General features: G+C 43.4%; 5 protein-coding genes and 1 long non-coding RNA gene across 6 annotated transcripts; all 6 read left to right on the forward strand.

The window, feature by feature from the left end:
- The first annotated feature begins 4,104 nt into the window (after positions 1-4,104).
- Positions 4,105-53,446, forward strand: LOC121981585. The gene is made up of 12 exons (XM_042534180.1): positions 4,105-6,879; positions 7,331-7,431; positions 9,385-9,614; positions 12,385-12,552; positions 12,875-13,241; positions 13,317-13,460; positions 15,192-15,341; positions 15,417-15,533; positions 46,870-46,947; positions 47,858-48,007; positions 50,040-52,013; positions 52,985-53,446. The coding sequence occupies exons 1-12, from the start codon at positions 6,765-6,767 to the stop codon at positions 53,081-53,083; spliced, it is 3,693 nt and encodes a 1,230-aa protein (XP_042390114.1). The 5' UTR covers positions 4,105-6,764; the 3' UTR covers positions 53,084-53,446.
- Positions 17,124-27,049, forward strand: LOC121981586. The gene is made up of 3 exons (XR_006111873.1): positions 17,124-24,651; positions 24,758-26,307; positions 26,400-27,049. It is a non-coding gene; the product is annotated as an uncharacterized LOC121981586 (long non-coding RNA).
- A 682-nt stretch (positions 53,447-54,128) lies between the features above and the next one.
- Positions 54,129-58,084, forward strand: LOC121979970 (scopoletin glucosyltransferase-like). Its single transcript, XM_042531935.1, has 4 exons — positions 54,129-54,512; positions 55,482-55,631; positions 55,915-56,034; positions 57,686-58,084. The coding sequence occupies exons 1-4, from the start codon at positions 54,129-54,131 to the stop codon at positions 58,082-58,084; spliced, it is 1,053 nt and encodes a 350-aa protein (XP_042387869.1).
- A 17,898-nt stretch (positions 58,085-75,982) lies between these two features.
- LOC121979971 lies at positions 75,983-86,136 on the forward strand. The gene is made up of 2 exons (XM_042531936.1): positions 75,983-76,879; positions 86,101-86,136. Exons 1-2 carry the CDS (start codon positions 75,983-75,985, stop codon positions 86,134-86,136), a joined length of 933 nt encoding a protein of 310 aa, XP_042387870.1.
- Positions 86,137-86,882: 746 nt separating this feature from the next.
- LOC121979972 lies at positions 86,883-89,352 on the forward strand. The gene is made up of 2 exons (XM_042531937.1): positions 86,883-88,148; positions 89,209-89,352. Exons 1-2 carry the CDS (start codon positions 86,883-86,885, stop codon positions 89,350-89,352), a joined length of 1,410 nt encoding a protein of 469 aa, XP_042387871.1.
- Positions 89,353-142,355: 53,003 nt separating this feature from the next.
- On the forward strand, positions 142,356-143,930 carry LOC121981587 (UDP-glucose flavonoid 3-O-glucosyltransferase 7-like). The gene has a single exon (XM_042534182.1). It carries the CDS (start codon positions 142,503-142,505, stop codon positions 143,865-143,867), a length of 1,365 nt encoding a protein of 454 aa, XP_042390116.1. The 5' UTR covers positions 142,356-142,502; the 3' UTR covers positions 143,868-143,930.
- Positions 143,931-144,179: the final 249 nt, after the last annotated feature.

The following is a 144,179-nucleotide window of genomic DNA, read 5'->3' on the forward strand; positions in this document are numbered from 1 at the left end:
AAGAGCAAGTTATCTCCGAACCACGTAGACGAACGTGTTAGCGGTTTGCGTTTCCTTTCTTAGTTTTAGTCTTTCTACTTGTTTGTTTGTATTTCCGCTGCGCAAGCTAACATAGTGTAGGAAGCAATCGATTTAGGGGTGTCGTCTATCCAACCCCCCTTCAAGCCGGCCACCGATCCTCCTACATAGATGATGACGGTGGCCTATCTTGGTGGAGGGGGCACAGCACCAGCCAGACCCAGATGCCCAGGAGGAGACAGAGCAGGATGAGCTTATGGTCGCACTATTTGGCGAGGACGCTCCGACCCTTGTACCACCACTAACTGATTGCAGTTAGACTTAACCTGACTAACCAAGTGAAAGCTGCTATCCTCTAATAGTCAGTAAGTAGCTAACTAGTTAGAAAGATTTTGTAATGTCAGGTTCAGGGGGAGGATTAATTGTTTTTATACCTATTTTAAAATTAATTTTTGAAAAATATCTCTTTTTAAATCAGTTTAACACTAACTAAGTGTTTTAAAAATATTTTTTTTGAATTTTTTCAAACTTAGTTTTGAAAGTTAGACTTAATTGAATTGTTTAAACTTAGTTTGAAAATTAGTTTTATTTTCAAACTCTAAACTTTTCAAATTTAACTTTGAAACCCATACTTTTTAAACTCAGTTTTGAAATTTAGACCTTCCAAACTTAGGTTTAAAAAGTTGGTTTTGAAAAAAAAATTTATTCGGGTTTGTAACTTAGACTCTTCATTTTGAAAATTATATTCTACTTGGATTTAAAAACATATTTTTAGAGATTTATTTTAAAAATTGGAAGTTACAACTTAAGTTTGAAAACAAAATTCACTTAGTTGGAGTTAGTTTTGAAAACTTGATTTGAAAATTGGACTTAGCCCTAATAATCTCTCTTTGTAAAAATGCTGTATTTGAAAATTATGTTTTCAGTTTTTCGAAAAGTTAAAGTTAAAATTACAAATTTAAAGTTAACTATTTTAAAGTCATCTAATCTGACTTATATTTCTAGACTTTCCTGCATTTTTTAATTTATTCTATGTTGATTTTTGATGAATGCCAAAGGGAGAGAATTAGGTGGTTTAAGTTAGTTAAACAACAAAATTTAAAATAAAGCTAACTTAACAACCTTATAAATGTTTATTTTTTCTTGCATATTTTTTTCACTAACTTAACCAAGTTGTCATTGCATCAAAAAGGGAGAGATTGTTGGTGTGGTTAGCACTAACGGTCTAACTCAAGTTTTGATGAATGATAAAATATGTTAAGTTAATTTCGTTATTATCTAACAATCTGACCGAGTGTGCAGGAGAAGCCCATACAGGTCGACGGACTGATCTGATGTTTGGCACGAACCCCAGCTAGGTCGACGGGCCGACCAGATAGTTGACACGAAGTCTAAATGGGTCGACGGGCTGACCGGACGTTTGACACGAAGTCCAGCTAGGTTGATGGGCTAACCGGATAGCTGGCATGAAGCCCAGATGGGTCGAAGGGCTGACCAGATGTCTGGCAGGTAAGTAAAGGTAAGTCACTGGAGGGGAGTGACTTTGAGGACGCATTCCCGGGAAGGGAACATTAGGCGTCGATCTGACTTAGATCCATTTCGGATATCCAAGTCAAGATCGTGACTAGATTCCAGTCTCGAGGAGATGAAATCTAATTACTATCATGTTTTATTATAAATTGTGCTAACACTCTGTGTTGCAAGAAATATAATTTACATTGCCTCGGACTAACGTTTTCTTACAGGAAGGAGAATGTTGGAAAATAAGGGTCCGAGCGCCCGGAAGGGATTCGGGCACCCGAAGGGATCCGAGTACCCAGAGGCAATTTTTATCCACAATGTCACCTCGCCACGTGGAGATCCCTGGTTGGCTCGGCTACGTCATATTCAGGGCGCTCGAAGGGATCCAAGGGCCCCGAACCTCTATATAAGGAGGGTAAAGGCTGGAGTCACAACACAACAACGAATGATCTGCTCTTCTGTGCCCCTGCGACGCTGCGAAAGCTCTCCGACAAGTTCATTTTCTGTCTTAGTTTTATTGTTGGGTTTTCTTTTACTAATTAATTCCTGTACTGCATTTGTAATATCTTTTCGAATTATTAGTTATTGTCAAACGAAAGCACTCAACGAGTGCTTTCGTTTGAGTAGGAGTCAGCATAGACTCCGAACCAAGTAAAAGATTACTTGTGTTAGCGTTGCTCTCTTTTTACTTTTCTTTTTCCGCTACGTGCTTACTCTACGATATTTTTAAATCGCTATTCACCCCCCCTCTAGCGAATTCTCGATCCAACATCAATAACTGAGTCAAATCACTAAACCCATCGTATAATGTCACGCGAGCGATCGCTATAGTAATGGTGTAGCATGAGATGGTAACGGTGCCGAGCGGACCAAGTCGATAACCGGACCGATGCCGAGTGAGCGACCGAGAGAGTGTCGACCAATCGATCATAAAATGCTGACCGAGTGAATGGGCGGGCGATGTCGAACGGGCGATCGAGAAAGTGTCGACCAGTCGATCGTAAAATGCTGGCCAGACCATCTAGAGAATGTCGAGCGTTCGACCGAGTATCTCAAGTGTGTGGCCGAACGAACGATTGAGCAATACAGTCGGAAGACTACTAGAGTACTGCACAAGCGACCCAGAGAATGTCGACCAGACGGTCGTAAAATGCTGGCCCGACAATCGAGTAGTATAGAGTGGGACGGTGCCAAGCGCGCGACCGCGAAGATGCCGACCGAGCGGTCGAAAGGATGTCGATCGGGTGGATAGACGTCGGGCGGATGATGCCGAGTGCGCAATTGCGAAGATACCGACCGGGCGATCGGATGGATGGAAATCGAGTGGATAGACGCTGGGCGGACGATGCCGAGCGCACAATTGCGAAGATACCGACCGAGCGATTGGATGGATGGAAATTGAGTGGATAGACGCCAGGCGAACAATGCCGAGCACGCAATTGCGAAGATACCGACCGGTCGATCGGATGGATGGAAATCGAGTGGATAGACGCTGGGCGGACGATGTCGAGCGCGCGACTGCGAAGATACTGATCGGGCGATCGGATGGATGGAAATCGAGTGGATATTCGCCCGGCGGACGATGTCGAGCGCGCGACCGCGAAGATGGAGACCGGGCGATCGGATGGATGGAAATCGGGCCCCTAGAAATGTCGGTCAGATGATTGTAAAATGTGATCGGGCGATCTCGAAATGTCGACATGGTGACCGTAAAATGCCGACTTGAAGACCACTAGGATGTCGACTGAAGCAAGCACGTGGCTAAGTGGACGATCGGAGAAAGGATCAGGCGGCTACCAATGTGTCTACCGAGCGACGAAAAATAGTGTTGAGCGGTTGTCAGGCAAGCTCTCGGTCGAATGCCAAGTGAGCGTATAGGCGAATACGGAGCGAACGATGAAGTAGCGTCGGGCAGGAGTGGAGCCTGAAAATCGAGCGGGAGCATAGCTCGTGAAATCGAATGCGCACGGAAACGACAGTCGTGAGCTGAGCGAGCTCAGAGCCCATGAGATATTTTGGCCTGAGACCAATGGAGGTACTCTCGTCCGCGACCATCGGAGATAGCCCAATCCCGAACGGTGAGATGGATATTCTAATATGTTGACCCGTGCCCAGTGAAAATCGCTCGACCTCAAATAGGGGATATAGGAGAACTCGACCAGTGAAAACCGCTCGACCCCGAATGGGGGAGATAGAACATCTGGCATGTTGGTCCGCGACCAGTGAAGGCTGCTCGACCCCAAACGGAGGAGATGAAATATCTGCTAAGCTGGTCCGAGACCAGTGAAGAGCACTCGACCCCGAGCGGGGGAGATAGATGCTATGATAAGCTGGTCCGAGACTAGTGAAGACCACTCGACCCTGAGCGGGGGAGATAGATGCTCTGATAAGCTGGTTTGAGACCAGTGAAGACCACTCGACCCCGAGCAGGGGAGATAGATGCTCTGATAAGCTGGTCGGTGAAGACTTGGGTTTAAGGTCGCCGCTCGACTGTCGGTGGAGACCTGGGTTTAACGTCTCCACTCGACGATCTTCATAGGGGTTTATAGTCGTCGCTCGACTCTAGGGTTTATAGTCGTCACTCGACTCCGGGGTTTATAGTCGCCGCTCGACTTCTAAAGCCTGTGACTCTAATATAACTCAAACCCAGTCGATCGCAGTGGGAGTCTTCGACAATGAGCTCGTGGCTCTAATAATATATAAACCCGGCTGATCGACACGAGAGTCTTCGTAAATATAATCCCGGCCGATCGACGCGGGAGTCTTCGCAAATATAATCCTGACTGATCGGCGCAGGAGTTTTCGCAAATATAATCTCGGTCGATCAGCTCGAGAGTCTTCGCAAATATAATCCCGGTCGATCGGCGCGAGAGTCTTCACAAATATAATCCCGGTCGATTGGCGCGGGAGTCTTCGCAAATATAATCCCGGTCAATCGGCTCGGGAGTCTTCGCAAATATTATCACGACCGATTGGAGGGGGGGGGGGGTTCGGCCGGAGAACTATGACAGATCCTACAACCGAAAGAGAATATAATGAAGAAACTGACCTGCCGACCGACAGAGGATCTGACTCAATTCCTCGACTCTCGAATACCCGTGGAGTGAGGAGAGCAGAACAGTCTCGTCGAAACCCACCAAGGTCATGAGTATAACAGAATTTTCCGGCGTCGTCCATCTTCACGTTCCAGATCAGGTGCGTTCCCATAGACGACGCAAATTATGTTCTTGTCGGGAATTTGAGAAGACTGGACTGTCGGAATGACGTGTCTGGATTGTTGATCGCATCTCCATGACCCGGATGGTGAACTGTCTTTTGTGTTGACCAAGTCATCGGAAGACCTCCGGTCAACAGTACCTGCAGCTAGCGACTGGGTTGGCCAGGTCCCTGGTACCCCGATGCTCGAGGCGGGTCCCGTGAATATATAAGCAGCCGAATAACAACAGAACAATAAAATAAATACAAGATGAGTACGATGACGTACCCTGGCCTCGGGGGGCACCCTCGGAATGATCGGTGAGCTGGTCGCGCTGCTGATCGAGTCGTCACGACCCTGAAGGATAGATGAATGTGTCAGCTGCGGAGCTGGATCTGCCCGTCGGGAGGCGAGCGTAACCTGAATCCGGCAAATAACAGGCCGACCGATAGATACTAGCGACAAGCCGACCGAGAGATGACGTCGGCACGCAGGCCGGGATAATATCGGCGCACAGGCCGAACACACCACAACGGCTCGTAGGTCGAAATACAACGGTGGCTCGTAGGCCAGCACAGTACCAAATCGGACGATGACAACAGCTGTGAAATCAGTGGTGGTCATGGATCGCCTGGTGACTTGTCATTGTAGGTGGCATTGGGGGGTGGCAGCAATGGCGGCGGGAGGCGCCGACGACCACTAGAGGCGGTGTCAGTGGCCGCTAAAGGCAGCGACGACGACGGGAAGCTGCGGCTTGGATTGGCGCAGAGCGCGAAGGGGTCGTAGCCATGGAACGCGAGGCGCGAGATGCGGAACTCCTCGACGATGACGAACGCCCACGGCAGGAACCAGTCGGAGACGACAGCGTCGGGGCGGAGCTCGACGAAGGTGCGGCAGAAGGGATCTTCTAGCATGTATATTCCCTCGAAGAAGGTCGTGTGCTGGCGGAAGTCGACGTTGGCGAGGCTCTCATGGCTAGGTGGGAGGCCGACAACGACGGACGAGAAGTGGATGAGGCGGAGGTTGATGGAGACGCCGTCGACAGCGGGTTGGAAGAGCAGGGGAGGAGTTGGCCTCAAAGAGGCCGTTGCTGGCGGAACTCCTTGGTGGTGCCGGCGATGCACAAAGGAACCCCTGGTTCCTAGTGGCGACGCAAGAGAAAGCACGAACTCCCTTCCCCTCAAATGAACGGTGCTTTCCCACTTAAAGCCTTAAAGCCCCAACATGTCAAATGATGAAAATGTCTCTCTCCATCCTTGTAATTTTCCTAATGCCTTGTGATATATCCGCATCAAGGTGGAAGGTGTCGAGTCTGGGGATGGTAGAATTTGTTAGGTTTTGAAAATGTTATAATAAATCTACCAATCTCTCTGTTTATATCACTCGAAATAACTTTTTGAGCATTTTTAAACACAAATAAAATAAATAGTATTAAAAATAATAGGCTAAAAATCAGGAAGGCAACATTTTTTTTCTAAATCATGGACGCTCTTGTAATTTTTTATCAAAGAACTTCCACTCCACTATTTAGCCGTATATAGTTATTTAACTGACCTTTATTACTATTTAGTAATATTATCTCCTGTGTCGTACCAATTGTAAAATTAATAGCGGTTAAAATATAAATATATGATGAGAGTAAGTTGAATTCGTATTATAATAATTATGATTTAGTAATTGATATAACATGAATGTTTGATGAGTTTATACTATAGCAATTATAAAATTGTAATTTTTATCAACGTGGAACACATTAAGTACGAATTAATTTGAGATTTAGATGGAAAAAAATAGAAATAAAGAGTAAAAACAAATGTTTGGATAATTTTGTGCAACAAACTGTCAGGATGAAATAATGAAATATTCTTTTGAATTATTATATAGCTCCTTTATTGGTTTACCTCGTGGGGTCCGTTTTCTCTACAAGGGGCCCACGTTTCTTGTTTTGGGCTCTACCGTCTAGATCGGCGAAACTCTGCGGAGTCGAGCACAGATCTTCGTCCAGGCTCCTCGCTCTCCTAGTGCTGCAATGGAAGCGTTGGATGGGATCGAGGACGCGACACCAAGAAGGGACGAGGGCGAGATACTAGGAAGGGACGCGGTAATGGAGCACGAGGCGCCGGAGCTCACGAAGATAAACTCGGGTACTCTTTTGATCTCACCTCGTACTGTTCTTCTTTCATAATCCCGGAAGAAAGGAGAAAAATGAGCCATAAGATGCTTCCCTCGAACCAAATCACGATATCCTAGCATCTTGGGGTTTTCCCTGGTCGAGGCTCAGCAAAAATACGGATGGGAGGATTTAGCTTCGGTTGTTATTTTTGCTCGTCTATCCTCTAGAATATCGGTCTACTAACCTCTGATCCTTGGATTGGAAACAGATCGAGGAAAGGAAGCATAACAGTTCTTAGGATGATTGCTGAGTTTTAGTGTTTTACTCTCTGAATCGGCTGAAACTGGAATACATAAATTTCAGCGCCAAAATATTATGCCTTGGAGCTTATTTGTTTGTGTGAACGGAATATTTTGTATGATAAGGGTGTTGATTATAAGAGCAATGCGATGATGTACAATTTTTTTTTTTGTTTTTTGCAGTTGGATTTGATCTGAATAGGTTTGAGGAACTGGTTGGAGATGTGCCAAATGACTTTGAAGCTTGGACTTCACTTATAGCACATGTTGAGAAAGCTCACCCTGTAAGTGGATTTCTCATCTGCTTGTACAAATTTGGCTTCTTTTTTGCTTTTCCTGTTGTGCTTTATGAAATTCTACTAACACCTATATCCATTCTATATTTTATGTTTTCTAGTGTTTGAATAACATGAATCCTACAGGGAATTGGTTGTGATCATCTTATGGGAAGCTAAGATGTTAATTTCATTTGAAAACATATAATCACAACAAGTAATGACTATGTATTAAAACGTCAAGTTGTGCTAGTCTGTATGGTTGGAAATTTACCATCCATCCCACCGATCGACACGGGAGATGACTTTGATATCGACACTGAAGTTCTCCTTGATTTCTAGAGAAGTGATGGTCATACATGGTAGAGCTAGAGAGACAAAAGGGGGAGAGAGACTAGGAGGGAGACTAATGCTCTATTACCTGAAGGAGTGGACGATGGATGGATGAAATAAACCTAGGGGCATGGGAAGAAAATGGAAAGGGAAAGAAATCTCTTCCTTTGCATGCTTGTTTACCTTGATTGAGGAAGGTGGGTACATGCGGTGTAATTTTTGTAATTAAAAAAGGGTATATGCATCATTTTTTTTTTGATATATGGTGTAATTTTGTGAGTTAAAAAGGGTATATGCATCATTTTTTTTTTATATATGGTGTAGTTTTGTGAATGAAAAGGGGTACATGCATAATTTTTTTTCCATCCGTTGCTTTTCGCCCAATTTTGAGGTGATCAATTTTGGCTCTAAAACCATCCGCGGATGGATTGTGTCTTCCCTCTTAAAATTTTAATGAAGTAAACGATGAAAATTTTTTTACTGCGAAAATTTTTCCTTAGTTTTGCTTTCTGCTCTCCCAAGTAAACATAGCATAAGGGAGAGAGAAGGGCTCTCGAAGGAAAGCAACAAAGGGGATTTGGGCTTGCTGTTGAATGACGCGTGTTGTTGGGCTGTTCAATGGGTGAGGTAGAGGAATTGGGGAAGAGCGGGAGGAATGAGGAGAGTATGTGGAGACAGAGAGAAGAAATATAAATAATTCAAATCCTCTTAAAAATTCAATTACCTAAACAAACAAGACTATCCTATATACGAACTTGGTTGATTCAATCCTAAATGAGCTAAAATAAGTCTAGATTCAGGATGATTTGAACTTCTAATCACCATGTCTACTTGTTAAGTTTCACTCAACTCTAAATCGACTTTCATTTGACCATAAAATCTAAATATTGGTTCACTTCAACTTAATTAGTCATGACAAGAATTCGTTTTTGTGTTCTGACTTCTGTGACGCTAGGAGAGATTGGGAGATCATGCGAGCAAGCGAAGGAAAAATTAAACTTTAGTGAGATCATGTCGAGCTTCTTCTCCTCTACATGTCTTCTCTTAGCTTTGGTTGGGGCGTGGAGGAGCAGATCAGTTCAACATGACACTTTGATTGAATAAAATATTATTTCATTAAGCTGAGAAAATATTTTTTTTTCTTTCACTATTTTAATTTGTTTTATTGGAATATCATTTAAAATACATGATGACTGCGATAGGTATGCACTTTTTGATCATATTAAAGTTTTTTATTAAAAAAAATCTATCCATATAGTTTAATTTGAAGGAATATTTTTTTTTTTCAAATTTAAATTTGATTTTATTGAAAAAATTTTGAATCCAAAATTTTCAAATTTGATCCCATCAAGTCGAGTCAGAGTGTGTCTGAATCAAGTTTCATTTTTCATTTTTTTATATAAATAAATAAAATTTAGCTACAAAATTCAAATTCTAATTTAAACTCCAAATAAAATAATTTATGTATCCAAAGTTTAAAAATATTTTATGTCAGTGAGTTTGAGTCTGACTTCAAGGTTTTTTTTCCATATATAACAAGTCCCTTGTGATTTTCTACCCTTTTATCCTAAGAAAATATTGAATTATATATTGTGCTCTTTAATGACATTTTCATGCAATGGATTGCAGAATGACATTGAACGAATCTGCTTGATTTATGATGCGTTCTTGTCTGAGTATCCTTTATGTTATGGTTACTGGAACAAGTACGCAAATCACAAGGCACAACTCTGCACTTTGCATGATGTTGAGGAAATCTATGAAAGGGCTGTCCTAGCAGTGCCATATTCTGTTGATATATGGGTCAAATACTGTAGCTTTGGTGTCTTAACATATGAGGATCCTATGGATATTCGGAGGTACAAGTTTTTATTGATGCAACATTCTGTTGCTGCTGATTGATACCAAATTGGACAAAATTTTGGGAATTTCTTATCAAACATTAGTTTTTTATATGAGAAGAACACAGCCGCCAAGTTACTTTGAAAAAGACAACGTTATTTTGCTAAAAGATCCTTCGATTATGCATGTTTGTATTTGAGTAGGAGGCAAATAATTTAACTTGCATTACTTTTTTGAAATTAATGTCTTCAAATTCATATGCTAGGAATGGTTGTATATAATCTTTGAAGCTTAATTTGTCAATCATTTTTGTAAAATTCTGTAAATCATAGTTAAATTTCCTAAATTATTGGTCAATGTGAATTCAATATTGATGTCCGTCTACTAGTTCTTTTACAAAAGAAGGTTTGATAGTGAACTTCATAGATGTAAAACTTAAGTTCCTAATTTTGGTCAATATGATGTTTTCTTCTTGATTTCTGTTTTGCATGGCCTGATCAAGTGCTGATTTATTTAGATATTAATAATACAACCATGCATTGAGTGCAATGGAGGTACACGATCCATATAGTTAACCTCAAATAACTAGGACAAGCACGACGTAACAATGATTTGACCAATGACTTACAAGAATCACATTAATATTATTCAAGGGTTGGTTGACTAATTTTGATATTGAGTCTATTCTGATGGATAATAGATAATCTTTGTTTATGTTAACAATTGAGAGAGATAAAATTGTACTGAAGTAATCAAAAGGACTCAGATTACACCGTAAATAGGATTCTCATATAAGACCAAGTTACTAAATACCTCATGTGAGACCATGCTTTTGCTGACATTGGTGACTATCTTCAAATGATATTTTGGCCTACTTGATGTAATCGTCAAAAGAGTTGATGTAGTTTCTGATCTGGTTTAAAAACATCACTAATATTTGGTTTCTTTAGTGGTCAAAATTTTGGAAGTTTTGAAATATACAGTTATAGAGTTAATAAGTTGTAAGTTTATGTTTTGAACTACACAACACAATAGAATTATTTACACTTTGTAGCGGTAGAAAAAAGTTATTTGGGAATTGGTTATCTGTTTACCAAATTTGTAGTTTTGGAAGTTTTGAAATATACATTTATAGAGTTAATAAGTTGTAAGTTTATGTTTTGAACTACACAACACAACAACATTATTTACACTTTGTAGCGGTAGAAAAAAGTTATTTGGGAATTGGTTATCTGTTTACCAACTTTGTAGTGTTTGGAGATTGAGCCATGCTTGGGTCTTTAAAAGGGACCCCAAGCTTTTGTTGTTGAAATATCTTTAAATTAATGAATTTTGAGTTCTGAAATTTATTCTCTGTGAGATTGTTGGTTTTGGTGCTGCATGAATTGGTTTAGGGCTGAATTCTTGATTCAGTACTTCATACTTTCATTTTGTGCTTTCTCTTGGCCTCACTTTTCTTGTAACAAATTCCTTTGACTTATCACAACCTGTGACTTGTGCTAACTCTCTTCCTTCTCAAGTGTCAGCCAACAACCCAGCACACCAAAAATATTCTCTAATTCATATGTAGTTATCATCCCACAACCTCTGCAATGTCTTCTGCCCATGGACATGTCAGCCTCCTTTAAGCTGGCCCTTAGCTTACTGGTGACCTGTACAGGTATGGTTCACTGCAGAACCTGCAGAACTAGCAACAAGACAGACTGTATTTTTGTCGACATTGTCAAATTGGTTTCACTGTACAGGTCTGGATATCCGTGTCTCATTGAAAACATCAACCCAAGCATCTTCCTTGTGACAATCTCCTGTCAAAATCCTATCCAGCAGCAGTTGTGCCTTGGAGCCCTAGTTTGCTTGCTGTTAGAGACACCTTACGTCTCTCTAGAGGAGGTGTGTGCCTTAAAAACCCTCTTCTGGTTGATTTCTCTGCCAGATAGTTACTGGTGACCATTACTAGCATGCCATGTGCCACCTCTGTTCTGCATCTCAATCAGAACAGGACAGCTCATCTGTATCGGGTGATTAAGCCTTGTCTGAATAATCTTTAGAACTTCATAGAACAAGAGTAGCTTCACTTTGAGTCAATCTTCACGCAACTCATCTTCATCTGGTGTTGATGATGGCCGTTGCATTGTCTTCTCTTTTTGACTCATAATCACTTAAACTAAGCTCATATAACCTCAAAAGGAATAGCCTAAATAGTCTTTTCTGTTTGCCAGAGACAAGGTTGAATTTCAGAAATCTATATATTGGAGCTATTCTGCCTGCACAATTTGCTATGAAGACCATTGTTTGGGAGGTCTATGAGGTGTGAATAGGATTTGGTTTGTATTCCAGGTCCAGATAGCTCTCATCTCAATTGCATGAAGAAGGTGCTAAGCAAGTGGTATTATCTGAAATACCTGATTCATCTTATTTGTCCCTTCTCCTTCAAAGGGAGAATACAATAGAACATGAGCTTATTATTACATTGTGTGAGAAAGGTGTATCCGATGTGTGTGTGGTTTCATTTTTTCAGCCTAGGTTCATTTTAGAATATAAAATACTACAACATGTTAGGGTGTCTGAGTGTTAGTTTTTGTGATTACGTTTGAATATTCCAGGTTTGAACATCTATGAGTGAGTCATTTGGAAAAGTGGCCCTATATCTCAATGTAGCATTAAATGTTATTGCTTGGGGAAATTTAGCTAATTTTTATTGATATAACAGTTCTCTGTTTCATATGCTTATAAATTAAAGTGTTTCCAAATTCTTTTATTCAACAATACTTGATCCCCTCTTACCAGATTATATGAGCGAGGCTTATCATTTGTTAAGAAAGATTACTTCTGCCATCAGTTGTGGGACAAGTATATTGAATATGAATATTCCATTCAGCAATGGAGTCAGCTAGCTCATCTTCACATTAGAACTCTGGTATTTCCCACAAAGAAATTACAGAGCTATTATGAAAGGTACATATTTTATCCTGCATGACCTTCATCTTTCAAGTTTTGTGTTCTATTCTCATGTCAAGGAAGTTGCAAGATGCTGCTGCTACAGCTTATCATTTGCTCATTGGAAAATCAATTTCTTTGTTACTAAAACTGGCTATTCCTATTTCTTCTTTATCACCAGTAGTGTAAAGTCCCAATCATATAAATGTGATGTCCAGTAATTCAGACACTTTGTTTTGATACCTTCTTTGTTAATTAATGCATTGAGTAGATTATTGTAGACATGGCAATTAGCAGTTATATTAAAATAACTTAATTGCACTGGGTGGAAAATTTTCAGATTTAAGAAGTTGGTTGATATATGGTCTCAAAAGATGGGTTGCCAGCAGGACCTTGAATTGCCAAGAGAAAGCATCCCGTTGAGTCAAGGAATGACAGATATTAAGGATAATGAATATTTAGAAATTTCCAACCTGATCAAAGAATTTATGGATCAGAAAGGCGATCATTCAAAGATAGCATTTAGAAAGTACTTATCCCTTGGGAATCAACTTTACAACAGATCGAGACAAATAGATGAAAAGATCTGTTGCTTTGAAGCACACATCAGGAGGAGATATTTCCATCTGAAGCCACTGGATGCTTGTCAAATAGACAACTGGCACCAGTATCTTGACTTTGCTGAGATGCAAGGAGATTTTGATTGGGTATGAATTTGTTTTTTTATGCTAATTAAATAGAACTTGCTATGTTATGATCCAAATCACTTTTTCTTTTGACAGACAGTAAAACTTTATGAGAGATGTTTAATTGCTTGTGCCAGCTATTCAGAGTTTTGGGTTCGGTATGTTGAGTTTATGGATGCAAATGGTGGCCGTGAGATTGCAAATGATGCACTTGGGCGAGCATTGACCATCTTTCTTAAGGTATCAAACCAGTGATTAGCTCAACCACTCATACTACTTTTTTTTTCCTGGAGTGTTAGATACATAATTCATCACTCCAAAGAAATTATTTTTTCCCTTTTTCTCCATTGTTGTAGTCGAAAGGGAGCCTTGGCACAATGGTAAGGTTGTTGCCATGTGACCTTGTGGTTATGGGTTTAAATCACCGACATAGTCTCATGCATTGCAGTGTAAGGCTGCGTACAATAGACCCAATGCGGTCTGATCTTTCTTGGAACCCCGCATTGGCGGGAACTTTGTACATAGGGCTGTCCTTTTTTCTCCATTGTGGTAGTCAAATTGAACTATAGTGTTATAACTGCTCCTAGGAGCCAATGTTTGTTATTTTATTTGTATATATCATATTAACTATATTTTAAAAGTTCCATCTCTTATCATGAAATACGATTTTTGTCTGAAATAGTTATAAAAATATGTAGTTATGAGCATTTGGGTGTGCCACCTTTCTACAATTATTCATCAATTATTTTTTCCTCTTTTTATGCCAATATTTGCAACCCTGTTTGTTTCCAACTTCTTCTACATGCTGTGGCTCACCATGTTGTTTAAATAATATTTTCATGTTTCATAAATGATAAAACTTTGATTTCTCAAATTTTGGTATTGATCTATTAGATATCTAAGGTGGGAGTTTTAAACTGGAATGACTGTGATAGGGTCCAAGTTATAAACTTTGGTAGTTGAATCCTCGTGAACTATTCTCTTGGCTATCCTTTGTTGCATTTAATGAATGTCCAAGGCAGAATCCTCGTGAACTATTCTCTTGGCTATCCTCTGGTGCCTTTAATGAATGCCCAAGGCTTGAGATCTCCTTTGGATGCTGGACTGTGGTGGCTGATCTTAATGAAATTGTTCCTATGCTGATTGGCATAACATTTTTCAGCAAGTGTTGGTGTCTGTCAACATTGATCAAGAGGAATAAAAAGAGGGGACAAAGGAAGAAGGGGAGGCAGAGGAGGAATGGTTTTGCCTCTGGCTGCCATGGCTAGCGCACCTTATGTTTCTGTTCCCCAAAGAAGACAGTTATCCTTACCTTCCTACCCAATAAGGTCACATGCTGAACCTTCATCAATACTCTGCCATTTGGATCAGTGCCAATGCTTATCCTCTGATATAGTTTCACGGATGCCTCGCCATTTTTAAAGATCATCATGTTTCAATGAGGTTTCAGCGTGGGCTCATGCATGAAGGCATTTGATAAAACAAAGATTTAGAACTATGCTAACATTCTTCAACAACCTTTTCGATAAGTAGCTTCATTGAGTGACGGTTAAATCTGAGATAACTAGTATTCATACCGTATCGGTTGTCTTATTTGCCAGTTTGATTTGAAATCCTACCATTAGAGTTGGCAAAAGGTGACTGTGCTCGCCTCCGGTGCCCCCGCCAACTCGCCCAGGTCCAGCATGGAGGAGGTAAATCACGGGTGGTTACTAGCCCTTGGAATAATGACTAGTGCATGGAGGCATTTATCTCGGCTATGCCGAGATTCGAACTCGAGACCTCAAGTTGGCAACATCTCATGCGCTAGCCACTAGACCTTTTCAAGGGGATGAAATCCTACCATTAGAACAATTATGACAAGTGTACATTCTTTGAATTTGTGTGGAGAGTGCTATGCTTTGTTCCTCTTTCATTGTGGCTGTGTTAATCTTTTGTTTCATTAAAATATTTCTGTGTTGTTGCCAGTAGAGAGTTCCAGCTTTCCACATCTACAGTGCCATGTTTAAGGAGAAAATTGGTGATTTTTCTGCTGCACGTATTCTAGTTAAGCAGGGTCTGGATTTGGGTTCTGACTTCATTGGTACTGTTAAAAAGCTGGCAAACATGGAAAAGCGTCTGGTATGTTAAAACTCCATTAGTATAATGCCTCAAAAGATAGAACCATCATGAACTAGTATGCTCCATTTTATGCAGGGAAACACTGAGGTAGCTTGCCAGACATATGAAAAAGCAATTGAGTTGGCTAAAGAAAACAAGAATTTGGATATTATTCCAATTCTGTACTATTGTTTTGCTCAATTTACATTTGTGGTGAGTCTGCTGGAACTCTGTTGTCATGTGTTCCACATATTTATTGTCTTCCTATTTTTTTTTTTTTATCTTGGTTAGGTTTGTTATTTTAGAGGATCTATCAATGAACAATTCTATTCGTATGTCAAAAAAAAAAACTATCCCCTTCTATATCAAATGATTCCAAAATGCTATAACTGTATTAGGTGTTGGATCTACAAGAAATGAGCTAACTAGACTTGAATATGTTTACACATGACCAATACATGCAGTAATTGGATGAGGCCATTTCATTAATGTTTAAGTGGAGACATAGGGAATTTGAAAAAAAAATAATCTTTACTAGATACACTAAAAAACATTTTAAATGTTTTTGACTTAATCAGGATATTGGCATGGTTGGTCCTCAATGCAATAGAAGTTGAGTTGTTGATCCCAATTAGTTGGATTGGCACAAATTTTAGTTACCTTACAGTTGACATTTGTGCCAACACTAGATTTAGTCATAGGCCATTCAATATGCATCTGAGTCTGCATTGAACTTATGGAGGATGGTTTCTTGGAAAAATGAATTTTGTATATGATTTTTATTGACTTAAAAAAATTATGATGGAGTCTCTAAACAACTATCATGATCACTTTTAGAGAAGAAAAAATGTATAATATTAATGTAGTAAGTATTAAAGGATATGTAGGATAATATAATGTTGTGTCAGAGCTACACGAAGTGAGACAAATAGTTTTCTATCATTGTCGGTTTACACCAGTCAGCTCCTTTGCTAATTTTAATAACATGGCTGGAAAAATAGTTCATTTCATATTTATGGTTTGGGATTATGGTAAAATGAAATTTTAATATATAATGATATACTATTAACAACTTCATTATTAATTGAATGCCAACATAGTTTAAGTTAATAATATGATGTTATTAGTAACTATAATATTAATAATTTGATTATGAAATTATGTTTTAGTCATCTTCCATTGATATCCTAATATTTTTTATTTAATATTATATTATACCCATCTTGTTTATAAATAACTATTAATAATAACTTACCATTTATAACATGTTAAGTTTTATCGAATAACCTCCTCTTATTGATAAGATGTTTTAACAAATAGTATCAATTATTAATAGTGCCATGATAATTTATTAAATTATATCATATTAAACTCATCTTATTAACATACAATTATTAATGCATATTTAGATTCCTATTAATAGCATGCTTCATAATTAATAAAATCCTTAACTTATTAAAATAAGACTATTATTATATAATTTTTAAACAAAATAATATCGTGTCAATTTAGTATATCATAGAATATTAACTTCAAGATATTAAATATAATTATGACACAAATTAATTTCTATTTAATACAAAGCTGCAGATTATTAATGGAGAATACCAGATTATTTAATTAATAATTACAAGATGACATTATTATCAAATAATTCACTATTATATTTTCGTAAAAGTATACAATTATTTAATTAATGATATATCTTCTGAATAATAATATCTGAATAATAAAATTAGATTAATAATCAACAATATTTTTGATGTCGTGATAAAGGGGCCCACTAAGTGTGGGTCAAAGGACATATAGCAGTCGACATGGAGGTTAAAGTCAAAGAGGTCAACGCCAGATAGCCAACGGGCTCACCGAAAGGGGCCGAGCAGAGCTCTCCTGCAGTGGCTGATCGGGTATGAACCTTTTGACCGGCAAAGGACTGGTCCGAGCAGAACACCTGTGCGGCCAAGATCATCAGATGTTCGTCATGGAGCATAGGAGCGTTGGGACAACCGGAGCGTTAGTCTGATCGGGTAGAAGTATGCTACCGAGTCAAGTCACTGCAGAGAAGAGTAACCGAGTCCAACCGAGCGGAGGAGTATTTAGCCGAGCGGCTATCCCGCTCGGCCGAGCAGATAGATCACTGACGTATCTCTTCATATTCTCTGGGAGATAGTGCCGCTGACATAGGACATTGTCAACAGGCGGATCGTACGACGGAAGCTCTTACTGTCTTGTTAGGGATATACATGCCCTGTTAAGGTATGGTGTCAGAGGCATTTTCCTGACAGGTCCTTTCATAGGAAAAATTGAAAAATGTGCCCACGCCTCAGGGAGCGTGCACGACACCCACTAGGGCGCTATAAAAGGAGGGGTCCATACATCAGCGGAGGTACACGCGTTATTCACTATTCACGCCTGTGTCTACTGTTGCTATGTCTTTTTCATCTTTTCGGTGACTGACTTGAGCATCGGAGGGCCAACGCGCCGGGGACCCCTTCCCTAGCTCGGCACTGACGTTTCTTGTGTTGCAGAGCGGAGTCCACATCCAGTCAACGCAGCAACCACATCCCTAGTTTGCCATCTCCACGATTTTCGGACAGAATCATATTGGCGCCGTATGTGGGAAGTAGCCTGCATTCGATACGTAAAGATGGAGGACGCTGGATGATTCACTACTTTGACTCTAACAAAAGAAGAGTTAGATATGCTGATACAAGCTTGAGCGGCAAAAATGGTGAGGCAACAACAGGAACGCTAGGCACAGGAGCTCGCGGCCTCAGCAGCGAGTCATTGAGCCGGATATGGAGACCGAGCGGATCATGTACTCATTCGGGAACATAGTAAGAAGCCGATCGGCACCTACGGAGACGCGCCCAATGTGTCGATCTCCTTCCATCGGGCACTCTTCCACACTCCATCAGAGGAGCTTGGCCAAGCGGATAGGGAACGAGGATCCTCCTCGGACGACGTGCCTGTTCGTGATGCGTGGAAGGGGAAAGCACAAAGGAATAATGATTTGCCCGAGCGGATAATCAATAGTTCTCACAGGGGATCTTGGACGACCCTCTACCAAGACATTACACCCCGTTGACAATCGGGGAGTATAACAGAATGATCGATCCGGACGACCACTTGGCCAAGTTTGATAACGCGATCACACTTTATCAGTACACCAACGGAGTGAAGTGTCGAGTCTTCCTCACTACTCTCTCCGGATCGGCACAACGCTGGTTTAGGAGATTGCCGAACAGATCAATTCATAACTTCAAAGACTTCCAAGCGGCATTCTTACATCACTTCGCTAACCGCCACCGCTACCAGAAGACGAGCGTTAACCTGTTCACATTGAAGCAATGACCTAAGGAGGCATTAAGGGCCTACATCAAGCGCTTCAATCAGGTGGTCATGGATATTTCATCGGTCTCCTCTAAAATATTGACGAACGCCTTCACCCAGAGGCTCACCGAAGAAGAGTTTTTCCGCTCACTCATCCGGAGGCCGCTAAAGGATTTCGACCACCTGCTCACAAGGGCCATGAAGTACATAAATGTGGAAGAGACCCAAGTGGCAAAAAGACAGGAGGAGCGCCTGAGTGGCGACCACTTAGTAGCCATCAACCACCTAAGGGGCTCTGAACGGGAGGAGCATAGCAACACCAGGAGCCCAAAACGCATGTCGTGCAGCATGTGGCAGCCGGTCGCCCAAAAGTTGCAAAAGGCAAGTCATGGACGTCATTGTTCTGCTCCTTCCACCAGTCGGCGACACACAACACACGCGAATGCTATGACCTAACACCAATCACTAGCAGACCGGCTCCGTGGGGATATCGCCGCCAATCACCATCTCTTGATTGACGCTATAGACACCGATCAGCCGACCGAAGGGACGAAGAAAGAACGATGGCCGAATCACGCTATTATCAGTCTCAGCAGAGGAACAACACCAGTCCTGCTTGAGCTTCTGCTGAGCGGAACATACCCTTGGCTCAAGAGGAAGAAAATAAGAGCAATGCCGCTCGGGGGGAAATCGGAATGATTGCCGGTGGGCCGACCGACGGTGATTCAAACCGAGCTAGAAAGTCGCACGCGCGACGACTAGAAATACATGCTGTTGGATGCAGCAAGAAGAAGGCCAAGGGACCTGAGATCAGTTTCAACCTCGAGACCTGGAGGGAGTGGAGATCCCTCATGACGACGCCTTGATCATCCGAGCGGTAATAGCTAATTATACCATTTACCAAACCTTTGTTGATACAGGAAGCTTGGTGAATATTATATTCAAGAAGACGTTCAACCAACTGCAAATTGAACGAAGCGAGTTGCAGCTAATGACGACCCCCACTCTACGGGTTCACAGGCAACGAAATATTGTTGATCGGCCAGGCTCGACTGGCCATATCGCTCGGAGAGGACAAGGACCACGAACTTCATTGTGGTGGACGCGCCGTCCGCCTACAATGTTATATTGGGCCGACCGACCCTTAACGAGTTTTGAGCGGTGGTGTCCACTTTCTGCCCGAAAATCAAGTTTTTGGTGGACAACAAGTTGGGCGAAGTTAAAGGTGACCAGTTGGACTCTCGACGATGCTACATCGAGATGGTCAAATCCGAGGCACGGGCCGCTCAAAAGGTCCCGCGCTTGGAAGTGAATGCTATCATGGAAGAACCTCCCGTGTTGGTCTATAAAGAAAAGAAGGAGGTTCAGATCCACCCCAGCCTGTCAGAGACAACTACATTTGTCGCGGTCGACCTAGAAAGTGAGAAGAAGGCAGAGTTGGACCATGATGTGTTTGCTTGGTCGACACACGAGTTCTCGAGCATCTCGCCGAACGTGGCTCAGCATGAGCTTCACGTTCGACCGGACGCTCGACCCGTGAAGCAACGAAAGAGGGACTTCAGCGCGGAGCAGAACCAGATCATCCGAGTGGAGATAGAAAAACTACTGGAGGTCAGTCACATTCGCGAAGTTCAATTTCCAAGCTGGCCTGCCAACCTTGTGCTGGTCTCCAAGCCGGGCAATAAGTGGCGAGTCTGCATCGACTTTCGCGACCTAAACAAGGCTTGCCCGAAAGACTTCTATCCTCTGCCCAGGATAGACTAAATGGTGGATTCCACAGTTAGTTGCGAGCTGATCTGCATGCTCGACGCGTATCAAGGATACCACCAGGCGCCGCTCGCCCGAGAAGATCAAGAAAAGGTTAGCTTCATCACCGCCGACGAAACTTATTGCTACAATGTCATGCCGTTCGGATTGAAGAATGTCGGGGCTATCTACCAAAGACTAATGACAATATGTTCTGACGGCAGATCGGCCGCAACATGGAGTTATATATTGATGACATATTAATAAAATCCCTACAAGTTGCTGACCTTTGTGCAGGTATCGAAGAAATTTGGCGAACTTTGAGGGCATATGGACTAAAGCTGAACCCGAGCAAGTGCCTATTCGGAGCAAAGAGTGGCCGCTTCCTCGGCTACATCTTCACCGAACAGGGAATCGAGGCGAATTCAAGCAAGGTGAAGACACTATAAGACATACCCCGCCCTGCAACTTGAAGGAAGCCCAACGGTTGACCGGACGAATTACTGCACTATCAAGATTCATCTCCAAATCGTCTGATCGGAGTCATCTGTTCTTCAAGATACTGCGCCGAGTGACTAAGTTCCAATGGGACGCGGAATGCGACAAGGCATTGGAAGAGCTTAAGAAGTACCTTACCTCCTTGCTTGTAATGGGCAAGCCCATTGCCGACGAGCTGCTATGGATTTACTTATCATCTATCGAGTATGCGGTTGGCTCGACGTTGGTGCGTCATAACGGCTCTGAGCAACAACTTGTATATTTTCTGAGTCATATATTAAAAGATGCAGAGTCTCGCTACACTAGTTTTCAAAAATTGCCATACACACAAGTACTCGCCCCTCAGAGACTCCGTCCGTATTCCCTATCACATCCGATCATTGTGATGACCAACAGCGCATTGGGAAGAGTTCTCCTTAACCATGAGGTATCCGGACGGCTGATCAAATGAACAACCTAGCTGAGCGAGTTCGATATACAATATCAACCCCAGACGGTGATCAAAGCCCAGGCCTTAGCTGATTTTGTCACGGAGGTCCAGAACGCTGAGTTGGACGCGACTTGGAAAATATATATAGACGGATTGTTCACTCGGCAAGGTAGCGGAATCAGCATTCTCTTGATTTCGCCATGGGAGGACGGGATGTAATTGTCCGTGCGACTGGATTATTGGACTACAAATAATGAAGCTGAGTATGAAGTCTTGATAGCCGGCCTACAGGCAGCTTAGCATGTAGGAGCCACTAGAGTGCTCATTCACTCGGATTCCCAGCTGGCAGCTTAGCAGCTATGGGGGGCATTCGAAATAAGCAACGCGCGGCTTAGGCTGTATGCCAAAGCTTAAGTTGAAAGTCGGTTTTCAAGAAGTGATTATACATAAGATTCCCCGATTGGAAAACTAGGTTGTGGATGAGTTGGCTAAGTTAGCCAGTTCACTGTCGCCGATCGTGATAGAGCAGCCAATCGAGCAGGTCTCACTAGTGGTGCACATCGACAGGAAGGATGGAGTAATCTTTCCGAGCGATTAGAGGACCCATTGATAGAGTTCCTCCGATCGGGTAGCACTCCAGTCGATCAGGAAGAAGCTCACCTGTTGAAAAAGAGGGTCGGGCGGTTCACTTTGATGGGGGACCAGCTATATAAAAGAGCTTTGTCAAGGCCGCTACTCAAGTGTGTCAGATCGGAGGACGTGGAATACATCCTTCAAAAATTGCATCAGGGCTCCTGCGGAAGTCATCCAGGCGGCAGATCGTTAGGTCGCTAGCCCGAAAGATCTTGTTGGCGGGATATTTTTGGTCTACACTGCAAGATGATGTCGTTCGAACAATGACCATCTGCCTATCGTGTCAAAAATATCACAACATCCCGTATTGACACACCAACGAAATGAAGGCATTCACGGTGTCTTGTCCGTTCGACCAATTGGGCATGGACATCATTGGACCATTTCCAATGGCAACCGGCTAGCGAAGATTTCTACTCGTCGCAGTAGACTATTTTTCAAAGTGGGTGGAGGCCGAGTCGCTAGCCAAGATAACCGAACACATGGTCATCAAGTTTATATGGTAGAATATTTTGTGCCGGTTTGACATCCCTCGCATGACAACGGAAGACAGTTCGTCGGACGAAGGCTCAGGGAGTGGTGCGAAAGCTATGACATTGTGCAGGATTTTACCTAGGTGGCCTACCCCCAGAGCAACGGCTATGCGGAAGTCACCAGCTGGGAGATTCTCAGAGGGTTACGGGCTTGGCTCGATCATGCTGAGGTAGTTGTGTCAATGAGCTCCCTAGGGCCCATTGCACAACACCAAGAGAGGCGACCGACGTCACACCGTTCCATCTGGTATACGGCTGTGAAGCGGTGGTTCCAATGCAAGTCGGAGTAGAGTCCAATCGGGTGCAGCTCTACGACGAGAGGAACGCCGAGTGGAGACTCATGGAGCTCGACTTGGTAGACGAAGCGCGGGACAAGGCTGTCGTCCGGTTGATGGCGTACAACAACACATGAAGCAGAACTACAATCGGAGGGTGATTCCAAAGTCATTCCAGGTCGGCGACTTGGTGTGGAAAAGAGTGAAGTCAGTCGGCGACGTCACCAAGTTGGAGGCTCCATGGGGAGGACCTTTTAAACTCATTCAGAAGCTCCGCTCAGGAGCATACTACCTACAGGACGAAGACGGTAGAAGGCTCGAACGACCCTAGAGCACGAACCATCTCCAGCCCTATAGGGTCGGGTGATAGGTGAGTGGTTACATCCAGATGTACTTGTATAAGTGTATGTGTTGTGGATGCAGAAAGATAATGAATAAAATTCCCAAGTGTTCTAAACTCTTGTGCTGTTCGGTCAAGTTAAAAGTTGAGCGGCGACTATAAACCCTCGTCTACGCCTTTAGCAGTCGAGCGGCGGCTATAAACCCTCATCTACGTCTTTAACAGTCGAACGACGACTATAAACCCTCGTTTGCGCCTTCAACAGTCGAGCGGCGGCTATAAACCCAAGTCTACGCATCAACAGTCGAGTGGCGGCTATAAACTCGAGTATTCGACGAATAATTGCCGAGCGACAACTCTAAAACCAAGTTGGCGATGAATAAGGCCGAGTGACTTCCTAAAGTCATAAAGTAAAGTTAACAGGTTAAGTAGTGATCAAAAGCAGAGACACATCGCTATGATATAGCCGTTCGGCTTATGCTGGAATAAGCATGCAGAAGTCTTTGAGATTAGCTACACTGACGATTGGGAAAGCGAGGAGTTATACTTAGAAAAATTTCACGAAATGCTAAGTGGGACAAAGTCTCACCGGAATCGAACGACGATGCATTCGTAAACACTTGCATATTCCGACAGAAAGAAGAAGCGTCGAATGACAATGCGTCGCTTAACAATAGTAAAATCTAATAATGTGAAGAAATATCGAACGGCGATGCATGAAGGAATGCTTGTAAAAATTAACAGAAGAAAGATGCACTGAACGAGCGATTATGCATTGACCATTGTAGCACGGACACTCCTAAAAACATTTTTTTGGAAGTGTCAGACACGGACACGGACACGACAAGCAAATACGCCTGTCAGACACGGCAAAAACTGTGTCGTTGAGTTTTTACAAGTTTGACCAGTTAGACACGGCTAGGACACAGATGAGACACGTTTCCAGACACGTTTGGGCACAATTGCAAAAAAATTAAAAATTTCGAGGGTAAATTTGAAAATTAATAAAATTACGAGGACTACTTATTTAAATGAAAAAAAACCCTAAATTACTCTCCCCTCCCGATTTTTTTTTTCATCGCAACGGAACTTTTTCATCGCAACCATCTCCTGCGCCGTTGCTCGCCTACGCTCTTTGCTGGCTGCCAACGCTCTCCGATGTTCGCCGGTGCTCGCCTACGCTCTCCGCCTCTCTTCGTCGCCTGCCGCGGCTCGCAACAGCCTGTCGCTGCTCGCAGAAGCCAACAGTAGACCGCCGCTGCTCGCAGAAGCTAGCAGCAGCCCGCCGCTGCTCGCAGAAGCCAGCAGCAGCCCGCCGCTGCTCGCAAAAGCCCGGCGTCGCCTGCGCTCACTGCTCAACAGAAGCCCGACGTCGCCGCCGCTGCTCGCAAAAGCCCGGCGTCGCCTGCTCAATAGCAACCCGCCACTGCTCGCAGAAGCCAGTAGCAGCCCAACGCTGCTTGCAGAAGCCCACCGCTGCTCCTAGAAGCCTACCGTTACTCGCAACAGCCCGTCGTCGCTTCCCGTCGCTGCCCTCTTTCTGGTAAGTTTACTTTTTTGTTTTTTCTTCTGAGATCACGAATTTGTTTTTGCTTTTGGTAAGTTTCTGGTAAGTTTAACAGTAGGCTCCCCTCCTTTGTTATTTTCAGCCTATTTGTCATGGAAAGTTTTCAAAATAAGAGTGCACATGAGGATGTTGATAATTATTCTCCTTTGTGGAAATTTGTAACCAAGGTGCAAAAGACAGTTGGAGGAGGAAATGTCACTTGGTCATGCAATATATGTAGTAAAGTGTGCAAAGATCATATTCAAGGGTGAAAGCACACCTGTTAAAACAAAAAGGTGCTGGAATTGCAGGTTGTACGATTGTTACAATGGATCAAATGAAGCGTATGCAACAACTTATTGATGATGCGGAATTGAGAAAGAAGAATTCTAAACAGAAAGAAGTTCCATTGCGTTAGTCATCTGCATCATCAAATATGGTTTCAAAATCCTCATTTTGTTTTAGTGGTATTTTGCAAAATGATGATCCAACAAAGAAGAGGAAAGGACCACTTGGCCCGCTTGAAAAATCTTTTAACTTGAATGCCAGAGATGAGCTCCACTCTGAAATTGCAAGGTTGTTTTACACTGGGGGATTATCTTTCAATATTGTTAGGAATCCTCATTATGTTCGTGCTTTCAGTTTGGCTACTCAACGAACAATTTCAGGTTATCTTCCACCGGGATACAATTTATTGAGAACTACACTTCTTCAAAAAGAAAAAGCTCATATTGGAAAGCTTTTAGAGCCAACAAAAGCTGCTTGGAAACAAAAGGGAGTTAGTATTTGTAGTGATGGGTGGTCGGATGTGCAAAGAAGACCGCAAATTAATATCATGGCCGTGTGTGAAAGTGGTCCTATGTTTTTGAAGGCGATAAATTGTGAAGGTGAGTACAAGGATAAAACTTTCATCTCTAAGTTGCTCATTAATGCCATAAATGAAGTGGGACATCAGAATGTTGTCCAAGTGGTCACCGATAATTCTCTTGTTTGCAAAGTTGCTGGGCTACTCGCTGAGGCAAAGTACCCACGCATATTTTGGACTCCTTGTGTTGTGCACACATTAAATCTTGCTTTGAAGAATATTTGTGCACCGACTGACTCTCTACAAAACAAAGAAGCTTTTGATGAGTGCAAGTGGATAGCAGAAGTAGCAAATGATGCTTCAATGATCAAGAATTTTATTATGAATCACAATATGAGATTATCCATGTTCAACGATAACTCAAACTTGAAGATACTCGATTTGCTTCCATGATCATTATGCTTAAAAGGTTCAGAGAAATCAAGAAATGTCTTGAAAACATGGTGATTAGTGAAAGATGAGATTTGTACAAGGAGGATGATGTAGTGAAGGCCAGAGTAGTGAAGTACAAGATATTGGATGATCAATTTTTGAAAAAAATTGATTATATACTTGCTTTCACAAGTCCAATTTATAAGATGCTAAGGAAAGCAGACACTGATCAACCTTGTCTTCATTTAGTTTATGAGTGGTGGGATGAAATGATAGAAAAAATGAGAGTTGCTATCTCAAAGGGGCCTCATAGGTGGAGATTCAAAGTTTTATGAGGTTGTTCATAATATTCTAGTGGAGCGATGGAATAAAAGCAATACACCTCTTCATTGTTTGGCGCATTCTTTGAATCCAAGGTAAATCTCTAAAATTTTTTAACTTTTTAAGTTTTAGCAAATTAGAAATATTAGTTCATGAAAAATGTTAAACTATCAATCTTTTTATGTAGGTATTATAGCCATGAGTAGCTCCAAGAATCTCCCAATCGTCTTTCTCCTCATAGGGACATTGAAGTTTCAAGGGAAGGGAAAAAGTGCATTGAAAGATATTACTCCAATTCATTCGAACGAAGAAGTGTTAATGAGGAGTTTGCCTCTTTTTCAGTTGTCATTGATGTTTTTTCTGATAATGATTCAATGCGTGATCGACTCTTCAAAGTTTAGCTTTAAAGCTACTTGGGCACCCATCTTCTTCTTGTGAAATTGGAGCACCTACAATTTCATACACTCATTGAAGAGGAACAAGATAACACTACAAAAAGCGGAAGATTTGGTATATGTTCACTATAATCTTCGTCTTTTATCTAGGAGGAGGCCACATTATAATGAAGGAGAAAGTAAGATGTGGGATGTTGGAGTAGATGGATTTAATTCCATGGACATGGAGGGTGCTGCTATCCTTGAAATTGTCAATTTGTCTCTTGATGAACCTGAATTGGAGTCAGTCTTATTTACTGACGAAGGCGGTGTTGGCGATGAGACCGATATGGATGTTTGATTTTTTTTACTTGTTTATTTAAGATGTATTTGGTGTGTGTAAGTGTGTTGCATTTTGTTATGTTTACTTTTTGTTTGTAATGGATATTATGGTTGATGTAATATGAACATGGTTTTCTATTCTAGGATTTTTAATTTTTAATACGATATATATATATATATATATATATATATATATATATATATATATATAATATTTTTTTATTTTTTAATAATTGTTGTATTCTAGTCGTATCGTGTCTTATATTTTTAAAATTTTTCGTATCGCCGTATCCGTGTCGTATTCAATACGATACTCGTATCCGTATCCATGAAACATTGGCATGGACACATAGAAGATTTTTACAAAACATCGCGAGACTTTACAAAAAGAGGCCTGCAGAGTAGAGATGGGGGGTCACTCGAGATAATCCAGCACGTCATCTGGTCAACTTCTCTTGATTGATGATCTTGTTGGTCACGGTGGAAGGGAGATAATCGTGGTCCTTCGACTGGTCGAGGGTCCCATCAATGCCAAAGTTGAAGAGGCGGAGTGCGCGGTTCGTGAGCCGGTCGTTGAAGGCGTCCGAGCGGAGATAATCTCGCTTGAGGACTTCAAACCGACCGGGCTCAGCATCTTGATAAATTTGGGGGGGGAGGGGGCGATCGGGATGCTTCCAGCTCGGTCTTCAGCGAGGCCAAGTCAACATCCTTGGCGGCGAGTTGGTCCTTCTCCGCAGCTTGCTCCGCCGATCGACTCTCTCGCTCGGCGCTCAGAGCGGCCTCAGCCTCCTTTAGATTCTGAGCTGAGACCTAGGCCTCCTTATTTTTGATATCCAGGTCCTCAATGGCTCAGATCTTCATGACGTTGGCGGAGTTGATCTTGGACTCAAAGGAGCTGGCCTGCTTGTTGAGCCTCGCCAGTTGCTCCAAAAGTTCGATTCCCAGGCTTCAGAATTAATCAGTGCCTATGCTAGTGGGAAATTTTCCCCACCTAAGTCCACCATTGATGCAGAAATCCATGCTGTGATGAACAGCTTGAATAATTTCAAGATATATTATCTTAATAAAGAAGAAATATTAATCTGTACTGACTGTCAAGCAATAATTAGCTTCTTCAACAAATCTGCTCAAAATAAGCCCTCAAGGGTTCGGTGGATAGCATTTACAGATTTCATTACGGGGCTTGGAATAACTGTGCGCTTTCAGCATATTGAAGGTAAAGACAATGCCTTAGCTGACGCATTATCTCATCTTGTTTGTTCCCTTACAGGTAAATGGCATCCTCAAGACAAAGACTTGATTATTCTAGCCCAAGTGGAGGAAATTTTGAAGCAACTAACACAGAAGCCCAGTATCAAAGCATCCCAACAGTTAGGGGACCTTATCGGCTGTTGGATCAGTATGAATCACTCACCCAAGGAAGAAGCCCAAATCCTGAATTCCTTGGGCCTGGAGAAAAAGAGCTCAGAATTCACCTTGAAGACATTGAATGGACAGCAGCATCCCACGTCCTCAACCACATATGGGAGCTCAAGCTTATCCTTAACGCCAAAGAAAAGGACTTTCACTACAGAGGACAGTTCAACAAGGGCCTTTACTTTAAAGATGCCCTTCCAGAAGTGACAAAGACAAAAGAATCATTATTGGACCTCTTTATTCGGGCACAAAACACCGTGCAACGAGTAAAGGACACACCACCTTGAAGAAAGAAGCGTGATGGACCCAGAGAATCCAAAAGAAGATCTATCTTTATTAGAAATGTGGATTGAGCCTCGGGGAGCCGTCCACCTGTCTATAAAGATAGGATGCTTCCTTATTAAGTATTCTAGACCTAGCTGTAAAGGTAGCTAGTATGAAATAATTGGGGAAGAAAAACAAAAGAGATAAAAACCCGTGAATGTTGATGGGGCCCAATGAGCACCCAGTTCACTCTTCAAACTCTCTCAAGTTTTTCTATATAAACGCAATCTAAGCTCATTGCTGGACACACATCGCACTTCGATACAAGTCCAACTTTGAGATCTAAGTTTGTAAGTCTTTGTAACCTTAGTCTTGTAATTTTCTCAAGTTCTCTTTATTACACTAAGTTTGCAAAAACTTTGTTTCCGCAAAAACATGAACTGATATAGTATCTTATCTACTTGTTTCTGGTAAGAGATTACTGTGGTAATAAGGCGACCGAGGGACGATGAGTGGATTGCAAAAGAACAGGTCATAACTTGGCTATAATGGCGGGAAGCCTAGAGTAAGTCCAAGGGCACACCTGTGTGAGCAAGAAAGCTTTTAGAACCTCCTAAGCCGTAAGCTACAGAAATTCCTAATCAGAAATCCGTAGTAAATGTCAAAACGTTGGGAAGAACAAATATAGAAATGGTACACCAAATCTCACACTTCAAACCTTGAATACCTTGACCTTGTCCAAAACAAGAACAGCCAACCAAAAGAGAATTAGCTCACAATCTGTCTGTAATCTACGATAGAGTCTGTTTATCCTGTCGAGTACATCTGAAAAATTTTAAGCAACTCCAGGAACAAATAGAATCGTTGAAACTTGAAAATCAAAAGCTAGGAAAGGCAGTAGAAAGTTTGACACAAGGGGTAGTTCAAAATAAACCTTTCTGAAAAACAATTAAAAGAGATAGTCTTGAAAACTGTGGAAAGACCCAAACAGATTGAGGAACAAGCCTTAAAATTATCTGAGGAATTGAGTAAAAAGTTAAGCAGGGTTGAAAAACTACTGCAGAAGGTAGAAACTTGGGTTTCTACATGAGCTTTATAAACACTCAAGCAACAACCTCTTATAAAGAAGCTTTACAAGCAACAGAGGGAATAGAATCACCAGCTTTGGGATTTTGCAAACCATCTAATTATAAGGGAGGCATAAGCAATAATATTGCTCTTATTAAACAAGCAAATACCCAAATTCAGCTACTTGTAACAATTTTGGAAAAACTTGAAGGTCTGGAAGAACGTGTTAAAAAAAACTCGAAGCAAAAATAGTTCCTCAACAACCACAACCCTTGCCTGAAAATATAATTCAAAGCCTTACAGGAAAGATTAAAACCCTTTCTATTCAAGAAAAACCAAAAGAAGAAAAGGGCAAATTAAGGGTTTTTACTGATCCATTTATAATATTAAAGGAAGAAAAGGCTAAACTCAAGAAATGACTACCCGGACTTCAAATCCTCCTGTTACGACTCTCACAAGAGTAGCTGAGGAAGCACCCTTATTTGAGGACCAGGTCAGAGAATATCGCCAAAATCAACGAAGATGATATAATGCTCAAAGAAGAATTCAGAGAATAACCAGAAGGCTCATTGGAAGAACTTTTCATAATTCTCTAGAACAGCAGCTTGACCCCCAGGCACAGTTAAGGTTATCTATGCAGGAAAGAGCAGCAATAGTCCCTGCTGAAGTTCTCTATCACTCCAGAAGAGATGATGTACACCATCGAGTTTATATGCATAGATCTGAAGAAGCTATGCTGGTTACTAGCAATCAAGTTGATAGGGCCTTTATTCAACCGGAAAGCTTTATTCAACTATAAAGGAGTGGTATGCGATTTTTACATATGGGAGTAATCCAAGTTCGAATACAAATTCTCCATCGACAGGAAGAAGTGACTCTTGCATTAATTATCTTCCGAGATAATAGGTGGCAGGGAGATCAATCCATATTTGCAACCATGGAAGTTGATTTAACTTATGGAAGACAGTTGGTATATGTAATTCCTGATACTATGCTAATTATTTCTGACTTTTATCAGAATATTCAAGTATCCATTCTTACAAGGGGCTATGAGAACTGGTAAAATGGTGAAGCAAACCTACTAATAACCAGAGGATTAGTAGGAAGATTATCAAATATCCCAAATGTTGGCTTCGCCTACAATATATAGAATGTTGTAGATTATTTAACAAGTCATGGCGTTCGAGCCCTTCCGGGACGAAGATATAACACCAGAGACATTCAAGGACACAATTGGGTAATACGACAATCAACTGTAAGAGTATCAATGCAACCTACGGAGGTAAACACAAGAAACCTTTTAGATGGAAGTATCTCCTTACAGTTTGATACTTATCAACCTGCTACAACATCTTCACCAATACAATATAATTCTAAAGATGAAGAAATCTTATCTGATGAAGAAGAGATTACTAATCATACTGTTGCAGTATTGGTAGAGGACACAATAAAAACAGAAGAACTATTAGTTCAAAAAATCACTCCTACAACATTGCTACCAAAACGAAAAAGTCATGGGGCTGCAGGTTATGACATTGTTGTTGACCAAGAATATAATCTCAGAGCACAAAAGCAAATAAGTCTTACAACTGGTATATGTATCCAAGTCCCCAAAGGAACTTATGCACGAATTGCTTCAAGATCTTCATATGCACTTCAAGGTGTCATAATTATGGGAGGATTTATTGATGCTGATTATCGAGGTGAAGTCAAAATCCTAGCTTATAACTCTTCTAATGATGATATTTATCTCAAAAAGCAAACATTTATTGCACAATTAATTCTGGAAAGAATTTCAACCCCATTAGTAAGGGAGGTGGCTTTATTACAAAACACACAAAGAGGAGATCAGGGCTTTGGATCTACCACCATACAGGTATGTTCCAAAAATAGAGCCAACCCTTTATGCTCCGGATGTTATTACTGTTGCAGTGATGAAGATTGTGCTCAAGAATATGATTTCTATATACAACCAGACAAAGGTAAAGCTCTTGTATCACAAGAAGAGCAAATAGAAAGACAAGCACGTAGACGACATGTTATGCAATACAAATTATTTGAAGAACCTAGCTGTAAAGGTAGCTAGTATGAAATAATTGGGGAAGAAAAACAAAAGAGATAAGAACCCGTGAATGTTGATGGGGCCCAATGAGCACCCAGTTCACTCTTCAAACTCTCTTAAGTTTTTCTATATAAACGCAATCTAAGCTCATTGCTGGACATCACATCGCACTTCGATACAAGTCCAACTTTGAGATCTAAGTTTGTAAGTCTTTGTAACCTTAGTCTTGTAATTTTCTCAAGTTCTCTTTATTACACTATCTAAGTTTGCAACAACTTTGTTCCCGCAAAATTTATTGGTATCAGAGCTAGTTTCTTATGGCTGAGTAGTCCTTAAAAAGGTTATGGTATTCAGGTAGAAGGAAGAGATGAGGTATAACAATTAAGCCCAATTCCCAGCTTGACATTAATAGATATCTTTCTTTAAAACCTGTGCTTAACGAATTACAACTGTTGATCAGTTATAGTTAAGTATGGAGGCATGTCTAGTGAATTGCAACTGTTGATCAGTTATAACAAAAACATGAACTGATATAGTATCTTATCTACTTGTTTCTGGTAAGAGATTACTATGGTAATAAGGCGACCGAGGGACGATGAGTGGATTGCAAAAGAACAGGTCCTAACTTGGCTATAATGGCGGGAAGCCTAGAGTAAGTCCAAGGGCACACCTGTGTGAGCAAGAAAGCTTTTAGAACCTCCTAAGCCGTAAGCTATAGAAATTCCTAATCAGAAATCCGTAGTAAATGTCAAAACGTTGGGAAGAACAAATATAGAAATGGTACACCAAATCTCACACTTCAAACCTTGAATACCTTGACCTTGCCCAAAAACAAGAACAGCCAACCAAAAGAGAATTAGCTCACAATCTGTCTGTAATCTACGATAGAGTCTGTTTATCCTGTCGAGTACATCTGAAAAATTTTAAGCAACTCCAGGAACAAATAGAATCGTTGAAACTTGAAAATCAAAAGCTAGGAAAGGCAGTAGAAAGTTTGACACAAGGGGTAGTTCAAAATAAACCTTTCACTGAAAAACAATTAAAAGAGATAGTCTTGAAAACTGTGGAAAGACCCAAACAGATTGAGGAACAAGCCTTAAAATTATCTGAGGAATTGAGTAAAAAGTTAAGCAGGGTTGAAAAACTACTGCAGAAGGTAGAAACTTGGGTTTCTACATGAGCTTTATAAACACTCAAGCAACAACCTCTTATAAAGAAGCTTTACAAGCAACAGAGGGAATAGAATCACCAGCTTTGGGATTTTGCAAACCATCTAATTATAAGGGAGGCATAAGCAATAATATTGCTCTTATTAAACAAGCAAATACCCAAATTCAGCTACTTGTAACAATTTTGGAAAAACTTGAAGGTCTGGAAGAACGTGTTAAAAAAAACTCGAAGCAAAAATAGTTCCTCAACAACCACAACCCTTGCCTGAAAATATAATTCAAAGCCTTACAGGAAAGATTAAAACCCTTTCTATTCAAGAAAAACCAAAAGAAGAAAAGGGCAAATTAAGGGTTTTTACTGATCCATTTATAATATTAAAGGAAGAAAAGGCTAAACTCAAGAAATTATTACCCGGACTTCAAATCCTCCTGTTACGACTCTCACAAGAGTAGCTGAGGAAGCACCCTTATTTGAGGACCAGGTCAGAGAATATCGCCAAAATCAACGAAGACGATATAATGCTCAAAGAAGAATTCAGAGAATAACCAGAAGGCTCATTGGAAGAACTTTTCATAATTCTCTAGAACAGCAGCTTGACCCCCAGGCACAGTTAAGGTTATCTATGCAGGAAAGAGCAGCAATAGTCCCTGCTGAAGTTCTCTATCACTCCAGAAGAGATGATGTACACCATCGAGTTTATATGCATAGATCTGAAGAAGCTATGCTGGTTACTAGCAATCAAGTTGATAGGGCCTTTATTCAACCGGAAAGCTTTATTCAACTACAAAGGAGTGGTATGCGATTTTTACATATGGGAGTAATCCAAGTTCGAATACAAATTCTCCATCGACAGGAAGAAGGGACTCTTGCATTAATTATCTTCCGAGATAATAGGTGGCAGGGAGATCAATCCATATTTGCAACCATGGAAGTTGATTTAACTTATGGAAGCCAGTTGGTATATGTAATTCCTGATACTATGCTAACTATTTCTGACTTTTATCAGAATATTCAAGTATCCATTCTTACAAGGGGTTATGAGAACTGGCAAAATGGTGAAGCAAACCTACTAATAACCAGAGGATTAGTAGGAAGATTATCAAATACCCCAAATGTTGGCTTCGCCTACAATATATAGAATGTTGTAGATTATTTAACAAGTCATGGCGTTCGAGCCCTTCCTGGACGAAGATATAACACCAGAGACATTCAAAGACACAATTGGGTAATACGACAATCAACTGTAAGAGTACCAATGCAACCTACGGAGGTAAACACAAGAAACCTTTTAGATGGAAGTATCTCCTTACAGTTTGATACTTATCAACCTGCTACAACATCTTCACCAATACAATATAATTCTAAAGATGAAGAAATCTTATCTGATGAAGAAGGGATTACTAATCATACTGTTGCAGTATTGGTAGAGGACACAATAAAAACAGAAGAACTATTAGTTCAAAAAATCACTCCTACAACATTGCTACCAAAACGAAAAAGTCATGGGGCTGCAGGTTATGACATTGTTTGTTAACCAAGAATATAATCTCAGAGCACAAAAGCAAATAAGTCTTACAACTGGTATATGTATCCAAGTCCCCAAAGGAACTTATGCACGAATTGCTTCAAGATCTTCATATGCACTTCAAGGTGTCATAATTATGGGAGGAGTTATTGATGCTGATTATCGAGGTGAAGTCAAAATCCTAGCTTATAACTCTTCTAATGATGATATTTATCTCAAAAAGCAAACATTTATTGCACAATTAATTCTGGAAAGAATTTCAACCCCATTAGTAAGGGAGGTGACTTTATTACAAAACACATAAAGAGGAGATCAGGGCTTTGGATCTACCACCATACAGGTATGTTCCAAAAATAGAGCCAACCCTTTATGCTCCGGATGTTATTACTGTTGCAGTGATGAAGATTGTGCTCAAGAATATGATTTCTATATACAACCAGACAAAGGTAAAGTTCTTGTATCACAAGAAGAGCAAATAGAAGACAAGCACGTAGACGACATGTTATGCAATACAAATTATTTGAAGAAGAAGCTTATCAGAAACTTATTTGTGGACCAAAATCATTACCATTAACACAAACTACGAGACAACTACGAAGCTCCAGGGAGTATCGACAACAATTACAAATATTACACTCCCCTCTTGACACTGAATCCACGCAGTCCTCTAGTTCTACACAATTTTTAGCTGTTTTCAATGATTCTGACACTAATGATGATGATTACCTTGAATATCTTCAATACCTAGCTTTACAGAATGTACCATCCCCAGCTGATAATGAATTTACCAACCCTTTTGCGAAAGGTGGTGGGGATAATGATAATGTTACTGCTTCAGAAGATGATATTATTATTGCTGCTGCTTCAACTTCACATACAAAGGATGACTGGATTTCTGACTATCCTCAATTACAGCAGCTCCAAGAAACTATTTATTCTCAAGAAGCAGCCTCAAATTTTCAGCCTCCTGCTGATACCACTATGAACCCAGTAGGGTTTCCTCCCAACAGGCAGACCAAAGAAGAACCGGTAAGCCTTGCGCCCCCAAGAGAGCCACGAGGGACATTCAAGAGGAAAGAAACTTCTGAATGGTGGAACTTACCTACTGCACATCAACAAACAGGGGCAATACTCACGTTACCAACACAACTCAACAGAATTGAAGATGTATTTCTGAGATGGGAAGCTATTACAAAAAATGTTGTTGCCTTACAAAATTTTGCTGATACTCAAGATAAAGCAGACTTTATTGAGAATTTACTTGGAGAAGCAGAAAGGTTAACCTGGATACAGTGGAGGATGACTTATCCAAATGAGTATCAAGAGCTGATAAATGCAAGCGAGGGCAGAAATGGAACTCAGAACATTATTTCCCAAATCAGAAGAATATTCCTTCTTGAAGATCCATTTCAAGGATCTACTGATATGCAGGACAGAGCTTATAGAGATTTGGAAAGATTATCCTGCTCCCAGGTAAAAGACATTATTCCTTTTATGAATGAATATATGAATCTTGCTGCCAAGACAGGAAGGCTATTCACAGGGCCAGAATTGTCTGAAAAATTTTGGCTTAAATTACCTGGAGACCTCGGACGAAGGATAAAAGCGGCATTTGATGAAAAATATCAAGGCAATACCATGGGGGTACACCCAAGGGTAATATTTACATACAAATACTTAGAAGAGGAATGCAAGAAGGCGACATTTAGCAGATCTCTCAAAGATCTAACTTTCTGCAATCAAATTCCAATTCCTGGCTATTACCAAAGTCCAAAGACAAAGTATGGGGTAAGGAAGTCTACAACCTATAAGGGTAAACCTCATCAATCTCATGCTCGTATTGAGAAAAAGAAACATCTTATAAGAAATAAAAAATGTAAGTGCTTTTTATGTGGAGAAGGACATTTTGCTAGGGATTGCCCAAAGGAGTACAAAAACATTAAGAGGGTAGCCATATTCGAAGGATTAGAACTCCCTGATGATTATGAAATTCTCTCAGTCAGAGAAGGGGAAGAGCAATCCGATGCTATTTACAGTGTTTCTGAAAATGAAGACCACCAGGTTAATTCTATCCTCAGTTCGGAATTTCTATGTGTATTTATCGAACATACCAATACTTATATGATAGGAAAATCTGGAGGATGGCAACCTATGGTCAGAATTCCCAAAGTACAACATGATTGCAACCATATATGGGAAATTAACGGTGAAATAGACCCTCAATATCAGAAATGTACATGCTGCAAAAGGGAGACTATGAGGAAACATCGGATGCATTGTAGCTCTTGCCATATCACTTCATGTGGAATGTGCACTCGAAATTACTTCGATATGGTGATACCAATAGAAAGGTCAGTCCCTATACCATTTGTTCCGCAAAATCTAATACAGGAACAACAAAATTATATTTCATGGGCAAAAACGGAAATAGAAAGATTACAACAAGAGGTAGCAAGAATTCAATCCCTTGCAGAACACCAGCAGAATATTCTTCGGCAGGAATTTAACAAAGAAAAAGAGGAAATTCTTAGAATGGCAAGTGCAGATAAGCTTGAAGTCGATACTGAAAATGAAGAACTTAAGCTTAGAAATGATGCTCTTGAACTTGAGAATGCTGATCTTAAGAAGATACTTCAAGAAAACAGAATACCAGAAAATTATGAAGCTGAGGAAGGCTCTGCAGAAGAAGTTAATGTTCTTATTAATTCCGGGAGAGAAAAAGTATTTTCAGTAGAAGAAGCCCAGCAGCCTAAAAGAAAAAGTAACGGGTTATTCAACCTAATAGTAGAGCTGGGCATTCCTGGAATTGAAAAATTCAAAGTTAATGCTATTCTGGACACAGGAGCAACTACTTGCTGCATTGATCAGGTATCCATACCACCCTTAGCTATTGAAGATAATACTTTTGTTGTGAATTTCAGTGGAATCAACTCCAAGACAACAACCAATAAGAAGCTTAAGTATGGTACCATGAGGATAGGAGAACACAACTTCAAGATACCCTATACATACGCATTCCCTCTTACACTTGGAGGTAACATAGCTATGATCCTTGGTTGCAATTTTATTAGAGCTATGTATGGAGGTGTCAGGATTGAAGGAGACGAAGTGACTTTCTACAAAAACGTCACCACTATAAAAACCCAACAAACAGTCCCTGTGGTAGCTACAATTGAAGAGCTCGAATTAGAAGAGGAAAAATACTACCAGATTCAAGAACAGGTTTGCACCTGGACGCCTAGTCAAAATTTAACTGATTTCATCAAAGAATTAACAGATACTGGTTACATTGGTGAAAATCCAATGAAATATTGGGCTTCTAACAAAATTCTTTGTAGCTTAGATTTGAAAAACCCTGATCTTGTGATAGAGGACAGACCTCTTAAACATATCACACCAAAGATGCAAGATTCTTTTAGACACCATATTGAGGCATTACTGAAGCTGAAAGTTATCCAGCCAAGTAACAGCAAACACAGAACAACTGCAATTATTGTGTATTCTGGAACAACAATTGATCCAAAGACTGGTAGAAAGGAAAAGAGAGAATGATATTCAATTACAAAAGGTTAAATGACAATACGCACAAGGATCAGTACAGCCTACTTGGCATCAATACAATCATTCAAAGGTCGGAAGGAGCAAAATTTATTCAAAATTTGATATGAAAAGTGGATTTCATCAAGTTGCAATGAGTCTTGAATCTATTCCATGGATAGCCTTTTGGGTCCCAGATGGACTTTATGAATGGCTTGTTATGCCATTTGGTCTTAAAAATGCTCCAGCTGTGTTTCAGAGAAAAATGGACTTCTGTTTTAAAGGTACAGAACAATTTATAGCAATATATATTAATGACATTCTTGTTTTCTTAGAAACAGAGGCAGAACATCAGAACCATCTTCAAATACTTTTCCAGATTTGCAAGAAAAATGGACTCATTCTAAGCCCAACAAAAATGAAAATAGGTAGCTCTACTATTGAGTTCCTTGGCGCAACTATTGGTCATTCCAAAATCAAGCTCTAGCCTCACATTATATCTAAAGTAGCTGATTTTAAAGATGAAGAGCTGCAAACAACTAAGGGGCTCAGGTCATGGCTTGGTCTCTTAAATTATGTTCGAACTTACATTCCTAATCTCGGAAAGATGATAGGCCCTTTACACTCCAAAACCTCACCAACAGGAGAAAAGAAAATGAACTCCCAAGATTGGATCCTGGTAAGGCAGATTAAGAAATTAATCAGAAATCTTCCAGATTTAACAGTTCCTCCAGCCTCTTGCTACATTATAATTGAGACAGATGGCTGTATGGATGGATGGGGAGGAGTCCTCAAATGGAAGCCCCAAAAGTTCGATTCCCAAGCTTCAGAATTAATCAGTGCCTATGCTAGTGGGAAATTTTCCCCACCTAAGTCCACCATTGATGCAAAAATCCATGCTGTGATGAACAGCTTGAATAATTTCAAGATATATTATCTTGATAAAGAAGAAATATTAATCTGTACTGACTGTCAAGCAATAATTAGCTTCTTCAACAAATCTGCTCAAAATAAGCCCTCAAGGGTTCGGTGGATAACATTTACAGATTTCATTACGGGGCTTGGAATAACTGTGCGCTTTCAGCATATTGAAGGTAAAGACAATGCCTTAGCTGACGCATTATCTCGTCTTGTTTGTTCCCTTACAGGTAAATGACATCCTCAAGACAAAGACTTGATTATTCTAGCCCAAGTGGAGGAAATTTTGAAGCAACTAACACAGAAGCCCAGTATCAAAGCATCCCAACAGTTAGGGGACCTTATCGGCTGTTGGATCAGTATGAATCACTCACCCAAGGAAGAAGCCCAAACCCTGAATTCCTTGGGCCTGGAGAAAAAGAGCTCAGAATTCACCTTGAAGACATTGAATGGACAACAGCATCCCACGTCCTCAACCACATATGGGAGCTCAAGCTTATCCTTAACGCCAAAGAAAAGGACTTTCACTACAGAGGACAGTTCAACAAGAGCCTTTACTTTAAAGATGCCCTTCCAGAAGTGACAAAGACAAAAGAAGCATTATTGGACCTCTTTATTCGGGCACAAAACATCGTGCAACGAGTAAAGGACACACCACCTTGAAGAAAGAAGCGTGATGGACCCAGAGAATCCAAAAGAAGATCTATCTTTATTAGAAATGTGGATTGAGCCTCGGGGAGCCGTTCACCTGTCTATAAAGATAGGATGCTTCCTTATTAAGTATTCTAGACCTAGCTGTAAAGGTAACTAGTATGAAATAATTGGGGAAGAAAAACAAAAGAGATAAGAACCCGTGAATGTTGATGGGGCCCAATGAGCACCCAGTTCACTCTTTAAACTCTCTCAAGTTTTTCTATATAAACGCAATCTAAGCTCATTGCTGGACATCACATCGCACTTCGATACAAGTCCAACTTTGAGATCTAAGTTTGTAAGTCTTTGTAACCTATGAGCAATAAATTTTGCGGAAACAAAGTTTTTGCAAACTTAGATAGTGTAATAAAGAGAACTTGAGAAAATTACAAGACTAAGGTTACAAAGACTTACAAACTTAGATCTCAAAGTTGGACTTGTATCGAAGTGCGATGTGTGTCCAGCAATGAGCTTAGATTGCGTTTATATAGAAAAACTTGAGAGAGTTTGAAGAGTGAACTGGGTGCTCATTGGGCCCCATCAACATTCACGGGTTCTTATCTCTTTTGTTTTTCTTCCCCAATTATTTCATACTAGCTACCTTTACAGCTAGGTCTAGAATACTTAATAAGGAAGCATCCTATCTTTATAGACAGGTGGACGGCTCCCCGAGGCTCAATCCACATTTCTAATAAAGATAGATCTTCTTTTGGATTCTCTGGGTCCATCACGCTTCTTTCTTCAAGGTGGTGTGTCCTTTACTCGTTGCACGATGTTTTGTGCCCGAATAAAGAGGTCCAATAATGATTCTTTTGTCTTTGTCACTTCTGGAAGGGCATCTTTAAAGTAAAGACCCTTGTTGAACTGTCCTATGTAGTGAAAGTCCTTTTCTTTGGCGTTAAGGATAAGCTTGAGCTCCCATATGTGGTTGAGGACGTGGGATGCTGCTGTCCATTCAATGTCTTCAAGGTGAATTCTGAGCTCTTTTTCTCCAGGCCCAAGGAATTCAGGATTTGGACTTCTTCCTTGGGTGAGTGATTCATACTGATCCAACAGCCGATAAGGTCCCCTAACTGTTGGGATGTTTTGATACTGGGCTTCTGTGTTAGTTGCTTCAAAATTTCCTCCACTTGGGCTAGAATAATCAAGTCTTTGTCTTGAGGATGCCATTTACCTGTAAGGGAACAAACAAGACGAGATAATGCGTCAGCTAAGGCATTGTCTTTACCTTCAATATGCTGAAAGCGCACAGTTATTCCAAGCCCCGTAATGAAATCTGTAAATGTTATCCACCGAACCCTTGAGGGCTTATTTTGAGCAGATTTGTTGAAGAAGCTAATTATTGTTTGACAGTCAGTACGGATTAATATTTCTTCTTTATCAAGATAATATATCTTGAAATTATTCAAGCTGTTCATCACAGCATGGATTTCTGCATCAATGGTGGACTTAGGTGGGGAAAATTTCCCACTAGCATAGGCACTGATTAATTCTGAAGTCTGGGAATCGAACTTTTGGGGCTTCCATTTGAGGACTCCTCTCCATCCATCCATACAACCATCTGTCTCAATTATAATGTAGCAAGAGGCTGGAGGAACTGTTAAATCTGGAAGATTTCTGATTAATTTCTTAATCTGCCTTACCAGGATCCAATCTTGGGAGTTCATTTTCTTTTCTCCTGTTGGTGAGGTTTTGGAGTGTAAAGGGCCTATCATCTTTCCGAGATTAGGAATGTAAGTTCGAGCATAATTTAAGAGACCAAGCCATGACCTGAGCCCCTTAGTTGTTTGCAGCTCTTCATCTTTAAAATCAGCTACTTTAGATATAATGTGAGGCTGGAGCTTGATTTTGGAATGACCAATAGTTGCGCCAAGGAACTCAATAGTAGAGCTACCTATTTTCATTTTTGTTGGGCTTAGAATGAGCCCATTTTTCTTGCAAATCTGGAAAAGTATTTGAAGATGGTTCTGATGCTCTGCCTCTGTTTCTGAGAAAACAAGAATGTCATCAATATATATTGCTATAAATTGTTCTGTACCTTTAAAACAGAAGTCCATTTTTCTCTGAAACATAGCTGGAGCATTCTTAAGACCAAATGGCATAACAAGCCATTCATAAAGTCCATCTGGGACCCAAAAGGCTGTCCATGGAATAGATTCAGGACTCATTGCAACCTGATGAAATCCACTTTTCAAATCAAATTTTGAATAAATTTTGCTCCTTCCGACCCTTTGAATGATTGTATTGATGCCAGGTAGGCTGTACTGATCCTTGTGCGTATTGTCATTTAACCTTTTGTAATTGAATACCATTCTCTCTTTTCCTTTCTTCTCCTGACTAGTCTTTGGATCAATTGTTGTTCCAGAATACACAATAATTGCAGTTGTTCTGTGTTTGCTGTTACTTAGCTGGATAACTTTCAGCTTCAGTAATGCCTCAGTATGGTGTCTAAAAGAATCCTGCATCTTTGGTGTGATATGTTTAAGAGGCCTGTCCTCTATCACAAGATCAGGGTTTTTCAAATCTAAGCTATAAAGAATTTTGTTAGAAGCCCAATATTTCATTGGATTTTCACCAATGTAACCAGTATCTGTTAATTCTTTGATGAAATTAGTTAAATTTTGATTAGGCGTCCAGGTGCAAACCTGTTCTTGAATCTGGTAGTATTCTTCCTCTTCTAATTCAAGCTCTTCAATTGTAGCTACCACAGGGACTGTTTGCCCTTGAATCCGAATCTAGTGCTCGAGGGTGTGGGACGTGACATCGTCCGGACGACGCCATTCATCAGTGGGCAAGTGGATTTGATAATCAGATGGAAAATGGAATGTGGATTTCATCTGGTCTATCTCATCCTCGTTAAATTTGGACTCGGTGGAAGTATACCAGAGCCCAGGGGCGGGCACAGGAGGTTGCGAAGAACTAACCATCGAAAACAAAGAAAATTGAGAAGAAGCGAAGCACGGATTCAACGAAGAAAAGTAAAAGGAACCTTACCGAGAAAGATTGTCGACGAAGATGAGGAAAAGAAGCGTCACAGAGCGTGCTCGAGGATGAAAGCGCAGGTGAAGAAGGCGACGGGCAGATGAGGGTTTATAAACCTCGTAGTCGATCGCCCTGAGTCGTCCGATCAAGGGTTGCGCAAAACAAGGATGAAATCTGGTAGTGGGATTTGAAAAGGTGTCTGCCACATCATCAGCAGATATCCGCTTGTCACGTCAAACGTGTAGCGGCAGAGAGTGGGGCACGTGGCAGCCGGCTACGAGAGAGCATTAATGGGACTTAATTAAAAGGCATGGTCGTATGCTCAGCCATAATGATCGAGGATTTGTACAATTTTCGAGAAATTGGGGTGACGTCAACCACTATAAAAGGGCGTTCATTTGAGAAAGCGTAGAGAAATGGAAAAATTCGCTATATTATCGTCGACCATCCCGATTGGTACAGATATCTAGTTATGATATAGCCGAGCGGCCAATCCACCACAGCTTTATGAGGTATGATCTAAGTGTTAGCACACACCCAGGTCAGCAAAATGAAAGAGTCAGTCGGACTTGCAGCCTTCTTCGACTTGACTTAAGGGGAAGGTTTGTAATGCGGTGATAAAGGGGGGCCCACTAAGTGCGGGTCAAAGGATGGAGATAGCAGTCGACGTGGAGGTCAAAATCAAGGAGGTCAACGCCAGTAAACCAACGGGCTTACCGACAGGGGGCCGAGCGGAGCTCTCCTTGGCCGATTGGGCATGAACCTCCCGATCGGCAAAGGGTTGGTCCGAGCAGAATGCCCATGCAGCCAAGATCATTAGACGTCTTGGCAGAGGAGCGTTGGGACGATAGGAGCATTAGTCCGGTCAGGCGGAAGTATGCTATCGAGTCGAGTCATCGCAAGGAAGAGCAGTCGACTCCAGCCGAGTGGAGTATTAGCCGAGCGGCTATCTCGCTCGGCTGAGCAGATGGATCACTGACGTATCCCTTCATATCCTTCTGGGAGATAGTGTCGCTGACACATGGCGCGTTCAACAGGCGGATCGTACGACGGAAGCTTCTACTGTCAGGGATATGGATGCCGGTATGGTGTCAGAGGTATTTTCCTGACAGGTCCTTACATAGAACAAATTGGAGAATGTGCTCATGCCTCGGGGAGCGTGCACAACACCCACTAGGGCACTATATAAAGGGAGTCCATACACCGGCTGAGGTATGCGCGTTATTCACTATTCACGCCTGTGTCAGCTGTTGCTCCGCCTTTTTCCTCTTTCCGGTGGCTGACTTGAGTGTCAGAGGGTCAATGCCGGGACCCCTTCCTTGGTTCGACACTGATGTTTCTTGTGTTGTAGAGCGAAGCGGAGTCTGCATCCAGTCAACACAGCAGTCACATTCCCAGCTTGCCATCTCAACGATTTTTGGACAAGATCAATTATCATAATTCATAAGATTTTGATTCTATATTTAATATATAATAATGTCATCAAGCCCTATTTAGTTAAGAGCTTATCTTTAGTTATATATTAATGATTGTATATTGATAAATTATGTACATTAACCCTTTCCTTGGAGTTCTTCTTTACATATCTAAAGTTGTGGCGCACAACATTCAAAGTGTTGTGTGGGTATGTGCATAAATTAACTCATAATACTCACTGTATAAGTAATCTTAGGGTAAGAGAAAGGTAAATGAGCTTATCAACTAGTCATATATTCCCTAGTCACCTGAACCCTCTGTTTGGGAGGAGGTGAGTAAAGGGGAGGGAAGGGTAAGCATTGGTAAAAAGAATTTTTACACTTGTTTGGGAGAGAGTGAGTCATGAAGGGGAAGGGGAGAGAAGGGTAAAGCTTCCCCTTGCATGCTCGGGAATCAGCAAAATTTCTTACACCCCAATTTGGGGTGTAAGGAAGGGGAAGAAAAAATTATTCCAATTTTATCCTTATTTATTTTTTCACATGCAGATTTATTAAAAAAATAAGAGGATATTTTTGTAAATTTGTATATTTAACCTTCATTTCCATCCTTTTCCTCTCAAATGAACTTTCCCTCCCTTCCAAACAAGGGTAAGATAAATATATTACTTCCCCTTCCTCTCCCTTCTCCTCCCTTCCCCTTCCATTAATGAACCTTGCCTCACCCCATCCAAACAGAGGGGAAGGGTCATTTTTATTCTCCCTCCACTTTCAGTTTCCCATGAAACTGTTTCCTAGCATCTTTATCCATTTCCATAGTACCACCTATCATCTTTTCTGAAGATTGATCCTAAAATACATAATGAGAGTTATTTTGTTAACTGAAATTTATTGTAGCAAAGAAACCTGATTTCTACTATCTGAAAATGTTCATTCATAAGAGTATTTTATAGTATTTGTGTGCTATGGAAGCTTTCAGGTTATAGGTGGCACTTAACTGAGTTTGACTCAACAACCTGTGAAGAAAATCCAGTTGTTTATTATTTAAGTTCAAGTTAGTACTTTTTCGCATCTCGTTCAACTGTATTGCCACTTGCTTGGCCATCTTTCTACCTCTTTTTTTTTTCGGCTTTCGATTTGTTTACCATATATTTCTAGCAGATCTCCCCAGTTTGATGTGATTTCTTATAGTGGTCACACCATTACTTTGATGGGATCTCTGCATAAATATAGCAAGTGCATAACCTGATTGGGGATGCACTAGCACCGAGCACAAGCCGTCTTTCTGCTCTTCTCTCTTTGGACTTCAGCATTTCATCAGGATCAATATTAAGTTCTGGAACGAAGTCAAAAGACTTTCTTTCTCTAGAATCTTGCTATATTTCAGATCAGCAATAGGACACTCCCACTTTGGATCATAAAAATTATCCATTTCTGGTCGTAACTCTGTCAGGACATTATAGTACTTGGTAGATGCTAAGAGTGTTCTGCCAAGTTGAGTGGATAGCATACTGAATCTCAAAACACTGAGCTGTGTTTCAAGATTGAATCGGAGTAGGTACATTGGACAAGCACCCAATTTCTTTAAGCAGATTTGTATGAGATGTAGGTGTTTCCAATATTTGACTCCACTGAGTTCAATAGATGGAGGTCGCCAAGTTCCAGTGTGATAGCCATACTTTGCCTTTGATTATGAGAAGAACAAATTGAAACCATTCTTGAAAGTTTTTTTGTGTTGGTAATCTCAAAAAATGAATATTAAAGGATAAAGAAGGTGGAGGGTTGGGTATGAGACAGCTGATGGTGTGACAGAGGTAGTAGTATAATTTGCCATTGTTTGTATTCATCCCAGAGCTTGAGTTTTTAATAACATGAAAGAAGAATTGGAATATTATAATGAACAATTTTAAAATTCCATTTTTTAATGGGTACAAAAGGCAAATACATGTTTTATTGTGCTACATCAAAAATTAGATTCTATGTTAAAAAAATAGAATGAATCTCTAAACAAGAGGGAAATCTCACAATTATGGGAGACTAAAGCAGGTAAAAGGAAATTTCTAAAGAAAATCAAATTATAATCCCACTAATTTGGTATTTCTTCCGGTGCCTTGCCAACTTTATGAAATAGTAGTTTTAGATTTTTTTTGGATTTGATCAAATGGAGATGTCATCAATAGAATAAAAAATGAATGGATGAAATGGAAAAGAACTTGTGAGCCTTGAGTGATCATGAGATTTTTTTTTATAAGATTGCGAACAATCTGTTGTAATTTATGAATTGAAAAGTTGGGTATTAGTAAGCAACACCAACAAAGAAATGTGATTGTTAAGATGGATGTGTGGTGTTGTTAGAAAAGACAAAATAAAAAAAAAAAAAAATATATATATATATATATATATATATCACAAAACAATTAGATGTAGATCTAATAGATTATAAAATAAGAGAAAGTAGGTGGAGATAATATGAAAATATGAAGAAAAGAATCAATTAAAATGGAAGATGTAGGAGGTAGAAGATATCAAACAAACTTTTATTCATGTAAGTAAAAATGAGTTTTATCAATTTGAATATGGTTAGTGAAATGCCTTTGCATTGAGCTTGATTGAAGGTTAAGATTCATATAATCAACTGGTTGATGATGACAACAATCTTCGTTTATATACTACTTTGTATTAGTTGTCTTTTATGTATGTACTATTTTGCTTCAGTTTCATTTATCAATAAATGTTTTCAAGAATAATTGTTGTTCGTAATAGAATTTTCTTTTCATGAGTTGCTTACCTAAGAAGCACAATGAAGAAAGTCAAAAATTTTCTGTATAATCAGTCAGTCTTAATAATTTGAGATTAGTGACCTTAATGTATTTCTTAGTCCATGTTTTCTTCAGGCAAGTGGTAGTATTGATGCTGCTAGAGGAGTTTTCATCAAGGGTTTTCAGCAAGCACCGTGTAGAGCAATACTAGAGGTTCTATTTTTTAAAAAAAAATTGATTTAATTGGATTATATTCTATGGACCTGCAATTATTATATATAGTGCCTGATTGCGTGCTGACTACCCTAACTCCAAAATAGCATTAACCTCTATGTCCCACCTGGATGTTTTGGCTTTGTTCATGATGTTTTTGATGCTTGATATCATACATTTTTTCTTCCATGGAGCGTATTTCTTCCTGTTTTTGTGTACCTTCTGTTTCGTAAACTGCTACTCACTTGTTTTTTGCTGGATATTCCCATATTTGAGCAATATGCCTCAAGTTTCTAATGGTTTGCTTTACATACGATTTAGCCAGTGGCCTATGTTCTATACAATTCAACACTAGTATAATGCTAATTTTGTTTTGCTGTTGCATCTGCGTTTAGATACTTATTTTGTTCCTTTGATAAGTGTGATTGTCAGTTCTTCAGAAAGGGAAGATAATTCCAAAGCTGAAGCTGAAGTGGTTAAGGACCCACTGTATACTTTTACATTCTGACACATGCAAATGGGATTGAGATTGGTTCAACTAGTCTGACTTAAATTAATTAGAAGTACAAATTTTAAATTATTCAGAGGCAAGATTTGGCCACAAGATATCCTGATTGAACTCTAATATCTGTTGGAACAACTATATAGGGATTTTATTTGGTTACTACTTGTCCTAAAAATTCAAGTTGTTAACCAGAGGCTGATCTCCATCTATATTGTAATGAAATTGTACTCAACGTAGCTCACTGTTGAAAAAGAACCCCAGTAAGCAAACCACAGAGTTTGGAGTGTGGAATTCGATTTTTTATTTTTGTATTTTTTTTCTGATTGATAAAAGTTTCTCTATTTGATGTTTACTTCTTCCTAATTTATGTGTATGTAATCTCTTTAAATTTGATTTATTTTACAGGGACTGATAAACTTTACAACCATTCATGGCAGTGCTTCTGAGATACCTATTATTGATGTGATAATTATGAATGCATTAGAACCAGGTTCAAGTGTATTTCAAGCTTTGAGTGATCAAGATCGTGAAGACATTTCTAATTTATTTGTAGAGGTTAGATGTCCTCTTTTACCTTGTAGAGTTCATTGATTAAAAGGAAAGGTTGACCTATAGTTTTCTGTTGATTGATATCTTCCTAAATGTTCCTTCCGTATTCCTTTTTTTATGAGTATGCAATAAATAAGTAAATACTGTTGACATGATAGATGCCTAATTTTGTGCCAAAATTTGCCCAGGCCATTCCTACTGTTTTTTTGGTAGCAATCACATATCTTAATTTAATGGGGGAAAATATGTTTCAGATGGTAGTGGTTAACAAGCAATTGATCCATGATTAGCTTGAACTTATTGTACTGGAGTTGGTCATGTTGGAGAGCACATGCTTGGAAAGGGCTTAAGTGCAAGATTCAAATCTGCACTGACAATACAAAATGTCACAGCCCAGTGTCTAAATGACCCAAGCTGATTTGCTTCTCCTAACCAAACTCTTCTATGCTTGTTTGCTTGCCATTGCCAGTTGCAATCTAATATCTATACCTCCATGAGACTCTCCCTTTGTTTCTTGCATCTCACAAGCCCAATGGACGTTCATCCTCCTCTTTGCTCTAACATACATTGTGAGATCTCATCTCACAACAGTTTTCGCACCTTGCTCACCTCCAATATCATGTTTCTCTGTCCTGCGCTCCAACATATTAGGGGTTCTAGAAATGAGAAATTTTGGTTCTATGTGGGGTTTTTTCCTCTCTTTCTTCCTCTTATTCTCTTTTTCCTCATTTTGATTTCCTTCTAAGAAGGTGGCATGTTAGGCTTGTTAGACTCTTATTTCATACACGCACCCATGTGGAGTTGACACAGGTACAGGAGGGAGAAATGTTGAGTTTGATTGACATAGGTGAGATCTTGTGAGGAGCCTATTGTGGCAGGGAAGTGGCCATTTGCAGGCAGGGACGAATCAACATTACTAGTGGAGGAGGGCTCCTCCACATCAGTTGGTCTTCTGAAGTAAAGGCTCGGGAAGTGAGGTGGCTCCAACTGCAGTGCCACCATTGTCGTTGGCAGGAAGGGCTTTTGCAGAGGATGTTGTAGAGCCATAAATATGGAGGTGTCAATTTGCTCCGTTTGTCTACAATCCAGCAGTGGAAATGTGGGTAGGGGAAGGGATCTTGAGAAAAGAAGAAGAAAAAGAGAGGGGTCTTCTGTGAGCATTGAGGCGTAGGAGTGCGGAGAGCACGTAGGTGGCAGTGATGGTTTACGAGATGTCATGTTATGCTTAGTTGCAACATTTGGTGTAGAGAGTTTGAGGAATGGCCAAGTTTGTGAAGAGGGAATCAGAGCACACTAGAAAGTATCAAACATCGAATTAGAAAATTCATATCTGATTCCACTTGAAGGGGAGCCTTGGCGCAACGGTAAAGTTGTTGTCATGTGACCAAAAGGTCACGGGTTCGAATCTTGGAAACAGTCTCTTGCAAAAAGCAGGGTAAGGCCGCGTACAATGGATCCTTCCCCGGGACCCCGCATGGCGGGAGCTTCGTGCACCAAACTGTCCTTTTTTTTTTATATCTGATTCCACTTGATGCAACACCAATATGAACAAAAAATCACTAGGAAAAAAAAGTCAAAACTGAAGAAAATTCAAATTTTATTAATCAAAAGATGAAATAACAAGGAGTTGAGATCTTTTTAAAGGCCTAAACAATTTCCAAATGCTGTTTATAACATGGTAAAATTAACTTATCTCTAAAAGAACTTTATCAAGCTTGGAAATAAATACTATACTCTAAATAACATATTCTCTAAAACAATAATTAAAACTGTCTAGTTTGCTTTGACTTGAAAAAAAAAACACTACAACTATTAAAATTCATAAAATTTAAAACTTCCTACTGTAAGACTTCCATATTTAAAAACTTCTTAATTAATTTGCATCAAATAGTTTGTTCTTGTTTGATGCACAGATGGACACCCTTCTATGCACTATCCACAAATAGAACGAAGAATATAATGGACATTTTGTTAATGGTTAGCTTATCCATACAACTTACCTTATGTACTGCTAATTACTTATGATTGCTACCAGCAGTTTGTAGACCTTTATGGGGATGTTCATGACGTCAGAAAAGCATGGGATCGGCATAGAAAACTCTTCCCACATATCATGGATTTGTCAGCAAACCATGCATCCTCGGAGAATAGTACTATGAACAAGAGCATGAATGCTGGTAATGGACCAGGTATGGATCTTATTTGTAATGGTTGCATTGTTAATAGCAACCTTGCTCGAGATAGGCAGCAAACTACCAATTTGGCAGTACAATCTAGTTATGATATCCTTGAAGAAGTGGATGCAATTGGCAAGCTGAATTTAGAGATAAATAGAATTGGTACACAGGAAATCCAGTTAACTGATGCTAAAATAATGGAGCAGTCAGTGAAACAGAGTGGATCGCACGATGTGGCTAATGAGCAAGTTCATGAAACTCATGAAACTAATCCACAATGCTCTATGATTGAAGATAATTGTGAACCTAATTTTGATGACCTCAGGCGGCTACCGTCACTTGATAATCTTTCACTAAAATCTCCTGATGTTAACAATCTGCAAGTGATCTCAACAACTCTGATTGACTCGGAGCTTGCTGAAGAGGTAATTACAGTACTTAGCAGCAGCAAAGTACAGGATGGTGAGGATGCAGTTGAGGCATCTGAAGTCAATGTACCTGCGACACTAGACGGAAAATCAAGCTCATCTTCTCAGCCAGATCAGTATAATGAATCCTATTCATTTCAAGCTACTGGATCTCCTGCCATAGAGGCACAACTGAAATTTCATCAGCAATTTAATCCTCAATCACAGTCCAACTCAAAACATGGACTACCACCTAATACCATTGCATCTCCACAAATTGCTAGTGGTGGAGGAAGCTGGGCACAAAACAACAAAAGGAAGGAGAATCCTGAAGATTCCACATCACCTGATGGGCATATCCAAATCCAAGTATCAGAGCACCAGAATGGTCAGGTTCAAGAAGAGGCACAATACCCTTTGGGTGGAAATAGCTCACAGCTTCCTCCTGATCAATTTCATCCATATCAATCTCAGGCTTGGTCTAACACACAAGCTCCACAGGCTAGCCAAAGCCAAGTTCTATATCAGATGGCTGCTGCTCAAGCTTACCAAACTGCCAACCTTGCTTGGACTGGACAAACCATGCAGCATCAGGGATTGGTATATGTGCAGTCCCAACCTAGCTCTCAACCTGCTTCTCAAACCCAGACTTATGCTTATCAGCAACTAAACCAGAACAGTGAACAGTATGGATATACCCAAAGCGGCCAAGTATTTAATCCTCAAATCTGGCAATATTATCAGCAACAGATGTGCTACCTGCAGCAGCAGCAACAGCAATGGCAACAGCAACAGCAATCACAACAGCAGAACCAGCTGACTCCTAATTCCTCAGATCTGTTATCGCAGGTTGAACAGGTACAACAACAGCAAGAAAAGAAGTCTCAGCAGACGCCAACACGGAGCCAACAGCTGGTTATTCAACTACAAAGGAAACAAAACCAAAAAACTAGCCAACAAATGCATGAACATGCTTCTTCACCTGAACAAAAACATAACCAACCACAGCAGCAGCAGCAACAAGCATTGCAACTTCAGCAACAAGATGAACAGGCTAATCAGACTCAGCATCAGCAACAAGCATCGCAACTTCAGCAACAAAATGGACAGGCTAATCAGACTCAGCATCAGCAACAAGGATCCCACCTTCAGCAACAAAATGAACAGGCTAATCAGACTCAGCAGCAACAACTTCTCTATCTCCAGCAGCAACAGCAACAGCAACAAATGTATATGCAGCAGCAGCAGCTCTACTTGCAGCAACTCTATCAACAACAGTTATTCCAGCAGCAACAGCAACAAGTACCACAGCAGCTACAGCAGTATCAACTATTCCAGCTGCAGCAGCAACTATTCCAGCTGCAGCAACAACAGCAGCCGACAATTGGTACATCAGAAGTTCAAGTTCAGCCCACTGGTTACTTGCAGGTAGGTGATTTTTTTAAGAGAGTTATTCATGGACCTATCGTAATTATTGTTGGACCATCTCATCAACAAATGCCAGTTTACTTCATATCTAATATTTTTGTGGTTCATTGTATATAGTTTATAAAGGCAATATTTATCACATCTAATGTTGCCATCATGGAGTTAAATAATATACATAATAACTTGTGCACCTCAAGACTTAACCTACTAATATATAGGGTCAAGAATATAGGTCTCCAGTTACTGGACTCTAGTTATGCATATGTAGTAGCTAACAATTGTTGTTTGTTTTCTGCATGTTTTTCTAGTTAATGTTATATCGGCATTTAATTTTAACAAACCTTGTGTGAGTATCATAGGAAAAATCTATCTCAAACTGATGTGGAGTCTGTTGGATGCAAACGTATTAAATATATCATAGTTTGACTTGAATAGCCTAAATGTCTGCTCAAGTTCTAAAACCATAACCAAGCAAAACTAAGTCATTTAGGCTCATGTATATTAATCCTAATTGAAAAACAGCTAAAAACCAAATGGGGCCGCAAACTGGATGTTGTCCCTAATATGGCTTATACCTATGAGATTTAAATGAGTAGAATTCAGTATATTAACGGTTTGGACTGTAGCAAGGCATGCTTCTTTTTCCCTAACATGTGCAGTGTGGCTCAATTTGAAAGTGCGCTTCATGGTTATATTGATTTTTGTGAACAAATTATTTATTTGCCTATAAATTCTCAGACTTGATGTGGTTGTCGATTATTATGGTTTCCCCACTTAATGAGAAATTGGGGCATTGCTGGTAGTATTGTTAGGGAATAGCTGTCGGGAGACTTTACCAAATTTGAACAGCTGAATATGAAATCTTCTCATTTAACAATATGTGCTATGAGTATGTATGTAACCCAAAATTTCAGCATTGACATTCTACATCTTGTATTTCGAGTGTTTGATTATGCAATTTTTTTTTTTAGGGTGAAGAGTCTAAATCTCAGAAAGTTGAGCAATCTCAGAAAGTCGAGCAACCGGAGCATTCTCATTCCTCCACCCCCCAGAGGACTCCCACGCACTAAAACCAAATCTCCATTCGAGTTTTGTGGTTTGGAGCCTAAATACGAATTTGCCATAACATCAGCTTAGAAGAGTAGCACATATTTCACTCGTCATAACATCAGTTTATCGTCCGCAAAGTCACCTACGTGTTTTTTTTTTGTTTTTGTTTTGCCAACTAGGAGAGTCTACACAAAAGTCTTAAATGAATTAAACAATGCAGTAGATATCTACACAAAGTCGATCATCAAGGCTTTGCAAATGCTCAATTAAGAGTGTAACATGTCTATAATCTTTGCAAGCACTATGTTGTGGTTTCACCTCATTATATGAACAATGCTACTGGGAAACTAGAGTAATAATTATTCTCGTCTCCTTTTTTTCAATCACTTGCTTTCGTATCTGATGGCTAGTCCTGTCTTTTTTGCTGTATTAATAAATCTGATGCTTGTTAAATCTTTTAAGGTGAAAATTAAAAGAACACCTCTTATTTTTCATCTTAAAAGTATCTATATACATAGGGTTATAAATGAGACAGATATGTAGAGTCAAAATTTGTGTTTGATAAGGTAAGGGAGTTTAAAATGAATTAAACTATTGAAATCGTAGTTGTTCAAGGTAGTTTTGTTTCGTTTTTTGCGAGTTTAAGTTTAGTTTTTTTAGATATTGCCGTGAATGTAATATTATAACCTTATTTGTCCATTTTAAATTTTATTAATGAATATGATATTTCATGAATATTTATTCATAAATATAATAAAAAATAGTTTATTAATAAATTACTTAATGTATTTATTTATTTAATTAATCTTATATATGCTAAATGAACATTTTACTTGGTTAATTTTTAGCTGATTTACAACTTCTTGCTAGCTGTTGGTAAAATCTAGTGAGAGGACCGTGTGATCTTTCACATAAATTTCAATAAAATCTAGTGAGGGGAGACTGTTTCCTTCTTGTTCATCTCAGTGAAGCCCGACGACGAAGACGACGCCGCCGCCGCCGCCGCCGCTGCCCTCCTCAAATTCCAATATGGATCTCCACCTCTTCTTCCTTCCCATGGTCGCCATGGGCCACTTGATCCCCATGCTCCACTTGGCCCGCCTCTTCGCCGGCCGCCGCGGCGTCCGCGCCACCGTCGTCGCCCCTTCGACCGCCATTTCTCTCATCCATCCCACCCTCCACCACCCCATCCAGCTCCTCCCACTCGGGGAACTCGCTCTCATCACCCACCCTCAGAACAACGCCATCACGCCCGAAATGGCCGCTGAGATCGACCGCCTCGAGGTGCCGTTCCTGCAACTCCTCCGCGACCACTCCACCGACTGCATCGTCGCCGATTTGTTCTACCCCTGGGCTTCCTCCGTGGCCGAGGAGCTGGGCATACCGAGTGTTCTCTTCTCCGGTAGCAGCTGCTTCTCCAGTGTCATCCTGAAGACCCTCGGCCAACTGGTCATTCCCGACCACGACGACCGGCGACCCTTAATAGAGATAAAAGATAATTACCTAGATTGACCGGATCAAATTACCAAGTCAAATCAAATTAAGTATTAGGGTTATTCTAATAATTCAGTTATAATTATTAGAATAATTTTTAGAATTATTCTATTATTTGTTAATTGATTGATTGACCGAGTACTTGTTTAAACCTTATATATTGTATTGTTCTTGGGACAAATTTCAATGAACAAGATTTATTATTACTCTCATCTCTTCCTCTATTATGTAATTTTTATTGATGACTTCAGCAAGTTTACTTGGGTATTTTTCATGAAACGGAAATCTGATCTTTTTGATATCTTTTGTCAATTCCAAAAACACGTAGAACGTTTCTTTGATCGAAAAATACTCTCTCTCCACTCTGATTGGGGTGGAGAATATCAAGCGCTTAATCGTCATATGGGCTCTTTGGGCATTCTTCATCGAGTCTCATGTCCTCACACTCCCGAACAAAATGGCTCTGCGGAAAGGAAACATCGTTATATAATCGAAACTGCCTTAGCTCTTCTCAATCATGCATCAGTTCCACTCAAATTTTGGGATGACGCGGTTCAAACTGATGTTTATCTTATTAATCGTCTCCCTACTCCATTACTTCACCATAAAAGCCCCTTCGAAAAACTCCACAATCAGTCTCCTAACTATACCTTCTTATGTATTTTCGGTTGTGCATGTTATCCATGGCTACGACCTTATTCTAAACATAAACTTAATCCTCGTTCTCAACAGTGTGTTTTCCTTGGTTATAGTAATTTGCATCATGGGTATCGTTGCCTACATATACCGACAGGGCGTATATATATATCTCGGCATGTTATTTTTGATGAATCTCTATTTCCTTTTGCAGCCACAACAACAACTCTATCCTCAAGCAGTGGTTCTTTCTTACCCCCACCTGATATCCCATCTGAATTACCACAGGTTGCTCATCCAATTAGACACACTAGAAATGCAAGAAGAGATGGCATCCTGGGTTCTGCTCCAGAATTCTCTGCAAATTCTCCAAGATCACCAGAATTGACCCAAGTGGCTACTCCATTAAGAGCAGGGCATACTGATGAGAGGAATAATGTTGTGGAACCTATTCCGTGTCCAATCTTGGAAGCCTCGCCAGCTATGGATAATATGCTCTCTAACTCTGGATCGTCAAATAATACAAGTTCGTCATCGGAATTGCCATGTCAGTTTCCTTCCTCCTCCTCGTCAACAAGTGATTCGAATGATGGTCCTCCTCATCGCATGCTTTCCTTAAGTGACATATATGCACGATGCCCTCAAAATAACAACTCGACATCCCCTTCCTCGAGCTCTATTGGTTTCTTCAAAGTCTATTGAACCAACTTGTTTTACACAGGCAAACAAGGATCCAAATTGGCGTAATGCAATGGCTATAGAATTTGATGCACTTCTTCGTAATGGAACATGGAACCTAGTTCCACGTACTCCCTCCATGAATGTGGTGGGCTCTAAATGGGTATTTCGTCTTAAGCATCGAGCTGATGGTTCTCTTGAACGACACAAAGCTCGACTCGTAGCCAAAGGATTTAGTCAACAACCAAGTATTGACTTCAATGACACTTTTAGCCCAGTCATCAAAATTAAATCTGTCAGACTATTGTTATCAATAGCTGTTAGTTCTAATTGGCCTGTACGACAATTAGACATTTCAAATGCGTTTCTCCATGGTCATCTTAAGGAAACTATTTTTATGGAGCAACCACCTGGGTTCATTCATCCACAATTTCCATCTCATGTTTGTCAACTCAAGAAATCATTATACGGTCTTCGACAAGCTCCTCGTGCATGGTTTCATCGATTATCTAATTGGTTACAAACTCAAGGATTTTCTGGATCAAAGACTGACTCGTCTTTATTTTACAAAAATAATGATGGATTTATGATATTGTTTCTTATTTATGTGGATGACATTCTGATAACCGGTAATGATCACAAGGGTATCACAACTTTATTAAGTCTTCTCAATCAAGAATTTCCTACTCGAGATTTGGGCATTGCTCGATTTTTTCTTGGCATTGAGCTTATTCCACATGAGGATGGATATCTTCTCTCTCAAAGCAAATACATTACTGGACTTCTTCAAAGAGCTAAAATGGATGGGGCACGTCCGGTCTCTACACCCATTGTTGTAAACAACTCTCTATCTTCATCTTCTCCTGCTCTGTCTGATCCACAGATTTATCGAAGCATTGTTGGAGCCTTACAATATGTCACTATCACACGACCTGATATTACTTTTGCAGTAAATCGTGCATGTCAATTCATGCATGCTCCGACTGAACAAAATTGGGATAATGTAAAAAGAATACTTCGCTATCTCAAAGGTTCTATTCTACATGGTCTTCTTCTATATCGCCAATCGTCTCAAGATTTACATGCTTATAGTGATGCAGATTGGGCTAGTTCTCCTGAAGATAGATGCTCTACTAGTGGATATGTAATATTTCTTGGACGAAATCTTATCTCATGGAATTCGAAAAAGCAACCTACGGTATCTCGTTCAAGCACTGAGGCAGAATATAAAGCTATAGCAAATACAACGTCTGAGATTATTTGGTTTCAATCACTTCTTTCTGAACTTCATCTTGCATCAAATATTGCACCAAAAATTTGGTGCGATAATATTGGAGCAACATATCTCTCTGCAAATCCGGTCTTCCATGCTCGTACAAAACATGTAGAAATTGACTTTCATTTTGTTCGTGAACGTGTGGCAACTCAACAATTATCTGTCTCTTATATCTCTGCTGAAGATCAAATCGCTGATATATTTACTAAGCCATTATCCAGACACCGTTTCAACAAGTTAGCAAGCAAACTCAACGTTAAAGATCTCCCGTTAAGTTTGTCGGGGGGTAATAGAGATAAAAGATAATTACCCAGATTGACCGGATCAAATTACCAAGTTAAATCAAATTAAGTATTAGGGTTATTCTAATAATTCAGTTATAATTACTAGAATAATTTTTAGAATTATTCTATTATTTGTTAATTGGTTGATTGACCGAGTACTTGTTTAAACCCTATATATTGTATTGTTCTTGGGACAAATTTCAATGAACAAGATTTATTATTACTCTCATCTCTTCCTATTATTACTTTATCAGCCCTTCCTGCTCCCCGGCCTTCCGGACGAGATCCACCTCGCGCGGCCGCAGCTCCCCGATTTCGTAACACACCCGAGCGACTTCGCTAAACGTGCATTAGCCAACGGCGAGAAGAGATACGGAATGATCGTCAACACCTTTGACGATCTCGAGCGGGACTACATCGCACATGCCAAGAAATCCGATGGCGGCAGGATTTGGTGCGTCGGTCCCTTGTCCCTCTCGCAACCGAAGGAAGCGACTTTCAACTTCTCCGACGAGCTCATGCAATGGCTAGATTCCAAGAAACACACCAATTCGGTCCTCTATCTCTGTTTCGGCAGCCTCGGCCTACTCGTCGCCGCCCAGCTTCGGGAAATCGCCCTCGGCCTGCAAGCCTCCGGTGTCGAATTCATCTAGGTGGTGTGCGACGCCGGCGACTTGGCGGAGTGGCTGCCGGAGGGGTTCGACGTGGGGCTGATCGGGGCGGGGAAAGGAATGATCGTGAAAGATTGGGTTCCGCAGCCTTCGATCCTGAACCATCCGGCGGTGGGCGGATTCGTGATGCACTGCGGGTGGAACTCGTGCGTCGAAGCGGTGGCTGTCGGCGTGCCGATGGTGACGTGGCCGCTGCACTCGGAGCAGTTCTTCAACGAGCTGCTGGTGGTGGATCTGCTCGGGATCGGGGTGCCGGCGGGCGCGACCGTGTGCAGCATCAGAGCCGAAGAGAGGAACTTGGTGTCGGCAGAATCGATAAGGAATGCCGCGGCGGAGGTGATGGGGAGCGGCGACGAGGCGGCGGCGAGGAGGAAGAGGGCGGCGCGCCTGCGAGAGGCTTCGGCCAAGGCGACGGAGGAAGGCGGAACGTCTAATTCGGACATGGACCATCTGCTCAACGACTTGATTAACCTGAAAGCCAATAGATTAATCGCCCATTAATTGTGCAATTAGTGTGTGGTGCACATTTATCCATGAATAAATATCTCTATTAGGTCCCGTAGAAAAGTTGGATCATATCTGATCTGGTGGTAAGGACGGGGACCCGCTTAGGAGGAGATTAGTGACACGTAGGAGTCAAAGGTCAAGAGGGTCGACCCTAGGGTCCTGTCGAGCGTAATCTCCCAGGCCGGACGAAAGACAGCTCGACCACAAGTCGAGTTTCCGACGCAAGGTAAAGGAGCTTCTGTGCCGAGTGGCCAAGCCGCCCGGCTGAGTCGCAGAGCAGTGCGGCGCAATCTCATCCGAGCACATGACCGAGGGACTTCCCGCTCGGTCCGATACAATCACATCCCCACACGCTTGGAGCGCCGGGCGGCAGGCCCGCCCGGCAGGCCCGCCTGGCCCGGACGAAAGATAGAAAAGGGCAAAAGGGATAGCTAGGGAGATCAACCTAGAGACAACTGCCGCCGACAATCGGCGTGGTCGACTGTCAGGCCATACAGAGAATCGTACAATGAAAGTTTCCACTGTCCCGTCAGGGATATGCTCGGACGGTTGCGAAATGACGTCAGACATGCTTTTTCTGACATCCATGTTTGAGGTATGTTTGGGGAAGCGTGCACGCCTCAGGAAGTGTGCACACACCTCCCCGGGGTCCTATATAAGGACCCCTAAGCTTCAGCGGAGGTATGCAATCATCCACACTATAGCTACAGTTCTTATTGTCTTGCTCCAACTTTCTTCTCGCCTGACTTGAGCATCGGAGGGTCGTCGTGGGGAATCCCTTCCTGACCCGACTTTGTTGCAGGTTCGCCGGAGGTCCATCTCAACCCGACGTCTACACAAAGCCAGCAAAGAGCGCCACGTCCCCAGCTTTCATCAACTCATAGTTCGGATAGGATCAAATTGGCGCCGTCTGTGGGAACACACCTGAATCCGAGCAGAGAATATGGAAGAAGCTGGACGCCAACTCATGGTGATGCTCTCTCCCGAAGAACTCGACACGCTTATCTAGGCGCGAGCGGCGAAGATTGTGGAGCAACAACCGAAGGCTCAAGCTGAGCGGATATCACAGCAGGCGACGTCGGCTTCGAGCGGCCGAGCGGCCTAGGAGGACCGACCGGAGCAGCTTTCGATATGGGGGCAGAACAAAGGTCCAACCGACACTCAAGTGGAAGCACCGCCCGCCCCGATACCGTTCCACCGGGCTTTGTTCCAGACACCGTCAGAAGTCGCGCAGGCCCACCTCGACCGGGGGTCTTCATCCGACGAGGCATCCGTCCATAACACTCGGAAGGGCAAGGCACCCGGAACGGAGTCATCCCCCGAGCGGATCAATCGTCAATTTTCCGAAGCCATCCTAAGAGACCCACTACCGAGGCACTACACACCCCCGGCGATCGGAGAATACAATGGGACCAGCGATCCGGACGATCATCTGGGTAAGTTCGACAACACTGCCACACTACATCAATATACAGAAGGTGTAAAGTGCCGAGTGTTCCTCACCACCCTTTCGGGATCAACGCAACGGTGGTTCCGGAGGCTGCCGGACGGATCGATCACCAGTTTTAAGGAGTTCCGAACGGCTTTTCTCCATCATTTTGCGAGCAGTAGGCGCTACCAGAAGATCAGCGTCAGTCTGTTCGACATCAAACAAGGCTCAAGGGAGTCACTCCGAACTTACATCCAGCGCTTCAACCAGGTGGTCATGGACATCCCGACGGTCACCTCGGAGACCATGATGAATGCGTTCACGCAAGGGCTCGTCGACGGTGACTTCTTCCGATCGCTCATCTGAAAGCCACCCTGCAGCTACGACCACATGCTGAACAAGGCCAATGAATACATCAACGTGGAGGAAGCCCAGGCGGCGAGGAGAAAAGAAGTGTCGTCCGAGCTGTCGGCAACCGCCGAGCGGAAGGCCCCAGCCAGCCACCAACCACCGAGAGGACCTTAGGCCGAGGGAGCAAGGCCACACCACGAACCCCCGGCCGCACACGGTCCAGCATGTAGCAGCCGATCAACCTAAACCGAAGGGAAAGGTATGGACTCCCATGTTCTGTTCGCTTCACCAATCAGCCACCCACAACACCCGAGATTGTCGAAGCCTCCCGCCGATCGCTCACCCCACGCCCCGAAGCTACCGCCGTCGATCCCCTTCACCCGATCGGAGTCACCGACACCAAGATACCGGACGGCGTGGAGCTAGGGAATTGCCCGAGCGGCATCAGCAACCGAGGGTCAATCATCAAGCTTCGCAAGAGCGAGCAAGACCTTCCGCTCGGGAGGAAGAGAATAGAAGCAACGCAGGTCGAGGCGAAATCAACATCATTGCCGGTGGCCCCACTGGAGGGGATTCGAACCGGGCCAGAAAGTCACACGCTCGGCAGCTCAGGATCCACGCGGTCGGCTGCAGCCAGGAGCAGGCGAGCGGGCTCAAGATCAGCTTCGAGCCCCGGGACCTCAAGGGAGTCGAAGTCCCTCACGATGGCGCTCTCATCATCCGAGCGGTAATAACTAATTACACTATTCATCACATATTTATTGATATAGGTAGCTCGGTCAACATCATTTTCAAAAAGGTGTTCGATCAACTTCAAATTGATCGAGCCGAGCTACTTCCAATGATGACCCCGTTATACGGGTTCACAGGCAATGAGGTCCTCCCGATCGACCAGACCAGACTGGCTATCTCGCTAGGGGAGGAGCCGCTCAGGAGAACGCGGATCACTAACTTCATCATGGTCAACGCCCCTTCCGCATACAATGTGATCCTGGGGCGCCCGGCTCTCAACGAGTTACGAGCGGTCGTCTTAACATTTTGTCAAAAGATAAAATTCCCCATCGAAGATCAAGTGGGGGAAGTCCAAGGAGACCAGCTGGCAGCCCGACGATGTTATGTGGAAATGGTCTGAGTCGAGGCAAAGGCCGCTCGGAAAGCTCTACGGATCGAGGTAAATGCTATAACTGAAAAGCCACCTTCCTTGGTTTATGAAGAAAAGGAAGAGGTACAGATCCACCCTGCCCGATCGGACTCCACTACGTTCATAACATCCGACCTGCAGACGAGCCAGAAGGAGAAGTTGGTCAAATGCCTCCAACAGAACTGCGACGTCTTCGCTTGGTCAACTCACGAGTTGCCGGGAGTCTCGCCGAGCATAACGCAGCACGAGCTTCATGTTCGGCCGGACGCTCGGCCGGTGAAGCAGAGGAAGAGGGACTTCATCGCCGAACAGAATGTCATCATACGAGCTGAAGTCGAGAAGCTCCTGCAAGCCGGTCATATACGGGAGGTGCAATTCCCAAGCTGGCTCGCAAATGTTGTACTAGTCTCCAAGCCAGGCAACAAATGAAGGGTCTGCATCGACTCCGTGACCTAAATAAAGCATGCCCAAAGGACTTCTACCCTCTACCCCGAATCGACCAACTGGTAGACTCCACTGCTGGGTGTGAGCTGATATGCATGCTGGATGCATATCAGGGCTACCACCAAGTGTCGCTCGTCCGGGAAGATCAGGAAAAAGTAAGCTTCGTTACTGCGGACGGGACTTACTGCTACAACATAATGTCATTCGGGCTGAAGAACGCCGGAGCTACATACCAAAGGCTAATGAACAAAGTGTTCCGGGAGCAAATCGGGCGCAACCTGGAGGTATACGTGGATGATATACTTATTAAATCTTTCCGGGCAGTGGATCTTTGTGTAGATATGAGAAAACCTGCCGAACGCTGAGGAAGTACGGAGTCAAGCTGAACTCCCAAAAGTGTTTGTTCGGGGCAAAAGGCGGGCACTTCCTCAGTTACATCGTGACCGAACGGGGTATAGAGGCGAACCCTAGCAAGGTGAAAACGCTACAGGATATGTCGCCTCCCAAAAACCTGAGGGAAGTGCAGCGTCTTACCGATCGGATAACAGCGTTATCGCGATTCATCTCCAGAACGACCGACCGGAGCTTACCTTTCTTCAAGATCCTGCGTAGAGCTACCAAGTTTCAGTGGGACAGGGAGTGTGATCGGGCGTTTGAAGACTTGAAAGTCTATCTGAATTCGTTACCTGTACTGGCTAAGCCGAACATAGGCGAGCCGCTCCGTATATACTTGTCATCAACCGAGCACGTTGTTGGCTCGACGCTGGTGAAAGAGGACGGGGAAGAGCATCCCGTGTATTTCCTTAGCCACATTTTAAAAGACGCTGAGTCCCGCTATACTGGTCTCGAGAAGCTTGCTTTCGCGATGGTCTTGGCCGCACAGAGGCTCCGCCCTTATTTCTTAGCACATACGATCATCGTCATGACGAACAGCCCGCTGGGAAGAGTGCTCCTAAATCCAGAAGCATCCGGGCGGCTCATCAAGTGGACAATGGAGCTCAGTGAATTTGACATCCAATATCAACCCCGCTCGATGATTAAGTCACAGTCCTTGTCGGATTTCGTAACGGAGGTACAGAATCCTGAACCCGAAGCTTTATGGAGAGTATTTGTAGACGGATCATCCACTCGGCTCGAAAGCGAGATTGGTATCTTACTACTTTCACCTCAGGAAGAACGGATGCATCTGTCTGTCTGGTTGGACTATCGAGCAACAAATAATGAAGCAGAGTATGAAGCCCTCATAGCTGGCTTGCAGGCCGCCCCGCATGTGAGGGTCGGCCGAGTAATCCTTTACTCGGATTCTCAGCTTGCCGCCCAGCAGCTCTCAGGTGCTTTTGAGATAAATAATGTGAGGCTCAAGCTCTACGCGGAAGCCTTCGAAAAGCTTAAACCCAACTTCGGGGAGGTAGTCATACAGAAGATACCCCAAACAGAGAACCAGGCAACAGACGAATTAGCTAAACTTGCAAGCTCGATAACACCGGTGGTGATCCAACAGCCGATCGAGCAAGTATCCTTGGTGACTCATGCCGACAAGATGGAAGGCCTCACGTTCCCAGGTGACTGGAGAACGGCCATAGTCAAATTCCTGCGATCGGGAGCCACGCCATCCGATCGGGGCGAGACCCAGTTGTTAAGAAGAAAAGTCGGTCGGTTCACCCTTATCGGGGATCAACTCTACAAAAAAGCTTTTTCTCGACCATTGCTAAAGCGCGTCAGCTCAGAAGACGCAAAATATATATTGGAGGAAGTGCACCAGGGGACTTGTGGAGGACACCCGGGTGGTCGATCATTGGCGAGGAAGATTCTACTAGCCGGGTACTTTTGGCCCACCCTACACGAGGATGCCGGGCGGACCATCGCTGCTTGTTTATCCTGTCAAAAGTACCACAACTTCTCCCATCGGCCAGTGGAGGAGATGAAGACATCTACAGTGTCTTGCCCATTCGATCAGTGGGGCATGGACATCGTGGGACCTTTCCCCATGGCGACCAGGCAGCGGAAGTTTCTACTAGTGGCGGTCGACTATTTCTCCAAGTGGGTCGTGGTCGAACCGCTGGCAAAGATAACTGAGCAGATGGTCAAGAAGTTCATCTGGCAACATATAATATGTCGGTTCGGCGTTCCTCATAGGCTCCTGTCTGATAACGGGCGATGGTTTGTCGGTCAGCAGCTCGAAGAATGGTGTGCGGGGTATGACATCGAGCAGCATTTCACTTCCGTGGCATATCCTCAGAGCAACGGTCAAGTCGAAGTAGCCAACCGGGAAATCCTTCGAATTCTTCATGTTCGGCTCGATCACATCGGGGGAAGTTGGGTGGACGAGCTGCCGGGCGTTCTCTGGGCGATCCGAACGACCCCAAAGGAAGGAACGGGTGTTACTCCGTTCCACTTGGTATACGGAGGAGAGGCGGTCGTCTCGGTCGAAGTGGGCATAGAGTCCGATCGAGTCCAGAACTACGACGGAGACAATGTCGAGCGGAGATTACTCGAACTAGATCTGGTGGGCGAGGCACGAGCTAAAGCAGCCATCCGGCTAATGGCGTATCGACAGAGGATGAAGCAGAACTACAACAGGCGAGTAATTCCCAGAGCATTCCAGGTCGGCGACCTGGTGTGGAAGAAAGTGAAACCGATCGGCGATGTAAGCAAGCTGGAGGCCCCCTGGGTAGGGCCTTTCAAAGTCATTGAGAAGCTCCGATCGGGCGCCTACTACCTGGAGGATGAGGACAGACAGCGGCTAGAGCGACCATGGAGCGCAAATGATCTCCAACCGTACCGAGCTGGGTGAAAGGTACGCCAGTGTAATGCATTTCATGTATGTTTCGTTCGTATGTATCCTTTAGCTGCTGGAGTAAAGATTGGGAAAAAGGCAAAGGGTATGAGCCATGTGCGCCGAACGGCGAACCCCCATGAAGTCGGACCGGCGACTATAAACCCCCCGGCCCGAAGATCGTCGAGCTGCGACGTTAAACTCTAGAGGCGGACCGACGACTATAAATCCCCCGGCCCGAAGACCGTCGAGCGGCGACGTTAAACTCTAGAGTCGGACCGGCGACTATAAACCCCTCAACCCGAAAACCATCGAGCGGCGACGTTAAACTCTAGAGTCGAACCAGCGACTATAAACCCCCCGACCCGAAGACAGTCGAGCGGCGATGTTAAACTCTAGAGTCGGACCGGCGACTATAAACCTCGCGACCCGAAGACCGTCGAGCGGTGACGTTAAACTCTAGAGTCGGACCGGCGACTATAAACCTCCCGGCCCGAAGACCGTCGAGCGACGACGTTAAACTCTAGAGTTAGTCCGGCGACTATAAACCCCCCGGCCCGAAGACCGTCGAGCGACAACATTAAACTCTAGGGTCGAAGCAGCGACCATAAATATCCCGCTCGGAAGACTGTCGAGCGACGACGTTAAACTCTAGGGTCGAAGCGGTGACCATAAATATCCCGCTCGAAAGACCGTCGAGCGGCGACGTTAAACACTAGGGTCGAAGCGGCGACCATAAATATCCCGCTCGGAAGATCATCGAGCAGCGACGTTAAAGCCCAGAGTCTAACCAGCGACTATAAACCCCCCTCCCCCGACTTGAGGATCGCCCAAAGGCAACATTGAAACACAACGGCTAACAAGAGATGAGTGGCGATCATTAGAAGACAGAAGGAAATCAACACAACCCACTCGGGATATACGACTATCTATGTTAGACCAGAAAGAGTAAACTAGCAAAGCGCGAGAAAATTTTCATAAAACAAAAGGGGAAGTTCGCCGACCGGGTGGCACAACTACAAAAACACTTCATTCTAGAAAGTCGAAAACATCCTTCGGCACAGTGGTAAGAAGGGCAGCATGCTCGCGGATGGGAAATAGGAAGGACTCTAGAAGATGACCCTTTGCCTTCAGATAATCCGACGTGGCTATAATAGCCAACTCGAAGTCATGGACGAGCCGATCGCAGACCTTCTGACGAACTCATCCGAGCGGATGTACTTCTGCCTCAGTACGGCGAACCGGCTCAGCTCAGCCTCCTGATACTCCTTGAGAGCAGAGCGAGAGGCCTCAAGGGCCTCCCGCAAGGTCTTCAGCTTATTCTTGAGAGCCACCACCTCGGGCGAACGACCCTTCTTCTCGCCGTCCAGCAGGTCCGCCAATTCCTTTACCCGTTGTTCCAGGGCGCGGGCCTCCACATTCTTCGCTTCCAGATCAGCGATAGCGTTATTCTTCCGAGTGGTCACAAGTTCTATCTTGCGGTCGTAAGTTTTGACCTGCTTTTCGAGCTGGTCCAGCATGTACGCTTGATCGGCTGTCTTCTTCCGTTCGGCCTCTAGCAACTCCTTGGTCTTGGCCAGCTCCTTCTGTAACTCGGCATATGAAGGGCCCTGAGAAGAGGACGGCCTGCCAGAAGTCTTGAGATGCTTCAGCTCTTCTTCCAGCATCGCTAGACGAGCAGCAATCGCTATGTCTTCCACCCAACGCTAACGAAAAAGGAGCTTTTTAGTGCCGAACGGAGAGGCGATGCAAAGAAGTTTGGGTGGACAGAAGACTTACACCGGTGGCATGCTGCATGTGACTATTAGCTAGCAGACCGGGAGGCATTACGGCAACGCGAGCTCGGGCATCCGCCCATACCTCGACGAGCGGCCCCCGGATGGCGATCATGTGCTCAGGAGTCGTGGGCCGATTCGACTCCACAAGGTAATCCTCGGTAGGAAGATGCAGAGTGGCCTTAATGGTGCGGCGCCTGCCCGGCGTCGTGTGAGCATATGCGGAGAGACAGAGAGCGAATCGGCTAAGCCGCGATGGGATCTGTTGGCAAGCCCAGCTGGGAAGGGGTCCGGTCAGAAGAGAGGGCCTCAATAGACGGCACCTGCCCTCTCGGAGAAGGAACGCCCGCCAGCTCGGACGCTTGTATCGCGGAAGCGGCCGAACGCAGGGGCGCCTCCATCCTGCGTCTCTTCCGGTTGAGGGGGAGATCATCTTCCGGTTCGGAATTGCCGGCAGTCGGATCCTTGCTGGTGGTTGCTTCGCCCGTCGGCGGTCGCCTCCATAGGGGCGGTCTGAGTGGCCGACTCCCCAGCGTCCGCTTCGCTCTCGCCTTCGTGAGAGCCGACCGGAGCGATGTTCAACTGTTCCATTTCCTTTGCTGCTGCTGCCTCAATTGCTGTCGCCTTCTTCTTCAGGATACTGAACAGGACGGACTCCATCACAATGTTAGCTGTGAAAGAAAAATAAGAAAATTAGTTAGACGCAAATTACAGACAAAGATGAACTTCTTACCGAAGGTGTTCGGGAGCTTGGTTCGGCTCGGACTCAGGCCGAACATATACATCACCCCTTCTGGTAGAAGCTTATTGATATCGAGCTTGAGGTCGGTCAGCATATTCGCGTCCTGGAGATAGTTCGGTCGGGTCTTGTACCTCTTCAGCTCGGGGGAGGTCGATGGTCCGACCTGCCACTTAGTCAAGAAGGGGAGCCATCCGGGAAGACGAAGGAAGCAAAAGTATTCCTTCCCATGTTTGTTGGAAGTAGGCATCTTATCGAAGAAGACCAAGCCGATCCGAGACTGGAACAGATAAGTGCCCAGCTCGGATTGCTTGGGGTAATAGAAGTAGTAAAAAACCTCCGGGTGGAGGGGAATATTGTGGATTTTGAATAACACAACAACTCCACACAAGGCGGAAAGAATTTGGTACCAGCTGGCCGAGAGGAATACCGAAGAAATTACAGACTTCGACGATAAAGGGATGAAGAGGAAAGTACAAACCGGCCACAAACTGATTGCGGAAAAAACAAACAGTGTCGAGCGGCGGTTTGTGCGGGCAGGTGGAGGGCGAGGGCAGAATAAGTTCGAAATCAGAGGGAAGATCAAAAGCATTAATTAGGCCCTCCGCGTCACGCTGATCGAACCGTGACTCCATGGTAGTATACCACAGGCCGGGGGCGAGGTCTGAGGGCTGGAAAGAACTGGCCATGGCCGGAATAGTGGAAAAGGCGAAGTCAGAGGAAAAAGCAAGGGGCTCAATGGGGAAGATAACCGGAACAGTGACCAAGAAGCAAGAACATGGCGAAGAATGCAAAGAAAACACGAGAACCAAGGAGCAAGAAGCAAAGGATCCTTACAGAAAAGAGGGCGGTCGAAAAAAGAGGATGAGGGGTCGCCGGAATGCCAGGGAGCAAGTTCGCCAGAGCACTGAGCGCAAAAGGAAGTTCTTGAATGCACGAACGCAAAAGTGAGGCGGAGGAGGGCGACGAAGGCTTTATAAGGATTGGTTCGATTCTCCCGAGCCGTCGGATGCAGGTCACAAGACCCGAAGCTTGTATCCAGCCGCTCATTTTAAACCGTCGAAGGTCCCATCGGGGGCGACGCCACCGTCGTACGATGACGGCAGTAGCGCCATGTGGCATCAGGTCACGGGAGCACATTTAATGAGCCCCATTACGGGACAGAGGCCGCGTGTCCAACCTTAATGGTAAGGATTTGCACGCATTCCAGGGAGATCTTGGGGACATCAGTGTTGACCGCCAGCGAGTCGACAGGGCAGTCAGCAATAGGAGGTCGAATGGCGATACTTGCCTCCATATTGGCCGAGCAGAATGACATTTTCGAAAGTGGAAGAGTGGCTGTCAAACGACCCGACTCGCAGTCCAGTCAGTTGGACTTAGGGCCTCCTTCGACTAGACCTGAGGGGGAGTCACGTGATCCGATGGTGATCCGGTGGTAAGGACGGGGGACCCGCCCAGGAGGAGGTCAGTGACACGTAGGAGTCAAAAGTCAAGAGGGTCGATCCTAGGGTCCTGCGGAGCGGAATCTCCCTGGCCGGACGAAAGACAGCTCAACCACAAGTCGGGTTTCCGACGCAAGGTAAAGGAGCTTCTGTGCCGAGCGGCCAAGCCGCCCGGCTGAGTCGCAGAGCAGTGCGGCGCAATCTCATCCGAGCACATGACCGAGGGACTTCCCGCTCGATCTGATACAATCACATCCCCGCACACCTAGAGCGCCGGGTGGCTGGCCTGCCCGGCCCGGGAATAGACGAAAGACAGAAAAGGACAAAAGGGATAGCTAGGAAGATGAGCCTAGAGACAGCTGTCGCCGACAATCGGCGTGGTCGACGGTCAGGCCGTACACAGAATCGTACGATGGAAGTTTCCACTATCCCGTCAGGGATATGCTCAGACGGTTGCGGATTGACGTCAGACATGCTTTTTTTGACATCCATGTTTGAGGTATGTTTGGGGAAGCGTGCATGCCTCGAGAAGCGTGCACACACCTCCCCGGGGTCCTATATAAAGACCCCTAAGCTTCAGCGGAGGTATGGAATCATCCACACTGTAGCTACAGTTCTCATTGTCTTGCTTCAGCTTTCTTCTCGCCTGACTTGAGCGTCGGAGGGTCGTCACCGGGAACCCCTTCCCGGCCCGACTTTTTTGCAGGTTCGCCGGAGGTCCGTCTCATCCCGACGTCTACACGAAGCCAACAAAATACATCATGTCCCCAGTTTTCATTAACACATAGTTCGGACAGGATCAATATCCAATGTATTGTCTGAGACAAAGGTCAAATCATATGGGTGTGCATGCATTACAAAAGTTTATTTCTCTGATTGAAATTCAAAATTATCAGATTATATAGTAGTAATTTTATCGCCAAAACTGCCCTTTTAATTATTAAAATAATATACAATAATATACGTGCAAAAATATTTAAAAGAAAAAGAGATCCTTTATGTGACTATTGTAAAGAGTAAAATACACCAACTAAATTTTATTAAACTCTATTATCAACGGTATCATTATTTCTATTTAAATAAATTTTATTTTTATTACTATTTAAATCTTCTTTGATCTTCTCTTCTTCATTTGATAGATATATTTATCATAATTTTACGGTACCTAATTAAATTATTTATTAATCGTCTAAATACATATCCATGTTATTTTAAACAGGCCCGTCTCAACTATTCTTGAGGCCCTAGGCGAAAAAAGAATTTAATATTTTTTTAAATAAATATTAAAAACATTTAATTTTATTAGTTATAGCAAAAGGTGGAATTTGTCACCCTAAAAGCCCAACACGATCAGGGGCGGATCCACAGGGGGGGGGGGGGGGGCATCGGGGGGCGCCCCCCCCCCCCCCCTTGCCAGTAATGGAACCCCTAGTAGTATGGGGTTCCACCGGTGGAGATAGAAGATACTGTCCTTTGTTTCACGTAAAAATCGCCCCTCCATGCTTGAATTTCTGGATCCGCCACTATCAGCCAACAGGGGCGGATCCAGGGGGGGCGGCATTGGCGGTCGCCCCCCCTTGCCGGAAATGGAACCCCTAGTAGTATGGGGTTTCACCGATGGAGATAGAAGATACTACCCTTTGTTTCATGTAAAAATCACCCCTCCATGCTTGAATTTCTGGATCCGCCACTAAACACGATCAATCCTACGACCATATGTGAGGAGGTAAATCGGAAAGTTGCAGTTGGCCACTGTGGAGAGAGCATTTTTCTTGACTTTGCCGAGATTCGACACCTTACTCATTGTAACAATATCTACCTGTATAGCCAACTCAACCATATCCCGGGGGTGATATTTAATTTTGTTAGTAAAATTTAAAAGGGTAGTTTCATATATTGTCACTAATTATTTATACAATTAGTAGCAGTGACTAACTAGGCCCCAAAAACTTTATCTTATGTTAAACCTCATTTTTTTTATTATTAGTAAAATTTTAAAAATAAAAAATATTTTATGTTATCTAATTTAGAAATAATAATAAATTATTGTAATACTATTAATATACATTTTAATTATAATTTTTTTTTAAAAAATATCAATCATTTTTAACTTCGAGGTAGGAAAGTTTCGACACAACAATAAAATTATTGTATGACCTAGAAGAAATAGGTTCGAGTATTAAATATAGTCATTATGTATAATAGACTGTTACTCGGAATCCCTCGGGAGTTTCGTGAACTAAACTGTCTTTTTATTTATTTTAACTTTGATAAATTATTAATAAAATTTATTTATCTAAAAATATTTAGCTAAAAAATATTAATAGTGAATTATTAAAAAAAATGAAATAAAAATAAAATTTAAGAAAGAAATAATTCTACATTTTCAATATGTTTTTGACTATTAAAAGTGTGTATATATATATAAATTAAGTGTTATCAATAAATATATCATTAAAAAATTTAAAATTACTAATTAAATTTTAATAAAAAATAAAAATAAATTACTAACTAAATCTAATTTTAATAGTAAAAATTTAAAATTTTAGTAAAAAAAATAAAAATGATCCAAATTTAATCTATAAAAAATTTAAAATTTTTGGCCAAATATAATTTAGCTAGTAAAAAATTACAATTACCGATAAAAATAAATTTCAACTAAATTTTATTTTAATCATAATTTTAAATATTTAATATCCATACTCATATGTTTTTAAATTAATATTCATATTTAATTTATATATATATATATATATATATATATATATAAAATTTGTGGGCCCCAATATAATAGGGGCCCTAGGCATAGGCCTTAATGGCCTATGCCTTGAGCCGGCCCTGATTTTAAACGTATCTTCCGGAGTTTTTCCTCAACAAATGTAATTCTGACTTTTTTTTTGAATATTTTTATTTTTATCCTATCTTGTATGTCCTCACATTCATCTTAAAATCCTTATTATTCAACTTCATATAACATAGCAGATCTATTTATTTTTTTTTTTTTTGTAAAATTTTCTTTTAAGTCGTATTTTACAATCTATTTCAATCATCTCACTTATATTCTATGTAAAATATATCTCTCGATCTCTCTATTCTTTTGTAAAAAAAAAAATCTTAATACTTAAAACTATCAATTATACACAACTCTTCATCTCTCATCTTAATAATTATTTTATTACATATAATATTCTTAAATTTAAATTCCATATAATTTATTTTCAAATTACTAAATCTAAAACATTTCACTTATGACATTTCTACTAAGATTCGAATATAAAATTTACTCATTCATACGCCTCATCTTTCAAAATAATATTTTACAAATAACATATATCATAGTATCATATTTTGGTTGTATCTAGCGAATTCATTTATGATTAGTGTAAAAAATTAGACTTAAAAACTAATCTTTGATATAATCCTATCTTTATGAAAAACGCTTCGATTAATCTATCTGAAGTCTTCACTTTTATCATTACATCTTGATCCGGTGATGAGGAGGGACCCAGTCAGTAGGGTGGTCAATGACATGGTGGAGGTCAAAGTCAAATTGGTCAATGTCTCGGTATTATCATCTGATCGGGCAACCTTCTTTCCCGATCGGGAGGAAGAATCGTCGAGCTTACATGAAGCAGATGTTAGCACAGCTCGGTCAAGTACCGAGCTTCCGGTGCTCAAACAGACAAGGTATGTTCCGAGCGGCCAACCCACTCGGACTCACATCGGTAAAACAGTGATGACCGAGCAGACTACATTCAAACACAGCTTCTCCGTTCTGCATAGCAGTGAAGCTCGAATAGTGGGATGTTGGCCGAGTGGTCATTCCGCTCAGCCCGAGGACAAGATCTCCCGGACGGCCGATAACTAGCCGAGCGGCTCTTCCGCTCGGCCTGTAATAGAGAAAAGGAGGATCAGAGGATATCCTTCTGGGAACCTGTGCCGCCGACAAACGACATGCTTGGCGGCATGGTCAAACAGAAGATCGTACGACGGAAGCTTCAACTGTCTTATCAGAGATATGCTCGGGTAATTAAGGTATTGTGTCAAGGACACTTTTCTGACACGCCTCTTCAGGATATGCTTTGAGGAACGTGTGCGTCTCGAGAAGCATGTACATGTTCCCCGGGAGTCCTATATAAAGACCCCCAAGTTTCGACGAAGGTATGCATAATCTCTACTGTAGCTACAGTTACTCTTGCCATTTTACTTCCACATTTCTTCTACGTCGCCGGTGGTTGATTTGAGCATCGGAGAGCCATCGCCGAGAAACCCCTCCCTGGCTCGGCACTGACGTTGCTGTGGTTACAGGTTTCACTAACGAGAAGCCCACCAACGGTCAACAGGAGTGCCACGTCCCCAGCATCCATCGCCTCGACTCTCGGATATGATCAAATTTGGCGTCGTGGGAACGCACTTGCATCCGAGCTGAGAAAATGGAAGAAGCTGGACGACTTCACACTGTGACGCTCACTCAAGAGAAGCTCGACGTGCTAATACAAGCGCCAGCGGCAAAGATCATCGAGCAACAGCAGTAAAAGGCAATATGCTATGACTATGTATGTAACCCAAAATTTGAGCATTGACATTCTATATCTTGTATTTTGAGTGTTTGATTATGCAATCTCTTTTTAGGGTGAAGAGTCTAAATCTCAGAAAGTTGAGTGATACGGTGCGTGTTTTGTGGGGTCGATAGGATGCTGTGAGTAGGAGTCAAGGCCCCAAGAGGGTCAGAAGTCAGGCTGATGTGGAGGACAAGAAGGTCAAAAGTCAAGCCTCCGTAGCAGGTCAGCAGTCAAGCTGATGTGGAGGACAAGAAGGTCAAAAGTCAAGCCTTCGTGGCAGGTCAGCAGTCAAGCTGATGTGGAGGACAAGAAGGTCAAAAGTCAAGCCTCTGTGGCAGGTCAGCAGTCAAGCTGATGAAGACAGCAGGACGGTCAAAAGTCTAGATGACGTGTCCAAAGTCAAAGTCTCAGCGGACAGGGCGGTCAAAGGAGGAGATCATAAGCCCAGCCCTGACAGTGAGTAATAAACGGGCCCACGGGCCAGATATAGCTAAGGACAGAGATTACAAGCAAATAGGTCTGAGACAGACCCAGCATGCAGGTCGGGACGTTCATGCCTTAGATAACAGCAGACAGATGTGGGTCGGCAAACAGACCTAGCATGCAGGTCAGGACGTTCATGCCTTGGATAATAGCAGACAGATGTGGCTCGGCGGACAGACCCAGCGTGCAGGTCGGGACGTTCATACCTTGGATAACAGCAGACAGATGTGGGTCGGCGGACAGACCTAGCGTGCAGGTCGGGACGTTCATGTCTTGGATAACAGCAGATAGATGTGGGTCGGCGGACAGACCCAGCGTGCAGGTCGGGACGTTCATGCCTTGGATAACAGCAGACAGATGTGGGTCGACGGACAGACCCAGCGTGCAGGTCGAGACGTGTATGCCTTGGATAACAGCAGACAGATATGGGTCGGCGGACAGAACCAACGTGCAGGTCGGGACGTTCATGCCTTGGATAACAGCAGATAGATGTGGGTCGGCAGATAGACCCAGCGTGCAGGTCGGGACGTTCATGCCTTGGATAATAGTAGACAGATGTGGGTCGGCGGACAGACTCAACATTCAGGTCGGGACATTCATACCAAGGATCCGAGGTCTTCTTACAGATCCGGTGCGCAGGTCAGGACATCCAAGCCAAAGAGTAGAAGTCTGGATATAGACCCAGAGTGTCGATCGAGATGTGCAGGCCAGAGATAGTAGAGGACAAAGGCAGGGCAAGCCTAGATCTCGGAACGCAGGCTCGTCGGTCAGACACTACAGGACAAATCAGCCAAAGAATCGTAACTGCTTGTCAGAGAGAATAATCAAGGTGTCAGGGAATATGCCAACAATTGGGGCTCAACACACCTTCGGTTTTGCCGCCAGCCTATCAAGAAAAGCCACGTGTCAATCATCGCAGACAAAGTCTGACAGCCGACATTCCCTGACACCCGTCAGATCCAGAAACTTCCGTTGCAGTATAAAAAGGGATACCTTGTCCCTTATACAGGTACGCTCACTCATCATTTCTCACTACTCTCTACTTTTCGTCCTTTCTCTGTGATTTCTGGGGAAAAAAGTACCTGACTTGAGCGTTGGAGGGTCTGACCCGAGGACTTTTCCCTGATTTCTAGTCTCTAACGATTGGTCGATCTGTCTGAGTGTGTGCAGGGTAACCATGTCATTGTTTTGATCATCTCTAGCCGTCAGCCGCCCGTGTGAACCGATTCAGGGGGATACCAGGTAGATTCAACACTCCAACGATTCTCCGTCCATTTTCCGCACAACAAGGCCCGCCTTCATCTGACTCAGCTTCCGGACGGGATCAAATTTGGCGCCGTCTGTGGGAACACAACAACCTGTTCCGGAACATGACGATGGAGGAGTCTGGCCGCATAAATGTCACTATGACTGCCGGAGAGTACGAGCTCTTCAAGGAGTCTAAGAGGCGAGCAGCCTCTGAGAAGCAGGCGACCGTTTCACGACCACGACAAGCTCCTGCTGAAGCTTCCAAGGAGCCCCTCCCTGTTTCAGATCGGGGCTCTAAAAGAAAGCAGCCTGAGGTATTTCCTCAAATTCCTTATCGTGAGCCTGGTGTGAGATATTATCAGCCAGAGCCTCAAGGGCAAAGCCTCAAGAAGGAACAGCCTCAAGCCTCCATGGCTAAAAGTTCCTTGCCACGAGACTCGAAGAAGGGAAAGGCCCTTATCGTACCTGAGCTGTTTCCCGAAGATCCGGACGAGAAAGTACCTTTCTCGGCCAGAATTTTAAATGAGAGACTGCCTAAGGGTTACCGAGTCCCGTCGATCAGAGAATATGACGGGAGCAAGGACCCAGAAGAGCACTTGCGAAAATTTAAAAATGCAGCCCTGCTGCACCAATATAGCGATGCCATCAAATGTAGAGTTTTCTTGAACACTCTAGCTGGCTCGGCCTTAAAGTGGTTCGATGGGCTACCTCAAGGGTCCATTACCTATTTTTTGGACTTCAAAAAGGCTTTTCTACGCCAATTTGCTAGCAGCAAGAAGTATCAGAAGACAGATCATTGTCTCTTCGCTCTGAAGCAAGGGCCGACTGAGCCTTCAAGGAGTTATATCAACCGCTTTAATCAAGTGGCTCAAGATGTCCCCACTGCCACTTCAGAGATTCTGATGAGCGCCTTCTCTCATGGATTGGGAGAGGGAGAATTCTTCAGAGATCTCATCAAAAATCCAGCTCGGAATTTTGATGAGATGGTGGGAAAAGCTGCTTCCTACATCAAGGTGGAAGAAGCACAAGCAGCTCGGAGGAAGGCTGAAAGACCACCTCCCTCCGCCAACAAGCAAGAAAGAAGGGTGCCTCAACCAGCCCCTCAACCTCTGCCGCGAGCTCGGGAGGCCAGACCTGCATTTCATCCCGGGCCGGAAGTCAGATCTGCGCCTCGAGTTGCCGTCGTGCATGTTACCCGAGCAGGGCCATGGAATAATCGGTACTGTACTTATCATCGATCACGCACACATGATACTAATCATTGTTTTCAGTTCGCTCGAGACTCCAATCGGGCTGCCGAGATGGGTTTACCTCCGCCCGAACTAGCTCCTCAATTGATCAAGATGATGGAGGAGCAAAGAAGGGCGACTGGACAGGCCGGGCAATCTCGCCCCGACCTCGCAGGACCCAGTACTCATCAGCTTGGCCGGGGAAAAGAGCCAGAAGGATCACGGGAGGCTGAGAACAGAGGTAATGCTGCTGTCAGAGAGATCAGCATGATCTCTGGAGGACCAACTGACGGAGATTCAGGGAGAGCACGCAAGTCTCATGTCCGTCGCTTGGAGGTTCACGCTGTCAGATGCAGTCAAGAGCAAGCCGGCCCTGTTATTAGCTTCGGGCCAACAGACCTGGAGGGCCTGGAGTTGCCTCATGACGATGCACTCATCATCAAGGCCATCATTGCCAATAGACGAGTGGCTCGGGTGTTCGTTGATACCGGGAGCTCTGTCAACATTCTATTCAGGAGCGCATTCGAAGAAATTCAAATTGATGCTGCTGAACTCCAGCCAGTGGCCACATCCCTATATGGATTTACAAGCAACGAAGTGAAGCCTATGGGTCAGATCAAGCTGGCCATATCTTTGGGCACCGAGTTGTTGGTGCGCACAAGGAGGAGCAATTTTATAGTAGTAGACTCCCCTTCTTCTTATAATGTCATTCTAGGAAGTGTTGGTGCAACCTTAGGTCAATGTTGACTTGGGTGACCCGACTCGAGTTGACCTGACTCGAGGTATATTTTGATGTTTGACAAGAATAAAGAAGTTATATTTTGATGTATGACAAGAATAAGAACTTGGGGGATTGTGGGTGCAACCTTTGGTCAAGGTTGACCTGGTTGACCCGACTTGAGTTGACCTGATTACGGAAAAGTCCAAGCAGGGAGCTTGGCACGGAAAAGTCCAAGCAGGGAGCTTGGCACGGGGAAAAGTCCAAGTATGGAAGCTTGGCATGGGAAGTCGGAGAGGGCTCGGTAGCTCGTTCTCCGGACTAGGTCAGAGAGGGCTCGGTAGCTCGTTCTCTGGACCGGACGTGGAAGTCGGAGAGGGCTCGGTAGCTCGTTCTCTAGACTGGATGGAGTCGGAGAGGGCTCGGTAGCTCGTTTTCCGGACTAGGTCAGAGAGGGCTCGGTAGCTTATTCTCTGGACTGGATGGAGTCGGAGAGGGCTCGGTAGCTCGTTCTCCGGATTAGGTCAGAGAGGGCTCGGTAGCTCGTTCTCTGGACTGGATGGAGTCGGAGAGGGCGCGGTAGCTCGTTCTCCGGACTAGGTCAGAGAGGGCTCGGTAGCTCATTCTCTGGACCGGATGAAGTCGGAGAGGGCTCGGTAGCTCATTCTCCGGACTAGGTCAGAAAGGGCTCAGTAGCTCGTTCTCTAGACTAGTAAGACGTTAGGGTTTAGGGCTGGGAAGCTTTAAAACCAACAGAGGCATTGGATCAGTCTGTTGACCGATCCAGTGATACTTTGGCTGTCTAGATCGGTCTGTCGACCCATCCAGTGATACCTTAGTTATCTGATCGGTCTCGTGATCGATCAGTAACCACACAGTAGCTCTCTGTGGGTTATCTGATCGGTCTGGTGATCGATCAGTAAGAAGCGATGGGATTCAGAAAACAATAGGGGGATCGGTCTGTGGACCGATCCATCTATAGGCTGATCGGTCCACAGACCGATCAGGGATCGCAACCAATTCTCTGTGAGAGTTGGGATCGGTCTGGGGACCGATCAGCGTAGGGCCTGATCGGTCCCCTGACCGATCAGATCCGCCCTAGACCGATCAGGGTGGAGCCTGATCGGTCCAGGCCTAGCCATTGAGTCACAACGGCTAGATTTTTGTGTCTCTGTCTTCTTCTTCTTCGCAGGTTCATATAAATCAAGAGGTGGAGGCGGGCCTCAAGAGATTCTGGTTGAACTTCTTCTTGCTCCTGCGATCTGAGCTTTGCTGAGCTCTCCATTGCTGAAACTTCGTGTGGGCTTCCCTCGGCTGGGTCTCCAACTAATAGTTGCTGCTGTGGTTGGCCTCCGTGAAGTTGCTGTTTCATCAACAGTCGACAAGAAGGCAAGCAAACTAGTGTTTTTACATTCATATTGTTCTTGGCTTCTTGCAGTATTTCTTGTACGCTGATCTTGCTGTTGCAAGAGAGATTGTGGCGAGGTTTCTCCACCCAGAAGGAGTTTTTATTAGCCGGTTCTCCGGGGTCTCATCCACCGACGGATTGATAGGATTCGTCCACCTTACGGACACGTCGAGGAGTAGGAGTATCATCTCCGAACCTCGTTATATCGTTACGTTTGAGGTTTGATCTTCTCCATATTCGTTTCTATCTTTTATTTCCGCTGCGCTAACTAAAATTGTAGGAAGAAACGTGAATTTGGGGTCGGCTATTCACACCCCCCCTCTCTAGCCATCCGAAGGTCCTAACAAGTGGTATCAGAGCTAGGTCGCTCTTCGTCGGATTAACACCCGGGGGAGCACGAGCTAGAGAATGGATCAACTTGGAGAAGACGTCACGATTCCACCCTTCTACGATCGCGACGACTTCGCGTATTGGAAGGTAAGAATGAAGTATTTTCTTATGACTAACCTAGTAAATTGGAATTGTGTACAAGTAGGTTTTATTCCTCCGGTGGATAAAGAAGGAGAACCTCTCGAGAAGAAGAAGTGGACGAAGGAACAAATCCACCAATCCATAATCAACGACGAGGTAACGAAAATCTTTGAATTTTCATTACCTAATGATATCTTGTGTAAGATAGGTGGATACAACAATGCCAAGGAGTTGTGGAACAACTTGGCTAAGTTCCATGAGAAGAGCTCCAATTCAAGTCATGAAGAGGAGTCAAGTGAGCCAAGTAGCTCACATCATGGAAATATGGAATTAGAAGTTGAGGGCTACTCAACATCTAAGGAAGAAGAGGAGGAGAGTTCTTCTTCAAGATTGGAGCAAGAAGAAGAAGCCTCTACCTCCGGAAGGGATGAAGGAGAGAGCTTATATCCATCCTCAACCCTAGGTAACTCTAGCAACTTAATCTTAAGTAAATTACATATAATGTGCTTTGAGTGTAGGGATTATGGGCATTACAAGAGTAAATGTCCAAAGAGGATTAGGAAGACTCCACCAGCGCCAAAGGTCAAGGAAGCCGGAGTCCCGATACGCAAGGGCAAGGAGCACGTGGTGTGCTTCCAATGCAAGCAAAGGGGACATTATAGGAGTCAATGTCCAAGGGGGAGGCAACCTCACAAGGACAAGAGACCAAGCACATCTATGGGGGGAGCTAAGGCAAACCCTAAGGTATCCTTTAAGGCACATTCTTGCAATTCTAATAAGACACATGCTAGTAGTTTTATTGCAATTGTCAATAATGATAAGCATGATAACCATAGAAACCGATACATGTGCTTAGGTGCCAAACATGTTAGCCTAGATAAGGACAATGCTAGAAATGTCAACCCTAGAGTTAACTCATCTAAGGTTAAGGAAAACCTAGATAGGAATCCCAAAACAACTAGACATATGCCTAGGAATACCTCAAAGAAAAATGGAAAATTAAAGCTTGAGGTACTAAAGAAGGAAAATCAAGTCTTGAGGTCAAGACTTGACACTTTAGAAAAGGCTCTTAAGAATTTGGAGAAGTCAACTCTAGGGTCTAAGAGTCAAAAATCAAAGCCCAAGGACATGAGAGGTTTGGGTCACAAACCTAAGTCTCAAGTGGTCAAGCCCGCTTATCATAATGTTCCATTCGATTATGGAACAAGACCTAGGGCTAAGAAGACCATCACCAAGGTCACAAGGGGAGTCATCCCTAGAGTTGATCTTGATGAGTCCCAAATGACCAAGGCTTTAAAGCCTAGGAGGGTCATTAGGAGGGTTGCTAGGGAAGTCATCCCTAGTGAATATTTAGTGAACCCAATGAGCTCAAATAGGTATTGGGTTCCTAGGAGCGTGATTCCTTCACGCTAGATGGTTTAGGGTGTGCCAACCTTAATTGGATAGGTAGTTAACCTACTCATGGCAAAAGGTGGCATTTTAGGAATTTTCAAGGTGTAATCAAGCCTTGAAAATGAAATTAAAAAATTATTCCTAAGGTGATTAGGATGTGCCAACCACATTTGAGGAGTTTTCTAGGGTCAATCTAATTGGCACATAGTGATCTAAAAATCTTTAGTATATGATTTTAGATCTATTATACTTAGGAATATAGAATTTTTGGTAAAATGATCAAAATTATAAAAAATGACAACTAAGGCTAGAATTAGATATTTTCTATACCTTTATATGTTATTTGCCATACATTGTTTGTCATATGTCATGTCATGACATCATATTTATTTTATTATCATTTGAAATGTCATGATAATGCTTAGGTTAGTTATATGTCATGTCTTATTTAAGTTTCATACTTGATGACATGACATCATGACATTGGCACATGTTTCCACTTATGATATTATTTTATGCCATGTCATCATCTCTTGCATTTATGATCAATTAATTTGATTTAAGGATAGAAACACAATTTGATATGGAGATCAAATTGTTGTTTAGAAAATGCATGAGAACTTAGCTTAAGATGACCTAAATCCATATCTCACATCAAAATTGACTTGGATGTGTTTGATACACCTTAGATATGTGTGAGATATTAGGATTATAAGTTAGGATCAAGGTGCATAGTTCTTGTACCTAGATGAGCCTAATTCGAATTTGAGGATCATAGGGAAAACTTGTGTACAAGTCATGTACATTTAGCCCTAAGATTGTGGTCCTAAATTGAATGGTTTAAGATCATTTCAAAATTGATTTGAAAAACCTTGATGAAGCTTTTCTAGTGATAGCATTCATCATTGAGTAAGTTGATACAAAGATGGATTAACCTTGAGCTATTTCAAAGTCTTTCGAACTTTGTATCAAGATTAAAAAATGGGAGTTATTTTCATAGAAAACTATTTTTTCATGATAATATATATTATGAGGAATGTATCCTCAAAATTTTATAATTTTTAGAATTTTCTGTAATTTTTTAGGGGTTTCTGAATTTCGGGAGAAAAATCAGAAATTCTTATCAAAGAATTGTGGACCGATCAGAGAAGATTATGATCGGTCCAGGGAAGTCTGGATCGGTCACTGGTCCGATCCAGGGTAGTGTGGATCGGTCGGGTGACCGATCCAGTGGAGTCCTGATCGGTCTAGTGACCGATCAGAGCGTGCCAAAATGCTGATTTTCGACTGTTGTCTGAAATTTCAGCTATGGAAGTTGGTGCTTTAGATTTCTAAAGGGTTGAAACTCTCTAAGACATTGTTGGTGCAATGGTCAAGGAGGAGTTGACCTTTAGGAGGAGTTTTACTTATTTGTCAATGGGGAGTTGACTTTTAGGGCAAGTTTTTACTCGTCAAGATTTCTGAGGATGAGTGATATGGGATTATCACTGAGTTGATTGTTGATTTTAGTATCAAGGGGGAAATTAAGGGTTTCAATGAAAGGTATGGGACTTTCATTAGGAAGAAACTCTTGACCTTGATTCACTCCTTTTTGATGTGTGTCAAAAAGGGGGAGAATGTCCAGAGAATGTTCAAGGAAGAACATTGGAGTTTGGGGAGAATGTTCAGAGAATGTTCAAGGAAGAACATTGGAGAACTATTGGAAAACCTAAGTTAGGTTATCGCGGGTTAACCTAACTTGATTATGATTTTTGTCAAACATCAAAAAGGGGGAGATTGTTGGTGCAACCTTAGGTCAAGGTTGACCTGGGTGACCCGAATCGAGTTGACCTGACTCGAGGCATATTTTGATATTTGACAAGAATAAAGAAGTTATATTTTGATGTATGACAAGAATAAGAACTTGGGGGATTGTGGGTGCAACCTTTGGTCAAGGTTGACCTGGTTGACCCGACTTGAGTTGACCTGATTACGGAAAAGTCCAAGCAGGGAGCTTGGCACGGAAAAGTCCAAGCAGGGAGCTTGGCACGGAAAAGTCCAAGCAGGGAGCTTGGCACGGGGAAAAGTCCAAGTATGGAAGCTTGGCATGGGAGGTCGGAGAGGGCTCGATAGCTCGTTCTCCGGACTAGGTCAGAGAGGGCTCGGTAGCTCGTTCTCTGGACCGGACGTGGAAGTCGGAGAGGGCTCGGTAGCTCGTTCTCTAGACTGGATGGAGTCGGAGAGGGCTCGGTAGCTCGTTCTCCGGACTAGGTCAGAGAGGGCTCGGTAGCTCGTTCTCTGGACTGGATGGAGTCGGATAGGGCTCGGTAGCTCGTTCTCCGGATTAGGTCAGAGAGGGCTCGGTAGCTCATTCTCTGGACTGGATGGAGTCGGAGAGGGCGCGGTAGCTCGTTCTCCGGACTGTTGGTGCAGTAAGCATCGAACCTCAGTTTTGATAATGGCAAAGGGATTCAAAGTTAAGATTCCTTGTTATCTAACGTGGTTAAACAAGGTTCAGGAAAGTCCTAACTGTGGTTAGGTAAGGGAAAATCCTAAGGGGGGGTAACCTTAGGTCCTAGGGGGTGGTAACCCTAGGTGAAGGAAAATCCTAAGGGGGGGTAACCTTAGGTCCTAGGGGGCGGTAACCCTAGGTGGAGGAAAACCCTAAGGGGCGGCAACCTTAGGTCCTAGGGGGCGGTAACCCTAGGTGGAGGAAAACCCTAAGGGGCGGCAACCTTAGGTCCTAGGGGGTGGTAACCCTAGGTGGAGAAAAACCCTAAGGCGGCAACCTTAGGTCCTAGGGGTGGTAACCCTAGGTGGAGAAAACCCTAGGGGCGGTAACCCTAGGTGGAGGGTAACCCTAGGTCCTAGGGGCGGTAACCCTAGGTCCTAGGGGTGGTAACCTAGGCGGAAAGTCCAGTCCGTCTGGAGGATCAAGTATGATCTTCCGAGTGGAGTAGGTGAGGACGCGTTCCCGTAGAGGGAACAGGAGGCGTCGGGTCGACCTAGGGTTTCCGGTGAGAAACTCGAATCCGGAGACTGTCATAATTTCATATTCATACTATTATTTTGTGTTAACTTTGTGTTGCAGGTATTTTTGGATTAACATACTTGCAGGTACCAAAAACACAAAGAAGAACTCGGATGAACAGTGTCCAAGGCGCCTCCATGGAGCTTGGAGGCGCCTCGGGTGCGAGCCAGGAAAAGGCCAGCGCAGCAGACTGGAGGCGCCTTGAATGGAGTTCAAGGCACCTTGGACCGGAGGTTGAAGGCGCCTTGGATAGGCTGAAGGCGCCTTGAACCAGATAGAGTTCGACCAGGTCCGTGCTGATCCACACGGGTGACTCGGCTCGTTCAAGGCGCCTTGGTGAACAGTATAAGGCGCCTTGAACCCCCTTTATAAGGGGTCTCGACCAGCAGCTTACAAGAACAACTTTCAAGTGATCTCACTGCTACAAGCTGCTCACGAGACGATTCCGAAGTGCTGTTGCGAGACATCGACGACCCGGAGCTCTGAATCTTCAGATTACGATATTGTCGTCGGTATAACTGTATTCTTTTCAATACTTAACTGTAATACTTGTACTCTTGTCGAGCTTATAGTTGTTGCCCACGGAAAGTGATCAAGGATCGCGGGCCTTCGAGTAGGAGTCGTCACAGGCTCCGAACGAAGTAAAAATCCCTTGTCTCTCTGTGTCATTTTATTCCGCTGCATTAACTCTTACGTTTTACGATTCCGATAATCGACCGATTATAGCCACGAGCGCTATTCACCCCCCTCTAGCGCGTCTCGATCCAACACGGACTAGGTCAGAGAGGGCTCGGTAGCTCGTTCTCTGGACTGGATGGAGTCGGAGAGGGCTCGGTAGCTCGTTCTCCGGATTAGGTCAGAGAGGGCTCGGTAGCTCGTTCTCTGGACTGGATGGAGTCGGAGAGGGCGCGGTAGCTCGTTCTCCGGACTAGGTCAGAGAGGGCTCGGTAGCTCGTTCTCTGGACCGGACGAAGTCGGAGAGGGCTCGGTAGCTCGTTCTCCGGACTAGGTCAGAGAGGGCTCGGTAGCTCGTTCTCTAGACTAGTAAGACGTTAGGGTTTAGGGCTGGGAAGCTCTAAAACCAACAGAGGCATTGGATCAGTCTATTGACCGATCTAGTGATACTTTGGCTGTCTGGATCGGTCCAGTGATACCTTAGTTATCGTTATCCGATCGGTCTCGTGACCGATCGCAACCTGATAGCTCTCGTGGGTTATCGATCGGTCCGTGACCGTCGAGAAGCGATGGGATTGAGAAAACAATAGGGGATCGGTGCGTGGACCGATCCATCTATAGCCGATCGGTCCACGAGGCCGATCGGGATCGCAACCAATTCTCTGAGAGTTGGGATCTGCAGGGGACCGATCAGGGGCCCTGATCGGTCCCCTGACCGATCAGATCCGCCCTGGACCGATCAGGGTGGAGCCTGATCGGTCCAGGCCTAGCCGTTGAGTCACAACGGCTAGATTTCTGTGTCTCTGTCTTCTTCTTCTTCGCAGGTTCATATAAATCAAGAGGTGGAGGCGGGCCTCGAGAGATTCTGGTTGAACTTCTTCTTGCTCCTGCGATCTGAGCTTTGCTGAGCTCTCCATTGCTGAAACTTCGTGTGGGCTTCCCTCGGCTGGGTCTCCAACTGATAGTTGCTGCTGTGGTTGGCCTCCGTGAAGTTGCTGCTTCATCAACAGTCGACAAGAAGGCAAGCAAACTAGTGTTTTTACATTCATATTGTTCTTGGCTTCTTGCAGTATTTCTTGTACGCTGATCTTGTTGTTGCAAGAGAGATTGTGGCGAGGTTTCTCTACCCAGAAGGAGTTTTTATTAGCCGGTTCTCCGGGGTCTCATCCACCGACGGATTGATAGGATTCGTCCACCTTACGGACACGCCGAGGAGTAGGAGTATCATCTCCGAACCTCGTTATATCGTCGCGTTTGAGGTTTGATCTTCTCCATTTTCGTTTCTATCTTTTATTTCCGCTGCGCTAACTAAAATTGTAGGAAGAAACGTGAATTTGGGGTCGGCTATTCACACCCCCCTCTCTAGCCATCCGAAGGTCCTAACAGGAAGGACAGCCCTGCATGAATTTATGGCTGCTGTTTCGACCTTCCATCAAAAAATCAAATTTCCTGTAGGCGAGCAGGTTGGGGAAGTTAAAGGAGAACAGAGGGTTTCTCGCCGGTGTTATATTGACATGGTCCGAGTAGAGGCTTGAAAAAAATCAAAGGATGCAAGATGGCGGTGTCCATGTTGTTCAAGAGGAGCCTCTGCCGATAGCTGAAGAACCTATCCCTTAGGAAGAAGTACAGCTACACACCGAGCGACCTGAAAGTTTAACCCGGGTGGCAAGCGACCTTCCCTTTCCTCTGAAGGAGGAGTTAATTCAATGCTTGATCCGCAACCGGGATGTCTTTGCCTGGTCTACTAAAGAGCTACCCGGGGTCAAGTCAGAAGTAGCTGAGGACAAGCTGCATTTGTTACCAGATTCCCGACCTGTAAAGCAAAAGAAGAGGAATTTTTCAGCTGACCAGAATAAAATAATAAGAGCCGAGGTGGATCAGCTCAAGAAAGCAGGACCTGTTCGTGAGATTCAATTTCCCTCATGGCTCTCCAATGTAGTCTTGGTAAAGAAGCCCAACAATAAATGGAGAGTTTGCATAGACTTCCGGGACCTCAACCGGGCCAGCCCTAAAGATTGCTACCCTTTACCCCGGATTGATCAAATGGTGGACTCCACGGCTGGCTGCGAGAGGATATGTATGCTGGACGCCTACCAGGGGTATCATCAGATACCTTTAGCAAGGGAGGATCAAGAAAAGGTTAGCTTTATTACGACTGATGGTACTTTCTGTTATACTGTCATGACTTTTGGCCTCAGGAATGCCGGAGCCACGTACCAGTGAATGATGGATAAAATCTTCCGAGAACAGATCGGTCGAAATGTGGAGGTCTATGTAGACGATATACTCATCAAATCCCCGATGGCCGTAAATCTGATCAAAGACATGGAAGAAACATGCAAGACTCTTCGGCAATATGGACTGAAGCTGAATCCCTTGAAATGCTTATTCGGAGCTAAAGGAGGAAAATTATTGGGTTACCTAGTGACTGAGCGAGGAATAGAAGCCAATCCTGAAAAAGTTCAAATATTAAAGGATATGCAACCTCCTTAAAATTTGAAAAAAAACCCAGAAGCTGGTCGGCAGAATAACAGCCCTGTCGAGATTTATTTCCCGATCTGCAGACCGAGCTGCTCCTTTCTTTAAGGTATTAAGGAAGGCCTCCAAATTCCAATGGGATGAAGAATGCACTAGAGCTTTCGAAGAACTCAAGAAGTATCTAGAGACTCTTCCCTCTATCTTTAAGCCAATTGTAGGAGAACCCTTATGGGGTTACTTGTCGGCCACCCCTGAGGTTGTAGGGGTCGTACTCGTTAAAGAACATGACAATATACAACGGCCAGTGTATTTCTTCAGTCATTTATTGAAAGGAGCCGAGGCCCGATACACGGCCCTCGAGAAGTTGGTTTACAGATTGGTCCTTATGGCTCGGCGGCTGAGATCGTATTTCTTATCACATCCTATCACAGTCCTAACCAATAGCACCATGGGAAGAGCGCTAACCAATGTAGAAGTTGCAGGTCGACTTATCAAATGGGCAATGGAATTGGGAGAATATGACATACAGTATCAGCCGCGCACCGCCATTAAGGCACAAGCCTTGGCAGATTTCTTAACAGAAGTTCATCAGACCAACTCTGAAGAAACCTGGAAGATATACGTGGATGGGTCTGCTAATCACCAGGGAAGCGGAGTAGGGGTCTTGGTAATATCTCCTCAAGGAGATATACTCCAATTGGCAGTTCGATTAAATTTCCGAGTCATGAACAATGAAGCAGAATATGAAGCTTTGTTGGCAGGGCTGCAAGCAGCTCGACATGTGGGGGTAGCCCGGGTAATCATTTATTCCGATTCGCAGCTGGTAACTCAACAAGTGACAGACAATTTTATGATAAATTGTGACAAATTACAAGTATATCAGGAAGCCTATGAGAAGATGAAAGGAGAATTTACAGAGGTCACAGTGACCAAGATTCCCAGGTCAGAAAATGAGAGGGCAGACGAGCTAGCAAAGATGGCTAGTTCCTTGACTACTTGGGTGTTGGATCGGTCAATGGCACAAACTTTTCTAATAGCCCAGATCGATCTACAAAATAATATAGAAGCAACTATTGATTGGCGGGCACCCATGATCAATTATCTCATGCAAGGTATCTTACCAACCAATCCAGAAGAGTCACGATTGATTAGGAAGCAAGCGCATGTTTATGTGATGATTGGAGATCAGCTCTACAAGAGATCCTTTTCTCGACCTTTACTCAAATGCTTGGGGGTAGAGGAAGCCGATCAGGCCTTGCGAGAAATACACCTGGGATGTTGTGGCAATTATGTTGGTGGTCGAACATTGTCTCGCAAGGTACTCCTGGCTGGGTATTTCTGGCCCACTTTACAAAGGGATGCACATAAATTGGTGAGCACATGCTTGTCCTGCCAGAAGCATCAAAATTTGACACATCGACCTACGACCCTTTTGAGAGCGTCTATAGTTTCATGTCCTTTTGATCAATGGGGCATGGATATCGTGGGACCATTTTTGATGGCACATGGTCAGAGGCGTTTCTTATTGGTGGCAGAGGATTATTTTTCTAAGTGGGTAGAAGCAGAAGCCCTAGCTCGGATCACAGAAGATGCCGTCATTCAATTCCTGTGGAAGAACATTCTTTGCAGATTTGGTATTCCTCACAAGCTGGTGTCTGACAATGGAAGACAATTCCAGGGGCAAAGAATCCAGGCCTGGTGCAAGGGATTTGGCATAATGCAAGCCTTCACTTCAGTAGCCTATCCGCAAAGCAATGGTCAGACCAAGGTAATCAACAGAGAAATAGTACGAGGTCTAAAGGTTAAGCTAGATCATGTTGGAGGCAATTGGGTGGAAGAGCTGCCAAGCATTCTGTGGGCCTATCGTACAACACCTCGGGAAAGTACAGGTCTGACACCATTTCACCTGGTTTATGGCAATGAAACAGTTGTACCCATAGAAATTGGAGTGTCATCGGTCAGAAGGACATTATATGATGAAGGAAACACAGAGCGGCGGCTAGCTAAGCTGGATCTTATTAATGAAACTCGGGACAGAATGGCAGCTCGGCTGGAGGCTTATCGACAAAGAATGAGACAAAATTATAACAGAAGAGTAATTCCTCGATTCTTTGGAGAAGGAGATCTGGTCTGGAAGCAAATCAAGTCAGTAGGTGACGTGACTAAGTTAGCACCTCAATGGGACGGGCCTTACAAAGTCATTAAAAAGTTGGCATCCGGAGCTTATTATTTACAAGATGAACGGGGCAAGAGGCTAGATCGGCCATGGAGTGCTAATAACCTGCGACCTTATCGAGTCTAAAGAAGCAAGCCAAGAAGGGTAAGCTGGGTGGTAAGCTGGGCTGTCACTTACTCAATAACCTTGGATAGCAGACCAGGAAAAAATAGATCAGAAAGGGCAGAAGAAGATGTCAAAGCCGAAATTGTATGGCCTAATACTTTTTAAGACAAAGCTAAGCAATTTTAGTAAAAGCAAGCCTTAAAGTGCAAATGAGAAAATAGCAAAATACTTTACAAGAAATTCTCAAGTCATTATGTACAAGAAGCCAAAAAATATCATTCAAAAGGAGCAAATATTTCATCCGGGATCTCTTTAAGGATCCGGTCATGGTCTAAAAATTCAGGAGGCGGAAGGGACTTTAAGCAGTCTTGCTCATAAAGTTGGCGCAGAGCCCCTCCCGCCCCATAGATAACAGATGTAGAGAAACGCTGTCCAACCTGTACACAGAATTCCGGAGAACGCAAATACATAGCACGGTTCTGTAGACAGCGATCGTTCTCCCCATCTCTGTAAATAGCCAAAGTTGTTGATACGCCCTCTGTGGTAGCACGAGCCTGAGCCAGTTCCTTCTGAGCCATGGTCAGCTCTACTGCTTGGGAGGTCTATTGAGCCTCCTGAGATTTCAACTTCTTGTCTTGCTCTTGCGCCAGAGTTTCGGCAGCACGCAGCTTCTGAGTCAGTTGTTCCATAGCTTGTTGATGTTCTAAAGTTTGTTGATCTATATTCTGTTGGTGCACAATATCGACTCGGCTTTGCTTTTCTTGGAGATCTTTAAGTTCGTGATGGGCCTATGCTAGGGATACTTCCAGACTGTTCTTCTTTCTGGTCAAATCTTTTATCTCGGTCCGCAAAGCATGGCTAGCTTGGGCAGGATCATTCAATTGCAGTTCCAATTCAGCAATATGGTCTCGCAGCACTTTATTCTGATGATGTGTAGCATGGAAGGAATTGTTCACTGCCAGAGACTCCGCACAAGCCTGGGACATATAGGAGATATCTGATAAGAGAGGGAAAAATAATAGTTGGAAAATCTTCAAAGGTTACCTTGATATACAATTTTGTGAATTTGTCCATCTGAGCCAGGGGAGGCAAGGAGTCCATATGCTGTATGCTTTCTTCCCATAAAGTGGCTAGACGACCTCTTATCTTGAGGGAGCTGGTGGGAACATCTGTTCAGGACCATAACCTTTCCTCATAAGGGACAGTGGTAAGGTAACAATGATGAGTGAGCGGGGGTGGTTCTGAGGGACCTGCGGCGGAGCCCACAGGAGCTGAGGTCTCAGCAGTTGTGCTAGAAGGAGCTGAAGAAGGCCCCTGAGGAGGTGCTGCTGGTGGGGTAACTGAAGGGTATTCTAAGGGGCCAGCTTCTCCGCCTTGAGGTTGCTGGGTGGAAGGTTGAACCAATGGAGGCTCGACCTGAATATTGGATGGAATAGGGGGGTCATTTACATGGCTCGGGATGGGAGGCGGAGTCATAGTGGGAGGCGAAGGAGAGGCAGATGCAGTTGGAGGAGGAGAAGGGATAGACGACGGGCCTGAGTCGGATGTCGGACGAGGGGCTTGGCGGTGACGTCTCTGAGCCAGTGGCTGGTCATCCGAATCAGAATCATCAGAGGGTGATCGTGCCCTGCACCTAGAGGGAGAAGGGGCATCCTGGCTCAGGCGGTCATTTGTGGAGCGGGCCCGGCGAGCTGCTTGAGAAGCCTCTCTGAAAGCGGGACTGGCGAAGGAAACGTTGCCTGAGCCTCCACCAAGGCCCATACGTCTTCCACCAAGGCCCGAACCGGGAATATAAGTAGCTCTGGGAGGATTAACCGGTGGGAGGGGTGTTGAGGTAGTAGGTCGAGCTGTACGTGGAGCCCGGGGGCGAGCAGAGGCGATCGGTCGAGGTGGACGAGCAACCGTGGGGTGAACAGGGGCGGCCGGCCGAGGTGGATGCGCAGTACGTGGGCGAGAGGGGCGAGCCAAGGGAGCAGGTCGGTCACCAGCAGACCCTCGTCGAGCAGGTCGGGGTGGAGGATGGGTTGGGGCTGCCCCACCTATTGAAGTCGAAGACGAGTGGAGGAGTGCTCTCCTCTGTAAGATAACTCGGCCATGCCTCATTAGTTCCATATCGCTCGGAGGAAGGGGCTGAACCTCTGAAGCGTAGGTTAAAACTTCAGCTGCACAGGATAGAGTGTGAAATTAGTTGCCGTAGAAAAGATAAAGTGCCCACAAAGTGATATCAGAAAGGAAAGAGAGGCTTACCTAGTGAGCGAGGCGTATCAAGGGTCAGATAACTCAGGCGAAAATAGGACAACAATTCCTACGTCGATAATAGACGCGTCAAGTTCAGCTGCCAGCCGGACAAGCGAGACGAGGCTTCTGTGTAAGAAAAGTCAAGATGAAATTCCCCTAGTTTGGGAGAGGGAGGAAGTGACTGTTTGCCATCGCAAGGGCCACTCCACCTCGTAGGGAAAGATAATGAAGAAAATTTTATTTCTCCAGCTAGGGTCAGAAGGCGGCAGGGATGAGAAAAAGGTAATTCGTAGACGGGGCTGAAAACGGAATGTGCCCTCTTCCTGGCGCCGAAGGGTGAAGAAGCAGTGAAATAAGTGGGGGGACCAGGATAATTCGCATACATCGCATAGCACTACAAAGCCGTAGAGGATCCTAATAGAGTTGGGTGTCAGTTGCCCCAGGGGAATTCGAAAATAGCGGCATATGTCGGAAAAGAAAGGGTGGATAGGAAGATGTAGGCCCGCCACGAATTGCTCTTTAAAGAATGTGCTAGAGCCAGCAGGGGGATTAAATGTTGGACCCCGTGGTAGTTTTGATGTGATCAACCAAGTTGGTTAGGTCCTGCGTTGTATTTGATCCTTGTGTCTGAGTGTGCAGGAGCTTAGGAACACAGGAAGTCAAGCGGAAGACGCAGCTAGCGAGAAGGACGGCACGGGAAGGGAGCTGACGGGCTCGGTGCGTCCGAAGGACGAGAGAGCTGCGGAAGAGTACTCCGGTGGGCGTGAAGAGCGTGTGCGACGTTCGAGGGACGTTAAGCCGGGACGGAAGGCTGCTCGAGGAAGGCCGGAAATTGGGTTTGGGTGAGCCCTATTTCGGTTGGCCACAATCACCCAAAAGATCGGAGCATCGGAAGTCGCAACAAGCTGGAAACGAAGTCAAAGGAGCTGAGCTGCCAGCTTGGAGGCGCCTCCAACCTGACTGGAGGCGCCTCCAGCTTGAAGGTGCCTTTAACCAGGTTGAAGGCGCCTTCAGCTAGGCTGGAGGCATCTTCAGCCTGATTGGAGGCGCCTTCAACAGTTTGTTTTGACCGTTTGCGCTGCGAATAAAGTTTTATCCGTTGACCGAGCTGGAGGCGCCTTAAACCTTGTTGGAGGCGCCTTAGACCCTCGGGATAGACTTTCCAGGAGCTATAAAAAGGCCCCTGGAGCTAGGAATTCAACAACAACTTTAACAATCAACTCTGTACTTAATTCCTAGCAATAGTTTTGAGCCATTAGTGTGTAAAAGGCTTCTCCGCCTTCAGCAAAGGAGATTCTTCTAGTGCGCTTTTTCATCGCCCTGGATTAACAACCTCCTTGGTTGTAACCAGGTTAATTGCTGAGTTTCTTTTTACTTCTGTTAATTTAATTGTTATTATTTTACTATTGCTTTTCTAAGTTGAAATCCGATGAGGGTATTTTTATTTTGTGTTTTCAACAATTCACCCCCCTCTTGTCGGCCTCCGCTGCACCAACAAGTGGTATCAGAGCCAGACCGCTCAGAAAGACTAACCGCCGACTGACGCACAACGATCAAAACGATGGCCGGAGACAGTGAATACCCACCTGCATTCGAGGGGGAGTTTGCTTCATGGAAGCAAAAGATGGAGGTATACCTTAACTCTGATTTTTCTATTTATTTAATAATGAAATCTGGTTATGAAGCACCAAAGAAAGCAAACGGAGAAGAGCTCGAGAAATACCTCTGGAACGAGAAGCAACGTGACGAGTTTATGGCAAATGCACGAGCTGAATTTCATCTTCTAACCACAATATCAAATGAAGATCTTGACAAAGTCGGAGAGTACAATAGCGCAAAAGAACTTTGGGAAAAGTTCTTAAAACTCCACAAAGAGCAAATTGAAGTTGAATCCGACTCCTCGATGGACACTGATCCGACGTCAGAAGAGTCTGAAACTGAGGTAAGTGCCGAGACAGAACCAGTAACCGAACTCCAACTTGAAGACCTAGAATGCTCATCACAAATGAGCATCGATGAAGGGGGAGAAACATCAAAAGACGAAAACAACTCGACAGGGGGAGAATCAACCACCGACAAGGTAAGTCAGGTATGGTCTCCACCTCTTGGCAAATTAATTGCTTCAATTGAAATATTGCCGAAAGGTTTTCGTGAATTACAAATTATTTCATCTAAAGAATATTTTAAATTTAAAACTGAAAAACTATTAAAGAATATTGAGTTAAAAGACACAATTTGTCAATTAAAAGATTTTGACAAACTAACAATAGAAAATGTACAATTTTTTACATGCTCAATATTTATTGCCATAATTCTAAAAAACTGTGAATTAAGAACTTATGAGAAGTTAAAATGAAAATTTAAAAGTCATAATATTTGATCTTAGTTGAAATGTTAGACTTAGCGCTTTCAGAGAAGAAAATTAAACAGTAAATTTCTTTATAAAGCTTTGTCAAGGAAGTGGTTGTTGCTCCAATAACCAAGAAGGCCTAGTGCCTCGCCACGACCTGGAAGCTAAAATACTGAAATGAAAGGTTTAATTAACTTTCTGAAAAAGCATTTAAAAATTAGAATTAAATAATGCTTTGAAAGTTTAATCAAACATTTTTGAAAATTTTGTTTATAAATTCATTTTTAGAAATATTTTTTTTCCTGAAAAATTCTAAAGACTTAATTTTCTTTTTGACTTGAATTTTTTTTGGAAAATACTTAGAATTTTTTTTAAAAAAAGTTCCCTCTAATAAAGACCCCATTTTTGCTGTGATCAAAGGGGGAGAGAAAAGTACAAGTTTAGGGGGAGTTAGAAAAATTTAGAATTTCTGTTATTATTTTTATAAAAAGTGTTGCAATTTTACTAATTGCAAATATTATACTTAACTTGTTAGTTTAGTAATTTTTTCTTTAAAATTACTATTTATGTCTATTTTTAACCCTAACTTGAACTTGGGTTGATGCACATCAAAAAGGGGGAGATTGTTGGACCCCGTGGTAGTTTTGATGTGATCAACCAAATTGGTTAGGTCCTGCGTTGTATTTGATCCCTGTGTTTGAGTGTGCAGGAGCTTAGGAACACAGGAAGTCGAGCGGAAGACGCAGCTAGCGAGAAGGATGGCACGGGAAGGGAGCCGACGGGTTCGGTGTGTCCGAAGGACGAGAGAGCTGCGGAAGAGTACTCCGGTGGGCGTGAAGAGCGTGCGCGACGTTCGAGGGGCGTTAAGCCGGGACGGAAGGCTGCTCGAGGAAGGCCGGAAATTGGGTTCGGGTGAGCCCTATTTCGGTTGGCCACAATCACCTAAAAGATCGGAGCATCGGAAGTCGCAACAAGCTGGAAATGAAATCAAAGGAGCTGAGCTGCCAGCTTGGAGGCGCCTCCAACCTGACTGGAGGCGCCTTCAGAGTTGGCGCCTTGGCCGGAGGCGCCTTGACTGATTGGGCGCCTTCAGCGATTGCTTTTGACCTTGCTGCGGATAAAGTTTTATCCGCTCACCGAGCTGGAGGCGCCTTAAACCTTGTTGGAGGCGCCTTAGACCCTCGGGATAGACTTTCCAGGAGCTATAAAAAGGCCCCTGGAGCTAGGAATTCAACAACAACTTTGACAATCAACTCTGTACTTAATTCCTAGCAATAGTTCTGAGCCATTAGTGTGTAAAAGGCTTCTTCACCTTCAGCAAAGGAGATTCTTCTAGTGCGCTTTTTCATCGCCCTGGATTAACAACCTCCTTGGTTGTAACCAGGTTAATTGCTGAGTTTCTTTTTACTTCTGTTAATTTAATTGTTATTATTTTACTATTACTTTTCTGAGTTGAAATCCGAGGAGGGTATTTTTATTTTGTGTTTTCAGCAATTCAGCCCCCTCTTGCCGGCCTCCGCTGCACCAACATTAAAGAATTGATATATTCCAGTGGGGATAATGTTGGGTTTTTCGGGCCGCGAAAACCGCTTTTCGCGTCGCGGAAACCCCGAATCACCCAAGGCCAACGGATCCGTGCAAGGAAAACCGAACGATAAATAGGAGTACGAGTTTGAAAAACCTTTTAGATCTACTCCTAGATCTACATGTTAAGAACTTTACCCTTGTTGCGTGCCTTTCGCGTTCCCGCTCGTCCAAGGAGTTGCCGGATCTCTAGACCGTCAAGCGTCGGTCCTCTAGAAGTATCCACACGGACACGTAGGTGGAGAAAACCTTACACAAAGGTGTGCTAGCACCTTGGTAAGATTCGGCCAAGGCAAGGAGGAGAGGGAGAGGAAGAGCTTCAAGAGGAAGAAGAAGAAGATACACCACTTGAATGAAAATTGAAATCACACTCAAACACAAAGTGGCCGGCCACTCTCAAAAAACTCCCAAATTAATTGCATTAATTGCAATTAATATGAAGCCATTAAAGAGAATGGCTTTGTAACTTCCATGAGGTGGCACCCATGATGATGTGGAGTATCATCATTGGTCCACCTAATGCCAACTCACCAATGAGGTGGCAAAAGGTCAAGTCAAAATTAACCTTTGGTCTTCCTTCTTAAGTCAAGTCAAACTTGACCCAATCTCTTCCATGGTTGATCTAATCTAACCATTTGATTCAAGCCAACTTAATATAATGAATCTAATTCATTTAATTAAATTGATTCAATGAGTCAAAATCTAAATTAGACTCATTGAACACATGAATCAACTTGAGTCGAACTCAAGTTAGCCCAATTAGGATTACTCTTAATCCAATTTGATTCATCAAATGAATCTAATCCTCTTGGTTCATCATATGAACCTAATCTCCATCTAATTGTCCTAAGTGTGTGACCCTATAGGTTCTTGTAACGTTGGCAATGCCCTAAACCCATTTAGGAGCATAAGTAATGAGCGGTATCTAGCAACACATCATTACTACCCAAGTTACAAGAATGTCGAGATCCGACATCACCTTGTGACTACTAATTGTGACTCCTCACAATATGTGACATTGTCCTTCTATCCTAGACATCTAGATTGATCAATGTGAGGCATAGACCGTGTCATCCTCTAATCAATCTAAATCTTGAACTCCAAGTAGACTCACTCGATCAAATGAGCTCAACATCTAATGTTGACTCATTTGGGCATGGTCATGCACTTCGTGGTCTAACTCTATCAAGAATATTGATGTCGCTCCCGTCATATGGGAGGGATAGATCCCATCTACATCACTCACATCCCTCTGCATAATTTGTTACATACCCAGTAATCGCCTTTATAGTCCACCCTGTTACGGGTGACGTTTGACGAAACCAAAGTACATAACTCCTTATGTAGGGATCCATGGTGACTTCAGGTCAAAGGACTAATAGTCATACTAATAGCCACATGAGAAAGTATATGACACTCATATAACGATCCATGATACTTTCTCATGGCGGGTCATTCAGTATGCATTCTCTAATGCATACCCATGTGTCAGCTTGATATCTCTATATCCATGACTTGTGAGATCAAGTCATCGAGCTGACCTACATGCTAGTTTTATTGTATTAACATTGTCCCTGAATGTTAATACTCGACTAGGAATGATTTAGAGTAGTGTTCCCTATATCATCTCACTATCGATTCAACTAATCGATTGATATAGGTATGAACCTTCTACTCAAGGATGCTATTATACTTAGTCTATATGGCACTAATACAAATAAGTATAATAACCAAACCAAATGCCTTTATTAATATACAAGAATATGATACAATGAGTCCATACAATCATCAAATGATTGGCTCTAGGGCTCTAACTAACAATCTCCCACTAGCACTAGTGCCAATCAGTATAGGCTCTAAGGCCTAATGACCTAGTGTGACCATCATGCTTCCTCTGTGCCAAAGCCTTGGTCAAGGGATCTGCGATGTTAGCCTCTGTAGGTACTCTGCAAATCTTCACATCTCCTCTATCGATAATCTCTCGAATGAGATGGAAGCGCCGTAGTATATGCTTGGTCCGCTGGTGTGAGCGAGGTTCCTTCGCCTGTGCTATAGCTCCATTGTTGTCACAATAGAGCGCAATGGGGTCAGCAATGCTGGGAACCACCCCAAGTTTAGTAATGAACTTGCGGATCCAAACTGCCTCCTTTGCTGCTTCTGATGCAGCGGCTTCTGTTGTAGAATCAGCTACTGTATCCTACTTCGAACTCTTCCAGCTGACAGCGCCACCATTAATGCAAAATACGAACCCCGACTGCGATCTATAGTCATCCTGGTCGGTCTGGAAGCTAGCATCACTATAACCCTTTACAGCTAGCTCATCATTGCCTCCATATATCAAGAAATATTCTTTAGTCCTTCTTAAGTACTTAAGAATATTCTTGACCGCTATCCAGTGACTTTCACCTGGATCTGACTGGTATCTGCTCGTCATGCTCAAAGCATACGAGACATCAGGTCGAGTACATAGCATGGCGTACATGATCGATCCTATGGCTGAGGCATAAGGGATTTGATCCATGCGGTCTCTCTCCTCTCTAGAAGAGGGACTTTGAGTCTTCGAAAGACTCACGCCATGTGACATCGGCAGAAATCCCTTCTTGGAGTTCTGCATGGCAAACCGAAGGAGTACCTTGTCAATGTATGTACTCTGACTTAGGCCAAGCAATCTCTTAGATCTATCTCTATAGATCTGTATCCCTAGAATGCGGGATGCCTCACCTAAGTCCTTCATTGAGAAGCAACTCCCTAGCCAGGTCTTGACAGACTGAAGCAAAGGGATGTCCTTCCCAATGAGTAGTTTGTCATCCACATACAATATGAGGAAGACAACTATGTCTCCTACAACCTTCTTGTAGACACAAGGTTCATCTTCGTTCTTGATGAAACCAAACTGTTTGATTGCATCATCGAATCGAAGATTCCAGCTCCGAGAAGCTTGCTTTAGTTCATAAATGGACCTATGCAGCTTGCATACTCTGCTAGTATGCTGTGGATCGACAAAACCCTCAGGTTGTGTCATGTACACATCCTCGAGTAGGTTTCCATTCAGAAACGCGGTTTTGACATTCATCTGCCATATCTCATAGTCATGGTAGGCTGCAATAGCAAGCATGATCCGAATAGACTTAAACATCGCTACTGGAGAAAAGGTTTCATCATAGTCAATACCATGAATCTGCTTGAAACCTTTAGCTACCAAGCGACCCTTATAGATAAGTCCATCCATGTCAGACTTTCTCTTAAAGACCCACTTGCACCCAATGAGTTTTACTCCTTCAGGTGGATCAACCAAAGTCCATACTTGGTTGGTGTACATGGATTCCATCTCGGATCTCATGGCCTCTAGCCATTTCTCGGAATCTGGTCTCATCACAGCTTCCTGATAGGTGGTAGGCTCATCCTCTATGAGCACAATGTCATCATGGTCAGACAAGAGAAATGAGTATCTCTCAGGCTGACGACGTACCCTATCAGACCTGTGAAGAGGTATGTCTACTTGAACTGGTTGTTGTTCCCCAACTCCTTGTGGAACATCATCCACAACACTTTGTGGTTCCAGTTCAACTTCCATCGAGGCTTCAGTGCTAGTATTTGCATCTTGAACTTCTTCAAGATCGAACGTGCTCCCACTAGTCTTTCTAGAAACAAAGTCCCTTTCTAGAAAGACCCCAGTCTTTGCCACAACTACCTTGTGCTGACTGGGAATGTAGAAGTAATATCCCTTAGTTTCCTTGGGATATCCGATGAAATAGCACTTGTCAGATTTGGGTCCTAATTTGTCTGAGACTTGACGTCGTACGTAAGCCTCACAGCCCCAAATCCTCATGAAAGACACTTGGGCATCTCTCCCAGTCCATATCTTATATGGTGTCTTTATCACGGCCTTGGATGGAACTCGGTTGAGAATGAAAGCTGCCGTGTCTAGAGCATATCCCCATAGATATGTCGGAAGATCTGTGTGACTCATCATAGATCGTACCATATCTAATAAGGTACGATTCCTCCTTTCGGATACACCATTCCACTGTGGTGTTCCAGGAGGAGTGAGTTGAGATAAAATACCACACTCAGCTAAGTAGTCACGGAACTCATGGCTTAAGTATTCACCACCTCGATCTGATCGAAGTATTTTTAATACTCTTGCCAAGCTAGTTCTGTACTTCATTCTTGAATTCTTTGAACTTTTCAAAGGATTCGGACTTATGTGTCATCAAGTACACATAACCATATCTACTGAAGTCATCAGTAAATGTGATGAAGTATCTATAATCGCCTCTAGCAGCGACATTGAAAGGGTCACATACATCACTATGTATGAGTCCTAACAAATCAGTCGCTCTCTCGCTGTGCCCACTAAAAGGAGTCTTGGTCATCTTGCCTCGTAGGCATAACTCGCATATCTCATATGATTCAAAATCAAATGAGTCCAGCAAACCATCCTTATGGAGCTGGGATAAGCGTTTGTCATTAAGTAGGCTAGCGTTAGGGGGAGATAAGTTTGGTTCAGGTCATTTGACTTGAACTTCTTGGTATTTATGTTATAAATAGGGCTCTCAAGGTCTAGAATATAGAGTCCGTTTATTAGTGGTGCACTACAATAGAACATATCTTTTAAATAAACAGAACAACATTTGTCTTTTATTATAAAAGAGTATCCTTTCTTGTCTAAACAAGAAACTGAAACTATGTTCTTAGTAAGAGCAGACACATAACAACAATCATCTAAATCTAGTACAAGCCCAGAGGGCAGAGATAGCTGATAAGTTCCTACAGCAACAGCAGCAACCCGTGCTCCATTGCCTACTCATAGGTCCACCTCGCCCTTTGCCAATGCTCTTCTATTTCTCAGCGCCTGCACATCAGTACAAATGTGAAAAGCACATCCAGTATCTAATACCCATGATGTAGAAATAGATAGATTGACTTCTATAACATATATACCTGAAGTGGAAGTCTTACTTCGCTTCTTCTTAAGATCCTCCAAGTATACCTTGCAGTTCCTCTTCCAGTGCCCGGTCTGACCGCAGTGGAAGCAGGTAGCATCCTTGGCGACCCCTCCTTGTTGGATCGAGACGCGCTAGAGGGGGGGGTGAATAGCGCTCGTGGCTATAATCGTTCGATTATCGGAATCGTAAAACGTAAGAGTTAATGCAGCGGAATAAAACAACACAGAGAGAAAAGGGATTTTTACTTCGTTCGGAGCCTGTGACGACTCCTACTCGAAGGCCCGCGATCCTTGATCGCTTTCCGTGGGCAACAACTATAAGCTCGACAAGAGTACAAGTATTACAGTTAAGTATTAAAAAGAATACAGTTATACCGACGACAATATCGTAATCTGAAGATTCAGAGCTCCGGGTCGTCGATGTCTCGCAACAGCACTTTGGAATCGTCTCGTGAGCAGCTTGTAGCAGTAAGATCACTTGAAAGTTGTTGTTTGAAGCTGCTGGTCGAGACCCCTTATAAAGGGGGTTCAAGGCGCCTTATACTGTTCACCAAGGCGCCTTGAACGAGCCGAGTCACCCGCGTGGATCAGCACGGACCTGGTCGAACTCTATCTGGTTCAAGGCGCCTTCAGCCTATCCAAGGCGCCTTCAACCTCTGGTCCAAGGCGCCTTGAACTCCATTCAAGGCGCCTCCAGTCTGCTGCGCTGGGTGCTCGAGGCGCCCCAAGCTCCATGGAGGCGCCTCGGACATTGCTCATCCGAGTTGTAACTTGCCCCTTTTTTCCGCAAAATGTGTTAGTCCCAAACACATACCCCGCAAAACAAAGTTAGCAAAACATAATGAATGATAATAATAAAAGTTTTGACAAGATTCAATCGGGTTCGACTTGGTTTCCTACCGAAACCCTAGGTCGACCACGCCTCTGTTCCTCTACGGGAAGCGTCCTCACCTACTCCACTCAGGAGATTTACCTGTTGCCAGTATGATCCTCCAGATCGACTGGACTTTTGCTCGGCACTCGATGCTTCCGGACTTTCTGCTGAACATCCGCTTCACCGGCCAGTTCAGACTTTCACCTGGTTCGCGACACCAGGACTTTCCACCTAGGGTTACTACCCCCTAGGACTTTTGCCTAAGACATCGACCTGCCAAGACTTTCCGCATATGGTTACCACCCCCTATGACCTAGGGTTACCACCCCCTAGGGTTTTAACTTGCCTAACCGCAGTTAGAACTTTCCTGAAACACTCAGCAAAAGCTGTCAGATGACAAAGCACCTTAACTTTGAATTGCGTGTTGCCATTATCAAAACTTAGGTTCGATCGTCGGATGCTTCCCGCACCAACAATCTCCCCCTTTTTGATTATGGCAACACGTAATTCAAAGTTAAGAAAAACAGCATATGTATTAACTGCATAAAGTTAACCAAGCTTAAGTAAATAAACTTCAAATGCAATAACAGTTAAGCTGGAAACTTTTAACTTTTGTAATATTAGACTCCCCCTTAATAAAAGCCCTCCTTTTATTAAATACTTTGAATTTTCCTTTAACTTTAATTTACCTACTCTCCCCCTTTGCCATATATCAAAAACCAGTTTGAAAGTAGATTTGTATTTTTCTGAAGAGAAATTTTCAATAAAAGGATTTGCTTAGAAGTTATAAAATATGAGGTCACTTGAATGAAAATATGAGGTCACTTGAAAAAAAAAAACTTTAAAACGTTAAAAAGTTGACTAGATTTGAAAATATTTGAATACTCAATTACAGTAATTAAGTTTTGAATACTCATTTTGAAGAAAATTTGATATTAAAGAAAAATATTTAGTTTTAGGACAGAGGGAGTAGCAGTAGTTTGTTTTCTAGTCCAAGCATGAGTCAAAGTAAATTATTGAGTTTAATTTGATTAAGTATCAGAGCCTTAAAATAATCTGGTAAAGTAATTTGATTAGAACCTTAAAGTACAATCATGCTTAAACAAAAAAAATTGAAACACACTTTTCCCAATTGTCTAACCTTTAGCTACTTGCTGATTGCCTAGAGGGCAGTAGCTTTCACATGGTTAGTCAAGTTGAGTTATTTTGATCCAGGTAGACTTGACTAGAGCTGGAGAACTTAACTTGATTAATGTTTATTGCATATTTAACGCCCAGACTCATATTGATACACAGATATAAGCATTCTTGAGTCCAGGCAATACCCTATGCATCTCACGCCTTTCTAAGTTTTTCATGACACAAGCAAGGTAGACCTAGGTGTTTGTGAGATGCTCTGGCTTAAAGCTAGAGGAACATGATTTCTAGGGGGAAACCTAGGCGTAATCCAATTTTTTGAAAATTCTAAGAAATTGGAGTTTTGAAATAAGTATTTTCCTAGAAATTTTAAAAGCAAATGATAACCAATTTAAAAAACATTGTCTATTCTACCCAACACATTCCTATTTGTCTTCTAAGGGAGCTGAACTCAAGTTCAGGTAAGGGTTTTGTGAAGATATCAGCTAGATTTGATTTTGACTCAACATAGTTGAGTATAATATCACCCTTAGCGACATGATCCCTTACAAAATGGTGCTTTACTTCTATATGTTTGGTCCTTGAGTGATGAATTGGGTTCTTTGTTAAATTTATGGAACTTATATTATCAATTGAGATTTTGTGTTATGATAGTTCAGTTGATAGTCTTTAAGAGTGTGCATCATCCAAAGCAATTGAGATGTGCATTCACCTAAGGCTATATATTTAGCTTCAGTGGTAGATAAAGCAACACAATGTTGCTTTCTACTTGACCAACTTACTAGGCATTGTCCTAGAAATTGACAACTACCACTTGTGCTTTTTCTATCTAACTTGCATCCGGCGTAATCCGAGTCAGAATAGCCAAGAAGGTCAAAGGTGCAAGTTCTAGGGTACCAGAGTCCTATATTTAGAGTACCTTTAATGTACCTAAGTATTCTTTTAACATAGGTTAAATGTGACTCTTTTGCACAAGATTGGTATCTTGCGCACATACCAACCGCAAATAATATGTCGGGTCGGCTTGCAAGCTTCCTATGGCACTCCTATAGTACTTTGGATCTACTGGTTTTCCTTCAGGGTCAGAGTCTATGTTAATGTTGGTTGCCATTGGAGTATTTATTATTTTTGAATTTTCCATGCAGAATTTTTTAATTAATTCCTTTGCATATTTAGTTTGATAGATGTATATTCCATCTTTAGTTTGTTTTATTTGTAAGCCTAAGAAAAAATTAAGTTCACCAACCATACTCATTTCAAATTTATTTTCCATTAATCTAATAAATTCTTTTAAAAATTTAGAGTTATTTGATCCAAAAATTATATCATCAACATAGATTTGAGCTATGAAGATGTCTTTTTCTACAGTTTTTACAAATAGAGTTGGATCTATTTGACCTTGGTTGAAACCTTTGGATATTAAGTGATTTGATAATCGTTCATACCATGCCCTAGGGGCTTGTTTAAGTTTGTACAGGGCCTTTTTTAACTTAAATACATGATTAGGATATCCTAAGTCCTCAAATCCTGAGGGTTGGCTTACATATACTTCCTCCTTAATAAATCCATTTAAGAATGCTGACTTGACATCCATTTGGTATAGTTTAAATCCTTTGTTTGCTGCATAGGCTAACAACATTCTAATGGATTCGAGTCTAGCTACTGGGGCATAGGTTTCATCATAGTCCAAACCTTCAACTTGGCTAAATCCTTTAGCTACAAGCCTAGCCTTATTTCTAATTATTTCGCCTTGATCATCTAGCTTGTTTCTAAATACCCATTTTGTATCGATTATTGATTTATTTGAGGGTTTAGATACCAGTTCCCAGACTTGATTTCTCTCAAATTGGGCTAACTCTTCCTGCATAGCTATGATCCAGTCCGGGTCAGGTAGTGCTTCTTCTATTGTTTTTGGTTCGATTTTAGAAATTAGGGCAATCTGACTGTGGATTCTATAGGAGGATCTAGTTCTGACTCCTAGATTTGGATCACCCAAAATTTGATCAGATGGGTGAGAGGTACTGACCCTAGTTGGTCTGATAAGTGGGTCAGGGGCTGGTTCCTCTGGTTTATTAAGATTTGGTTGAATTTCATCATCTTCTATATTTCTTGGATCAACATCAACATTCTCATTTATATTTGGTAGATTATTTTCTTCATCAAATATTATATTAGTTGTTTCTTCAACTTTTAGGGTGTTTTGATTGTAGACTCTATAGGCTCGACTGTTTGAGGAGTATCCTAAAAATATTCCTTTGTTAGATTTGGGTGTGAATTTTCTTAAATAATCTTTAGTATTTAAAATGTGAACTTTACATCCAAATACTTTTAAATAATTTAAGTTAGGAATTTTATGATAATATAGTTCATAAGGAGTTTTCTTGTGAAATTTGTTGATCAAGATTCGATTTTGAATATGATTTGCTTCAGCCCAAAATTTGTGATTTAAATTATATTCATTTAGCATGGTTCTAGCGGCTTCTTGTAGTGTTCTATTTTACGTTCCACTAGACCATTTTGTTGGGGGGTTCTAGGACATGAAAATTCATGTTGATATCCATTTATTTTAAAAAGTTGGGTAAACCTATGATTTTCAAATTCTCCCCCATGATCACTTCTTATTCGTTTAATTTTAGTGTCTTTTTCATTTTCTACTAATTTGCAAAAATTACTGAATATTTCATAGGTTTCATCTTTTGTTTTTAGAAATTTTACCCATGTGAACTTAGAGTAGTCATCAATTATCACTAAACAATACTGGTTTTTGTTTAGTGACTTGGCTCCATGTGAATCAAATAGGTCAAGGTGAAGGAGCTCAAGTAAAGTGTTAGTTCTTTCTAGATTGGTTGACTTATGGGTTGACTTGGTTTGTTTTCCTTGTTGACAAGCATTACAGATTGAGTTTTCAATAAATTTTAATTTGGGCAAACCTCTAACTAGACCATTATGACTCATTTTTGAAATGAGTCTAGTGTGAGTGTGACACAATCTTCTGTGCCACAAATCAGTTTCCTCTTCTTGTGTTAGAAAACACTTTGTTGAGGATGTCGGTAGATTAATTGAATACATATTATTTATCCTAAGTCCTTTAAGTAAGATTTCAGGATGTTCAATGTTTTTAACTAAACACTTGGTTTTGTCAAAAGTTACTAAGTATCCGCTATCACACAATTGGCTTATACTTAGTAAATTAAACTTGAAATTTTCAACTAAAAGGACTTTTCGAATAATAAAATCGGAGTTGAGTTCGATATTACCTCTTCCGATTACCTTAAGTTGACCTTCGTTACCGAATGCAACTGATCCTAAGTTCTTGTACGTGAGTTTAGTAAACTTCAATTTATCTCCAGTCATGTGTCTGGAGCAGCCACTATCCAACATCCATTGATCCAATTCCTACATAGGACGTGGTTGAATTGTTTTAATGGATTTCACGATAGTTAAATTGAAGTAAACTTGTTAGAGATAAATTTTGAAAGATTTTTGAAATTTAGTTTTGAAATAATTTTGAAGTTTAATTTCATTTCGAGGTTTAGTTTTTAAAATAATTTTGAAATTTAGTTTTTATAAAATAATTTTGAAATTTAAGTTTTTTTTTTTTAAATAATTTTGAAATAATTTTGAAATTTAGTTTTTAAAATAATTTTGAAATTTAGTTTTTAAAATAATTTTGAAATTTAGTTTTTAAAATAATTTTGAAATTTAGTTTTTTAAAATAATTTTGAAATTTAGTTTTTAAAATAATTTTGAAATTTAGTTTTTAAAATAATTTTGAAATTTAGTTTTTAAAATAATTTTGAAATTTAGTTTTTAAAATAATTTTGAAATTTAGTTTTTAAAATAATTTTGAAATTTAGTTTTTAAAATAATTTTGAAATTTAGTTTTTAAAATAATTTTGAAATTTAGTTTTTAAAATAATTTTGAAATTTAGTTTTTAAAATAATTTTGAAATTTAAGTTTTTTAAAATAATTTTGAAATTTAGTTTTTAAAATAATTTTGAAATTTAGTTTTAAAATAATTTTGAAATTTAGTTTTAAAATAATTTTGAAATTGATTTTGAAATATAGTTTTAAAATAATTTTGAAATTTAGTTTTTAAAATAATTTTGAAATTTAGTTTTTAAAATAATTTTGAAATTTAAGTTTTTAAAATAATTTTGAAATTTAGTTTTTAAAATAATTTTGAAATTTAAGTTTTTAAAATAATTTTGAAATTTAGTTTTTAAAATAATTTTGAAATTTAGTTTTTTAAAATAATTTTGAAATTTAAGTTTTTTTTTTTTAAAATAATTTTGAAATTTAAGGTTTTTAAAATAATTTTGAAATTTAAAATTTTTTTTTTTAATTTCTTAATTATCTCACCCAACCTAAATTTTCAATCAGGTAATCCTATAATTGTTGTGAGATGAATTATAATTCAATTTTAAGGTTTGGGTTAACTTTGTGTTAGATTCAGGTTTAGCTTTGGGTTCAACAAGTAAGCATTCTTTGGATAAACTTCTGGGCTATGGTGAGTCACAAGGAACTCATTTAAGTAACCATGCCTTCGAGGTTTTCCAAATAGTCCTACCCATTGAGCTTAGTACTAAACCTTGGTCTAACTAGTTAGGATCCATTTAAGGGTAGCTTCGGTCAGTTCCACTTGGCCAAATGCACCAGGTCGAAGCCATATCTTCCTAGACATGCGATGCCCAAGTTTCCCTAACGTACTATCATCCAAAAACTTCACTAGTACTGTGGGTCAAGTTAATCCTTGCCTTTTAATCTAACCTTAATTATCCTGTCGAGTAATCTACTCTTGTTTTACCCACTTCGGGTAGATTAGGTTCAGTTACCCTGCCGGGTAGTTTAGTTGGGGGTGCCAGCGAGTCTGGATCCTCCATCTTTATTTTGAGTTTTAATTTCAAGTCTTGAATTTAATTTTAAATTTTGAAGTTAATTTTAATTTCAATTTCAAATTTTGAATTTATAATTTAATTTTGAATTTTGAATTTAATTTTAAATTTTGAATTTTAATTTTAATTTCAATTTCAAATTTTGAATTTTAATTTTAATTTTGAATTTAGAATTTTAAATTTTTAGGATTGTTTTTCTTTTTGCTCCCCCTGGATCATGGCCTCGATATGGTCTATCGAGGTAGTATATTTGATCTTTCGGAACCCAGTATTGGCCAAGTCCAACTTGATTGACCAAGTTAGACTTGGAGACCCATGCTTGGACTGATTTAATACTTTGTTTGTTTATTAATGATAAATAAGATCTATATTTACTTTTGTATCCCAGCCCAGTTCTGTTGTAGACGGCTCTTTGTGTCCCAAGAATCAAGTCCAAATTCTTGGAGCCCAAAGTAAACCGTTCTAAGGTATTTTCTAAATCTTTAACCTGATTTGTTAGAGTTGAATTTTCTTCCTCAAGTTTTTGAACTTGAGTTGGAAATTCAGTCTGACTCTGGTCAGGTGAGGGTTTGGTGTCAGCCACTTCTTTAAGGACACTTACTTCCTTTAGAAGTGACTTAACTTTCAGGTTTGACTTAGCTAATTTGCGCAATAAATAGCTAACTAAAATGTTCAACCGGGAGATACTTACAGCGGGGTTTGGTCCTTCGGAAACGGATACGGATCCGTGGCTTTGCTCGGACTCTGCCTCAGACTCGCTCTCGCATCCATATTCAACGACTTGGTCCCGGGCCATTAATGCGAGTAGACTCGTTTGTTCGAGCTCGTCGTCGTCGTCCTCCGATGAAGATTCGTCCCATGTTGCCTTAAGGACCTTTTTCCTTCTTTGCTTTTTGACCTCCTTCAGGTTAGGGCAGTTGGATTTGATGTGCCCTTTTTGGTTACACCCGTAGCATGTAACTTCAAACTTCATCTTTGTATTTTGTGGGCCTTCCTTTGATTTTACCGCCTTCTTTAGATCTCTTTTGTCGAATCCTTTCGTCTTGTAGAGCTTCTTCAGAGGTTTACCAGCTCGGTTGTAATGTCACCTTCTTCATCGTCCGAATCTGGTTCTTCCGATGCTGGTTCGATTCTCCGTCGTGGTCTCGGTTCCGGGTTCGTACCTGCAACCAACGCAATACCTTTCTCGGTTGGCATTAGTCGCTCATGAAGTTCAAATTCACTAAAAAGTTCATCTAGTTTTAAAGAAGATAAATCCTTGGAAACTTTGTAGGCATCTACCATTGATGCCCACAATGTATTCCTTGGAAACGAGTTTAGGGCATACCTTATTACATCCCGATTTTCTATCTTTTGGCCAATTCCGTGAAGAGAGTTAAGGATGTCTTGTATTCTCGCGTGAAGAGAACTCGCCGTTTCGCCTTCCCGCATTTTTAGATTATATAATTTATTAAGCAAAAGATCTCTTTTACTTACCTTGGTGTCGTCAGTGCCTTCATGGAGTTCGAGCTTTCCCAGAGCTCCTTTGCAGAGGAGAACGGGCCAACTCTGTTGAGTTCTTCCTTGGTAAGACCACACTGGAGGGTGCAGGTAGCTTTGGCGTCGGCTTCCACCTTTTTTATTAGAGAAGCGTCCCACTTCTCGCAGGGTGTAGTTTTGCCGTCGTCATCGATTGGCAGTTTCAGTCCCGTCTTTATGATCATCCACGTTTCAAATTGTATCTTTAGATACGTTTCCATTCTTCTCTTCCAGTAGCCAAAATCCTCTCCGGAGAATAGCGGGGGACGTACAGTGCTGAAACCCTCTTGTTGGGCCATTTATAATATGTAACAAAAGAAAACAACAGAATATGTTCCAAGACTAAGTCTTGGATTAGTAGTGCTGGAATAAAGAATAATAAAAATGAACTCGAGTGGTGTTGCACCTACTTCGAGCAAAAGTCGATTCGAGGGAAACAAAAATTAGAATATAGTTATAAGGCTAAATTCTAATTCGACTCCGAAAATAAAAAAAAACTGCGAAAAATTTGTTTTGAAAGGTGGTTGCACCAATTCAAAACGACCCCGCTCTGATACCAATTGTTGGATCGAGACGCGCTAGAGGGGGGGGTGAATAGCGCTCGTGGCTATAATCGTTCGATTATCGGAATCGTAAAACGTAAGAGTTAATGCAGCGGAATAAAACAACACAGAGAGACAAGGGATTTTTACTTCGTTCGGAGCCTGTGACGACTCCTACTCGAAGGCCCGCGATCCTTGATCGCTTTCCATGGGCAACAACTATAAGCTCAACAAGAGTACAAGTATTACAGTTAAGTATTAAAAAGAATACAGTTATACCGATGACAATATCGTAATCTGAAGATTCAAAGCTCCGGGTCGTCGATGTCTCGCAACAGCACTTTGGAATCGTCTCGTGAGCAGCTTGTAGCAGTAAGATCACTTGAAAGTTGTTGTTTGAAGCTGCTGGTCGAGACCCCTTATAAAGGGGGTTCAAGGCGCCTTATACTGTTCACCAAGGCGCCTTGAACGAGCCGAGTCACCCGCGTGGATCAGCACGGACCTGGTCGAACTCTATCTGGGGGCGCCTTCGACCTATCCAAGGCGCCTTCAACCTCGGTCCAAGGCGCCTTGAACTCCATTCAAGGCGCCTCCAGTCTTCTCTGGCCTTTTCACCCGAGGCGCCTCAAGCTCCATGGAGGCGCCTCACTGCTCATCCGAGTTGTAACTTGCCCTTTTTCGCAAAATGTGTTAGTCCCAAACACATACCTGCAAAACAAAGTTAGCACAAAACATAATGAATGATAATAATAAAAGTTTTGACAAGTCATGGAGTGACTTCGGGTTTCCTGGAAACCCTAGGTCGACCCGACGCCTCGTTCCCTCTACGGGAACGCGTCCTCACCTACTCCACTCAGGAGATTTACCTGTTGCCAGTACGATCCTCCAGATCGACTGGACTTTTGCTCGGCACTCGATGCTTCCGGACTTTCTGCTGAACATCCGCTTCACCGGCCAGTTCAGACTTTCACCTGGTTCGCGACACCAGGACTTTCCACCTAGGGTTACTATCCCCTAGGACTTTTGCCTGAAGCCATCGACCTGCCAAGACTTTCCGCATAGGGTTACCACCCCCTATGACCTAGGGTTACCACCCCCTAGGGTTTTAACTTGCCTAACCGCAGTTAGAACTTTCCTGAAACACTCAGCAAAAGCTGTCAGATGACAAAGCACCTTAACTTTGAATTGCGTGTTGCCATTATCAAAACTTAGGTTCGATCGTCGGATGCTTCCCGCACCAACACTCCTTTAGGCTTCAGTGCCTTGCCTTTGCCCTTGGTTTGGGACTTTCCCTTACCTTTGGGCTTGCCCTTGCCCTTGTGCTTCTGGACCATCAGAATGGGCTTAACCTTCTTAAGGTTAATCTCAGCAGTTCGTAACATACTAAGTAGCTCGGGCAGTGGCTTGTCAATCTCGTTCATGTTATAGTTGAGAACGAATTGACTATAGCTATCCGGCAAGGACTGCAAGATCAAGTCAGTGGCCAGCTCTTGGCCAAGTGGGAACCCCAGTCTTTGTAGGTTCTCTATGTACCCAATCATCTTGAGTACATAAGGACCTACGGGAGCCCCGTCTGACATCTTGCACTGAAACAGTGCCTTAGAGATCTCAAATCTCTCATGCCTCGCTTGTCCCTGATATAGTTGGCGAAGATGCTCAACCATATCGTAAGCGCCCATCAACTCGTGTTGCTTCTGAAGCTCAGAGTTCATGGTCGCAAGCATTAGACAGGACACATCTAATGCGTCATCTTGATGCTTCTTGTAAGCATCTTTGTCAGCTCGCGGGGCATTGGCAGGAGGAGCCTCCGGAATGGGCTGCTCCAGAACGTACAGTTTACGTTCCTGGGTGAGAACTATTCTCAAGTTCCTGTACCAGTCCAGGAAATTCACTCCGTTAAGCTTGTCCTTATCAAGGACAGATCGCAGGGAGAAGGAATTCGTGTTCGAAGTCATGGTTATCTACAACAGAAAATTTGCAGAAATAAATATCATATTCTTTTAAAATCATTTAATTAGGCCTTTAATTAAATGATGCTTCCACTGAATTCTATAATTCTTGTGGGACAAGATCCACATCATACTAATTCTTGAGTTAGCTTTGGCTAATACGCCCAAGGCTTAGCATGATCGGTTGGTAACGATTACCAATTACATCTCTATGCAACTCTTGTTTATAGAATCAATATCCGCATTTATATTAAAACTCGAGTTAGCTTTGGCTAATACGCCCGAGAGTTAATATAGATGTGATTTTGACCTATCTTTTCCAACCGTTGGAATAATGCCTATAGTTGACTCGATCCAACCGAGTAACTAGGAATACTCAATCTAATTGAGTTTGTATTCACCCATGCGTTGATAGGCGGGACCAAGATTGTCCCTCCGTACCCTACCAAGATAATATGTATTGCTCTGCTTTGGCAGATTCAACAATACATGTGATCGAGGTAGTGATAGGTATCACGGCACGGTTAGGCATTTAGAGTTGGTTCGATTGAGATCTAATCTAATCGAAAAGGATGCATCTTGTGCATGACTTAGATCTAATCTAATCGCAAGGGTGCATCATGTGCATGACTTAGATCTAATCTAATCGTAAGGCACTAATTAATTAACTACTTATTAAATATGCATCACATACACAAGCAATTAATTAATCTATTTGTGATTTAGTCATGGCCCTACTACGATCTTCTCAAGCCAATGAGAAGATCGATTGGTCAACCTAGGGTCAACAGCTTCTCCAAGCTCCTCCCTTTGACCACCTTGTGTTGCTCGTGCCCGCCTCGGAACTCCGTCTCGTGTGGACCCTCCACGGCTCCAATTTGTACATTACAATTTGAAACTCGAGTTACATTCGAGTCTAAATCTAATTTACAACAAGAATATAAGAGAAGGCACGACGCGCAAGTCGCGAATAAATAAAAACATACAACACGCGCAAACACATAACGGCACGCAGGCCGTATTATGAATTACAACACAATCAATCATATTGGGTTTTTTTTTTGGGCCATGACTATCACAAAATTAATATATAATTCAAAATTATATATTTTTTCATAATTTTCTGTAATTTTAAAATTAATTTTTATAATTTTAAGAGTAAAATTTCCCGGCGGACCCGTTTAGCGATTTCGGGCGCAATCGCGGAACGGATCCCCTTGCGAGGCTAGGGGCAGCGCCCCTACCCGCGATCTAACCATCACGAGGGTTCCTTTGCAATCCAACAGCGCCTAAACCCGCTGTCCCAAAACGATTTGGGCCGATACATTGCCGTTTCGGAAAAAATCTTCCCGGCGGGTTCGTTTTTAGCGATTTCGGGTGCAATCACGGAGCAAATCCCCTTGCGGGGTTAGGGGCAGTACCCCTACCCGCGATCTAACCATCGCGAGTTGCTCCTAAGCGATCTAATGGCACCCAAGCCCGCTGTCCCAAAAAATTTTGGGGCGAAATGAAACCGTTTTGGAAAAATCTTTCAGGTAGCCGAAGCCTACAAGTGCCGAGACACTTGTGCTTCGCTTCTACGGAAAAATTACCCATAAAAATTATAAAAACTTAAATTTTACAGAAAATCACAGAATCTTTTATTTTTCAAAAAAATAAAACTAAACTCGTACAAGCCTTGCACGTGGCTCTGATACCACTGTTGGGTTTTTCGGGCCGCGAAAATCGCTTTTCGCGTCGCGGAAACCCCGAATCACCCAAGGCCAACGGATCCGTGCAAGGAAAACCGAACGATAAATAGGAGTACGAGTTTCAAAAACCTTTTAGATCTACTCCTAGATCTACATGTTAAGAACTTTACCCTTGTTGTGTGCCTTTCGCGTTCCCGCTCGTCCAAGGAGTTGCCGGATCTCTAGACGGTCAAGCGTCGGTCCTTTAGAAGTATCCACACGGACACGTAGGTGGAGAAAACCTTACACAAAGGTGTGCTAGCACCTTGGTAAGATTCGGCCAAGGCAAGGAGGAGAGGGAGAGGAAGAGCTTCAAGAGGAAGAAGAAGAAGATACACCACTTGAATGAAAATTGAAATCACACTCAAACACAAAGTGGTCGGCCACTCTCAAAAAACTCCCAAATTAATTGCATTAATTGCAATTAATATGAAGCCATTAAAGAGAATGGCTTTGTAACTTCCATGAGGTGGCACCCATGATGATGTGGAGTATCATCATTGGTCCACCTAATGCCAACTCACCAATGAGGTGGCAAAAGGTCAAGTCAAAATTAACCTTTGGTCTTCCTTCTTAAGTCAAGTCAAACTTGACCCAATCTCTTCCATGGTTGATCTAATCTAACCATTTGATTCAAGCCAACTTAATATAATGAATCTAATTTATTTAATTAAATTGATTCAATGAGTCAAAATCTAAATTAGACTCTTTGAACACATGAATCAACTTGAGTCGAACTCAAGTTAGCCCAATTAGGATTACTCTTAATCCAATTTGATTCATCAAATGAATCTAATCCTCTTGGTTCATCATATGAACCTAATCTCCATCTAATTGTCCTAAGTGTGTGACCCTATAGGTTCTTGTAACGTTGGCAATGCCCTAAACCCATTTAGGAGCATAAGTAATGAGCGGTATCTAGCAACACATCATTACTACCCAAGTTACAAGAATGTCGAGATCCGACATCACCTTGTGACTACTAATTGTGACTCCTCACAATATGTGACATTGTCCTTCTATCCTAGACATCTAGATTGATCAATGTGAGGCATAGACCGTGTCATCCTCTAATCAATCTAAATCTTGAACTCTAAGTAGACTCACTCGATCAAATGAGCTCAACATCTAATGTTGACTCATTTGGGTATGGTCATGCACTTCGTGGTCTAACTCTATCAAGAATATTGATGTCGCTCCCGTCATATGGGAGGGATAGATCCCATCTACATCACTCACATCCCTCTGCATAATTTGTTACATACCCAGTAATCGCCTTTATAGTCCACCCTGTTACGGGTGACGTTTGACGAAACCAAAGTACATAACTCCTTATGTAGGGATCCATGGTGACTTCAGGTCAAAGGACTAATAGTCATACTAATAGCCACATGAGAAAGTATATGACACTCATATAACGATCCATGATACTTTCTCATGGCAGGTCATTCAGTATACATTCTCTAATGCATACTCATGTGTCAGCTTGATATCTCTATATCCATGACTTGTGAGATCAAGTCATCGAGCTGACCTACATGCTAGTCTTATTGTATTAACATTGTCCCTGAATGTTAATACTCGACTAGGAATGATTTAGAGTAGTGTTCCCTATATCATCTCACTATCGATTCAACTAATCGATTGATATAGGTATGAATCTTCTACTCAAGGACGCTATTATACTTAGTCTATTTGGCACTAATACAAATAAGTATAATAACCAAACCAAATGTCTTTATTAATATACATGAATATGATACAATGAGTCCATACAATCATCAAATGATTGGCTCTAGGGCTCTAACTAACAGATAATCACATGCACGTCATCCTCAACTCCATAGATGTAGCGTAGGTCGTCTCGGTCTAATTCATCGAAGGTGGATGAGCCAGGATAGTATACCGTCGCCAGAGAAGGAAGAAAAGAGGGGGAGGCCATGAGAAAAAGAAACAAGAAGGAAGATCAAGTGGAAAGCTATCGAGGCAAAAGCAGGAGGATCAGAAGTAAGAAGGAATTCAAGCGAAGAGGCAAAAGACAAGGATATGAAGCGCGTAAAGTCGAAAGCGAGGAGAATATTTATAGTCGCCGAGCAAAGGTGCAATTTCATCATATTATCATCCGTCGAAGCAAAATAATAGGCGAGAACAACGAGAGCCACAAGATCTTCCTCGGAAATAATGCCCAAGGGCATATTGGGAAAAGTACCGGTGTGGACTACGAAGAGGTGAATCTTGGGAAAGGATATGAACAGTAGTCTTAGAAAAGGGCCCACGCTTTCCTGGTATGGATTCAGCACTTAAATATCCCGGTCTTCGTTTATACAGACCTGGACCACGAGAGGCCCCGGTCTGTGCCTAAATCTTAATTTCTCGGTCTTCGGTTATCCAGACCTGTAATACAAGGCGAAGGGCAGATCGAGGAGCAAGACCAAGGTAGGGGATCAGCAGACAAGGAAAGCAGGTTGGGGAAATAGAAGAATCCCCGATCGGGGGTAGATGGGACCTAGAATAGGTAGCCAGATTACACACAAGGCCTTGGGACGTTTCAGACGGGCAATATACAAAGCTAACAACAATCGAGTCACACACAGACAATTAATATGTTAGGAGAAAATCGAGAGCCCGCGGTCAAGGAGTATCACGAGGAAGATAAACAAGTTAAAATAAAGAAAAATTAGTGAATAAGTTGAAAAGGAGTTGATCAGTACATCAAAAAGTGCAATACATATAGCCAGCTTAGGGCTTATCATCAGTAGGGGGAGGATTATCTTCAACAGGGCCGACAGGGTGTTCAGTAGGGCAGGATGAAGAATCGGCCGGAGGCTCGGGAAGAAGGAAGAAGTCGTCATCATCTTTAAAAGATGGGAATGACCCATCAGGAATCTCGTTCATGATGCGACCTATATCTAGGAAATCTTTCGAGGGGGCAGCCCGAAGCAAATTTTGTTCAAACATTTGGCGAGCTCCTCCACCCGCACCGCAGCATATCATGAAACTCATCAAGTCTCCCATTTTCTTCATGAAGAAAGGGGAGGTAACGTAGGCTCGCCTGTAGGCTCTCAGACGATCTACCTCCCCTGCCTGATAGTCTGTCAGCTTGGTCTCGACCTTCTCCTTGTCAGCATGGGCCAGAGTCAAGGCTTGTTGACTGTGGGAAGCGTCCTCTTGAGCCTTCAGAAGGTCGGCTTGCATAGATTTAAGAGTCGCTTGGCAGGCCTCCCACTGGCTTTGAAGGGTTCTTTCCCGGTCGGCGTCGGAAGCCAGTTGACCTTGGACTTCTGTTATCATCTTCTGAAGATTCTCCCGGGTTTCCTGCAAGCTCACTAACTGGGCGCCCTTTTTATTTAGCTCAGCTGCTAACGCCTAATGTTTATCCACTTCAGATGCTAGTTTCGACTCACTTGTTTGAAGAGCTGCTTCCAAAGCCCTTATCTTGTCAAAAGCCGCATGAGAAATATTGCGGGCAGACTCTGCAGATTCCCCAATCAAGCGAAGATAATGCGCTAGGTCTCCAGGAGTTGGGTTGAGAGGATCACGGGGAGTTAGGGGCAGCTCTATTTCCTCAAGAAGAGCCTTCAGCACTTCATTTTCTCTCTATAAGCTACAGGTGTACTGAATGGCACTTAGGCTGGCGGAGCAGGCCTGCGTTAGACATAGGAAGAACAATTATAAAATAGTTCCCGCGGAGGAACATTCCAGCGAAGGAACATAAAGATGAGAAGACTTACAGAAATCATCTGGCAAGCCGCTTGATTTAGCCCCGTCAACGGGGGATTCTTCCAAAACTTTCAATGACCTGAGCGCCAGGAGGCCGCTAAGGCTCCCTCTAATTCAACCTAGGCAACAAGGGGAGGAGCCCCTTCAACAGTTTTTGTGGCAGCGGCGACATCTGATCCTGTGGAGGAAGGCAGGCGTCAATAGTCAGTAAAGAAATACTCCTTATGGCTTTTCCTCCGGGATCTAGGAGTAGACGTGGGAACAGCTAAAGGAAGGGAGGCAGATTGAGTTGCAGAGCTCCCGGGCTGATCCACTAAAGGTAAAGGTGGCTGACCGGGAGAAGAAGCCTGAGTGGGAAAAGAAGTCTGCTCGGGAGTTATAACCCGACCGGGAGCCGGTACTGATAGGTGGAGCGACGCGACGGGAACTTCAGGCCCCATATTAATCTCCCGGCTGGGAGTAGCAGTCTTGGTTTCCAAAGAGTGAAGGGCAACAGAAGAGTGACGCCTGGAAGGAATAGGTGGAGGTGACGCTTGAATAGTTGGAGTCACTTTCTTCCTCTTGCGCTGAAGTTTTAGGCGTTTGGCTGGCCGGGGAGATGCAACTCGCCTTTCCTTGACCTGCTCTTCAGCAGCCCTCCCAGCCTATTCTTTAGTGGCCTCCTCGACCTGCTCTTCAGCGGGCAGATCGACCTGTTCTACAGCTGCCAGGTCTGCCGCTGGAGTCACATCCATGGGGAGGGCCGAGGAAGTTTCCTCCTGGGTTGTCGTCAGCGGGATAGGTGGTGGAGTGGAAGGAGCGGACTGGGAAGCAGAAGGGCCAGATCGGTAGGAAGCTGACACACCTTGTTTAAGCTCCTCACTTAAAATTTTCAAATAGGAGGTAGACCGGCGCTTAACATCGGAGGCGTATGCTCGGAACATGGCAGCCTCTGCGATAAGAAAGAAAAATACCTCAGTTAGCGAATAGTAGCTAAGAGGAAAACGGGGTCTTACCAAACGGAGCCCCGATGTCCTTCTGAACAGGGTTGAGCCCAAACAAATATAGAAAGTCTTCCAACAATAATATAGAAAAGTTGACGAGCACGCCTTGAAGCGTTTCTGAAGCAGTGATACAAGAAGGCTGGTGTTGATGTATAGGGAGGTCGGAAGGGATGTCAGGGCGCCACTGTGTTGGCCTGACCAGCGGCCCAAGAAGTCTGGCAAAGAAGAAACGGGATTTCCACCCATTGTTCGAAGAAGGCATGCCCGAAAAAAACTTGTAGTCAGGCCTAGCTTGTACCATAAACACTTCTGGCTCCGAGCGTTAGAAGGAATAGAAGTGGTGAAAGAGATGAACAGTCAAGGGAAGTTGGTATACGCGATAAAGAATAACGGTGCCGCAAACTGCCCTAAAAAAATTAGGAGCAAATTGAGAGATGCAAATGCCAAAGTATTCACTCAGGGAAGAAATGAATGGATGGATGGGAAAACGAAGGCCTCCTAAAATATGGTCTCTAAAAATGGTCACGAAACCTTCTGGAGGGTTAGCAGGATGCTCATGCGGCATAGGAACTCGGAGTTCATAAGCATCACTAAGTTGCAGGTCTGAGCGAATCATGGATAGGTCATGATCGTCTATATCCGAAATAAAGCAGGAATACCAAAAAGTGGTCTTACCATCAACCATTATCAGGAGAAAGAAGGTTGCGGAAGAGATTAGTCGAGGAGGAGAAAAGCACTAGATGGAGGAGCCTAGAAAGGGAAGGGTGTAAACACTGGAGAAGTCGAAGCAACAAAAAGAGGAGAGCGGTCAAAATGCGCAAAGTAATGGCTGCGGACTGTCTTTAAGGTTTATAAAGGGAGTTCTCCTAGGGAATATCGAAAAGAGATGTCGAGTATCTTTTTGGGTGAAGCGCCTAAAGTCGTTCGATCACCGAGGGACATGTCCCTGTGGGAAAGCGTGTACCAAAAGGAGTGGCGTGGGCGGCGTCATCATGCATAAGTAATAAAGGCATGGGACAGGTGTCGATCCCCTAGGAGTCGTATTAATGATGGACGTGATAAGGAAATCATGATATGAGGCGGGAGTACGGAAATGCTTACTACGCGATTTTCTCGGGAACCGTCGAAAAAAAGTAGCGGGAAAGAAATTGAAATGCAGCAAGGCCATGGCTGAGTAAGATTTTAATATGGTTATCCTCACAACACCACTAATAGTATATTTTTTTATGACAGACGTAGTCGAAGCTCTTCAGACAATATCCTGGTCGGGAGATAGACCCCCAGGTCGGCAGCATATATCCTGGTCGGGAGATAGACCTCCAGGTCGGCAGCATATATCCTGGTCGGGAGATAGACCTCCGGGTCGGCAGCATATATCCTGATCAAGAGATCGAGCCCCTGGTTGACAACATTCATCTTAGCCAGGAGTTTACTCTCCAGGTTTGCAATATATATATCTTGGCTGGGATGTACCTTCCAAGTTGGCTGTCCCAGACTCTCGCCCCAGTGCGAGTTATAAGTGAGCTCTGCTCTCACGCCCAATGACCTTCCAGGTCGGCTGTCCCAGACTCTCGCCCAAGTGCGAGTTATAAGTGAGCTATGTTCTCACGCCCAACGACCGAGCTGCTCGGTCGGATGTCCCAGACTCTTGCCCCAGTGCAAGTTATAAGTGAGCACGGCTCTCACGCCCAACGACCTTCCAGGTTGGTTGTCCCAGACTCTTGCCCCACTGCAAGTTATAAGTGAGCACGACTCTCACGCCCAACGACCTTCCAGGTCGGCTATCCCAGACTCTTGCCCCAGTGCAAGTTATAAGTGAGTACGACTCTCACGCCCAACAACCTTCCAGGTCGGCTGTCCCAGACTCTTGCCTCAGTGCAAGTTATAAGTGAGCACGGCTCTCACGCCCAACGACCTTCCAGGTCGGCTGTCCCAAACTCTTGCCTCAGTGCAAGTTATAAGTGAGCACGGCTCTCACGCCCAACGACCTTCTAGGTCAGCTGTCCCAGACTCTTGCCTCAGTGCAAGTTATAAGTGAGCACGACTCTCACACCCAACAACCTTCCAGGTCGGCTGTCCCAGACTCTTGCCCCAGGGCAAGTTATAAGTGAGCACCGCTCTCACGCCCAACGACCTTCTAGGTCGGTGATAAGCGCGAAATCTGTCACATCCGCTAATCAAATTGTACAAATGTACATATTCACTGAACCCCTTAATTTCACAATAACGTTGTAGTAACGAGCTCAGGATCGATCCGAGGAACCAACAGTATGATGTAATTTAGGATTGTATTTTTATTCCTATTTTTGGGGTTTTCGATATAAAAATGGAATTGGGGGGTGTTTAAGCTTGAATCTAAATCTAATAAATGAAAAGCACAACGGTAAAGAAATTAATCTAAAACAAGAGTGAAATCTAAACAAATGAAATCTACTTGTGTGCCAACAATCAAACCATAATGCATTGTCACCCTACATTATAATTAAATCATTAACACACATCAAACTAAGATTGAAATAACAAGACTCAAGTAAATCTGATCTAAAGCAAGATGTAAACCCTAGCTTAGAATTTAAACACTAAACAAGTAACCAAGCATCAACTAAAACTTAAACTAAGCTTCAACAAGGAAAGAAATGCTAACTACTTGCATAAAAATATAACAAAACTTCAAATGAATCTGTTCTAAGATAATAAAAATAGTAACAAAATAAAATAAATCCTAACCAATCCAACTCACAACCAATTCCACAAGTTTCACACTCTTGCCGTCACACAATAGTGCCAAAGTCAAGACCACCCAACTTTGGACCTCAATGGAACATCTCAATGGCGTATCAGCTCAAGGAGTGCTCAACTACACCAGCGGACCACCCCCGGCAAGCTAAGAACAACCCTAAACCCACTCAAGTGCCGAAAATCTGGAAATCTGCCATCCTTGACCTCTGAATCTGGAATGGGAGCTACGGAATGCGAATTGTGGTCGGATGAAGCTCAGGAACGCCGGAGGACCACCGCCGAGCGTTGCTGATGGGAATCAGAGCTCAGATTTGGAAGAACACCTCCAAATCTGAGGTGAACAGAGGCATCGAAGAAATGGAGATTGCGCCGGAGGGAACACCCAAATCGGTTCCAGAGAATCGGGATGAAGCTGCTGGGACGTCCTTCACCGAGGTTGAAGCTCGGAAGAATGATCGGAGAAGAGAAAGGGGCCGGAATCCGAAGAAATGCCGCGGGGACGAAGCTGCTGTGCGTGGAGGATTCGACGAAGAAGCTGTAGCTACTGTAGCTTCTATTTAAATCAGATTGGATCTGATCGGAAGGCTATGGAATGCGGATGAACGTCGAGTGAAGCTCAGGAACACCGAAAGACCACCTCCGAATGTTGCTGATGGGAATCGGAGCTTGGATTTGGAGGACCACCGCCAAATCGAGCTGGAAAAGGAAGATGCCGCGAGCCAAATTCCACCGGAGAGAACACCCTCCAATGGCTCCAGATGATCGGGATGTCGCCGCCGAGAAGCTCACCACCAAGATAGAAGCTCGGGAGATTGATTGGAGAAGGAATGGGATCGAAATCCCGGCAAAAGCTCGCCGCGGGACGCGCAGCTGCGTAAGGAGATCGACGAAGAAGCTCACTGTAGCTTCTCAGATTTAAATCAGATCTGATTTGAGCCCAATTTCGGTCCAAATAGATCCAAATCTAAGATCCTTTGATGCCTACAAAATAAGAATCAAATATTAGCATCAAATAATATAAAAATAAAGTAATTTGCAATTAAGTCCAAAAATACACACAATGCACAAAATGTGATGTAACCATGATTTTAACTTATAAAATCAACATCAAACCATGCATATATGAATCAAAATAATGCAATGAAATCATGGTTATCAAATCCCCCACACTTAGTCTTGAACGTCCCGTGAAAGTAAAGAAAACTAAAAATCATCTCCATAGAAAATTCTCTAGCAATATCTAAAAGATAGTAAAAAGAATTTAACTAAGTTCATCTTAAGATCACAAACAATCATGAATACAATCCAAACAATAATCAGTAGGTATGGTAGTTTCAATCCAAATGAAAAATTAAAGCAAGTTGCAATCTCACAAGGGATTTACCTAATCTATCTCTCACACTCAAGCATGTGTATAAGTGGAGCTCACTCAATGCAACTCACAACATTTCACTACCATAAGCTTGCTTATTTTCTAATTCTCCACCACTATAAAACATAGCATACATGAATCAAAAGGATTTATCAACAATAATTGAAATAAAATCAAAAAGAACAATGGAAGTGAATGAAATTGGCAAAAGAAAAGTATTTAATGAAAAATTAAGAAGATAAGAGTATTGGAGGAATATACTTGATGTGTTGACCATTTTGATGTGAAAAGAAATGAATACCATTTGTCATTATCAATTCAAAGTATCAAGTTAACCTCCCCTTCAATTTGATGGACATCCAAAATTCTTGATACTCTATCTTCAAATTTGATACACTCTTGATTTGCCATTTTTTCTTCACTGTCTTCACTGGATTTCACCACTTCAATTTCAACATTTGAAATTCAAATACTCTCTCTTCAATCAATGGAGAAGAATTCCCTCCCCCACACTTAAAATAATGTCCGTCTCGGACAATGAAACACATCATAGAATCCAATGTATTAACACTCTTGAATCATGAGGAATAATTCTCTTTCTGCAGATTTCCTTTTTCTGTTCTGCTTCCGAATCTCTGATTTACTGCAATTTCCTATAAATTGATTCTGGTTTCTGTAATCTGCATTTAAAGATTTCAGCATCAAGGTTTCACAGTTGTGAGCCAATTAGATGTGCAACTACACATTCATGTAAACATTCTTCAGAATGTTTCCTTTTGTGCCAAAACTTAGTGTTTCATCAAGCGCAATTCTGAATTCTGCACATCAAAGTTCAGATTCTGATTTCTGTTTCTGTTTGTGCTCCACAACAGCTCACTTCACTGTACTCCCATGACCTTACATAAAAAGGAAGAGGCAGATTTCAGCTAACTCACAGCTTAGATTCCCTTTGCAGCAGTAGCACTCAACCTCAACAATTTCTGCATTTTCAGGTTCAATTTTTCTGTTTGGAAGAGGTTCTCATCAAGCACTGGAAAGATTGGAATTTCAATTCAAAACAAGATTGACCAAAAATAGCATCAACAGATGGCACAAGAAATGCATTCTATTCCGGCAACAATAGTTCACCAGTATCTAAAAGTTGTTGCTTGAATCTTCAGCTTCAATAATCAAGACTTCAACCTGGACGTAAATATTATCTAGCATAGAATTAATAGCACTGGAATTCAGTTAATGTTTCGGATAGAAGAAATATGAAAAATTAGCACAACACCTATACTTATTGGTACACTGATTCCATTTCTACAATTCTGCAAAATGCCAGCACTAACTGGATTCAAGGAATTCAATTTCAAAACTCTAGTTCAAGAAATCAAACTCAAAGTAGGTTAATGCCTCAAGTTCTGGCAAACTTGAAAAGATTAAGAGCTCAAATGCAATAGCTATTGTTCCAAAATTAATACTAAAAGGAATTCTGGTTCAAAGTTCAGCAGAATTTGAAAAGCTGCAGCTCCCAAAATATCAAGGCTTCATTCTTCATATTAAGGCTCCAGCTCAATGAAATAAGCTGCCAAATTCCGAAAATTAGATTTGTAAATCTATGTCTCATTTGTAGTTAGATTGCTTTTTCTTACAGTAGCCTCCAAAAAAATTTCTGAAATTTCACTACTGAAATAATGATGCATTCAATTTCAATTTCAGCAAAAAACCTTCTCCGCAATCTCAACATCAGAAACTCGAATCTGACATGTGTAGGTGAAATGATGCATTCAATTTCAATGGCACACATGAACTCTTGCTGTTCAGAAACTTGCAACAGAACTTGTCACATGACATATTGAAGAAACAAATCCTATCAACAATTTTGTAACTTGAATGAGTATCACTGAACAACTTTAAATCCATCCCCTGTTTCTCTTTCCAGTAATTAGGATAAGGCATGGAGTGAAATGAGAAACCATTTGTTACTGAAATTAATAGAGTTTCACTTGAGATCTTGCTGATTTCAGGACTGCTAATAAGGATTTGGTACAAACTTGATACATCCTAGTCAAGTTACAGCAGTTACATTTACCTCCAGACCAGTAACTCTTTTCTCTTCCTCTTGTTTCAATTAAGCCACTAAAGATCTGCTCTGCAGATTCTTAACTACAGATTCTTCAAATTCCCCTTTGAATCTGTAATTCTTGGATTGAGTTCATCAAATGCTCTGAATTTCACCCATTCCTCATTATAACATTGAAATTCTGATAACTTATAGTTTCGGCGCTATAGAACATAAATATGTATTCTAGTTTACTGATTTTGTTTCAACATCTTCAATCCTAATTCGCCTAGCTAATAAGCCATGGAAGGTAGCTCACTTAATGATGAATCATTATGACTTAAATTCTACTCATTTCAGATTCGCATAACCAGAAAGTTTGGCACAAACCAGCAGATTACTCCTTGGCACAGGACTAATCTGTTTCCCAAAGCAGGATGCAGTTTCAATTCAGATGCTAACTTCATTTGTCTTCACATCTCTTTTGCACTTGACTGGCATTCATACTTAACCTCTTCTCTTGCAATGACACAAAATTTCAGCTCCATTTTGAGCTTTCTCCTGCTGCAAACAATCCAAAACTCAAGCTGCAGATTTAATTTAGTTTCAGTTTCCAGCTCCAGCTTTGTTTCTCTGTTAAGTATTAAATTTCTTGTCCAATCTTGTAAACCCTGGAGAAGAAAGTTATCCATTTATCACCACTCAAATAATAGCTATTTTTTTTCAAAATTTTCCAGGAACCAGTAGGTCTTGAGCTCCATTCTGCACTGCTTGTTTCAGATTACCTTCAGTGCTGGACTTTGTATCAATCTATCACTGTTAAGTCACAAAAATTCCAACACTTCTTCATCTTGTCTCTAGAGACCCCTATCAATGCATGCTCAAAAGCTTTCCAGGTTTCAGCAGCTCTAGCTCATGAAATTTAATTCTCAAATTGGCACACAAAGGCCAAATTCATTTTGTAAAATATGCATTTCCTGGTTTACTGCTTCTCAGTTGTAATTTCATTTGTTGATTCACGTTACAAAACATCATGTAAGCTTCTCCTTTTCCTGGTTTCATTTCTGAATTTTCTTTTACTCATCTCTCAACTTTTACAGCTTTCAGCTTATCAGAATTGCATAATTCTGCACCCCACAGAATTCTGGATTTCAGATTTGTACACTTAATATTCTCATCTGATGTTACTGCTTTCTCACTTCAAGCTTCATCAATTATTCCCATAGAACTTTTACAATCATTAAATCAAACAATAGCTTGATTTCCATCTTGTTTCAGCCAATAACATCACTTAGAAAGCTACTACAATTTCAGAATTCTACACTATTGATACCATCCGAATTATATCCAACAGGTTTGAAAAGAATAGAAAGAAGATAAACAACAAATGCTGTTGGAAATTCAAGAGGTTCAATTTCTTCCCCAAGGGTTCCAAGGTCTAATAATGAAGAGTTGCACACACTTGATACACACACTCTTGAAATCATGTAAACTGAATTCGGTTTCCAGCATTTTCACCACTGTTAAAAATACCAATCGCTGCCCTTTTCTTCAACTTTCAAAATAAATGATACTCCACTCAAGTGCTTCTTTGAAGAAGTAATTAGCACCAATTGAATTCCCAATTATAGTCCATTGTGATCAATTTCCAATAGCCACAACAACTCCCTGTCCTGGCATTTCTTTGTGCCCAGGATGAATTCTGTGCTGAAATCATCCTTCCTTGTTTTGCAGATTGCATGAAAGACAGCATACCATTTGTTTTCAGCACCTTCTTAATATTCAATTAAGCCTCCACTCATTTGGATATTGCTTCCAAATCTTGATACAAAACTGAAACAGATTTTTCAACTCTGCACTACAATTCTGCAGATTTCCACAGCCTTTCCTTTGTGTTGCAGTTTCAGTTTCTTGCTCCTGATCAGAGAAAATTTTACACCATTGCATTCCTGCACTTCATCACTTCTAATTGTTAACGAGAGGGCAAAGCTTCCTTTAAAAGAAAACCACACTTTGTCACTGAAATGATTGAGGTTAAACTTCATGTTGCTGCTGGTTGAAAAGAGCATACATCTTTGGCACAACATTGACACTAAGCTCTTCATTTACATATTACTACAGCCTCAATTTTCTGCAGATTCTCATTACTTCATTTTGTAATTTTCTGTCTTTCTCAATAAACCTCTTCCACTTCAGATTTCAGGATCTTGTAACTGTCTATAACAAGCAAAGTTCAGCAAACAGAATTGCTGAAATTTAATAGCAGACAACTTCTTTTCAGAACAAGCCATTGCTGGGTTCAGAGATTGTTGTTGTGCAGAATTGTAATAGCAAGGTTAGGACTAAATGCAGTAATGATTCTACAGCTTAGCAATTTATAGTTTCTGTTACAACAATTGCTTGTTCTGAAAACAGTACAGTAGCAATGCTAATCTGCATTCTTATTGTTAAACACATTCTTCTTAAAGGTTATAACACACCTCATGGCAACAACACCAAAAGAATGTTTAGATTCCAGCATTTCAAAACTTCAAACAATGTATCCATCAACTTGGATTCTCAATTTCAGAATTTCCAAACCATTTGAAGTAAGAAACCTCAAAAATCTTAAGCATATACAATTCTCCCCCACACTTAATTCTTTGTCCATCTAATTAATCAAACTCATCAAGAATTCAACCAACACTCCCAATAGAATGAAGACAAAGCAAAGTGATCAAGGGTCAAAAATGCTAGATGAGAGTGTTTCAAGAAAATTGTGGAGAAAAAATGAATTGGACTTTGAAATAGACAAAAGAAAAGAGTTCAATGATAATTATCCTTCTTTTCCATGCATCCATATGCTATTGTGACTTTGAAAAGAAACTAAGCAAGTTCTAGAGTTTCAATTGTTGTAAGTGCATGTCACACAAGAATATAATAGTATTTAGGCTTAAAGTGGTCCTCTCTAGGTTTTTTTATATGCAATAAAGCTCAATTGATCAAAATGGAATCCACCACCAAATTAACCAATATAATGCAAGAAAAGCATCCAATCATGTTAAATGACCTAAAATTGATGGTCAAATTTAAGAGACTTTTACCATCTTAAAAATATCACTAAACAATTCATGGAGACTTTTATTCAAATGACATGCTATGTATACCAAACAAAATGAAAAGTATGGAAGCAAATATGGAAATAAAATGCAAAATGTAAAAACAAAGTGCAAATGCAAAGTATTAAACCAAAGAAACGTATAACGAATTTATTAACAAAGCATGAATTAAAATGCAAGAGCAAACAAAATTGGAACCAACTCCCCTTTCATTTCCCGGTGGTTGAAGAAGGTTTAGAAGTAGTATCCATGCCGGTAGTGGAGTAATCATGGTTCCACTCAAATTCTTCTTATTCACCATTTTTTCTGGAGGTCTAAGTCGGCTCAGTTTAAGCACCCACTCCGGAAGCTTATGTTCTCCTACAACATCAATAAAAGAAAACACCTCCCACACGCATGTGGGATAAAAAGAAAATAGGAGAATATTAGTGTGGGTAGAAAATGTATCAAACAATGAATCACACCTAATAAAATCGATAAATGGTACCTCTATGAAATTTTCTGATGTTTCATAAACAATACTTACCTTATCATGTTGAAAGGTACCTGGAGTGGTGATTATTACCTCTTCCTCATTAAGTAATGGCTCAAACTCCAATTCTGGTGAGTGTACATCCTCATGTAGTGATTCTTGGGTGCTTGGCTCCATAGCACAAGTCCCTACACTTACATCTTCAATTCTTGGTGATTCTTGAGGTAATGCTTCCAGTAAGCATTCTCCTACACTTATATCATCTTCTGCAACAATACCTGCATCATTCACAACATCTAGAGCAACATTATTAGTAGTAGAATCAAAAATAGGTTCAACTACATCATCACAACAATAAAAAGTAGATAAAGAATCTAGTGAAGAAGTAGATGTAGTGTCAGGCCTGACAAGAGCTCCACAATCCAACTCCTCACTGACGTTTTGTGTTTGTAACTGATTAATGGATGATGCAATTTGATCTAACTGACTCTGAATATTCTGTATCCTTGCAAATTGCTGCTCTTGATGTTCTCTCATTTGTTGCATAATCTCATTGGACTTCTAAACTAAATCTGTAAATTTTTCTTGTACATCCTCATACTGATATTCAGGCGCATAAATCCCAGTCTGAGGCTGATCATAATAACTCTGACTCCAATCTCCAAAATACGGATAATATAGATCCATGTCACATGAATTTCCTGTTCTTACACTGAAACACTAGCAAATAAAATCAGAAGACTCAGAAAAAAATAAAATCAAACACATGGATTTATAATCATGAAAGCAATCAAAACAACAAAATTTCAAAGTTTTCCAAAATAAAAACAATCCTAAAATTACCAAACATTGCATATTTTAAAGTGATCCCCGGCAACGGCGCTAAAATTTGATAAGCGCGAAATCTGTCACATCCGCTAATCAAATTGTACAAATGTATATATTCACTGAACCCCTTAATTTCACAATAACGTTGTAGTAACGAGCCCAGGATCGATCCGAGGAACCAACAGTATGATGTAATTTAGGATTGTATTTTTATTCCTATTTTTGGGGTTTTCGATATAAAAATGGAATTGGGGGGTGTTTAAGCTTGAATCTAAATCTAATAAATGAAAAGCACAACGGTAAAGAAATTAATCTAAAACAAGAGTGAAACCTAAACAAATGAAATCTACTTGTGTGCCAACAATCAAACCATAATGCATTGTCACCCTATATTATAATTAAATCATTAACACACATCAAACTAAGATTGAAATAACAAGACTCAAGTAAATCTGATCTAAAGCAAGATGTAAACCCTAGCTTAGAATTTAAACACTAAACAAGTAACCAAGCATCAACTAAAACTTAAACTAAGCTTCAACAAGGAAAGAAATGCTAACTACTTGCATAAAAATATAACAAAACTTCAAATGAATCTGTCCTAAGATAATAAAAACAGTAACAAAATAAAATAAATCCTAACCAATCCAACTCACAACCAATTCCACAAGTTTCACACTCTTGCCGTCACACAATAGTGCCAAAGTCAAGACCACCTAACTTTGGACCTCAATGGAACATCTCAATGGCGTATCAGCTCAAGGAGTGCTCAACTACACCAGCGGACCACCCCCGGCAAGCTAAGAACAACCCTAAACCCACTCAAGTGCCGAAAATCTGGAAATCTGCCATCCTTGACCTCTGAATCTGGAATGGGAGCTACGGAATGCAAATTGTGGTTGGATGAAGCTCAGGAACGCCGGAGGACCACCGCCGAGCGTTGCTGATGGGAATCGGAGCTCAGATTTGGAAGAACACCTCCAAATCTGAGGTGAATAGAGGCATCGAAGAAATGGAGATTGCGTCGGAGGGAACACCAAATCGGTTCCAGAGAATCGGGATGAAGCTGCTGGGACGTCCTTCACCGAGGTTGAAGTTCGGAAGAATGATCGGAGAAGAGAAAGGGGCCGGAATCCGGAGAAATGCCGCGGGGACGAAGCTGTTGTGCGTGGAGGATTCGACGAAGAAGTTGTAGCTACTGTAGCTTCTATTTAAATCAGATTGGATCTGATCGGAAGGCTGTGGAACGCGGATGAACGTCGAGTGAAGCTCAGGAACACCGGAAGACCACCTCCGAATGTTGCTGATGGGAATCAGAGCTTGGATTTGGAGGACCACCGCCAAATCGAGCTGGAAAAGGAAGATGCCGCGAGCCAAATTCCACCGGAGAGAACACCCTCCAATGGCTCCAGATGATCGGGATGTCGCCGCCGAGAAGCTCACCACCAAGATAGTAGCTCAGGAGATTGATTGGAGAAGGAATGGGATAGAAATCCCGGCAAAAGCTCGCCGCGGGACGCGCAGCTGCGTGAGGAGATCGACGAAGAAGCTCACTGTAGCTTCTCAGATTTAAATCAGATCTGATTCGAGCCCAATTTCGGTCCAAATAGATCCAAATCTAAGATCCTTTGATGCCTACAAAATAAGAATCAAATATTAGCATCAAATAATATAAAAATAAAGTAATTTGCAATTAAGTCCAAAAATACACACAATGCACAAAATGTGATGTAACCATGATTTTAACCTATAAAATCAACATCAAACCATGCATATATGAATCAAAATAATGCAATGAAATCATGGTTATCAGTCGGCTGCCCAGACTCTTGCCTCTGTGCAAGTTATAAGTGAGCACGACTCTCACGTACAACGACCTTCCAGGTCGGTTGTCCCAGACTCTTGCCCCAGTGCAAGTTATAAGTGAGCACGGCTCTGACGCCCAACGACCTTCAAGGTCGGCTGTCCCATACTCTTGCCCCAGGGCAAGTTATAAGTGAGCACGGCTCTCACGCCCAACGACCTTCCAGGTCGGCTGTCCCAGACTCTTGTCCCAGTGCAAGTTATAAGTGAACACGGCTCTCACGCCCAACGACCTTTCAGTTCAGCTGTCCCAGACTCTTGCCCCAGGGCAAGTTATAAGTGAGCACGGCTCTCACGCCAACGACCTTTCAGTTCGGCTGTCCCAGACTCTTGCCCCAGGGCAAGTTATAAGTGAGCACGGCTCTCACGCCCAACGACCTTCCAGGTCGGTTGTCCCAGACTCTTGCCCCAGTGCAAGTTATAAGTGAGCACGGCTCTCACACCCAACGACCTTTCAGGTCGGCTGTCCCAGACTCTTGCCCCAGTGCATGTCATAAGTGAGCAAGGCTCTCACGCCCAACGACCTTTCAGGTCGGCTGTCCCAAACTCTTGCCCCAGTGCAAGTTATAAGTGAGCAAGTCTCTCATGACTAACGGCTAGCCTGGTCGGTGGATGGTACAACGTGTTTCTCTATCATTACTCCTTACATTCATTGAAGCATGATATGGCAAGCATCATATTCTCAAGTGGCTCTGCTGCTATGGCCAGGAAATCGCAAGGGGTAAGCAAATTATCCTTGTTGTTTTAGCTCTCTTTTATATGGAAAAAATGCAGTTCTATAAAAGAAGCCCAATGAGACCCAAACAATAGAAGGTGGGGTTATATCAGGAGGAGGGTTCACAAAAAGGATTTTATTCCGTTTGTGATAGATACACTTTTTAGATGTTTACATTGTTGCCAGACCCAGAAGCTTGAGTTTTGCTAGCTATATGAGCCTGAGCTCTAGCTAAATCTTCCTTAACGAGGTCGGGGGAGCGCTTCAGTTGCCCAATGGTCTCATCCTTGATCTGCTTTTCTTCCTTCAGTAAAACTACCTCATCCTCGTGCTTTATCTTCAAATAGATAATGTAATGAACCTGACTCTGAAAATCTGATTGAGCTTTCAGCTTGAGGGCAACTTCGGCCCGGGTCCGGGATTTTGCGGTCAGCCAAAGGCTTTCCATCTCATGAAGAAGGGACGCCTGAAGATCCTTGCTCGCAGTCATCTCCAGCAGGGCTTTTCTTTCTGAGCCAACAATTCTGTTAGATGAGCGATCTGCTGAGAGGAGGTTTCCTCCTTATGAGTCAATAGTTCCATCAATTGGGTAATCTGGCGAAGCAAGGAATCAAGCTCGCTGGATGTAGTTGAAGGTTCCATGAGTGCAATATACTTTAGAAACAGGAACAGGAAGGTAACTTGAAGCAGCAGAATCTTAGAGCTTTTATAAAGAAGAGGAAGGTGAGGAGATTTTCTCGGAACATGGGTGGATGCTTGGAAAACAGTGTAGCATTTTTGGAAAAGACCAGGCTCGGAAGTCGAAGAATTAACAACTACAAAATGATCGTTGTTGCTTCCTAGGGAGGCTACAAACGCTACAAATGGAGGGAATACGGGTTGACAGAGAATGCAAAGCCCAGGCAAAGAACGCAAGACCCAGGTCAGGGGTGGAAGAGACTGGGGTCTAGTCAGTCGGACTAGAGCCTCCTTCGACTAGACTTGAGGGGGAGGCTTGTGATATGGTGCATGTTTTGTGGGGTCGATAGGATGTTGTGAGTAGGAGTCAAGGCCCCAAGAGGGTCAGAAGTCAGGCTGATGTGGAGGACAAGAAGGTCAAAAGTCAAACCTCCGTGACAGGTCAGCAGTCAAGCTGATGTGGAGGACAAGAAGGTCAAAAGTCAAGCCTCCGTGGCAGGTCAGCAGTCAAGCTGATGAAGATAGCGGGATGGTCAAAAGTCTAGATGACGTGTCCAAAGTCAAAGTCTGAGCGGACAGGGCAGTCAAAGGAGGAGATCATAAGCCCAGCCTTGACAGTGAGTAATAAACGGGCTCGCGGGCCAGATATAGCTAAGGATGGAGATTACAAGCCAATAGGTCTGAGACAGACCCAGCATGCAGGTCGGGATGTTCATGCCTTGGATAACAACAAACAGATGTGGGTCGACAAACAGACCTAGCGTGCAGGTCGGGACGTTCATGCCTTGGATAATAGCAGACAGATGTGGCTCGGCGGACAGACCCAGCGTGCAGGTCGGGACGTTCATGCCTTGGATAACAGCAAACAGATGTGGGTCGGCGGACAGACCCAGCATGCAGGTCAGGACGTTCATGCCTTGGATAACTGCAGATAGATGTGGGTCGGCGGACAAACCCAGCGTGTAGGTCGGGACGTTCATGCCTTGGATAACAGCAGACAGATGTGGGTCGGCGGACAGACCCAGCGTGCAGGTCAGGACATTCATGCCTTGGATAACAGCAGATAGATGTGGGTCGGCAGATAAACCCAGCGTGCAGGTCGGGACGTTCATGCCTTGGATAACAGCAGACAGATGTGGGTCGGCGGACAAACTCAGCATGCAGGTCGAGACGTTCGTACCAAGGATCCGAGGTCTTCTTACAGATCCGGTGCGCAGGTCAGGACATCCAAACCAAAGAGTAGAAGTCTGGATATAGACCCAGAGTGTCGATCGAGATGTGCAGGCCAGAGATAGTAGAGGACAAAGGCAGGGCAAGCCTAGATCTCGGAACACAGGCTCGTCGGTCAGACACTACAGGACAAATCAGTCAAAGAATCGTAACTGCTTGTCAAAGAGAATAATCAAGGTGTCAGGGAATATGCCAACAATTGGGGCTCAACACACCTTCGGTTTTACTGCCAGCCTATCAAGAAAAGCCACGTGTCAATCATCGCCAGACAAAGCCTAACAGCAGAATTCCCTGACACCCATCAGACCCAGAAACTTCCGTTGCAGTATAAAAAGGGATACCTTGTCTCTTATGCAGGTACGCTCACTCGTCATTTCTCACTACTCTCTACTTTTCATTCTTTCTCTGTGATTTCTGGGGAAAAAGGTACCTGACTTGAGCGTCGGAGGGCTTGACCCGGGACTTTTCCCTGGTTTCTGGTCTCTAACGACTGGTCGATCCGTCTGAGTGTGTGCAGGGTAATCGCGTCGTTGTTTTGATCATCTCTAGCCGTCAGCCGCCCGTGTGAATCGATTCAGGGTGGTACCAGGTAGATTCAACACTCCAACGACTCTCCGTCAATTTTCCGCACAACAAAATCCGTCTTCATCCCACTCAACTTCCGGACAGGATCATTGAGCAATCTCAGAAACTCGAGCAACCTGAGCATTCTCATTCCTCCACCCCCCAGAGGACTCCCACGCACTAAAATCAAATCTCCATTCAAGGTTTTGTGGTTTGGAGCCTAAATACGAATTTGCCATAACATCAGCTTAGAAGAGCAACACATGTTTCACTCGTCATAACATCAGCTTATCGTCCGCAAAGTCACCTACGTGTTTTTTTTATTTTTTTTGTTTTGCCAACTAGGAGAGTCTACACAAAAGTCTTAAATGAATTAAACAATGCAGTAGATATCTACACCAAATCGATCATCAAGGCTTTGCAAATGCTCAATTAAGAGTGTAACATGTCTATAATCTTTGCAAGCAGGGGCGTAGCTATTTAGAGATCGGGGGTGCGGTCGCACCCCTTGAAATTTAAGAAAAATATTAATACTTGGAAAAAATAAAAGAATGTATAGTCATAAATTTTGAAACTTTTTCATCTTTTTAGTAAAAAGTTTCAATTAAAACCCTTTTAGTCGAACGACCCGTACCTAATTTACTCTTTTCCTGAGTCAATTTTATTTCTGTCTGATCCTGTCCGAATGCCGAATCAACGGACGCTGGGCACGTGGCGCTTCCGACTACTGGCGTGGATCTTCGACTGGCGGCACAAAGCTCCGGCGAACCTGCACAGAAGTCGGGCCGGGAAGGGATTCCCGGCGGCGACTCTCCGACGCTCAAGTCAGGCGAAGCTCCAGAAAGAAACAGTGGCTTTAAAACTCGTAGACTGCGTACCTCCGGCGAAGAATGAGGGCCCTTATATAGGGCAGCGAAGAAGTGAGTGTACACTTACCGAGGTGTACACGTGTCCATGGCCCATACTCCAGTAAGGACTTGTCAGTGAGCTTCCCTAATCCATACTGCTACAGTCTTAGCATGTCCTCGATGGGACAGCGGAATCTCCTGTCACAAGATTTGGAGCATGGCCCGCACGTAAAACATACCTGCTGTCAGAAAAAGATGTCCCTTGCCCTTTTCCCCTTTGCTCCAAATCTGGCTTCCGGGCGGACAGCTCCCTCAACATCCGGCCGGACATATGCGGTGGTTTACTTGGGGGAGATCCTCCATCACGTGCTTTATGGGGACTATTAGCAGTGCTACCTTATGGCTTTGACCGAGCGTGAGGTCCGCTCGGCCAAGCGACCTTTTCCGCTGAGCGCCGGAACCCTGATTTCGACAGGGCGCCTTTAACCATCAGGCGAATATCGTCCGGTCGGCAAGCCGATCGGACCCATCCCTCTCCGGGCGTGCGACTCCATCGGCCGGCCGGCAGTCCGGTCGGACCCAGCCCTCTCCGGCTGTCCGGTCGGACCCTGCCCTCTCCGGATGGACAACTGCCACTATGGCTTCCACGTGGCGTTGACTTTACAGGGCGGGGTCCCCTGTTCTTACTACCGGAAACACTTGCATCCCCTTCAAGTCTAGTCGAAGGAGGCGAATAGTCCGACTGACTGGACTAAGAATCTGGACGAGCGGCTCCTTCGTGTTGGTATCCTCCGCTCGGCTAACCATAGAGGTATCCTTCAAGTGAATCAACAATGGTATTGACTGGATCTCCTCGTGCTCTGCGCTAATCTTCGACATTAAGGTTGAGCATGCTTTCATTAAATGCTCCGAATGATTGAATGCCACGTGGAGCACTGCCATCGGCGTACGGCGGCGGTGGCATGGTGTTTTGATGTGATCGAAGCGATTCGAAATGGACGGCTCGATGCATGCTTTGATTCCCGTGACCTGGATCCAACGGTGGAGGTCGCCCGGCCTTCACCCTATAAATTCTTCGTTTCCTTGTCTCCCTCACTTGCCTCCGCAATTTTGACTACTGCCCCCTGCGCTTTGGAGCTCCGGCGATCCTGTTTCTGCTCTCCGACGCTCTCCGGCGCCTTTTCCTCGATCCCTTTCCCCGCAGCAAGGTTTTATATCTTTCCTTCCTCCTTTCCGGTGTTTCCTCCGCATTTCTTTCTCAGTTTCGATCCTTGAAACTTCCTTTCATTCGCTGTTGTTTTTCTCCTGCCTTTTTTGCCTTTTGACTCCTCCCGATCGGCCCATGGCTAGCTCTTCCAATCCCAAAGATCAGTCGCTCGGCCCATGGTACACCACCATGCAGTCCCGATTCGAACAGCGGGACTTCGATATTTTGGCCGACAATTTCGAAATCCCAGAGGATTTCGAAATTCGCTTAGCTGGTCCTTCCGCTCGGCCTCACAGACCGCCACGCGGAGCTTTCTGTGTCTTCCGAGACCAGTTTACCGCCGGTCTTCATTTTCCTATACACCCTTTCATCATAGATGTCTGTAACTTTTTCGGTGTGTCGCTCGGCAGTTTAGTACCCAATACCTTCCGTCTCCTCTGCGGTGTCATCGTTTTGTTCAAGATTTACAACATCCCCCTCCGACCGGAGGTCTTCTTTTATTTCTATTACCCCAAGCAAGCCGAGCCGGGCACCTTCATGTTCCAAGCTCGGCTCGGCTTGGTCTTTTTCAACAAACTTCCTACTTCCAATAAACATTAGAAGGATTATTTTTTCTACATCCGTATGCCCGATCGGGCCAACTTCCCGACCCAGTGGCAGGTCAGCCTACCCCCCACTCCCGAGCTGAAGAAGTTCAAGACCCGACCGGACTACCTCCACGCTGCAAATATACTAGCCGGTCTGCGACTTGACATCAACAAACTTCTCCACGAGGGAGTGATGTACATCTTCGGGTTGAGTCCTATACGGACTCCTCTTCCGGCCGGCTTCGGTAAGAACTTTGGTTGGGCATTTGCTTTGATTGCTAACTGATTTCTTTTCCTTTCTTTGCAGCGGACATCGTTATGGATTCGGTCATGGCCGGTGTTTTGAAGAGGAAGGCGGCCGCTCTGGAAGCCGCAGCGGCCAGAGAAATGGAAGCTTTGGGTATCCAGCCGGTCGGATCCCACGAAGGAGAGAGCGGGACTCAGGCTGAGTCGACCGCTCCCGCTTCTCAACAAAACGTGGCCAGCAGAGCCACTCCTGGAGAACCAACTGCCCCCGAGGAAGGTTCCGCTCAGGAGGAGGAGCAGCCTCTACAGAAGAGGCGCCGAGTGGAGACTCCCCTGCGGTCGGCGACCTCCGCGGTCCAACCATCCGAGCGGGTCACTGCAACCGCTCGAGGCAAGGCGCCAGTGACCGAAACCATCTCGTCCGACCGGACACCTTCTGAATGGGACGAGCCGGCTGCGCCAATGGAGGCTATTCCAATCAGCACCCTTCCGCCTGCTCGCCATTCTGTCCAGCGCTCGACCATTCATTCCCAGTTTTCTACGCCGGCTTCTGATCCCCTTCCGACCGTCGGTCGGACTACCCCTGGTCATGACCTCACGATTCGGGTCACTCTTCATCTCCCGACTGAAGAGCTTATTCCAGAAGCCGACAGGAGAAGAGTCTGTGTATTTCCTTAGTCACATTTTAAAAGATGCTGAATCTCGCGGGTCGCCGCCTCGCCGCCGGCCGCCGCGGCGCGATCATTGTCAAACCACAGCCCGCCGGACATGACGCTCATCAGTCTGATATCACCGCCCCGGCGATCACGTCGGTGCGAGCGGAGCCCTCAAGAAGAAATCCGTCCAACCGACAGTTGTGGCGCTCACAGCAGGGCTCACTGATTGTGGTACCGCCTCGCCGTTCAGAGTTATTGTCCAAAGATACCCCAGCAGCAGCGTCCGACCGCCGTCGCCAGCCACCGCAGCAGGCGCGACGTCGAGGATTTCAGCGATCGCGACACCATCAGCCCGCCACATCCGATCGAACGAACCCACAGCGAGGGCCGGCATCGGCATCGCCCGCTGTTGAAATGCGTGAGCTCGGAAGACTCGGCTTACATCCTCCAAGAGGATCTTCTTAGCTAGTGATCGTCCGCCCGGATGTCCTCCGCACGATCCTTGATGTACCTCTTGGAGGATGTAAGCCAAGTCTTCCGAGCTCACGCATTTCAACAGCGGGCGAGAGAAAGCCTTCTTATAAAGCTGATCGCCGATGAGTGTGAACCGACCGCCCTCCTTCTTAATAACTGGGTTTCATTCCCGGTCGGTTGCTCCGAGCTGAGGAACTCTATGATGGGTGTCCGCCACGCTTGAAATGTGAGGCCTTCCATCCGGCCGACGGCGCCACCAACAAGATTTTTCAATCGGTGAATGGCGATCTGCTATTGAACTCATGAGCTTGGCTAACTCATCGCCGCTTGATTTTCCGCCGGTATCTTCTCGACAATAACTTCTAAAATCAGCTTTGAGCTTCTCAAGGCTTCACAGAGCTTGAGCCGAGCGCTATTGATTTCAAGGTACCAGAGAGCCGAGCGGCCAACTGCGAATCCAAGTGAAGAGTTACCCGACCGGCCTCACATGCCAAGCCGCCTCGCAAGCCTCCGAGGGCCTCATACCGCTCATTGTTGGTAGCTTTATAATCCAACCGGACGGATAAGTGCATCTTCTTCTTGAGGGAGAGTAACAATATTCCAATCCCGCTCGAGCCGAGTGGACGACCCATCCACATATATTCTCCACATAGCTCCGCCTCGCCTTTGCACCACCACAAAATCGCCAAGGATTGCGCTGATTGCCGAGCGGGCGGTATTGGATATCAACCACTTAACTCCGTCGTCCACTGATGAGCCGTCCGGATGCCTCGGATTTAGTAGAACATGTTCGAGCGTGCTATTGGTTTTGACAATGATCGATGCGCCAGAAGTATAGACTAAGGCGCCGAGGCAAGGACCAGAGCGAAGCCGCCTCTCGAGCCCGCAGAAGCGAGATTCAAGATCTTTAAAATGTGACTAAGGAAATACACAGGCTCTTCTCCGACCTCACTAAAGTCGAGCCGATTGCATGCTCGGTTGAAGACAAGTACATATGAAGTGGCTCACCAGCATTTGGCTAATACCGGAGGGAGTTCAGATATGCCTTCAAATCTTCGAACGCCCACGCATTCTTCGTCCCATGAAATTTTGTAGCTTATGTAAGATCTTGAAAAGGAAGGCCTTACGGTTTTGAGATGAACCTCGACAGAGCGGTTATCCGACGGCCAAATGCACTTCCCTTGTATTTCTTGGAGGCGACATATCTTGTAGAGCTTTCACCTTGCCGATTTGCTTCGATTCCCCGCCCGGTCACTATGCACCCCAAGCGCCCTTTTGCTCCGAACAGCACTTCGGGATTTAGCTTGACTCCATATTTCACAGCGCTCGGAAGGTTTCCTCCATGTCCTTGAAGAGATCGGCCGCGGACCGACTTAATGAGAATGTCATCCACATAAACTTCTAGATTCCGCCCGATCTGCCCTCAATTCTTTATTCATCAAGTTTATGTGGCCCTCGCATTCTTCAATCCGAACCGCATCACATTATAGCAATATGTGCCGCCGGCCACGTTGACTTTTCTTGATCTTCACGCGAGCAGCACTTGGTGATAGCCCCGGTAGGCGCCGAGCACAGATTAATTCGCAATTTACCGTAGAGTCCACCAAACGATCTATCCGGCAGGATAAAATCTTTCGCAAGCTTTGTTGAGATCCCGAAAGTCTATGCACACTCCACTTGTTGTCCGGCTTGAGACTAATACTACGTTAGCCAACCAGCTCGGAAACTACACTGCTGGCCTTCCGAAGTTTTTCCACCTCCGCCGGATGATGGAATTCTGCATCAAGTCCCTTTTCTTTGCTTTATCCGCGCGTCCGGTCGGACATGTAGCTCATGCCGCGCTATGTTCGCAAAATTCGCAGCTCATGTGTCACCAAACGAAGACATCATGATTTCTTCTGAGGCATTGGATCACCTTTCTCCTCCAGATCGGACGCTATAAAGGTTGTGGCCTCCGATCGGGTTGGGTGAATCTGCACTTCCTCTTTTCTTCATAAATTAAAGAGGGTAGCTTTTCGGTGATAGCGTTACCTCGATCCGGGCGCCTTCTGGCTCTGCTCGGACCATCTCGATGTAGCATCGCCGAGCCGCTAGTTGATCTCCTGCATTTCTCCCACTTTGTCCTCCACGGGAACTTGATCTTCCGATGGAAGGTTGAGACGATCGCTCGGAATTGAGAGCTGGTCGTCCCAAAATGACGCTAGGACGAGGGAGAGTCGACCACCACGAAGTTTGTTGTCCTTGTCCTCCTAAGCGGCTCTTCTCCCAATGATGTAGCCATCCGGATCCGGCCGACTTTACCCGTAAACCCGTAGAGCGGGGTTGTCATGGGCAACAGCTCGATCAATTTGTAGCTGATCGAACACCTTCTTGAATATGATGTTGACCGAGCCCCCTGTGTCAACAAATGCGGTAAATAGTGTAATTGGCTATTACCGCTTTGATGAGCAGAGCATCGTCGTGGGGTACTTCCAAGTCCCAGGCCCAAAACTAATTTCGGTCCCGCTCGCCCGTTCATGAATCTGGAGCTGCCGGACACTTGCCTTTCTAGCTCGGTTGAGTCTCCTCCGTCGGCCCGCCAAGAATAACGCTGATCTCGCCGGAAGTATTGTTTATTTTCCTCTTCCCGAGCGGACGGCCGGACCGTTCTCTCGATGCTCGGCGATTCTCCTTTCTTGGAGAACGATGCCGACGGGAGTCTGTTGCGTGGCCTATCAGCCGCGTCCGATCGGCTTCATGAGTTCTCCGTCACCTGTCGACGGAGACCGTCGTCCGGCATTCCGAGGCATAGGATGAGCCACAGGGAAGACTTCGACAATCCCTTGTGTTGTGCGATCCGTCCGGTGGAAGGAGCGAACATCGGGGTTCATTTCTTCTTTGGCTTGGGCTGGCAGCTACCTCTTGCACATGAGACCGCGTGGGAGATCGGATTGCTTGCCCTTGGTCCTCTAGGGCGGCCGATGAGCGGCGGTCGCTTCCGCCTACCGAGGAGCCCGCCTACCGAGTTTTTTTCCTGCCGCTTGCACTTCTTCCACGCTGATATATTCGTTGCCCGGTGTAGCATATGATCATAGTCTCGGGCGGCTTTCGGATGAGATCGGAAAAATCCCCATCCACTAGGCCTTGTGTGAAGGCATTCATCATGGTTTCGGGTGCCGCTGGAATGTCCATCGCCACTTGGTTGAACCGATGTAAGTTCGCGGGCTTCCTGCTTGATGGCGAACAGGCTCACGCTGTTTTGATAGCGCCGATCGCTTGCAAAATGATGGAGGAAGGCCGCTCGAAATCCTTGAAGCTTGTGATGGATCCATCCGGCAGCCTCCGGAACCACCGCTGAGCCGATCCCGAGAGAGTGGTAAGAAAACTCGGCATTTTACTCCATCTGTAGTTATAAGAGTGCATGACTTACGCCGAATGATCATCCGGTCGGTTGTCCCATACTACCGATCGTCGGAGGCACGTAATGCTTGGGCAGAGGGTCTCGTGAAATAGCCTCCGAAAATTGGCGATTGATCGGCTCGGGCGATGAGTCCGCCGGGGGCTTCCTTCCGCTATCTCGCCTAGGCATTTCATCCAAGAAGATCCCTATCTTGGTCGCCACGGCTTGTGGGTGCGGAATGAGCCCGATGAAACGCAATGGCGGTGGTGGTGCTTCCGCCGTACACCGACGTTGCTTGTCGCCGCCGCTACTGCTTTTGCTTCACCACCATGGCCCTTATCTCGATCAGAGCGCCGAGTTCCTCATCGAAAGTGTCACCGCGTGTTGTCGCCCAGCCCATTGTTTCCGCTCGGATGCAGGAGCGCTCCCACAGACGGCGCCAAATCGATCCTGTCCGATTGTCGAATCAACGGACGGGCACGTGGCGCCACCGGGCGTGATCTTCGATCGGACAAAGCTCCGCGAACTCAAGACAGAAGTCGGGCCGGAAGGGATTCCCAAGGTGACCCTCCGACGCCAAGTCGCTAAGCTCCGAAAGAAACAAAGGCTTTAAAACTCAGAGATCGCAGATCTGCCAAGAATGAGGGCCTTTATATAGGGCAGCGAAGAAGTGAGTGTACACTTACCGAGGTGTACACGTGTCCATGGCCCATACTCCAGTAAGGACTTGTCAGTGAGCTTCCCTAACCCATACTGCTACAGTCTTAGCATGTCCTCGATGGGACAGCAGAATCTCCTGTCACAAGATTTGGAGCATGGCCCGCACGTGAAACATACCTGCTGTCAGAAAAAGACATCCCTTGTCCTTTTCCCCTTTGCTCCAAATCTGGCTTCCGGGCGGACAGCTCCCTCAACATCCGGCCGGACATATGCGGTAGTTTACTTGGGGGAGATCCTCCATCACGTGCTTATTGGGGACTATTAGCAGTGCTACCTTATGGCTTTGACCGAGCGTGAGGTCCGCTCGGCCAAGCGACCTTTTCCGCTGAGCGCCGGAACCCTGATTTCGACAAGGCGCCTTTAACCATCAGGCGAATATCGTCCGGTCGGCAAGCCGATCGGACCCATCCCTCTCCGGGCGTGTGACTCCATCGGCCGGCCGGCAGTCCGGTCGGACCCAGCCCTCTCCGGCCGTCCGGTCGGACCCTGCCCTCTCCGGACGGACAACTGCCACTATGGCTTCCACGTGGCGTTGACTTCACAGGGCGGGGTCCCCTGTTCTTACTACCGGATCACTGTCTATTTTTCTTCTTCCTCCTCTAATCCCGAACTTTTATTTTCCTCTTTTTTATTTTTTTTCTTCCTTTAATTTCTTTCATATTCTTTTTCCTAACTCTAATTTATTGTTGCATGGTCGTCGTCTTCACTTGGCTAACGTCGTCGCTTCGCAGATGTTCCATAAAAACACTTTTTAATTGAGGTAAAATTTTCTTGATTGATTTCTTTCGCTTAACCGACGTCATTGTTTGCTGTCAGTATCACCGTCATCATTTGTCAACTCCGTCGCTTTGCCCCTCCTGAGTGAAATTCCTAGCTACGCCAATGTTTGCAAGCACTATGTTGTAGATTCACTTCATTGTATGAACAATGCTACTGGGAAACTAGAGTATTAATTATTCTCGTCTCATGTTTTTCAATCACTTGCTTTGGTGTCTGATGGCTAGCCCTGTCTTTTTTGCTGTATTAATAAATCTGATGCTTGTTAAATCTTTTAGGGTGAAAATTAAAAGAACACCTCTTAGTTTTCATCTTAAAAGTATCTATATAAATAGGGTTGTAAATGAGACAGATATGTAGAGTCAAAATTTGTGTTTGATAAGGTAATGGAGTTTAAAATAAATTAAACTATTGAAATCGTAGTTGTTCAAGGTCGTTTTGTTTCTTTTTTTTTTTTTTTTTGTGAGTTTAAGTTTAGTTTGTTTAGATATTATTGTGAATGTAATATTATAATTTTATTTATCTATTTTAAATTTTATTAATGAATATAATTTATCATGAACATTTATTCATAAATATAATCCAAAAATAGTTTATTAATAAATTACTTAAATTTATTTATTTATTTATTTAAACTTATATATACTAAATGAACATTTTACATTTTTACTTGGTTAATATTTAGTTGATTTACAACATCTTGCTAGCTATTGATAAAATCTAGTGAGGGGACCATGCGATTTGTATTCTTTCACATAAATTACAATAAAATCTAGTGAGGGGAGAATTTTTCGTTCCTTATAAAGGCAACGGCCATTTATTCATCTCAGTGAAGTCCGACGACAACGACGACGACGACCTCCTCAAATTCCAATATGGATCTCCACCTCTTCTTCCTTCCCATGACCGCCATGGGCCACTTGATCCCCATGCTCCACTTGGCCCGCCTCTTCGCCGGCCGCCGCGGCGTCCGCGCCACGGTCGTCGCCCCTTCGACCGTCATTTCTCTCATCCAGCCCACCCTCCACCACCCCATCCAGCTCCTCCCACTCGGGGAACTCGCTCTCATCACCCACCCTCAGAACAACGCCATCACGCCCGAAATGGCCGCCGAGATCGACCGCCTCGAGGTGCCGTTCCTGCAGCTCCTCCGCGACCACTCCGCCGACTGCATCGTCGCCGATTTGCTCTACCCCTGGGCTTCCTCCGTGGCCGAGGAGCTGGGCATACCGAGTGTTCCCTTCTCCGGCATCGGCTGCTTCTCCAGTGTCATCCTGAAGACCCTCGGCCAACTGGCCATTCCCGACCACGACGACCGGCGGCCCTTCCTGCTCCCCGGCCTTCCGGACGAGATCCACCTCGCGCGGCCGCAGCTCCCGGATGTCGTAACACACCCGAGCGACTTCGTTAAACGTGCATTAGCCAACGGCGAGAAGAGATACGGAATGATCGTCAACACCTTCGACGATCTCGAGCGGGACTACATCGCACATGCCAAGAAATCCGACGGCGGCAGGATTTGGTGCGTCGGTCCCTTGTCCCTCTCGCAACCGAAGGAAGCGGCTTTCAACTTCTCCGACGAGCTCATGCAATGGCTAGATTCCAAGAAAGAAACCAATTCGGTGCTCTATCTCTGTTTCGGCAGCCTCGGCCTACTCGTCGCCGCCCAGCTCCGGGAAATCGCCCTCGGCCTGCAAGCCTCCGGTGTCGAATTCGTCTGGGTGGTGCGCGACGCCGGCGACTCGGCGGAGTGGCTGCCGGAGGGGTTCGACGTGGGGGTGATCGGGGCGGGGAAAGGAATGATCGTGAAAGATTGGGTTCCGCAGCCTTCGATCCTGAACCATCCGGCGGTGGGCGGATTCGTGACGCACTGCGGGTGGAACTCGTGCGTCGAAGCGGTGGCCGCCGGCGTGCCGATGGTGACGTGGCCGCTGCACTCGGAGCAGTTCTTCAACGAGCTGCTGGTGGTGGATCTGCTCGGGATCGGGGTGCCGGCGGGAGCGACCGTGTGCAGCATCAGAGCCGAAGAGAGGAACTTGGTGTCGGCAGAATCGATAAGGAATGCCGTGGCGGAGGTGATGGGGAGCGGCGACGAGGCGGCGGCGAGGAGGAAGAGGGCGGCGCGCCTGCGAGAGGCTTCGGCCAAGGCGACGGAGGAAGGCGGAACGTCTAATTCGGACTTGGACCATCTGCTCAACGACTTGATTAACCTGAAAGCCAATAGACTAATCGCCCATTAATTGTGCAATTACTTGTGTGTGGTGCCCATTCATCGGTGAATAAATATCTAAAGCATTAAGTTCTATGAGGTCCCGTAGAAAAGTTAGTTGGATCATATTCAATGCATTGTTGAGAAGATCAAATCATAGAGTTAAAATTTTCTGTCCCTAATATCATTTGTCCACATGTCCCACTCATCGCCTAGTCCACTATCGGCGGCCTCCATCTGTTGGTCCGATCAATACTATAACCCTTGGGGAAGGTGAACCCAAGGGTACGAGAATTGCTTTTCCCCCTCCGACCTCATATTTATTTATTTTTAAGTAAATTTT

The sequence above is a fragment of the Zingiber officinale genome, chromosome 5A (genome assembly GCF_018446385.1).
Source record: "Zingiber officinale cultivar Zhangliang chromosome 5A, Zo_v1.1, whole genome shotgun sequence".
Taxonomy (NCBI): Eukaryota; Viridiplantae; Streptophyta; class Magnoliopsida; order Zingiberales; family Zingiberaceae; genus Zingiber; species Zingiber officinale.

Bases quoted from the DNA above. Each gene is read 5' to 3' on its own strand.
- LOC121981585 (XM_042534180.1), top strand. From the start codon at position 6,765: ATGGAAGCGTTGGATGGGATCGAGGACGCGACACCAAGAAGGGACGAG. The intron at 15,342-15,416 runs GTATGTTAAAAC...CATTTTATGCAG, and splicing joins CAAACATGGAAAAGCGTCTG to GGAAACACTGAGGTAGCTTG. The intron at 52,014-52,984 runs GTAGGTGATTTT...TTTTTTTTTTAG, and splicing joins AGCCCACTGGTTACTTGCAG to GGTGAAGAGTCTAAATCTCA.
- LOC121979970 (XM_042531935.1), top strand. From the start codon at position 54,129: ATGGGCCACTTGATCCCCATGCTCCACTTGGCCCGCCTCTTCGCCGGC. The intron at 54,513-55,481 runs GTCATTCCCGAC...GAATTACCACAG, and splicing joins TGAAGACCCTCGGCCAACTG to GTTGCTCATCCAATTAGACA. The intron at 55,632-55,914 runs GTTGTGGAACCT...TGTTTTACACAG, and splicing joins ATACTGATGAGAGGAATAAT to GCAAACAAGGATCCAAATTG.
- LOC121979971 (XM_042531936.1), top strand. From the start codon at position 75,983: ATGGTGGGAAAAGCTGCTTCCTACATCAAGGTGGAAGAAGCACAAGCA. The intron at 76,880-86,100 runs GTGCGCACAAGG...TTTTGGCCTCAG, and splicing joins CTTTGGGCACCGAGTTGTTG to GAATGCCGGAGCCACGTACC.
- LOC121979972 (XM_042531937.1), top strand. From the start codon at position 86,883: ATGGAATTGGGAGAATATGACATACAGTATCAGCCGCGCACCGCCATT. The intron at 88,149-89,208 runs GTAATCAACAGA...CCTCTGTGGTAG, and splicing joins AAAGCAATGGTCAGACCAAG to CACGAGCCTGAGCCAGTTCC.
- LOC121981587 (XM_042534182.1), top strand. From the start codon at position 142,503: ATGGATCTCCACCTCTTCTTCCTTCCCATGACCGCCATGGGCCACTTG.